Consider the following 144179-nt stretch of genomic DNA (forward strand, 5'->3'; position numbering starts at 1 on the left):
GATCAGTGGGAGCTACTCCAGTCTTTGTAAAATCCCCTTCACTAGCTCTAAACAAAGGGGATTTTTCACAACTTGTGCAGAAGAACAATGAACAAATGAACATGTTTGCAAAAAAAAAGAACAATGAAGAAGTTGCCCACAGCAACCAGATTCCAGCTTTCATTTCAGAGGCCTTTTTAGGATAAAGGAAACAAGCTGATTGGTTGAAAAAGACAACTGCTTTACTGCTTCTCCGCATAAATTGTGTTAACCCCTTAACGACACAGGGGGTACATACACACCCTGGTGTTGTTAGGGGCGTTCATAGGGAGGGACGTGGCAGATCGCTGTGCCCGCTAATTAGCCATTTAAATGCAGCTGTCAATTGCATTTAAAAGGCTGTTATTCCCATGCCTGTCGGTCGAGTGGGGGGGGGGAATCCCTTCCCTGCAACGCGATCGCGGAGGAGCGATCCCCGCATCCGCTCCGGCTGGTGGTCTGGGTCATGATGGGGCTGATCCTGGCGCAGCGATCTATTGTTCCTGGCTGCAGCAAGCCTATACCTGTATTGCATAGATCTCAATGAGAGATCAGAGTTGTGATACTAAAAGTCCCCCAGGGGGACTTTTAGTAAGTGTGTTAAAAAAAAGTGTTTTTTTTTATTAGTAAAAGTTTGAATCACCCCCCCCCCCCCCAATTTCCCATTTTATAAATAAAATAAACAGATTTAGTATCGCTGCGTGCGTAATCGCACGAACTATTAAATTATCACATTCCTAATCTTGCACGGTAAACGGCGTAAGCGCAAAAACCCAAAGTGCAAAATTGCACATTTTTTGTCACATCAAATCCAGAAAAATTGTAATAAAAAGTGATCAAAAAGTGGCATATACGCAACCAAGCTACCGATAGAAAGGACAAATAATGGCGCAAAAAGTGACACCTCACGCAGCTCCATAGACCAAAGGATAAAAGCGTTATAAGGATTAGAATAGAGCTATTTTAAGAAACATTTATTTTTTAAAAAAGGTTTTAATTTTTTAAAAGCCATAATAATTTTTCAGGCATGAGCTTACAGACTATTAGGAAGGGGTTTGGGACAAAATGGCAGAGGAGCAAAGTGCTTCAGTGTTCTTATGGTCCGGCCATCTATATAAATAAGGCAGTGCAGGTAAAGGTGATTGAACCTGTCACCAACCAATGCATGCACAGGTCAAAGTGCTTAAGTGCTTAAATGGTGTGTGTGTGTGTGTGTGTGTGTGTGTGTGTGTGTGTGTGTGTTGAGGGTAGCAGTCATATTAGGGAACCTGGTAAGCCTGCTTGAACAGATGAGTTTTGAGGGCACGTTTAAACCTTTGGGTATTGGAGGTGAGCCTGACAGTCTTGGGTAATTGATTCCATAGAACTGGTGCAGCTCGGGTGAAGTCCTGGAGACGGAAGTGAGAGGTGCGGATCAAGGTGGATGTTAATCGTAAGTCATTAGAGAAGCGTAAGGGTCCTATTAAACCAACAGATTATCTGAAAGATTTTTTTTGAGCCAAAACCAGGAGTGGACTATACACAGAGAACAGGTAACAATGGAAAGACTGAGATTCCTTGTCTTTTAAAATTCACTTCTGGCTTTGGCTTGCAAAAATCTGTCAGATATTCTGTTGGTGTAATAGGGCCCTAAGGCACGGGTGGGACGGTAGACAGAGATGAGGGAGGAGATATAAGGAGGTGCAGCACTGTGGAGCACTTTGTGGTGAGCAGGAGGAGTTTGTATTGTATCCTGTGTTTAATAGGGAGCCAGTGTAGTGACTGGCACAGGGGGGAGGCATCGGTATAGCGGCTGGACATGGAGATGAGCCTGGCCGCTGCATTGAGAATGGACTGGAGGGGGGAGAGTTTAGAGAAAGGAAGGCCGATTAGTAATAGTAGTAGTAATAGTCTAGATTGGAATGTATCAGAGCGACAATGAGAGTTTTAGCAGATTCGATAGTAAGAAAGGGACGGATTTTAGAGATCTTTTTTAGATGCAGATTACAGGAACGTGAAAGAGATTGAATAAGGAGTGAAGACAGATCTGAGTCAAACATAACCCCAAGGCAGCGGGCTTGTTGTCTAGGGGTTATGGTTTCACCACATACAGAAATGGAGATGTCAGGTGGAGGGCGGTTAGCAGAGGGATGGAATAGAAGCAGCTCAGTTTTAGCAAGGTTGAGTTTTAGGAATAGGGAGGACATAGCGTTACGGGCCTATTCCATGGAGCAATAATCGGATTATCGCGCCCTGGAATATCATCGGTCGCCACCCGCGCATCGCTACGGGGAATAGCGGGTGCCCGACAATTTCACAAACATCATATATTACCTGTCCACACGCAGGTCTTCTCCCGGTCCTGCGAGGCAGCATCATCTTCAGAGCAGCCTGTCTGAGCCGACAGAGTGCTCAGCCAATCACTGATTGGCTGAGCGTTCTAGAAGTTCAGTCAGGCCGCTCCGAAGTTGTTGCTGCCGCCGCGCGGGGCCGGGAGAAGGAGAAGACCTGCACCTGGACAGGTAATGTATGAAACAAGGGCTGCAAGTACATCGATAACTATGTCCCTGCAGCCCTCGCTAACGATTGTCGGGCCGTGGAATAGGCCCAGTAAACGAGGTGGTGGGGCGAGAGGAGTCTGGAGACCTCCTCTGTCACTGGCTCAAAGGCAGAGAAGGATGAGAAGGAACAGTAAGAAGGAATAGGATTATTATTACCAGGGAGATGATCTCCTGACGGATGGTGTCTATTTTGTCCTTGAAGTAGTGGGCTAGGTCTTCAGCACAGAGGTTAGTGATGGGTGTCTGAAGTTTGGGTTAAAGGAGAGAGTTGAGGGTATCAAAGAGGTATTTTGGGTTATGGGATAGAGAAAAGATTAGAGTGGTGAAGTAGGATTGCTTAGGCTAGGTTCACACTGCGTTTTTAGCATCCGTTTAACGCATCCGTTTTTTTTGCAAAAAACGCATGAAAAACGGATTGCAAAAAACGGATTCATTTGTGTGCATCCGTTTTTTCCATTGACATCCATTATAAAAAAAACGGATCCGTTTTTTTTAGCGGACCAAAAAACGTTGCTGACCCTATTTTTCTGGACGTTAAAAAAAACGGATCCATTAAACGGATGCTGAAAACGCAGTGTGAACCTAGCCTTAGTAGAGTGAAAAGCCTAGTAGTAGCTTCTAAGTACGAACTTATAATGTAGGAGGTTGGCTGTTGTCTTGGATTTCCTCCACAGACGTTCAGCACACCTAGAACACCATCTAAGAAAACGAGTTCTGGATGTGTGCCAGGGTTGTGGCTGTCTGTGTCGGGCTGTTTGGGGTATAGGGGGTGCAAGTTGTCCAGGGTGGTTTTAAGGGTGTAGTGGTATTGTTTGGCAGCCAGATTAGGACAGGAGAGGGAAGAGATGGGGGCAATGAAGACTGTACAGCGTCTGAGAATTGTTGGGTATCTAAAAGCCATCAAATAAAATAAAAGTTACACATATAAATTTTTTCTGGTTTTGCAGCGTATTTTATGCAAAAATTAAGCCTGTCTTTGCAAAGTACAATTAGTGGCGCAAAAAATAAGGGCTCATGTGGGTCTCTAGGTGAAAAAATGCAAGCGCTATGGCCTTTTAAGCACAAGGAGGTAAAAACGAAAGCGCAAAATTGGCTTTGTCCTTAAGGGGTTAAAGAGGTACTCCAGGCTAGGGGTATTTTTGCTGTATGGCCAGGGAAAGGGTATATATAGCCGCCATCCACTTACCTCTCCGGTTCCAGCGCCGGGTCCCGGATCACACCATCCCGTTCTCCTGTTCCACTGCCGCTTCCTGGTGTTAGCTGTGGCCACTGGTGTTAGCTAAACAGCTGAGCTGCCTTAAGACATCACGTCTCAAACCGCAGCTCAGACCAGGATGTGGCAGCGGGACGGGAGAACAGGGCAGAGTCTGCGTCTATATCCATCCTCTCCCCGGCCATACAGTAAAAATACCCCCAGTTTGGAGTACCCCTTTAAAATCTCCTCCATAGTTAACAATACTGCTGGTGTGTATAAAGCCTTGTGAAGGATTGCCATTGGAGATGAGCAAATTTACAGTATTAGGATGCGTTCACTCATAACGGATTCGCAGCAGATTTAGTTGATCCTTGCCCTGTACACTTATGAGCAGACAAACTCGTAGCGGGATGGACATCCTGCTGTATGTCAGCATCCCGCCCCCGGAGCATATACATCACCTTCTCCACGCTCCAGCTTGCTTCAGGGGTTCCCGACACATCCCGCTCGGCCAATCAGTGCACTGCCCCATTTAGCGGGACGTAAAGACGCCAGGAGCCCAGAAGCAAGACGGTGCGTGGAGAAGGTGATGTATATGCTCCGGCGGCGGGGGAATTAACGGGGCGGGCTGCTGACATACTCACTGCAGGATGTCCATCCCGCTACGAGTTTGTCTGCCCTTAAGTGTACAGGACGCGGATCCATTACGTGTGAACACACCCTCAATAAAGCAAAGAGCTTCATTATCTCTGCAATCAACTCATCCACCTTCTGCCCTTTAACTGGCTGCCTCCAGGTGCTGAGAAAAGCTAGATCCAGTCCTGAGGAAGTTTCCCAGGACTGGATGCAGCTTTTTCCAGCACCCTGGGAGGAGAGCACAGGAGCTGCAGTGAGGTAAAAGGCTGATGAGAAGTGTTTCTCGTTATTACTCTAAATTTGCACACCACTAATTGTCATGTTCTCTTGATGGGCCTATGATAAACCCTCCTTCCCTTACTTCAATAGCAAAACAAGGAAAGATCTACAAAACGTGTATTATATGATGCTGGCTACAGCCTAAGCCTGAAGAGCTGAGCGGGAGGGGGAGCAGAGCTCGAGCTCCCTGGAGACCTGAGCAGCCATCTTAAATCTGTTCTCTGAGGAAAGCCAATTACGTTCAGTTCCTGAGCGCAGCGTCGATGGAACATGACAAATCTACAGGAAAGGGGGAATACACGCCATTTCCTTTAACCATTTCAAAGCATTATTGTGTGACGTGAGCGCACAGACTAGAGCCACCTGATTCCCGTACAAAACTACGAGCACAATGCGCAGCGAAACCTGAGAAGCGGCCGTGAACAACAGCCATTAAACTGCAGCCTCACTACAAAAAGGCTTGAGGCATGAACATAAGGCAAACACATAGGGCGAACTGATCTCTCCCCCCCATGATTTGACCACCGGGACGTCAGTCACTCTTTTCTCCGTCACTGATTGGCTCATTGTAAAGGGGGGGGGGGGTGAGTTTTCTTACGCTGACGGTGAAACATATACAACTTTACTGTGCTGGCTTAGTATCCTTTCGCATGAGGCGAGAGGAGAAATAGTCCTTCTCTCCCGCCCTCTGTTGCCTTGGGCTGGGGGCAGTACACGGACACCGAAGTGTGAGTAAGGTTTTTTTTTTTTTTTAAGGAGGGAGGGGGGGTATTTGTCACCTTGTTCATAATAGGAAACGAAGCCTGGGTATTAAAAGGCCATTAAAAAGCGGCAGCATTTTCCTATGAGAGGTGCTTGTTGGTCATGAAACCGGTTCAACGATAGATGAATGTTCTGAAATAGAAAACGTGAGTATTTGGAAGCGGAGTCCGTATGCGTTATACAGGCTGTGGGGACAAGCGAAATGTGGCGGCCCGGGCCTCGTAGAAGTGGCCTGAGAGGGAGCTTGGTACCAGACGGAGTGAGAATGGAGGGGAGGGCAATGGGGGAGGGGAGAGCTTTATAGCGGGGGGAGGTGTGGAGTTCTCCCTTTGCCCTCCCCCTCTTTCTTACTCTGTGTCTCTCTCGGTTACATTGTAGCACTAGAACTAGTTACAGTTGCTGTTTCCCAGTCTAGAAACAGACATCTGGATCCCCCGCCTCCTAAAAAAAAATCCAGTCTGGAAGGGGCAGTCACTGGAGGGACCCCGAAGTCTCAGCAACTCCATCGCTGCACCTTTTGTGGGTTTTTTTCCCCCCCTGGACTCGGTTGATCCTGCTTGTTCTGGGCGGAATAATTCCTTGGCAGCTCCATGAAATCCTCCTGGATGTGGTGGACCGTGTAGAGAGGTAAATCTCCCGGCCTTGCATGGCAGCGCGGTGTAGACGTGGACTTGGTGGCCGCTTTCCTGCTCTCTCGAGCTCGGTGTGTTTCATGTGCTCCGGGCCTAGGCATGGAGCTCCGTTTTATCCATAGAAGATGATGAGATTCCTGCCGAATGTTTCCTCCTTGTAACCTCTCTGTTCCCTTCTAATGCCTTTCTGTGTCCTGGAGGGGGATTTCTAGCGTGATAATGTGCTGTTTTGTCCCCTCTAATGTTGCTCTTTTCTACCTATGTGCTTCAGAGAAATCTCACCCAGCTATTGGCTCCAGCCATTCCTATCATGTGTAAAGTTTTATATAATAGTCTGCCTTGTTGTTGTGTATTGTAGCAGCTTAGTCTTTTTCTATATTGTGATCCTGCTTGTTTAGGAGTAGTTTGGATGCCTGGCTAGAGATACACAAACTTCATGTTTTGTATTGTGGGCTCTGGTAGACGCATGGCAGGGGTGTAATGGTGGATGAGAACCTTTTGTCCATAAGGAATTGGTTCTTCCTGAGTGAGTTTGGCAGGCTCAGTTTGTTGAAGGAGGGGAGGGATGAGAGGGAGGTGGTGGTTGTAGAGAGGAGGGGGTGTCTTTCTGTGAGCTACAGAAACATCTGCTATGTGTTAACTGGGTAGAACAGGGACTCCGCCAGCGTTCATGTTGACAGGAAAAAATAAACTTCTGTGTATTGAATGTGTTTCTAGTTCATGTAACTATTGCCCCATTATTTTGTATTGATGTCTTACTAAGAATACTTATTCATCTCATTTCAACAGTTGTGTTCCTTCCATGTACGTTCTAAACTTTATACATAAGTAAGGCAGGGCAGGTTAATGTGTTGTAAGGGAAAAAATGGTGGGAGAGAGAACTAAAGACTGTTGGGGGTGGTGAACGGTATCTATTAAACAGCTGTTACTTTTTGGAGACTTCTAATAACACTTAAGACACTTTAGAATTTTGTCTTGGGGGCATTAATGGGTAGGCGGGGTGTGGCTTGGTAGTTGCAGCTGTGCGACATATGTATCAAGACAGAATTTAGCAAATATACCTAGTATGGAGATTTTAGTTGTATTTGGCCACAGTTCTGACACTTTATGTGCAAAGGTTTGTGTGAAGTTTCTGTTAGGTCTGCATAGAACGGGGCAATTACAACTATATTTTTCCCACTTTATTCATTACTACTTTAGACCATGTCACCAAGGTCTGCTGCAAGTTCACTCTGCTGGAAGCTCTATCAATGGAGGGTCCTGGTATTAAATCCAGAATATCAATTGTACAATATAAACAAATGAATGAGGCTTTGTGGACGCATCATGAGCAGCGAAACAGTTTAAAAAAAAAAGTTGAAAACATTGAAGGTTTTAGGCTAGGTTTGTACTTCTGCTAGGCCCCTAATCTTAGTTAGTAGTGTTAGGGCCCTATTACACCAACAGATTTATGATTATCTGACAAATTTTTTAAGACCCCAGTCTTTTCTTTATTGTCTGATCCTGGCTTTGGCTTCAAAAATCTCTCAGCGCCCTTTAGTTGGAGAGTTTATTCTGTTCCACAGAACAGAGCCAGACGGTCTGTTCAAGAACAGAGACTAACTGATGCGGCCGGATACCTAAGAGATCCCACTGACTTGAGTGGGGTTCGTTGGGCTTCAGTCCAGTGTCAATTTATTTTGAAGGAATTCAGTGGACAAAATAATGACTGTACGCGTTATTATTTTTTTTTCGTCCTCTAAGATCCTCTAAAATAAACAGAACTTCTGGAAGAGTACCCTAAACGGAGTCCCAGCAAAAGTTTTCTCACGATATGTTTTTATTACATGCCTCAATTTGATTAGTATATTATCAAAACTAGTTCTAAACGCAGAAAAAGTTCAAATCTTTCTATTATAGATTTTTTGTGTATTGGACTTGGTTTTAGCTGAAAATACATACCAAATTATTATGTATGAACCAAGATTTAAAGGGGTATTCTAACACCCCCCCCCCCCCCCCCCCCCCCCAAAATTATTTTGGCATGAATACGTTGCTAACCCATAGCTTTCCATCTTTCCAATATAAACTTATTATGGATTCTGGACAGTTTTGCTGCTATCTAGATGCATTCACCCCCCCACCAAATGCATAGAATCATCAGCTCTCATTCCAACCCTGACACACTCCCTTCTTCTGGCTCCCACCCTCCGAGACGGCATCATGTGTCCTCAGTCTCTTCAATGGGCCAGGTTAGCGCTTTTACCCCAGTCCACTGAAGAGAGGGAGGATAGTGAGACAGTGACAGCAGCTGCTGCTGTTCACTGTCTGCCTTACTAACAGCACCCAGAGCTCACCCGCCCCGCACCCTGTATCCCCCCACCCGGAGCGTATCCATCCCCCGGCCGCAGCTAGCCCTGCACCGGCGTCTCACCGGCTTCTATAATTGGCCGGGTGAGATGCGGCGGGGGGTTGCTAATGCGGCCGGCCGGGTGAGATGCGCCCCCACATCATTACATGGTAGGGGCAGGCGGCTGGGGACCGGATCACATGCACTTACATGCCAGCTCTTCTACCTGTCGCTCTCCCGGCTTGGGCAGAACTACAACTCCCTGCATGCACGGAGAGAAGGCTGAGCATGCTGGGAGCTGTAGTTCTGCAAGAACTGGGAAAGCCACAGCTTCTGCCGGGTGAGACGCAGGGGGGAGGGATCGGCGATAAAGGGTGGCTGTGGGCTATACTGGGGGGGTACCTGGAGATCGTGCTGTAGGTAGGGGGACGAGGGTCGCCGGGAGATCACTTTGGGGGGTGGGGAAAGTTCAGTGCTATTCTCCCTATCAACCTAAATGGGTTTCTGAAGAGGTATTTAGATTAAGGGTGCCTACACATGTACCGCATCGCTGTGTATTTATCGCACGAAAGTAGCTGCGTTTTTTGTGGTGTTAAACTCGCCTGTGAAAATCATGTGAACATCAAAACTAGCATGTAAAAATCGCACCAAACACGCAGTGAGAATACACATACATTGACTCTTTAGCAATTAGTATCGCTGTGGATTTATGTGCGTGTAAAGGCACCCTTGAGAAACAAATCTACTTGTGCTACTTATGTAAAATAATATAATAGACTACTCACTTCACCCAGTCCAGCACTGGTCCCTCTGTTTACTTCTCCTGATGACACAGCCCTCCTGACGTTCTGAACAAACTGCAGTTCCATCAGAGAAAGTAATGGTGTGTTTACACTGACAGATTTATCTGACAGATTTTTGAAGCCAAAGCCAGGAATTGGTTTGAAGACTGGAGAAATCTCAGTCTTTCCCTTATTTGTTCTCTGTTTATAGCCTGTTCCTGGCTTTGGCTTAAAAAATCTGTCAGATAATAAAGTTAAAGTAGAACAGGTTACTGTGTTTTTTAATTAAATTGCATTCCCCTTTAAAAAGTTACAACAACACTTAAAGGGGACTGTCAGTCCCCTATTGTGCAGGAGATGCCAAAGAGCAAAGTATGTCTCTTGTCTTCATCCTCAGCACCGTTCCCATGTAGTTAGACATTTGCGCCACGGCCCTGTAAGGCTGCATTCACACGTTCCGTGTTCAGCACGGAACACGGATGTGGAATGTCTGTAACGGACTGTACAGATATGCACCGCGCTGTTATGACGCTTCATTACAGCGCGGCGCATATCTACGGAACGTGTGAATGCAGCCTAATGGTGCGTTTACACAGGCAGATTTATCTGACAGATTTTTAAGGCCAAAGCCAGGAACAGACCATAAAAAGGGAACCCGTCATAAAGGAAAAACTGAGATTTCTCCTTTTTTCAAATCCATTCCTGGTTTTGGCTTCCAAAATCTGTCAGATAAATCTGCCTGTGTAAACGCACCCTAAGGCTGGGTTCACACTATGTATATTTCAGGCTGTATTTGGTCCTCATGTCAGGTCCTCATAGCAACCAAAACCAGGAGTGGATTGAAAACCCAGAAAGGATCTGTTCACACAATGTTGAAATTGAGTGGATGGCCGCCATATAACGGTAAATAACTTCCATTATTTCAATATAACAGCCATTGTTTTAAAATAACAGCAAATATTTGCCATTAAATGACGGCCATCCACTCAATTACAACATTATGTGAACATAGCCTTTCTGTGTTTTCAATCCACTCCTTGTTTTGGTTGCTATACAGCCTCAAACATACAGCCTCAAATATACGTAGTGTGAACCCAGCCTTATAAGACTGTTAGGAGCACTGCCCCACCCCCGACCGGCCTGCTCTGTTTATTATCATTAGAAAGGGGCGGCCAGTGCTCCTAAAAGTCTTACCATTTTAATTTTTTTTTTATAGCTGTTAAATAGGCTCTGTTTTATTGTCCATTGAGTTTATTTAATTAGGTAGTTTCTTTGATGGAAAGAGGAATGCATGCAGCTGCTGCAGTCTTATGTATCCTCCAATGCAGATGTGGCCATAAATGTTGTGTTTATCTGGGGAATTAATGGACATATATTAAATGACAAATCATGAACCTGAGCATCAATGTTCTTATGAGCAGTTTCCTCAGTTGCCAGCACAAAGATAGTATATAGTGCTGTGCAACAAGTTAAGAGGGAAAAGATAACCTAATCACTTTGTGTATGGGCAATATTACAGCAGGCAAAAAAATTATGGGACAGAAGCATTAACACAGTGTGGCTGACTGTATTTTCTGCCTCATATTACTACAAAAATCACTACTTTTACAAACTTACAGCTAAATGCATTTTGCAACAATCTTACACTAATTGCAGTAGTAAGTCATCATTTGACTACACTATACAAACAACCCTTAACCCTTAAAAGGAAGCATTCTACAATTTTTTTCACCAATGATGATCAGTGTCCCACGGTGCGGCTTCAGTCGGGTCCTGCGACGCCATTCAAATCCCGCGCCCAGTGACGTCACAACTGTTCTGACCCCTCTTCTGTCTCCAGATCTGTTGAAGGCTGGAAGTCAGGGTCTCCAACGCATCTATGATTTTGTTTTTTTTCAATAAAAATCAGTTACATGAAGAAAGAATTGCATGACAAATTAAACATTTGGAGGATAAAACTCCTAATAAAAAACTGTCTATACTAATGCATATGATGCCAAAAAAGGCAAAAAGGCATGATAGGCCTGTACAGTGTACACACAGTTCTCTGCTTCTGGCTTTACTTAACCCCTTAATGACCAAGGGCGTATATTTACGCCACCGCTGCCTGGGCTTTAATGCAGGAGGGCTTAAACGTACGCCCTGCTGGGGGGCTGCGCTATCGAGCAAGCTCAGGAGTTGAAGTCGCTTCATAGCGGGTGAGGGCCAGCTGCTATCAGCAGCCAGGCCCTCACCCTCAATGACAGACCACCTCGAGCGCGCAGGCATCCCCTATTAACCCCTTAAACGCCACGATCTGTAACTTACACTTAAGCCGCATTTAAGTGTAAGTGACAGGAGCATCTCCTGTCACTTACCAATCAGGTCCCAATCGCAGTCGCACTGCCTGACTGCCAGAGATATACTGCTAACCTCTGTGCAGTCTGATCTTCTCATAATCTGCCACAGACAGGCTGTATCAGAAGATCGCAGATTACCCTGATCCCTGCTATGCAATGGCATAGCAGTGATAAGTGTGAGCAATCAAATAGATGTATGTAAAATACCCATAGGGGGACTTAAAAAGTGTAATAAAATAAATGTTCTTAAAAATGCCACAAAGCCCCTCCCGCCATTAAAAGTCAAAATCACCCCCCTTTCCCATTTTATAAATAAAACACACAAAAGTAGTATAATAAATAAACATATATGTCGTAATGTGCGTAATCATCCTCTCTATTAAAATAAAACAATATTATTACTGCACAGTGAACGGCATGAACAAAAAGCGGTAAAAAAAAAAGCCAGGATCGCTGATTTCTTTTAATTACAGTATATATAATGTATGAAATAAAAAAAACGTGATGAATACATTTGATCTAAACAGATATGGTACTAATAAAAACTAGAGATCATGGGGCACAAAATGACACCCTATACAGCCCTTTAGGTGAAAAAACAAATGCACTTTAGGAGTTACAATAGGGCCATTTTAAATATACCTATTTGCAAAAAAAAGTTAACAACAATAGTAAAACTGTAGAAAAGCTATGTAACCTGCATATCGCTATAATTCAGACTGACCTATAGAATAAAGATGAAAAGTCCGTTTTACCGTAAAGTGCATTACGTAAACACGGAAATCTTCCCCCCCCCCCCCCCACCATAAATGATATTTTGGAGGTTCTGTCATTAATTTTAGGGTAGATTTAAAAGCTGCATTACAAAGTACACCTGTTCCTGAAAAAAAGACCTCACATGGCTCAGTAGCTGGAAAAATAAGAGAGCTTTTAAAAGGCAAAGACGAAAAAAAGAAAACGCAAAAATGTAAATTGGCCTGGTCCTTATGGGGTTGGCCATCCTCTCAAAAGTATTTTTAAAAACATTTGTATGAATACTGTTACCCCATTATGCAGTCTTCTGAATCTCTGCACCCTCGATCGCTGGCCTGTCTGTGCCATACCTGCAGTGATCCAATCCACAACATGGCAGCATGTGACCTTTAAATCACTCAGGCTGAGTGACGGTGTATGTTCACATGTCACTCCACACACCGCCATCTTATCAAAAGGATGACTGCAGGGATGGCACAGATGGGCCAGCAATCAAAGGGGCAGAGCTTCAGAAGGCTATATACTTGGGCTGAAGTAACCTCATACTGTAACAATATTTACCATGCTGTAATCCTACATATTATTTATTTTTTTTTTTAAATACCTCTTTAAAGGGGTACTTCAGCAAAATGTTTTTTTTTTTTTTGTTTTTTTTTTCAAATCATCTGGTTTCAGAAAGTTATATTGATTTGTAAATTACTTCTATTTAAAAATCTCTAGTCTTCCAGTAGTCATCAGCTGCTGTATGTCCTGCAGGAAGTGCTGTATTCTTTCCAGTGTGACACAACTTTCTGCTGACATCTCTGTCCAAGACAGGAACTTTCCAGAGCAGTAGCAAATTCCCATAGAAAACCTCTACTTTAGAGATGAGCGAACCTTGAGCATGCTCGAGTCGATCTGAACCCGAACTTTTGGCATTTGATTAGTGGGGGCTGCTGAGGTTGGATAAAGCCTTAAGGCTATGTGGAAAACATGGATATAGTCATTGGCTGTATCCGTGTTTTCCAGACAACCTTAGAGCTTTATCCAAGTTCAGCAGCCCCAGCTAATCAAATGCTGAACGTTCGAGTTCGGATGGACTCGAACCCGAACCCGGCTCGCTCATCTCTACTCCTGTGGACAGTTCCTGTCTTGGACGGAAATGTAAGCAGAGATTATAAAATAGAAGTAAATTACAAATCTATTTAATGGTGCGTTTACACAGGCAGATTTATCTGACAGATTTTGGAAACCAGGAATGGATTTGAAAAGAGGAGGAATTTCAGTCTTTCCCTTATGACCCATTCCCTGTTTATGATCTGTTCCTGGCTTTGGCTTTAAAAATCTGTCGGATAAATCTGCCTGTGTAAGCGCACCGTTACTTTCTGAAACCAGTCTGCAGATTGTGCTGATTGTTGGGAGCCCAACAATCAGATTTTGATGGCTTATCTTGGGCTGTGTTTGTGTTTGTGCCACCGTTTCCCACTATTTTGCAACGAAACGCGTAATTGGAACAATCTTTAAACCACACCCCCATGTTTCCCTTAATAACTTCACAATGTTGTCAGGATTATGGGCAACATCACATGGTTATTTAGAAAAAAAATTGGATGTGCTTTCCACTATTTAAAACTGAAAAGGTGGAGATGCCGCCAAAGACTGCTGACAAATCGTGTCTTGCCAGCTGCCCTTCATAAAGCACAATCTAATTAACCCATAGCTGCACCAGGACGTTATTGAACGTCCTCGTGCCGCTATGGGAGTTCAGAGGGGGGTCGCGCGGCGACCCCCCTCTGAACTGCCGCGATCCCGGGTGCCGCATGTAGCCCGGGATCGCGGCTATTAGCGGGCACGGTCCGATCGCCGTGCCCGCTAATTAAGTACTTAGAAGCAGCTGTCAAAGTTGACAGCTGCTTCTAAATACTTGCTGATATGCATCCCTGGTGGTCTAGTGGGGGGATCGCCCCCCTGCGGCGTGATTGCGGGGGGCGATCCCCGCATCCATCCCGGGCTGGGGTCTGCGCTGTAATGGCGCTGATCCCGGCTCGGTATTCTATTGCTTTTGGCTGCAGCAGCCAAAAGTAATAGAACACCGATCTCATGGATTCATGCAGTATAACTATACTGCATGGATCTCTGAGAGATCAGAGTGCATATACTAGAAGTCCCCCAGGGGGGCTTCTAGTATATGTGTAAAGTAAAAGAAAAATGTATTTTTAATAACACAAAATCCCCTCCCCTAATAAAAGTCTGAATCACCCCCCTTTCCCCATTTTATAAATAAAAATAAATAAATAAATTAATAAACAAACATGTTTGCTATCGCCGCGTGCGTAATCGCCCGAACTATTAATTAATCACATTCCTGATCTCACACGGTAAACGGCGTCAGCGCAAAAAAATCCCAAAGTGCAAAATTGCGCGTTTTTGGTCGCATCAAATCCAGAATAATTGTAATAAAAAGCGATCAAAAAGTCATATATGCGCAATCAAGGTACCGATAGAAATATCACATCATGGCGCAAAAAATGACACCCCACACAGACCCATAGACCAAAGGATAAAAGCGCTATAAGCCTGGGAATGGAGCGATTTTAAGGAACATATATTTTCTTTAAAAGGTTTTAATTTTTTACAAGCCATCAAATCAAATATAAGTTATACATGTTACATATCGTTGTAATCGTAACAACTTAAGGAACATATATAACGAGGCAGTTTTACCCCAGGGCGAACATAGTAAAAACAACCCCCCCCCCCAAATAAAAAAAAAATAATTTTTTTTTTCAATTTCACCACACATATAATTTTTTTGTGGTTTCCCGGCACATTTTAGGCAAAAATTACATCTGCCATAGCAAAGTACAATTAGTTGCGCAAAAAATAAGGGCTCATTTGGGTCTCTAGGTGGAAAAATGCAGGCGCTATGGCCTTATATACACGAGGAGGGAAAAACGAAAATGCAAAAATGAAAACTGGCTGTGTCCCCTAAGGGTTAATGCATGTTTTTTTTTTTTTAATGCAGTTCTCAAATGCATGTATAGGAGCACAGCCTTAGGGCCCACTCACACTATGGAATCGGAGCCGAAATCCCATGCGGAACCCCCCGAATCCTGCCTGATATCTGTTTGAATGGGAGGGCTCGCGCAAGCCCTCCCATTTAAACAGATAGCAGGTGGGATTCAGCACCAAGTCCACTTGCAGGTTCCCCACAATTCCGTAGTGTGAACAGGCCCTTAGGGTCGTTTTACACACACAGATATTTGACATATTTCTTTTTTTAAGCCAAAGCCAGGAATGGGTTTGAAAAAAGGATAGATCCCAATCATTCCTTTATGACCTGTTCTCTGTTTATAGTGTCTTCCTGGCTTTGGCTTCAAAGGTCTCAGATAAATTGGTCAGAAATCTGTGTGTAAAAGGAGACATCGTGCACACACAGGGTTCATATACCGAAATAGTTTGAAGGGTAGAGATAAGCGAATTTACAGTAATAACGAAGCAAAGGGCTTTGTAATCTCTGCAAACCACTTAACAGCCAGCTGCCTTTTAACTCGCTGCCGCTCTGTGCCGCTTCTCCCCGGGTGCTGGGAAATACTAGGTCCAGCTTTCCCCAGCACCCGGCACAGAGCGGTAGTCAGTTAAATGGAAGGCGGCTGATAAGTGGATTGCAGACATAGTGAAGCGAATCGCTTTGCTTTTACTCTAAATTTGCTAATTTCTAGTACCTATCATTTTAATCTTCTGACATATCAGAAGTTTGTATTGTTAGAATGAAGGGGCAGGCGTGTTCAGCATAGTGCACACTGCCTCCTCTTCTCGGGCTCATTGCTAAAGTAACAGTTGACAGAATTATAATGGAAGGATCAAATTATCAGCTCATCCACCGCAAGTTATCTTGTGTATACCGTGGTCCTCCAGTGCTGAAGCACAAGGAGTATTATTGGGGGCCAATAACCGTATGGTCTAATATCAAAAACTACAGCTCCTAAAAGCTTGAATAACAACAGTTAAAACCGCTCTGATACGTTGCGGGTTAAGGCTATGTTCACACTACGTATATTTGAGGCTGTATATTTGAGGCTGTATAGCAACCAAAACAAGGAGTGGATTGAAAACCCAGAAAGGCTCTGTTCACATAATGTTGTAATTGAGTGGATGGCCATCATTTAATGGCAAATATTTGCTGTTATTTTAAAACAACGGCTGTTGTATTGAAATAATGGAAGTTATTTACCGTTATATGGCGGCCATCCACTCAATAACAACATTATGTGAACAGATCCTTTCTGGGTTTTTAATCCACTCCTGGTTTTGGTTGCTATGAGGACCTGACATGAGGACCTGACATGAGGACCTGACATGAGGACCTGACATGAGGACCTGACATGAGGACCTGACATGAGGACCTGACATGAGGACCTGACATGAGGACCTGACATGAGGACCTGACATGAGGACCAAATACAGCCTCAAATATACATAGTGTGAACCCAGCCTCATGGTGCGTTTACACAGAGAGATTTATCTGACAGATTTTTTAAGGCAAAGCCAATAATGGATTTGAAAAGAGGATAGATCTCAGTATTTTCTTTATGACCTGTTCCCTGTCTATAGTCTGTTCCTGGATTTGGCTTTAACGATCTGTCAGATAAATCTGTCTGTGTAAATGCACCATAATCCTCCTTAATCATGGCAATAAAGGTGTTTTAAGATGTCCCGGAAATAAAGTATTCAAGATTTTAGTAGCTGTGGAGCTGCAGTTTTTGGATACTTGGCATTATAATGGAGTCCTATGGAACTTCCAATACAACGATTACCTTTAAATTTTTCCACTACTATACTGACACAACTGTGCAAAGATTTAAACTGCTAATGATGTCAGGAGTTCAGATAATCCATTAAACACAGTCCGTAAATACGGGCTGTGCACGGAACCTGTTCAAGAGGCTTAAAGAGGATGTACCACCTGGTACATCCCCTTTAATCTGAACCCACTGATCGAACGGCGGCGGCACGGGGAAGTCAGTGCTGCGGTACGTTTTTCGGACCGCGTGGCCATGTTCCCATGCACTGCGCCGTTCTATGCACTGGAACCGGCTGGTGCTCAAGCACTGGAGGCCGTCCGGCCCGTCCCCAGTGGGAGGGAATTCCTTCCCCTGTATGACGTGGCTCCCTTGGAATGAAGCACCGTCAGGTTCCATTGCATAGAACAGCGCCGTGCACGGGAACCAGGCCGCGGTCCGAAAAACGGACCGCGGCACCGGCTTCCCCGTTCCGGCGCCGTTCGATCAGTGGGTTCAGATTAAAGAGGATATACCTGTTGGTACATCCTCTTTAAAGATTGCCCTTATAACAGTACAGTGTTAATCCAGCACGGTGGCTCAGGGGTTAGTACTGTAGCCTTGCAGCACTGGAGTCCTAGGTTCAAATCCTACCAAGGGCAACAAAGAGTTTGTATGTTCTCTCCATGTTTGCTTGGGTTTCCTCCGGGTACTCTGGTTTCCTCCCACACCCAAAAACATAGATCGGTGAAGCGCTGCGAAATCTGTGTACGGTATATAAAATAAATAGAAATAGGGAACAGATGTCTCTTTTGAAAGCACCCTAAAAAGGCAGCAATCAGCTTATGAACCAACGGCTCATTTGAAAAATTATAAGGGTCTTTTACACCTACAGATTATTTGCAGTGCCTTTACATGGCACAATCAATAAAGCGTCTGGCCCGCATGAACAATCTCTGTATCTTGTGCCCATTAACATTCATGATTGGCCATACGTCTCCTGTTTACAGAGATGTGTGGGCCTTAGGGCCCTTTTACATGGCACGACTGACTCGCAGCAACAAAGTGCCGATCACCTTGAGCCTGGCCGCACAGATAATCACCAGATCATATGGCCCCTTGAAGGGGAACGTATAGTATGAAAATGATGATAAAATCATTTTATATTTAACATGTTTTTTTAAGAATTTTTGGTGTGTGTTTTATTTAAATTTTCCATTTTACTATCTATATTCTAAAATCTGGAAATCTTGCAGTCTTTGTTTTGGCCACTAGGCTTAAAATACGTTGAGGCCTCCTGTTCTGTACAAATCATTTACCAGCAATGTCCTTAACAACACGTTACAGTGACAGCAGTATATAGATAAGAGGTACACACTATACTTGTGCCTCACAACTCACAAGCGCCAGATTAATATTCTTGAGGTGGGGTTGGCTGGTGAGTGGTTTAGTTCACTAGTACCTGTACTAGAGGGCTGTAGTAACACCCACAGTACATCAAAATGTAAGTTACATATTAATAAAACAGTGGATTTAACAACAATGGCATTTAGGATAAAAGTAAGAAAATGACCCTTTATTCTCAGCGTTCATGCTCTATTCTAACCTGCAGTTTGTCTCCCTTTAAAAGGTAACAATTGGTTTATACAGCATGTAGTTGATTGACATTTGTCAGGCTTTAAACTTGCCATAACCCGCACAGGATTGTTTTTGCTATGTATTAATAATCCATTTACTGATATGTTCATTTATGCGATTGAGAAACCAGAAAAATGTCATTTAAAACTCCTAAGACTGGAGCTAAATAGCACATGAAAGTAACTCACACAAATCATAGTATCGTTCCTTATTTCTTCTGACTGCAGACAATGTGTTCTTTTCTTCCCCCCCCCCCCCCCCCTTTGGGAATGGTTAAAGTGAACCTGTCACCACATCCCCCCTCCCCCCCCCCCCCCGTGCCGGGGCAGAGCCTGGCTGACTCCCAGCTAGAGACCCTTATACTCTTACCCCGACGCACAAAGTCACGCTCCTGGAGCCGCTCCCGAGATATCACCGTCAGAATCCCGGCGCGCGCTCATCAGAGATGAGTCCGACGCTCATAGAGAATGAGACCACTATTCTCTATGAGCGTCGGACTCATCTGTGATGTGCGCGCGCTGGTCTTCCGACAGTGCACAGGGGTAAGTATAAGGGTATCTAGCGGAGGGTCAGCTGGGCTGACAGGGTGACAGGTTCCCTTTAAAGTTACTTTACTATTGAGAATGATCTTCCCACTATCTTAGTCTTTTAGCCTGTGTTTAAAGGAGACCTGACACCCCATCATCCCCTCCCCGTGCTGGGGTGACAGGCTCCTGACCCCCAGTTAGATCCTCTTATACGTACAGAGTCCCGCTCCCGGAGCCGGTCCCAAGATGGAGATATCCCGGCCAGAAGCTGGCGTGCGCTGTAGAGAGAGGTCTGGCATCCATAGAGAATGAATGGAGCCGTGAGCGATGAGTCTGGCTCCATTCATTCTCTATGGACGCCGAACCTCTCTCCAGAGCGCGCGCGCCGGCTTCTGACCCGGGATATCTCCGTCCCAGGACCGGCTCCGGGCCCGGGAGCGGGACTCGGCGGGATGAGGTACGTATAAGGGGATCTAACTGGGGGTCGGGAGCCTGTCACCCCGGCATGGGGGGTGACGGGTCCTCTTTAAGCTTTGTTGGAAATCTTTCTTTTGCTTAATTTGTCTTGCATAAATAACATTTATTTTCCGTTTCTAAATTAAGGTACCCTGTTTTTTTAAAACTGGATGAGCATGAATTCACAACAGAGAATGGCAGTGGGCACAGACAAGGAATTAAGTGACCTTCTGGATTTTAGCATGGTAAGCAGTTAAGTATAAAACGTATTCCCATGATAACTAGTTCTTGCTCGTATTCTCTTTAGTAGATTGGGCAATAATGAAACCATAGAAGCCATCTAGGTGTTTTGGTTGCGAGAATGCTATTTTTTCGTATGCTTATGGTCCTTTTAGACGGAGCTATTATTCGCCCGATCGCATGATTAACCATTTTGAATGAACAGTGTGTTTTTTATAACGATCAGCGTTTAGACTGAACGATACATCGTACGGAAAAATCGTTTTGTGATCGCTTAAGCCTACCTCACACATAGGTGAAATCGTTCAAAGACTGTTTACACGGAACGATCTGCGAATTTTTTGCGAACGATCGACGATTTGAGAACATGTTGAAAGATCAAAATGAACAATTCCTGGCTCGTCGCTTGATCTTTCGCTGTGTTTACACGGAACGATTATCGCTCAAATGCGATCGTTATTGTGCAAATTCGAACGATAATCGTTCCGTCTAAAAGGACCATAACCTGTGTTTTTTTGATTTTTTTCTCAAATAGGCATCAATTTTATGGTTGCTATTTTGCAACGTGAATGTGGCATGCATATAGAATGTTATCCTGTTGTATTTGTGTTTTGTTGCATTATATGAGGAGCTGAATGAATTGTTAGTGTTAAGATTTGGTAACAAAAACCAGCACGTGGTTGACTTTCAAAGACTGGTTTCAAAGACTGACAATGTGAAAGGTGTGCATCTGCTATTGTATATTGTTCCACTTTATAACAGATTGCTTCTAATTATTGCTTTTGGCTGATGTGTGGAATTTAACTCTGTCTGGAATGTGCTTCCTGAAATGTGTATTTGTTTGGATGGACAGCAAGGTTTGTTGGCAAAGAAATCCTGTTTATTGCAGATGCCAAAAGCTTTGAATTCCAAGCCAACTGTTTTCTAGTGATAATCATATGCCAGTAACACCTTCCTAGGGGTACAAGTACACATGTTGCGGTGATTACTGTGCAGCAGTTGTTACAGCACAATCGGTAACTGTATGGGGCACAGTTTACAGATGAACAGATTTTCTGATGTTTGTTGCTGTGGTTTTTGCAATTTTGTGGCCAAAATGCAGTTATGCAGAAGCAAAAATATAATAAATTTGCAGAATATTTTCAGATTCTGTCAGAAGCTAATAAAGCCACAAAACCTGCATATGGGACTTGAAATGCCTTTGCCACTTCTTTTGCGTCCAGATAAATTTTTATAAATTTAACTTCGGTTTATGTAAGCAGAATGCTTTTGTAGAAACTGCAAAAAAAATCCCAGTGGAGGTGCACCATGTGCTCCCCAGGAGGTTAGTTTGAGGCTATGTTTACACATGAACGGACATTATTTAATGCTTCCTACGGACAGAATTAATAAACATGATCGTTAATTCCGGCTGTAGGCAGTGTTAAACAGCGGACGTTCACGGGAAACGGCCGTTTATACAGCTTGTGAACATAGCATATGTGTATATATGGTGCCAGTGGCCTCTCACCTGGGGCAATCGTGCTTAGGGTACATGGGTACACCAGTTTGATGTTAACGCAACTGCAGCCTCCAGAAGATTCAGTAAAATGGTTGAAACTACTATGTGGGGTGCAGCATAGTATACACATAAGTGTTTGTATAGAAACCTAGAAGATTGTCTGCACTTGGTCCATGTAGTTTGCTCTTTTAGTATGTCCTTTCTGATTATCTCAGGAGATATAAATAATGTTTCTCAGGCATGTTTAAATTCAGTTATTGTAGGTTTGCCTATCACTTCTGCTGAAATCTCCTCACTCCGTATCCCCAATTCTACTACCCACCCTTATTTTGTTCAGTATTTTGCATAACCAGAACTCATTCATTTTATAGTTTTAGCTTCCATAAAAAAAACATTGATTGTAATTTTTAGTTAAAAAAAAACGCTAAAAACAGATGTTAGCTGTAAGTAGAGCTGGGCGGTATACCGCAAAAATACCGATACCGTCACTGGCGTCGGTTAACCGCCCTCAACTTAGCCAGGACGGTATCTGCGGTATTTTTGTACTTCCTGTCCCGTCAGAGCACACATGCGCGCCGCCCGGCATTAGCGCTGCACGTTATGTGCAGGGACGCCGGCATCAAAGCGGGAGGAGGAGGAGGAGGAGGGGCAGCAGCAAAAGCTTACCTCCCGCCCCCCGCAAGTCCCGTCCAAGCGCTCGCTCTCCCCACCCGTCCGGTCCCACCTCACATGTCCAAGGCCCCCACCCCACTGGTCCGGTCCCGTCCCGTCCGAGGCCTCACCACCTCTCCTCACCCGTCCGAGGCCCCTACCGGTCCGGTCCTATCTGAGCGCCCCCCACATCCGGCCGGCGAGCGCTGCACGTGTGTGTGCCGGGACGCTGGCATTTCAGAGCTGGAGCTGGAGGAGCAGCACTTGGCGGCAGCTGTCCTGTAGTTCCCTCATTAACAGTACAGGAGTCTAGCATAGGAGGAATGGATGTGCTGCAGCAAGCAGGATGTCACACACAGCAATGTCTCCTATAGCTTATCCTGCCTGCTGAAGCCCATTCACTCCTCCTCCTATGCTACACTCCTGTACTGTTAATGAGGGAACTACAGTCATACACCCCTGCCCCCCCCTGTACAGTCATAGACCCCTGCCCCCCCTGTACAGTCATACACCCCTGCCCCCCCCTGTACAGTCATAGACCCCTGCCCCCCCTGTACAGTCATACACCCCTATCCCCCCCTGTACAGTCATACACCCCTATCCCCCCCTGTACAGTCATACACCCCTGCCCCCCCTGTACAGTCATACACCCCTGCCCCCCCCCTGTACAGTCATAGACCCCTGCCCCCCCTGTACAGTCATAGACCCCTATCCCCCCCTGTACAGTCATACACCCCTATCCCCCCCTGTACAGTCATACACCCCTATCCCCCCTGTACAGTCATACACCCCTATCCCCCCCTGTACAGTCATACACCCCTGCCCCCCTGTACAGTCATACACCCCTGTCTGCCCCCCCTGTACAGTCATACACCCCTGTCCACCCCCTCCCTTTATAGTCATACACCCCCCCTGTATAGTCATACACCCCTGTCTGCGCCCCCCTGTATAGTCATACACCCCTGTCTGCGCCCCCCTGTATAGTCATACACCCCTGTCACCCCCCCGTATAGTCATACACCCCTGTTGGCCCCCCTGTATATAGTCATACACCCCTGTCGGCCCTCCCTGTATATAGTCATACACCCCTGTCGGCCCCCCCTGTACAGTCATACACCCCTGTCGGCCCCCCCTGTACAGTCATACACCCCTGTCGGCCCCCCCTGTACAGTCATACACCCCTGTCGGCCCCCCCTGTACAGTCATACACCCCTGTCGGCCCCCCCTGTACAGTCATACACCCCTGTCGGCCCCCCCTGTACAGTCATACACCCCTGTCGGCCCCCCCTGTACAGTCATACACCCCTGTCGGCCCCCCCTGTACAGTCATACACCCCTGTCGGCCCCCCCTGTACAGTCATACACCCCTGTCGGCCCCCCCTGTACAGTCATACACCCCTGTCGGCCCCCCCTGTACAGTCATACACCCCTGTCGGCCCCCCCTGTACAGTCATACACCCCTGTCGGCCCCCCCTGTACAGTCATACACCCCTGTCGGCCCCCCCCCCCTCTATAGTCATACACCCCTGTCGGCCCCCCCCCTCTATAGTCATACATCCCCAAATAATGACAAATGGTAATGATAATAATAATGATAATAGACTAACCACGGGTTGCTGCTGAGTGAGTTCTTTTTTACTTTTTTGATATCGCCAGTTTGGCATGGCAAGTGGGTGTGGTTTGTAAAAAGGGGCGTGTCATAATTATCGTTCAGTTATCGTCACCGCGGCTACATGTGCGATAAACCGCGATATTGATTTTGGCCCATATCGCCCAGCCCTAGCTGTAAGTCATTGAATTGCAATTGGAACACAGCTGTGCTTGGTTGCTATGGGAAATAAAGGCAGTTTTTCTTTTTAGAAAGTTTATTTTATTTTATGAAGACTGAGGAAAGGTCCTTAAAGGACATTTCACATTGTCGGGCTGTGTTCCCACAATTTAAAAATAAGGGGGAAAAGTCAGTTATTTACATTTACGATCATTAATAGCCACCCATTTATTTTTTGCAACAACTGTCATAGTTATTTGCCCTTATTTTTACATTGTGGGAACAAGCCTTACACTACACAAAGATACACCACACAAGACACCTATAATAAAGCCTGCCTCTGTGGGAAACTGCAGTTGTACAGTTCCTACATTTCTGCCCTCTTCGAATTCCCTGGGGGGAAAAAAACATACAAACAAACAGGTTGTGATGTGGTCTGAAGAAAAAAGCGTGCTGCATTTCCTGGGTACTGTGTATTTCTGTGTCTTACCGTGAACAGGATTTTTTAAACATAGAACATCTGGCTGTGTAAAAATTGCAGCAGCTGAAACACAAGACAAACGCCCAAGTACTACTATTGTTTGCAGAGCAGCATTTCTCACTGGATACTTGTATTTGCACGACATCCAGTTGGTCATAGATAAATTCTGCAGATTTACGTTGTATTCGTTTCTATCTTTCCTTCTCACCCCCATCCCATGTATTTTTTACATTTTTTATTTTTATGTTTACAAGAGCAAAATAAAAAAATGCTTATAAAGTGACAGCAGTATGGCTTGGAAACTCACATTGAAAACAGTGGGAATGTAAAAAAGTGCAAGAACTACACAGCAAATTGCACACTGGGTATGCCCATAGGATTAAAAAGCCCAATGTAGGGCAAAAGGATGTTCTTGCGGCTGGCGGTATAAATGTTTTTTATACTGTTCTATTGTATTGGGCCGTGTAAAAGGTTGCTATGACCCACAAATAACATGGTATGATATGTCATAGGCATTTATTAAAGGGGTAGTGCGGCGCTAAACAATTTTTCACAAAATAACACACATTACAAAGTTATACAATTTTGTTATGTATGTTTATGTATGTGAATGGCCCCCTTCCCCGTGTTTTCCCCCCACCCACGCCACCCCCGGAAGTGTGATGCACTATACTCACATGATTCGTGTCGACCCCCATCTGCCATCTTGGGACAATGATGTCATCTTCGGGCGGCCGGCCGAACCGCTCCATCTGTCCATCGTGCCGGCCCCCCTCTGCCGCGTCAAAACTGTGCTCAGCTGCGATTGGCTGAGCACAGTTATGCTCTGCCGCATCATCAGCTGCTCAGCCGTGGCTGAGGGGGGCCGGCATGAGGGACAGATGGAGAGGTTCGGCCGTTCTTTTTTTTTTTTAACTGCCACTGCATGCAGTTTTAAATCCCAAATTGCAATATAATTGGAGAACCAATACTAATGCTTGCTGTGGGATCCACTTTTGGCTTTAGTATAAACTGTAGTGGCATAATAATTAATAATCCTATAGCTGGGATTTTGATTGGTTAATATGATTAAATGCTGATTAAAACGGAAAATACAGTGAGATTGTAGGGGTGGTAAATGATCAGCTGAATTTGCCTAGTCATGCCATACGCTTATGGTGTGTTCACACGTACAGATTTTTGTTTGCACTTGTGAAAACAAGGGTAGGAATGGATTTGAAAAGAGGAGAGATCTCTGTTTATAGTCTGTTCCTGGCTTTGGCTTCAATAATTGCGATAGAAAATCTGTCTGTGTAAACACACTCTAAGGTTCCCTTCAGACTACAGAATTGGCACTGAATTTCTGCATGTCACATTGATTCGGTAGGATGTCTCATGCACACTTCGCCATCTGCCCAAAGAATTGACATGAAATTTTGTGCTAATTCCTTAGTGACAATGGACCCTTAGGCTACAAACACACACACACACACACCTTATACGCAGCGTATTTACTGCTGCGATATGCAGCAGATTAGATCTAAATAACTGAACACAGCATCAAGTCTTCACCATCAAATCTGCTGCAGATCTGCTGCGTATCTGCTGCATATACGGTGTGTGTGTTTGTACCCTTAGCCTGTGTTCTCACATTTGTGTTTGAAAACTGAAGGGAATACACATTTGGGATCCCTTTACACTTACAGGATCTGCTGCAGATCAATGTGACAAAATGAACACTGCAACAAATCTGCTGCAGATCTTGTACATGTGAATGAACCCTCAGAGTATATTGATATGTACAGTGTCTTCAGCTTGCTTGGGCTTTGTTTTGGGCTTCAAACTCGTAACAAAAGATGCAGCTAAAAACACTGCTTGTGTGAATGAACCTAAAAAAATGCATGGGTGTTTTTTTTTTTTTTTCTTTTTAGATTGTGCTTTAAAGGGAACCGATGGAAAAAGCATGTTATAAAAATGCTGCAGTGTTTCCTACCATATAAACTGCCTGTTTCTCGTTGCCTGCCTCTCTGAAAAAGTAGTTATAGTTCTTCCTGTGCTTATGCAAATCAACACTAACTAGGTATGTGGGCAGCGTGTCTTCCTCAACTAGTCATGGCTCCCAGGCTGTATTAATTTCCCTGTGCACTGTAATCCCGCCTCTCTGGGTGGCCACTGAATGATATAGCAGGCTCCATGCCTGGGGATCATGCCCAATGAGGCGGGATTGCAGAGCAGAAGGGAGTACCTACAGCCTGGGAACCATAACTAGTTAAAGGGGTTATCCAGCGCTACAAACCCATGGCCACTTTATTCCAGAGACAGCCCCACTCTTGTCTCCAACTTGGGCGGGGTTTTTCTGCTCAGTTCCATTGAAGTGAATGGAGCCTAATTACAGACTGCACCTGAACTGGAGGCAAGAGTCAGGTTGTCTCTGAAAGAAAGTGGCCATGTTTTTGTAGCACTGGATAACCCCTTTAAGGAAGAGATGCTGTCCTCATGCGTGGTTTGCGCTAATTTGCATAAAGCACAGGAAAAAATATATCTACATTTTTGGAGAGACTTTGATAATAGGAAATGAGCAGTTATATGGAAAGGAACACTGCAGCATGCTTTATAACATCACTGTAATTTGGAACACAAAATTTTGATTGGTTCCCTTTAGGAGCAGCACCTGGCAAAACATGATTTAGCAACAACCTTCCGTTGTCATAAGCTTGTGACAAGCCTGGCAATGCTGATCACATTGCCAAGCCCAGACAGGCAAATTAATTAGCTTCTAAGTATGTGAACAAAGAAAATTAGGAAAAATGCAACAGAAATGCTGATGTGGGAACACGGCTATATAGAGAGAGAGCGAGAGAGATTTCTTTATTTCAACCAATCAGTCTTGCTCACATGTGATTTATAAACAACTTTCGTCTAGAATCGACAGAATTTGCCATTTTGGCCAACAGTTATCTCATGTGTATGGTCAGTATAGGAGCTTTTTGTTTAAAGGAAGAGCTGGCTACATTTTAAATGCAGTGGTGGGGGGCTTTTCACATAGAAAAAGGAAAGGTTTGCTTAGCAAACACACCCAGCAGCATGCTCATTGAAGCAGCTGCAGAAAACCTTGCAGGGATTCCCCCAAGTATTGTTCTGGTGTTGGCTTCCTAGTGCTGGTGAAAGAGGTTGTGAAAAGGTAGGAGGTAGGTGGAGGAGCCTCCATTTCCTTTCCAGTTGCGGGGGTGAACTTTCTGCTCATTAACACCAGGAATCCCATCTCGTTTGTCATTAACTTGCAGGGAAGTGAGAAGTTCACTTCTCTAAAAGGGCTGGCTGCTAACACCAATTTAGATAGGTGACAACCAGGATGAGGGGAAAAAAACGAAGACCTTCTTGAAGATGCTTTGATGTTTAAGTTTTTCGAGATGACCTAGATCTTAATTAACATTTACCCACTGACCTGTTGTCCATTGGAGCAGTTCCTGCATTCACAAATGTAAACACGGTCTGCCACTGTACCACCCAACATCTAGTATGTTTTATTGTATGCCTGGGATGTTACCATACCTCAGGAAGCCAATGTACCAACAAATCTATGAAAGTTCTTATTCTTTGGCCATTGAAATATTAAACTAAAACTAAGTTAGTATTTACAAAAAATGCTTATTTTTAAGATATTAGGAATTATTTTTTTCTTTACTGAAGACGTGTTTTATAAATGCGTTGTTAATAACGAGAAGAGCACTTTCATGAATACTACAAACTCAGTTCATAAGAGCCATGTCAGTGCTTTTTTTTCCTTTACATGTATTCACTTTATGTAAAATAAAGAAATTGCTGCCTTTTATAATACTTTTGAGTCTGGTGCAGTGGCATTTTCTAATGGACTGTGATCTATACAGAGTTTTGATGGAGCTGCACAACTGTGTGTTTTTTTTTTTTTTTCTCTTATACTTTGTTGCAATTTTGTATTATACCTATTTTAATGAACGTGGCATGTTTGGGTTGTCTGCCATCTTGATTTCCGTTTTCCATTGCCACCTATGTGATGCCACCTATATAAGCACATAATCTAATTGCAGCCCCATACTGAAGTGATACCTCTCATACAGCTGCAGACTGTCTCCTTTTTTCCCCTTTTGACAATAGCTCCTACACAGGGGAACGGTGTTGGTCTCCATCACTTAGGACACATAGCAGAATTTGTTTACCTCACATAGCAGGCACATGCAGTGTGATCAGGGAAGCTGTAACGCCACAGCTTAAAAAAAACAGAAAAACAACTGGCTAAAGACTAAACTGATATGAGAATATAAAATCTGTTCAAATATTACTGTATCTACACAATTTTAAGAGGTTATACCTATGTAATTTTTTATAGAAAACCTTACATATCGTTATGTTGAATTTTAAACCTGTTAATGTGCTCCACAAATGCCATGTATTGCATAACTTCATAGAACATAAGATTCAACTTGCAACTTAAGGCTAGGTTCACACTATGTAACTGTGCGGCTGTATTTGCGGCTGTAATTGTGCGGCGGTATTTTTGGTGGTTCATGCGTACGCTGGAAAGTATAGGATATACGGCTGCACAGTGCACACTATGTATGAATCTACGGCCCTATCGTAAACGGACCCGTAAAAAATGAACAAGACCATTGTTTGCGGCTGGAAATGCGGCCGTGGATTGACAGGCGGTCCGTACGGAGTACTTCAAAAATAAATGATGCTGAATGCCGATGCCTCTAATCGTTAATATATTAAATTAATAAAACACATTTTCTTTGTAATAAAGTCCCTTTCGTTGTTCAATAATTTAATTCTAACAAATCCATCATTGTACAATTAAATATACTGTTATAAATATAAATAAATGTATATTTATATATATTTATTTTTTGACAGTATATTTAATTGCACAATAATGGATTCGTTAGAATTAAATTATTGAACAACGAAACTGATTATATTTCAACGAAAATGTGTTTTATTAATTAAATATTAATTAGTACAGGAAGCTCCAGTAAGCCGTTAATTCATATTGCCGGCAATAGAGCATTCTGTACTAATCATCACTTTACTTTAATTAAAACATCAAATGTTTCTTCTAATTATGTTATCACAATAGCATTATTAGAAGAAACATTTAGAATTATATGTGCGCTCAGCTGATCGGCTGAGCGCACATATAATTAGCGGGTCCGCAGCACAGTGACTTCATTGTGCTGCGGACCAGCGAAGAGACAACATCGGGGTGAGTATAGAGCTCTCCCCACCCCCTCCCCAGCACTGCACCCCTCCCAGCAAGGAAGGGGTGTCACTTAACCCCTTCCTTGCTGGGATGGGTGCAGTCTGACATCAGTCTGGCCCCCAAGGGGTTAAGGGGGATACAATACATCCTCCCTTAACCCCTTGGGGGTTATAAAAATAGGGGGGACCCTATGCGTTTTTTTTTATTATTTATTTAAAAAAAAAACCGCATAGGGTCCCCCCTATTTTTATAACCAGCCGGGTTAAAAACCAAACGACAGCAGCCTGCTAACACCAGGGTGGGAAGAGCCATTGGTTTAGGCCCTCCCCAGCCTAAATCTTACCAGCCTGCTGCCGCCCGGTCCAGGAGCGCCAATTTTGACGCTCTGGGACTACTGGCACCCGGCTCTTCCCAGTACCCCTGGTGGCATTGGGTACTGGGGTAATAATGGGGGGTTAGTGTTAGCCATTTTATACCGGCTAACACTAGGCCCCAACTTAGTAATGGATTCCGTCTATTAGACGGCTTCCACTACTAAGTCTATAAAGTAAAGAAATAAAGACAAGACACAAGTAAATTTTTTTTATTCAAATAAAAACACCCCCACACCCCTCATTGAACATTTTATTAAAAAAAAACAACAAACAACCGCTGGTCATCGACGTAGTCCACCGTATCCGACGTAATCCCCAGGATACCGATATCTGAAAAACAAAAAGGGAGAAACACACAAACAGGAGCACAACACCCATATTTGTGAGCGGTGTTGTGCTCCTTACAGTATGCAGCATCTTTACAGATCGCTGCTTACAGTATGGTCCCCAAGGGTTTAAGGGAGGATGTATTGTATCCCCCTTAACCCCTTGGGGGCTAGACTGATGTCAGACTGCACCCATCCCAGCAAGGAAGGGGTTTAGTGACCCCCCCTTCCTTGCTGGGAGGGGTGCAGTGCTGGGGAGGGGGTGGGGAGAGCTCTATACTCACCCCGATGTTGTCTCTTTGCTGGTCCGCAGCACAATGAAGTCACTGTGCTGCGGACCGGCTCTTTATATGTGCGCTCAGCCAATCAGCTGAGCGCACACATAATTCTAAATGTTTCTTCTAATAATGCTATTGTTATAACATAATTAGAAGAAACATTTGATGTTTTAATTAAAGTGTTGATTAGTACAGAATGCTCTACCCGCAATATGAATTAACGGCTTATGGAGCTTCCTGTACTAATTAATATTTAATTAATAAAACACATTTTCGTTGAAATAAAATCAGTTTCGTGGTTCAATAATTTAATTCTAACGAATCCATTATTGTGCAATTAAATATACTGTCAAAAAATATATGTATATATAAATATACATTTATTTATTTATATATATATATATATATATATATATATATATATATATATATATATTTATTTTAACAGTATATTTAATTGCAAAATGATGGAATCGTTTAAATTTAATTATTGAACAATGAAAGGGACTTTATTACAACGAAAATGTGTTTTATTAATTCAATATATTAAACATGAGAGGCATGGGCATCGGCATACTGCAGAGGATCGCAAACCCCGGTAATAGCGATTCATGTAAACTGTTTCCCTGCTTTCCCAGATGCATTCTAAAGGTGTTTGCATCACTTTCTTAAGATTTTATTTGTTATTTTTAGTTGAACCAGATTTCCAAGTAAATGACCGTATGTTTTCAGCCGCATGTCTATTTTTTTCCCACTGCCGTAGTTTCATCCGCACATTTACAGCCGCATAAAAAATACAGCCGCACAGTTAACATAGTGTGAACCTAGCCTAAATTGGTTATACTGTAGCCACAGGATAGGGAAGGTGCAGTGACTGGGACACCCATAGATTTCAAGAAGGGGAGGTCAATTGTCCCCTTGAACGCTGCCCCTTTTATTCTTTTATGGGACTTCCAGACATTGTCAAGCACTGAATTCAGCCATGTTCAAAAGTCTTAGTATAAATATAGAGGAGAGGTTAAGCATGGGCATTGTCTGTACACACACTGAGAGATGTCAAGGGGCCTCCCAGTGGTTCGACCTCGACAAGTTATCCCCTATCCAATTTGGCAAGACTTGTTTTGGTACATATCACTAATACATGTGCCTTTATGTAATGTAAACCAAAAATAATGTGCATTACCACCAAATATTTGTCTAAAAAGCAGTTGTCCCCAGTACTTACTCACACACACACACAGTTAACCAAAGACTGTATGGCTCAATGCTGCTGGACCTGTACAAGCTCTTGCTCAACTGTTTTTGTAACTTCATCACAAAATGAAGAGTGCATCTTTCCGGTGGCTATGGGACGGGGCTTGGGGCATCACATTCTGCAAAGAAGTGCTGGTTTAAATTTCTGGACCAAATTTATACTACATCTTTAGCAAAAATGTTTCATGTGAATATCCCTAAAATTGTCTGATTCTTAGGCTTTGTTCACACTGCGGTTTTGTAGTTTATTTAATGTATATGGGGTTTTTTTTTTTTGGGGGGGGGGGGGGGCTTGGGACTGCTGAAAAAGGGATGCAACTGTGCGCAATCTTTTTTTTTTTTTTTTTTTTAACTGGAGGGTCAATTAAACTGATCCAAATGGATGTTTTTTGTTTGTTTGTTTTTAGCATACACAAAAATGTGGTTGACCACATTTCTGTATGCTAAAAGTAACAATTTTTAAAATGGATTATGTTACAGACTGCGAAAACATTGTACCCAAGCCCACTCCATATACTGCTGGTGTCTGCTACTATGCTGCAGACACCCACTGCTTATAACTCTGACTATTTAATTGATGCAACCAATAGTGATCGTGCCATGTAAATGTTCAAAAGACAGGTGCATGATTGCACTTCGCCAACTGCAGATGATAAAACCTTTAGCTGCAGAGGTGTCTCTGCTAATAGGCTGGCTAATGCTACGTTTACACGGAACGATAATCGGGCGAATTTTCGCGATAACGATCGAATTCGAACGAAAATCGTACGTGTAAACGTGGCGAACAATCGATAAATCGTTCATTGTGATCTCTTAACATGTTCTTAAATCGTCGTTCGCAAAAAATTCGCCGATCGTTCCGTGTAAAGTCGTTCACTGATTTTACCTATGTGTGAGATAGGCTTAAGCGATCGCAAAACAAATTTTCCGTACGATATATCGTTCCATCTAAACGCTGATCGTTATAAAAAAAAAAACAAAAAAAACGTTACTTTGAAATCATTAATCGTACGATCGGGCCTATTATCGTTTCGTGTAAACGCAGCATTAGGGTCCATTTACACAGAAAGATTATCTGACAGATTATGTGCCAAAGATTTAAAGCCAAAGCCAGAAATAGATTTGGAAAGAGGAGAAATCTGTCTTTCCTTTATGACCTGATTTCTATTTAGTCTCTGTTGCTGGCTTTGGCTTTAATAATTCCATTTGAAAATCTGTCAGTGTAAACATATCCTAAAGCCCCAAGCCTGATCGCTTTGCTGTCAAATCCCTCTGCCTGACAAAGATGGATGCAGCCCTAGGGGTGCCAGGAAAACATGGATCCAGCTATAGGGTACCTTAAGCGAACCCTATCACCCATATTTTCCATTAAAAAAGTAAACATAATTAAACAAATTTGACATTACCATGTGCATGTTGTCTGAGCCATAAAACTATGTTGATTCTGCACAGTGAATGTTTAAAAAAAAAAATTTAAGTGTCAAATTGTATTTTTAGTCTTATATAAAAAGTGATGAAAGGATCCTCTGGAAAAAAAAAACTGCAGGTGGGCGATCCACTTCTGACAGGAGCCATGGTACAGAACTCCTGGAACACACAATACAGTCTACAGTGCTTCCGTACTACGGCTCGCGTTAGAAAAAGCCCACCCACATGGAGTTTGTATTGGAGGATCCTGCCGTGGTGCCAAGTGAGAGGTATCTTTTAAAGTCTTTGGCACTCTATTCTCGTAGCAGACTTTCATTCCGTTGCGAGAATGTAGTGCCATAGTGTTGTAAGACCCAAAATATAGTGCTCCTGTAAAAAAAAAAAAAAATCCCTACTTGCCCAGTTCTCTCTGCCTTCTCCAGAACACATGCACAGTGAAGGCCTGCGCATCCAATGACTGAGCTGTCTCGCAGCTTGCAGTGATTGCAGCAAGCAGGGTACCGGCAGATGCCGTTGGAGGGCACCGAGAGAGGGAGCGCGGCCAAATAAGAATGGCTTCTTTGTGTGTAATGTAGACTAGGGGCCGTAATTGACGGCCCAACATTTTTGTATGCGAACGCCCATCTGCCAGATCCGCGCTCTTTACAAAGTCTTCTGTTACAAGTCTCTATGATCATGAAGCAAGGACACGTTAGTGATTATCTATGCAGCCCTTGCTTTAAAAGTGTAAAATAGTTATAAAGTTTACCTACCTCTCCGTGCTCCCCAGTGTTCTTAACCCCTTGCCGCAATATAATGTTCCCAGAACGTCATGATGTGCAGATGCTCTATGAAGCAAGCTCAGGAGCTAAGCTCTCTTCATATAGCGTGTTAATGACGGCCAGCCCCTGATCGCGCCACTGCCCGCCATTAACTCCTTCTGTAGCATTAAACTGTCAGTGATAGGAGGTGCAGAACTGCACCTATCCAATCGGTCCACCCGCGGTGTGTTTGCAGGGGTTCCGATCAGTTTGTGGTACTGCGGAAGGTCTTATACTTCCATTGTGGTCTGATCGGCAATCTTCTGATACTCTGCCAGAGGCAATAAATGTTTAAATGACCCTGCCTTTCCTTTTTTAAAAATAAAATACATATAAATTAACATACAAATTGTAGCTTGCGTAATTTTCCGATCTAGTAAAATATGTGTTCCCGTTTTAGTGGTTAGCTTAAATAAAAAGAAGAAACAAAAGGCAAAGATTGCAGATTTTTTTTTTTTTTCACATTAACTATCAGAAAAATTAAAAAAAATTCTCATCTACACAAATATGATATTAAAATTTTCAGATCGAAGGCAAAGAGAGAAAAAAAAAAAATGCAAAAATGAAAAATGGCCTGGTCAAAGGGTTAAAGCTGCTTACTGCAGCCGCTGCTGGCACACCTAAAGCAATCTCTTAAGTTACAGGCCGATCAGCCAATCACTGGTCGAGATGGGACAGTGCCGAGGCCAGTGATTTGCTGCAGAGAGTGCTTCAGACAACTCTCTAATGAAAGCTGAAAGTCTGGACTTTATGTCCATGTCCATTATATAACTATGTATAGACTGAAACCAGGAATTCACTAGATTAGTTTGAGCTTATTTATTTAGTGCTGTATGCATCAAATATGCGTTTCGGACAGACATGGCCTTCATCTGCTTGACCGAGCCATGAAGGCCAGGTTTGGCTGAAACACGTACTTAATGTACCCTGATGCATACTGCACTAAATAAATGCAAATTGATCTGGTCGATGCTGGGTTTCCTCCTTTACATATTAGTGGACTACTCCACCTCATGCACCACAACTCAGAGTGCCGTTGTCCTGTTGTTCACATTAAATGACTATAACTTGATTGTTTCAGTAAATTGGTAACAAAAACAAAATTTGTGTCACTGCTCAAATCTAAACAGACCTAACTGTATATTATATTGTAAGTTACAACCCCTATTAATTTGTTCAAGAAATATATAAACTGCTGTGGCACTCCATTCTTGCAGTGGAATGAAAATCCACTGTGAGAATGGGGTGCAATAGACTTTTCTGGAGATCAGTATTTTAGTGGATTTAACACCGAATTATGAAATCTATACAAAGGGGTATCATTGTAATCGTCTTGACCTGAGGTGGTCGTTTATTGTATAAAAGGCATAAAAAAACAGCAATAACAAGTTTTAGGAGTTACTCTCCCTTCCTTAGATTTAAACCTTAGGAAGGGAGAGTTTAACTTGCTTATTGCTTAGGGGGTTATGCGTTTCATCCTTGGCAGCCCCTGTTTTTTTCTCCTTTTGGTGATATGATGTAAGGGGCCTTGCCAGTGGGAGCATCCCGTCTACACAAAGCACCTGGTCGACAGCAATCTCCTGATGTCTAAAGCCACCCCTATCCAAGGGATTATATGCATAAAGCCCAAGGGGCATTAAGGTGAGAACCCATCTACACCACTATCTAAATATTGCTTGCAACAGGATAACACCAGGGTGCCTTCTTGCCTGTTAGGAGCACTGGCGGCATTTCTCCCCCCTCTCCCCCCAGTGAAGTTTATAAATAATAGTACAAAGCAAGTAATGCAGTCATTAAATGATGAGTTACAATAAGCTCAACTTGGCTACATAAATTATTGTTTTGCACGACCTGGTTGGCGCTGGTGTGGTCTATTTTTCAAATCGCTGCACGATTCAGGCCATCTGCACTGGTTTCTTTATATGCAGATAGAGCTGCTATGCACTGGAGGGGGGCCCGGCACCTTCAGTGCATATAGGGGACCTATTTGCATGTGAAGCAACCAGTGCAGATGGCAGGAACCAGGATTCGAAAAATGGACTGCACCACCGTAATCAATGTGGTGGTGCTGACAAGGTCATGTGTGTGTGTTAAAAAAAAAAAAAAAAAAAAAAGTAATTTAAAATTAAAGGCTACGTAAAATGTCAGTACAGCCAAATTATATAACCTATGCCAACGTAATGCAAACTTTAGAAACGGAGAAAAAAAGAATCCTAACAGGATAAGGGGGAACAAGGGGCAAGGGAGACACAAAATATATGATGAATGTGGCTAAGAATTGTGAGGGAAGCTTACCTCCTCATTGAAGGTACTCCAAGCCTCCTTTTGTAGAGATGTGCGAACCTCGAGCATGCTCGAGCCGATCCGAACCCGAACTTCCGGAATTTGATTAGCGGTGGCTGCTGAAGTTGGATAAAGCCCTAAGGCTATGTGGAAAACATGGATATAGCCATTGGCTGTATCCATGTTTTCCAGACAACCTTAGAGCTTTATCCAAGTTCAGCAGCCACCGCTAATCAAATACTGAACGTTCAGATCGACCCGAACCCGGTTCACTCATCTCTACTCCCTTGGACTCCTAAGTTTCAAAGGAAGAATTTCTTCAGGCAAACTTGTCCTAACAGAGGTATAAGCCCTGGTGAATCCTTAAACTGGTTCCAGCCTCTCCACACTTAAAAATACACCTCATTGCGACCATGATCCTCCGCTATTAGTTTCTCATCTGTTCATCGCATTGAGCTCAGAGAGCCTTTCAGTCATAGAGAGACACACCTGAGTTCTCCAGTGTCTGGGAATGACTACTCGTGCGGCTGTCAAGAAATGTCTTAATACACCTTTTCTAAGAACAGACTGGGCTTGGGAGAAGACTCGGCAAGGCTACTTGGGAAGTGTTGGCGAGTGTTTTTTCCAGAAAATGCAGTGTATACCTAGAATACACAGCTCCAAAATGCTTTTATTATGTGGCAAGCCTGCCAAGTGTGAGGAATGCCCCCGTCCCCCGAACCATATCTCCAGCAATATCAATCTCTGTATGTCAGAGGGACAGCGATACCATCTAGACTAAATTTTAATAGTTCTTCTCCTATGCATGCAAGTAGGGATGGTCCGAACCCGCCGCGGTTCGGGTTCGGCTGAACCCGAACACTCGGCATCGTCCGCTGTCTGCCCGCTCCGTGCAGCGGGCGGATACAGCGGGAGGACTGCCTGGAAAACTGGGATACAGCCTATGGCTGTATCCCAGTTTTCCAGGCATTCCTCCCGCTGGATCCGCCCGCTGCACGGAGCGGGCAGACAGCGGGAATCATTGCGGATGGTTCGGGTTCGTTCAGGTTCGGACCATCCCTACATGCAAGGCTATAGAAAGACCATGTGTGAGTACAGTTGTTGTTGTTATCTGCTCCTCGCTGAATGGCAAAGAATAGTCTGCTTTCCACCTCATAAAGAAAGGGGCTTGATCGGCATCGCAGAGAGACTGCAGTAGTAGATAGTCTGAGTGTGTGGACTCGGTTCATCCGAGAGGAACCATTCATCAAATCACCACGGTGCAAAATGCTTGTAAATGAAGAGAACAAAATAAAGTCCACTGCTCGCTCATCTGGTCAGTTCGGATAGATGTCTTGACAGAATGTCCACGTTCACATGTTGTGTAGCGATATTTCGAGGGTAGCCTCTCTTTAGCATCTCATGCAATGTTATGTGCATCCATACATCGGGATTAGCGGACGATTTATGTTTTATGGATGCTGCAGGCAGTTCCTCACACACATTTATGCTTGGCACCCCATTCCTGCTTAGTCCCCTGTTGTGCCAGCTCAGGCAACTTGCTGAGAGGCGTGGATCTCATTGCTAGATGCTTCACAGCTTCAGATGTTATCAAAGAAGGGGGTGCCGGCAGCTTTAACTTTGCTGAAATCCATGGTCCTCATAACATTGCAGGGATAGGTGGGAGATGATCCTGCTGTGCCGCAAGCTGCGTTTTCCATCTTGATCATTGGTGGTCCGTGTCGTTTGGCCTTGTAACCCCTGGCGCTGTCCAGCACTGAAATCTATGGTGTGTATGAAGCTGCTAGGGGAGATGATCTAGATGTGTTTTACTGCACCACTGGGACAGAAAGCTGCACTTGCTACACATTTGGATCTCCCGCAGCTCATAAGGATCATGGATTTCAGTGCTGGACAGGGAGGGGGTTACACTGACCACCAATGATCAAAAGTGTTTAAAACACATGGTGTTGCAAACTGTACCAAGATAAATTAAATCCTTCCTACCCTGATCGTCGTCCCTGTACCGTTGCTTGTACCCACTTGTCATCTGTTAGTGTACCCAATTGTCGCCGCTGTTACTGTATGTGAAATTTGTAGAATTTTCTTCTAAGGTCTAGAACATCCTAAAAAGTATAGGTACCTTTACTAAATAACGCATCGGTATACCCACTTTTTGGTTAAAAATATTCTTTTACTATTTTCCCCCTCTAAAACCTAGGTGCACCTTATCAGGTACGTCTTATAAAGGGATAAATACGATAATTTACAAATCTGTACAACTTTCTATTTCAAAGTCTCAAGTCTTGCAGTACTTAACAGCGGCTGTATGTCCTGTAGGAAATGGTGTATGTTTTTTTTTTTTTTTTAGTCTGACATGGTGCTCTCTGCTTCCACCTCTGTCAATGACAGGAACTCCCAAAGCAGTAGATGGGGATTTGTTACTTCTCTTGACAGTCATGGACAAAGATGGCAACAGAAAGCACTTTGTCAGAAAATACCACTATCTGTAGGGCATACAGCAGCTAATGGAGTACTGCAAGTGTTGAGGTTTTTAAAGGGAAATGATCAGCAGGTTAGAATGATCCAGTCTGCTTATAGCCCCCTATTGAACACGGAACGCTGAGGATGAAGGCAAGAAACTTGTTTTTATCCTTAGCGCTGCTTGCCCTATAGGGAGCTGTCAGCAGGTTAATGAAGTGTTTCACTTTGTTGAGATCAGCGATTCGCCCATCTCCAGTGCTATTACGCACTGAGAGCGAGTTAGGAGCTGGTAGCTGCAGGTGGGCTGCCCGGAGATCTTTAGATCAATCCAGGTGGCCCATAGTAGATAGCAGAGGTCTGCAGCCTATTACACTCCTATTACACAGACCTCCACTATTGGCATAGTTTTCTTTCAAAGTGTTTAAAGACAACGATCGTCTGTCATTGTGCATGTCAGCTGATTGTTGCCTTTTAACACTACCTATTATATCCAGCGATTTATTGGCCGATAATTGGCCATATACGGCCAATAATAGCTTGGTAATCGTCTTGTCTGCATGCCATTGAAACAAACAGTAGTAGAAATCTATATTGGGGGAATTGATTGGTCTCTAAGGACAGAAAGTCTTTATTTTTTTTCCTGTTCCACCTTATAGTAAATAAAATGCTAAATGTGACCCAGATTTACTGCTGCAAATGGACTGTTATTTGCACAAAAGTCTTGCATGACTGCCATTTCCATTTATTCAGTTTTAGGCACTTTCCACAGGAGCCGCATACTGATCACCGCCCGTTACCTGAGGCCATTGGGCCACGTGAGTGCAGTAGCCCTAACCTATTGGGGTTATGCTGCAGAAGCCACATTATTTGTTCTGTTATATTATCCTCCCTGTCCTAGTGCTGAGACCCCCCTGATGAGTATCAATACAAAACACTGGTGTCGGGAGTGTATTTAGGAAGGGACATTACAGGGTCAGTGGCGTTAGGGGTAGTGCAGGGTAGGGGCCGTCCTTCTCAGGGCGATCACCTTGCTGCACCCTGAGCGAGCAGGGATAGTGTGGTGCACCTATAGAGAGCTATAGGGATTGTTACTCCCACCACCTATCCACACACAAGGATCTGCTCCTCTGATTTATTTGCCTATGTACGGACGAATGCACTTTATTCAGATGGTTTACATAATGAATCTATATACTGTCTATGAATTAATTTTATCTGACAGGCGTCTGTATAGGTTAATATTGTATATGTATAGGCGTGTGGACTCTGGTCCGAACATTTGATGGTGGAGGTTTTTTGTACACTTTGGGGTTGGTATCTTTTTAACAGAGTATTTAATAAAGGTTAAGTTTTAATAGGATCCTAACTGTGATTACTGTTTAATTGAGGATTCCATATATAGTTAGATTAAAGTATCTGTACTGATCTGTGATTAGATTTCCACTGGTATTGACTAAGAAAATTGTCTCAATAAAAAGGAGCTTGACCTAAATGCCTCAATTTCTCACAATTCTTTTTCAAAGTAAGGCCCCATTCACACGTCCGTGTCAGTTTTTACTGTCAGGAAATCCTGATCAGGAGACCTCAAATGTCATCAGAAAAGTATCAGGATTTCCTGACAGTAATCCGTTTTTACCATCAGGAAAAACCTTCAGGATTTCCTGATGAGACGATATGGTCTAGTATGCCAACATAAATCACAGGTACCCACATAGCCCCTAGTGTACCTGGATGGCCACAGGCTGCAGAACTACAACTCCCATCATGGCCTGCCATCAGAGCCATGATGGGAGTTGTACTTCTGCAACCTGGATGGCCACAGGCTGCAGAACTACAACTCCCATCATGGCCTGCCAGCAGAGCATGGTGGGAGTAGTAGTCCTAAAGGATAATCTCACCTGTCCTGGATCCTGCTCTCTCGGAGCCGTGAGGTTGGGGTCTGGGGCAGAGTGCAGTGCTGAGGTCCGGGCGGCGGGCGGCCCGGTGGTGAGTTCCCGGGGGGGGGGGGGGGAGAGAGAGAGGGTCAGATGACAGAGAGCCGGAGGTCCGGCGGTGAGTGGCGGCGGGGGGGGGGGGGGGGGATCTGCACCGCACTCTGGCCCTGTAGTGCCGGGCAGAGTGTGTGGTGGGGGGGGGGGTTTCGGGTGATCGGACGGCGGCCAGAGTGCAGGGCGGGTGGTGGGGTGTTCTCAGGCAGTCCTGTGTTGAGGTCCAGATCCAGGGCTGGCTCTCTTCCAATCCGGAATCGCGGGCACTTTCCTGATATACATCAGGAAAATGCCCGTGATTCCAGCGCTCCCATAGACTTCTATGGGGGCGTCCGTGCCGGATTTCCGTACGAAAATAGGACAGGATCTAAAAAATCCGGTCCTATTTTCCGGAAGGGTGTCAGTGTCTAATGTTAGCCTATGAGTCCGGAAATCCGTCCGGATTTCCTGATAGGAAATCCGGACAGATTTTCCGGACGTGTGAAGGGGGCCTAAGGCCCCATTCACAAGTCCGTGTCAGCTTTTACTGTCAGGAAATCCTGATCAGGAGGCACATTGCTCCGTACCCACATTGCTCTGGGGACAGGGGGTGTCTGTTTAGGGGTACAGCGGGGGGGGGGGGGGGCGCTCTCCCAGGACATCCGGAGGTCCTGACGCTTTCCTGATGTGCATCAGGTAAGCGCCCGGAGCTCCAGCGCTTCCATAGACTTCTATGGGGGCGTCCCGTTCCGGATCTAAAAAATTCTGACCTATTTTCCGGAACGGACACCCTTCCGGAAAAATACGGAAGGGTGTCCGTGTCTAATGTAATCCTATGGGTCCAGAAATCCGGCCGGATTGATTGATAGTTGATTGATAGTTGGTCAAAACTTAGGGTGTGTTTACACAAACAGATTTTCCAATGCAGTTATGGAAGCCAAAGCCAGGAACAAGACTATAAACAGAGAACAGGTCATAAAGAAAAGATTTGTGCACTTCTCAAATCCATTTCTGGCTTTGTTTTCAACAATTGCAACCAAAAATCTGTACTTGTGAACACACCATTAAACTAGACAGTCTACAGATTTAGCAGATTTACATTTATAAAAACGAAGGCTCCAGTTTTTCTACTACTTTTTCAAAACATAAACTGATGGTCGCATATACGCTAAAATAAATAAAATACACCAAAACCTTATTTAATACATTATGCATGCTTCTGTGTTTTCTTAAGGATTGATTTTTACTTAGCCTTGCTGCCAGGGGCATGTCAGTAATGTATACTTACCTGTCCTACTCAGCTGCTTGTTCCTGGGCTTGCCACCGAGCATAAGTCACAGATGGGAGGGAAGACTGTCCCACTGGGGTGGGTTTACCTCCAGTGCTTTAGGCCAGACCGGTGCCTGGAAATAGACTGGCGCAGTTTTGCCCCTCAAAAGTTATACAAATCACCAATATACACTGGGGGCCCTATTCCATGGGACAATTATCATTCAGATTATCATTAAATCGTTTGAATCTAAACGATAATCGTTCGTTTGAATAGCAGTTAACGATTAACGACCGAACAAGAAATCGTTGATCGTTTAATAAGACCTGGACCTATTTTATCGTTGCTTGTTCACAAATCCATTTGCATTGAATAAGATGTCGTTCACAGTAGTGACAAACGCAATAGCGACAAGATGACCACAAGAACGATCATAAGTAACGATTATCGTTCCATGTAAATGGGTGAACTATTTTAGATCTTTCGCAATAGCGATCGTTTATCGTTAACGATTATGCGAACGATAATCGGCCGTGGAATAGGGCCCTTATTGTGGGAAATGCTTATAAAGTGCTTTTTTTCCATGCACTCACTTTTGCATCAAGGCTTCACTTCTGGATAAAATGGAGTCACGAGCAGACTCCCAGAGCTGTGCGGGCTGTGGCTGTGCCCTGTGTCCCCCTGCCATCATCCTCTCCAGCAGCCACAGCCTGCACAGCTCTGGGAGTCTGGTTGTGACATCACCATTTTATCCAGGAAGTGAAGCCTTGATGTAGTAGTAAGTGCAGGGAAAAAAGCACTTTATAAGCATTTCCCATAATAAGTGTATATTGGTAATTTGTAATTGGGGGGGCGCAATACAATACTTTAATAAAAATTTTCGCCAGACTTCTCCTTTGATATAAAAATCTTAAAGCAATGTACCTGATGGCACATTGGCTTTTAAGTATTGTAGCGCTCTTGGGTGATCAGAAGCTCACTGCATCATAATGAATAATCTGTAATGGGACTCGCTGAATCATAAGTGTTCAGTTTGTGATATATATGCCTTGGGTGCTGGCCACATCACAGGGTGCACACTGATGCGTGTTTTAAGCCTTACAGTCCTTTTTAAGACCATAGTAGGCGAGTTGCAGTTATGCTTAGTCACATGTCACATTGTTTATTTGCATCGTTGATTTATTACTGTCGTCTTGTTTTCCAGATGTTTCCATTGCCTGTAGCTAATGGTAAGAGCAGACCTACGACACTGGCCAGCACACAGTTTGGTGGATCAGGTAAACACATTAGACTTCCCTTTTGGTATAATCAGTTTGCCAACTGTACTTTGCCTAGACAAAAGACGTTGTTGATAGATGGTTACCAAAATGTGTGTGGGGGGAGGGGGGGGGTTGGGGTATGAAGGTGCTAACCTAATGATTGGAGAACAGCCGATGTTTTATCCATCCACAAGAAGCATATTAGAGAAGAGACCAGTAACTAATAGAGATGAGCGAACCGGGTTCGGGTTCGAGTCGATCTGAACCCGATCGTTCGATATTTGATTAGCTGGTACTGCTGAACTTGGATAAAGCTCTAAGGTTGTCTGGAAAACATGGATACAGCCAATGACTATATCCATGATTTCCACATAGCCTTAGGGCTTTATCCAAGTTCAGCAGCCACTGCTAATCAAATGCCGAAAGTTCGGGTTCGGATCAACTAGAGCATGCTCCAGGTTCGCTCATCTCTAGTAACTTAAGTAACTACAGCCAGTTAGCCTGTTATCATTAATAGTAGAAATGATGGAAACTTTGTTTTGTTTTTTTGTTTTTAAAGGGAACCTGTCACCAAGACAATACAGTCTAATCGACAATACATTCTAATCTATCACCATAATGTTACACAGCAGAAAGACTTGTAACATATGATGATTGAAATCCCTGATCATTCTCTGTTAATGAGTCCAGTGGATAGTGTCTCTCAATGGACTGGACTCTTTAGCATCAGCGATTTTGATCAATAAATGAAAGGTTATAGTGAATCTCTTCCTAAAAAGATATATACAGTGGTGCCTTTAATTACAAGCACAATTTGCCTGGGACCGCACTTGTAATCCAAGTCACTCTTATACCAAAGCTGATCTTCCCAAAAGCAATAATTGAAATGCAGGCAATTGGTTCAACACACAAAAATAATGATTTTTTTTATTCTGAATAACATGTAATACAGAGGAAACAATTTAGAAACAGTAGAATATGTGCTATAAGGAACTGTACATTATGGAACAGCAGATCCCCATAATGCAGTAGCGTAGTACAACAGGCTAGAATAGAGAAGCAGGGCTGCTGTCAGGTCTGTGTGGTCACATGACAGCAATAGGGAAGTGGTGTGTGTTCAGCATGGACCAATCAGGAACTGAGAGTCATGGTGTAAGTGCCAGAACAATATGGCAGCTGTGTATAGCTCAGTGTAAGGGCCCTATTCCACCGGACGATTATTGTTGGCATAATCGTTAACGATTAACGATCTCAAACGACCACTATTGCGAAAGTCCTGAAAACGTTCACTCATTTCCATGGACCGATAATCGTTACTTATGATCGTATTTGCGATCGTTTTTTATTAGCTATTTCTTCGCTATTGCGTTCGTATCTACTGCGAATGACCGAATGATGTCTTATTCAATGCGAACGATTTGCGAACGTTTTGCGAACGAGCAACGATAAAAATAGGTCCAGGTCTTATAAAGCGATCAACGATTTCTCGTTCGGTCGTTAATCGTTAACTGCATTTCAACCGAACGATTATCGTTTAGATTCGAACGATTTAACGATAATCTGAACGATAATCGTCCGGTGGAATAGGGCCCTAAGTGCAGGCAGATTATAGGAATGGAGAGGATGGGAAACACAAGAGCTGACAGAGTGCAGGGAGCATGAAGGAATGAGCAGGGCAGATGTGGGCACAGCATAGCAGAACACTCTGGGGAGAGAGGCGTTACAGCTATGAAGAGATTACCTCCACAGTCCTGTCCCCAGATGCAAGCCCCAGCCTGAAGTGGATCTGCTATGATTTGGAAGGTGAGGGAGTCAAAATACAGTGCTGTAGACCCCGCTGTGCAGACCATGCCCCTTCCTCACTCGCGCTCCCACCCAGTACAGGGAGCTCTTAAACCAAATCAATGCTCTTAAACCAAGTTACAATTTTGAAAAACTGTGTTCTTCTTGCAAAATGCTCTTTCTCCAAGTTACTCTTAAACCAAGGTACCACTGTATAATCAATCTGCTCAGCCCCTTTTGATCTATAGAATGAGGCAGATAGCTTAGGTAGCATTTTCATGGTACCTGGTTGCCTTCAAGAAAAGATAATAGATCAACTACTTGATGGATCCAAACAACATCTGCTGAGGGCAGATCACATCAGACTAATCTTTGACTATGTTGCAAATCGCTGTAGAGATGGAACATTTTATAGTGCTTCTATTTTCAACTTTGTCGGGTGAATCACGCAAAAGTCCTAGTACCAATACTGATAGCATATCGCTAAATGCTGTTATAAGCAGCTCAGGCAAACTTGCCTACTTGTTTGGCACGATCAACAAAGTTAGATGCTGCACATTAGAAATATGTTTACAAAAGGTGGTGGGGGCAGATAAGATATGGTAGCTGCACCTGCACTGCTGAGATGATGCGCGTTTAGCCACTCACCAGCTTGACATTACTGGTGGGCAGAGGGGAAGCTTGAGGACTGCGGGTATTATCCGGCACGAACTGATCGATCCTGTCGGCTAATTAACCATTTAAATATTGTTGTCAAAACTGGCAGATGCATTTAAATCTCTTTTAGAAGTCATCCCTTGTGGTCTAGTAATAGCATCGGTTTGCTGCGATGCTATCCGTCATACTTACAGCCCTTGTCCTCCTCTGGCTCCCAGCGCTCTTCCCGGGTAAACGTGTTTTTTGTTTTTTTTCAGGCTGTTCAGGCAGCAGCCTGAAACAATTGAGCACAGATAACATTGAACAATGCTGTAAATATGTCCTAAATTGATCCCTATCAGCAATGGGACTACAGTGGAGACTACAAATTAGCGTAGTGTTAGTTTTTTTTCGTAAATAAAGTCCCTTCCTGTATAAGTTATAATCACTCCCCCTTCTTTAAAGTTAAAACAATAAAAAAAAATCAATTATCTTGAGCTGAATTGTCCAAACAGTAAATTATCAAATTTCTGATCTCGCATGTAAATTATGTAAGTTTTTCGTCACGTCACATCCAGAAAAATGTGAATGGAAGGTGATTAAAAAGTTGCGCATATGCAAGCAAAAGTACAAATGAAAAGTACAGATTATGGCACAAAAATAGCCCCATAGACAAAAAATTTGAGTGTTATAATGATCATAATAGAGCCATTTTAAACACATTTAGTTTATTTTATTTTATTTTTTTATTTAAATAAAATTATTTGAATGCATTGTCTATCAATGTAATCGTACTGACATGAGAAATATACCGTGGGTACGGAAAGTATTCAGACCCCTTTTAAAAATTTTCACTCTCTTTAATTGGAGCCATTTGGTAAGCTCAAAGAAAGTTTGTGCTCATTAGTGTACACTCTGCTCCCCATCTTGACAGATATTTTTGGAAATGTATTAAACAAGAGAAACTGAATTATCAGTATTCAGACCTTTTGCTTAATATTTAGTAGAAGCCTCCTCCCTTTTGAGCTAGTACAACCATCTTGGAATGAACAGGTTTTTGACGGCTAGATTTGGGGATCCTCTGCCATTCTTCCTTGCAGATCCTCTCCAGTTCCCTCAGGTTGGATGGTGAACGTTGGTGGACAGCCATTTTTAAGTCTCTCCAGAGATGCTCAATTGGGTTTAGATCAGGGCTCTGGCTGGGCCAATCAAGAATGGTCACAGAGTTGTTGTTAAGCCACTGCTTTGTTATTTAAGCTGTGTGCTTAGGGTCATTGTCTTGTTGAAAGATGAACCTTTGGCCATTCTGTGATAAAACGCATATGGTGTTCTTCAGGTCAGTGCAATTACTGTGGTTCTGTAGCCTTCAGTGCACCACTCCTGCAGCACACCTCCATATGAATATCCCTAACTGTGCTCTGCAGTGACGTCACACTCTGCTGCCACTCTTTGTGGAGTGTTGTTGTCATATTCACGAGGGGGCATGATGCAGGAGTCGGCGGCTGGAGAGCTACAGGACTGCCTCTGTGTAAAGAATTGCTTCATTTACATGTTAGGCTATTGTTAGCATCCATTTCACTATACCGGTTTTAGAATGCTTAATTTTAACATACAGAAAAGTGGTCAACCACACTGGCTTAATTTGTGTAAACTGCTGCAAGAGACAACTCTGTTCCTGGCTGTTTAAACCCTCCCTGTTACCATGGCTACTAGTGACCATGACATGTAATCTACTAAACAGAAGTGGTCCTACCTATAGATGAGGAGATTGGCGCCCCTATAGGAGAGTTGCGTATTTTAAAAATGTCAGACCCCCTTGAGTACTTGGGTATCAAGCTTACCTCTAAAGGAGGCTCCTATATGACCGCCAATCTGATTCCTTTCATGAATAGATTGAATAATCTAATTGCCATTTGGAAAAAGCTTCCATTGACCATGGCTGACCGGATTGCTATAATAAGAATGGTTGTCCTCCCTCAGCTCTTATTTTATTTTTGCTCTTCTCCCATCTGGATTGGCGATAGAATAGAAATATTGCTTGGTGGTCTTATTTGGGGAAGGAAACGGGTTCACCTGAAATATTCGGTATTTAGCACTCACAAAGAGGAAGGAGGTTATTATCTGCCCGACATTAGGAGGTACCTTTTGTCTTGTCACTTAGCACGTATCACACGGGGTGGAGATACCTTTTTTCAATATTGGGTTAGACACTTTAAATTCGAGGATCTGTTTGGATTATTGGAGTCAGGTAATCTGGGCTCAGTTCGAACTGACCTGACATTATGTCACTTGGCAAATAGGGTATGGGAGGAGACTAGAAGATTAGCACCAGATAAGGGGTATTTGAGTTGCACCCCAATCTGGGGTAATGTAAACCTCCCAGAATTTGGGAAAATTTACAACAATCAATTTTGGATTAATAGAAAACTTTTGTATTCGTCATTTTGATTTCGCACTGGATGGGAAGCACAAGTTTTTTTTATGTTCAGCTCTTTCACGCGGTTAGCTGCACGTTAACTAAGGAATTTTTTAGGTCCACTAAGAGTAAGATACTATTAATGTTGCAAGGTATGGGATTGGATATGGAAAATTGGCAAGTGACACTTGATATATAAACATTGTTTATTTGTTTAATTATTTTGAAGAAAAATAAAATGATGGGAAGGATTTTTTTTTTCCTCTCTCCTCTCAGAAGGGCAGCCACACCCGGGGTTGGGGGGTAGGGGTGGGGAGGACGGAGTTGGGGATAAGATTGGTGGGGAGGGGGAAAGGGGTTGAAGGGTTCTGGGGTTAAGGGATGTTAAAAAAACAAAAACAAAAAAAAAAACAGAAGTGGTCGATTTACTTTGCATTATTAAAGGAGATCTCCAGGCCAAATCTAAAAATCCTTTATGGGCAGGGTGTGTGTGGGGATACATAATAAAGAAACTTTGCTTACCCATCCCCATCCGCTTAGCCAGTCAGCCGCCGCTGTAATAGATTACTTCCGGCTCCAGCAGCCCTAAGCAATCTATCACTGATATCATGGATCAGTGTATTAAAAGTAGACTGCAGTGAGAGATCAGTGTAGTAATAAAAGTCCCCCAGGTGGACAAAGTTAAATTAAGAAAAGAGTGTTTTTTCATCAATAAAAAAAATCCCCTCCCCTAATAAAAGTATTTACGCACTGTTGTCGTTAAGGGCGTTCAGAACGGGGCCGAGCGGTGACCCCGCTCTGTACCGCCGCGGTCCCGGGTGCCGCATGTAGCCCGGGACTGCGGCTATTACCAGGCACGGTCCGATCGCCTGGCCTGCTAATAAGGTAATCGAAGGCAGCTGTCAAAAGTCGACAGTTGACGTCTCCGTGTGTTGTGCCGGCCGGGGTCCGCTCCAAGATGGCGCCGACCCCGACTCGGCACTCGTTTGTTTTCGGCTGCAGCAGCCGAAAGCAAACGAGTGCCGATCTCATTGATCTTTGCTGTACAACTATACAGCAAAGATCTCAATGAGAGATCAAAGTGTAAATACTAGAAGTCCCCCAGGTGGTTTGTCAATAAAAAGCCCCCTCCCCTAATAAAAGTCTGAATCACCCCCCTTTTCCCAGGTTATTTAACTATTTTTTTTTATTTATAAACATGTTTGCTATTGCCGCGTGCGTAATTGCCCGAACTATTAATTAATCACATTCCTGATCTCGCATGGTAAACGGCGTCAGCACAAAAAAATCAAATCCAGAAAAAATGTAATAAAAAGCGATCAAAAAGTCGTATATGCGCAATCAAGGTACCGATAGAACGCATCATGGCGCAAAGAATGACACCTCACACAGACCCATAGACCAAAGGATAAAAGCGTTATAAGTATGGGAATGGAGCAATTTTAAGGAATGTATATTTGTTAACAATGGTTTGAATTTTTACCGGCCATTAGATACAAGAAAAGTTATACATGTTATATATCATTTTAATCATAACGACTTGAGGAACATATATAACAAGTCAGTTTTACCCCAGGGCGAACGGCGTAAAAACACAATCCCCCCCCCCCCCCCCCCCAAATAAAAGAAATGCTTTTTTTTTTTTTCAATTTCACCACAATTTGAATTTTTTTCTGGTTTCGCAGTGTACTTTATGCACAAATTCAGCCTGTCATTGCAAAGTACAATTAGTGACGCAAAAAATAAGGGCTCATGTGGGTTTCTAGGTGGAAAAATGCAAGTGCTATGGCCTTTTAAACACAAGGAGGGGTTAAAGGATTAAGAATTGTAAAAACTGTGTAGGGCCCTGCCAAAAGAGTCTATCCTGTTGTAGCAAGCCATATATGTACAGTATATGTGATACAGTGCAATATAGAAACTGGTAAGTGTGTGTGTGGGGTGGGGGGGGGGAAAGGGGTTTAGAAAACTGGAATCTGACTAAGACTATGTTCACATACAATAATATATAAGCAAAAAAACAATATACCTGTAATAGGTATAAAATGTGGCCATATTGTGAATCTAATAATGTTATAGAAATATATATTTTTTTTTCCCATACCTTTTAAGGCGGCACACTTTTACTGCCTGGAGCTGGGTTCACACTACGTGTATTTCAGTCAGTATTGTGGTCCTCATATTGCAACCAAAACCAGGAGTGGATTAAAAACACAGAAAGGCTCTGTCCACACAATGTTGAAATTGAGTGGATGGCTGCCATATAACAGTAAATATAACAGCCGTTGTTTTAAAATAACAGCAAATATTTGCCATGGCGGCCATCCACTCAATTTCACCGTTGTGTGAACAGAACCTTTCTGTGTTTTTAATCCACTCCTGGTTTTAGTTGCAATATGAGGACCACAATACTGACTGAAATATACGTAGTGTGAACCCAGCCTTATATTGCTTTTCTTTTAATGTGCATGAACATAGCCTTAAGAACTTTTTACAGTATAAAAATTATTATGTCAATCTGGATGTTTCTAAATAAAAAAAAAATTGAATTGTGCAGATTGTAGGCAGTGTACCCATGTAAAATTATGATTTTTGCTGTACATATATGTTGGCCACAGCCTATTCCAGTTCATTCAGTAGCATAGGAATAGGTGTCAGTAGGCCTAATGTCTATTGTGGCTATGTTTGGTAGCAGCACTGTCTGTTTTGTTTGTATTTGCACTGATTTTTGGGTAAGTATATTTTATGTATTGTTACATGGTTGGGTTTGGTGTTGCTGCATGTACAGCTTTGTTAGATGTCTGCCCAGTGGTTATTTCCTTAAATGCTTTGAGAAAAATAATTGGGGGAAAAAGGTCTCTATGCTGCTGGAGATATTATTTATAAGCCTGCACATAAATCATTACAGAGCAGTGCTCCTGTATTTGCTATGCACATTCTCTTCCCAGCCCCCAAGCTCCTTGTTTGCCTTTTCTCCTCTATTGATTAAAAAACAAAATTCATCAAGGATGCTTTATGAATATGCATGAGTAGCAGAGATTAATATGCATAATTATGTAAATTAGATAGCAATTAAACAACCAATTCTCGAGGGTAAGGAGAGGAATGGGGGAGGGTTGATGGCACAAAGGGACGATAGTTGAAGGGTATTCTCTTGCCTCAGTGTTTTTGCTGGTTATATGAACAGTTGCTCAGTATGAGTGAGATAAATTGTGCTATATATATTTTAACATAACTCTTTTTACATTGTAAAGGACAGAAAATGACAGCTGTCGAATTCTGATGTACAAAAAAAGCTGTAAGACATTCAGGCAGGCATTCAGGTGTATATTATAATGAATGATTATATTTCTAGTAATAGTTATTGCGTTTGAAAAAAAGACGAATGTTAGGTTCAAAGTAAGGGATGTAAAAGAAAAGCAAAGGGGAGGGCTAAATCAAGAATTTATAGGCAGTAGGTACTGTAACCACTACAGGTATTGTGCAGTAGGATAAGAAAAGCGTCTGAGGGAATAACTGTTTTGGTTTTTTTAGCGAGAAATTGAAGACTGCCTGAACTACTAAGTTGAGGAAAATAGCACTATATGTACATTTACCATAATTAGTGAACATTAGGAGTTTGTCTTACTTTGCTTAAGAAATAACATATTAAAAAAATAGATTTTGGATGAAGTTCTCCTTTAAATTGTATCTTTCACAGCAAGTTCCCTGCCTTATCCTTAATAGGGCTTGTGCACAAAACTCAAAAACTCTTAGAATGTGTCCACAGCAACCATGTCCACAGCAAATGACTGCGCTAATCTTCATTTTTTTTTTTTTTTTTTTTTGCTCCTACCGTTTTAAGAGCTATAGCACTTTAATTTTTCTATCTACGGGGCCATGTAAGGGCTTATTTTTTCAAGAATAAGTGTACTTTCATTCTAACACAACATGTATGACAGACAATGATATGATATTTATGAAAATACTAGAAAATGTACCCGGCGCTGCCCGGGTATAAAGTGTCAGTGTGTTAGATTTGTTCTAAGGTGCCCAGGAGGCCAAGCTAAAGGTATTGTTTCATCTGAGTTAATCAGTGGAATTAGTGTATACCTGTAGTGCATAGTTGGAGGGGTTCTGTATACCCACAATGTATAGTTTTTAGGGGTCTCGCATATCTGTAGTGCATAGATGGGGGGGCTGTATACCTATAGTGTATAGTTGGGGGGTTCTGTATACCTGTAGTGTGTAGTTGGGGGTCCTGTATACCTGTAGTGTGTAGTTGGGGGTCCTGTATACCTGTAGTGTGTAGTTGGGGGGGCTGTATACCTGTAGTGTATAGTTGAGGGAGGTCCTGTATACCTGCAGTGTACAGTTGGTAAAGGTCCTGTCCTGTATAGTTTGGGGGTCCTGTATACCTGTAGTATATAGTTGGTGCTGTATACCTGTAATGTATAGTTGGTGGAGGTCTTGTATACTTGTAGTTTATAGTTTGAGGGTCCTGGATACCTGTAGTGTATAATTGGTGGAGGTCTTGTATACCTGTAGTATATAGTTCGGGGGTCCTGTATACCTGTAGTGCATAGTTTGAGGGTCCTGTATAACTGTAGTATAGAGTTGGTGGAGGTCCTGTATACCTGTAGTGTATAGTTTTGGGGTCCTGTATACCTGTAGTGTATAGTTTGGGGTCCTGTATACCTGTAGTATATAGTTGGTGGAGGTCCTGTGCACCTGTAGTGTATAGTTTTGGGGTCCTGTATACCTGCAGGGTCGTATTTACCATTAGGCACCCATGGTCTGGTGCGTACGGTAGCACCTTCCAGAGGGGCAGTACCCTCCTGTTCAGACTTGCCAGAAAATCTGATGTCTTTTTGAGGGGGGTATGGCGGTATTGGTCAGGTCTGGTATGGCATTCTTATCCAGTCATAGTATGGCGGTATTGGTCAGGTCTGGTATGACAGTGTTATCCAGTCACAGTATGGCGGCATTGAACAGGTCTGATATGGCAGTGTTATCCAGTCACAGTATGGCGGTATTGGTCAGGTCTGGTATGGCAGTGTTATCCAGTCATAGTATGGCGGTATTGGTCTGGTATGATGGTGTTATCCAGTCACAGTATGGTGGTATTGGTCAGGACTGGTGTGGAGGTGTTATCCAGTCACAGTATGGCGGTATTGGTCAGGTCTGGTGTGGCAGTGTTATCCAGTCACAGTATGGCGGTATTGAACAGGTCTGGTGTGACAGTGTTATCTACCAGTTATTACTGTGGATGTTGTGAGGCAGCTTCCCTAGCAACCATTGCTCCCTGTGAAAATGAAAGCAGTAATCCTATTGGTTGCTAAGGCTCCAACTGCCGTGTCTGCTGCAGCTAATTATATCACCTGTGTTTGCAGTGAGGATTTTCCCATTCATCTCTATGGGGCGCCGCTCTCCCCCTCCCCTCCTGTACATCTGGCGGGGACGGGACCTTCGCTAAAACCTTCCCGGGCACCCAATGTATCTGTGTGCCAAATTTGGAGTCAAAACGGTTCAGGCGTTTGGAAGTCTATAGAGGACGGACAGACGGACAGACTTTCATTTTTATGATATAGATAAATTGGTGAAATTGGAAAAAAGAATGGGATATGGTAACTTTTGTGGGGTTCCTGTGTCTACATAATGCACTATATGGTAAAAGGGACATGCAAGGGACCATTATTCTATAGGTCATTCTGAACACAACAATATGCAGGTTTACACAGATTGTTTGATTTATTTATTTTATGAAATCCTCTATGAAAATAGTTTTTATATTCCATATTTGTGTAGATCGGACGTTTTGATCACTTTTTTTTTTTTATATTTTTTTTTATACATAATGTAACAAAAAAATCAACAATTCTGGCGCTTTTTCCCCACTTTTCGTTTATGCCGTTTGCCGTGCGGGATGTCGATTGTTATATTTTAATAGATCGGACAATTATGCTTGCTACGGTATATAATATGTATAGCATTGATCAGTGTAATAGGCGCTCTGCTCATTGCCTGTGGCAGACTCGATGAGCAGGGCGCCAATCGGACCGCACGGGGGAAGGTAAGAGACTGCGGTTCAACACAGCAGTCGGTCCAGATTGGTAAGTGACAGGAGCTGCTTCTGTAAGTAAAACTCCATGATCGCGTTTAAGTGTAAGAGGTTAATGACGGGCTGCAGCTTGTCATTAGCGGTGAGGGCACGGCTACTGACTGTAGCCGTCCCCCACCTGCTATGAAGAACTCAGGGCGTACGAGTACGCCCAGGGTCCTCTGGTGACAGGCAGCCAGGACGTACCCATACGTCCTAGGTCGTCTAGGGGTTAAAAGACTAAGTGTTTTTTTTTTCTTCTAGACAACACATTAGAGGAAATATAGTTAAAAAGATAAATAAAATTATATACATTTATATAGGAAGAAAGTGATTTTTTATTTTTTTTGTACAGTTGAAGTTTTTCTTCCAACCCCCCTTAAATCATTTCTTAAACACATTCCTTTACTCTCAGTCAGTACAGTGGTTTGATGTGCTTTCTTACAGCTGAAATGTGTGTATAAGGCAACTGGAAGGCACACACATTCGTTGTAGTGTGCTTATAGTCCTGCAGACATATCAAAAGAGAATTTTAAAATATTCTGTTATGTTTTCCCACTTGAATTTAAAAAAATTTCTTCCAATTTAGAACATTTTAAGAACTTTATATGTAGGATTCACTTCCATGAATAGTTTGTCAGGTACAAAGTCACAACACTTGTTTGTAGCTTCTCTGGGAAAAGTGGCTGTTGGTTTGTTTAGATATAGAGATATAAAGAGAACCAGTGAAAAATCCTTTGGGGAAAGGGGTGGTGGGATCATAATAGTCCTATTTACGCATCCCTGTGCCATGGCTCATGGTCAGCTGCTGGGCTCCTGATCCTGTGATGTCACTGCCACACTCAGCCAATCGGTGGCTGAGAGTGGACACAGCTGCTGTCCCTGACTGGCTGAGTGAGTAGTTCCTGTGGAGCCATGACGATTTAGGAGCACAGACACTGATAGAAAGCTGAAAGGTCAGACATAGGCCCAGATTTGTCCCTTATATTTGGCATTGTTTGCAGTTTTTGTGTATGGTGAATATTTGGTGAGAAAGTTACGAGTTCTTTAGGACATGGTGGCTGGAGACTGGCTGCATCTGCACACACAGATTAGAATTTGCCTTATATATTTGCCTTCACTCAGAAATCGCTCCAGGATTAAGTAGGACATTAGGAAGATGCTGCTGAGCCAGTACTTTAGGCTTGGTTCACACTAAGTTTTTGCAATCTGTTTTTTTGTTTGTTTGTTTTTTTCAAAAAAAAGAAAACGAAAAAAAGGATGAAAAATGTTGTGTGCTTCCATTTTGATTGTGTTTTGTTTTTGTTTTGTTTTATAATGGAAGGCTGGGAAAATCGAATCAAAACTGATGCACACAAATGTATGTTTTTTCAAAAACGTAATGTGAACCTAACCTTACACTAGGTTAACAAATAAGTGCCCTGGTGTCTGATTGGCCATTTATGAAGGAGCTGGAGTTGGTCCCTGATAAAATCCATGAGTTGGAGCTGCAGCTCACCAACTACACAGCCCTGTTTAAAACAGCCCTTGGCCAGACAAACCCTTTTATTTACACATTTGCTTTTTGTTATGTTTGGTATTACTATGATTACCTTGCTTACACCATTGTGTGGCTTGTGTCCATTTAATATGATTTACGTACAGTTAAGTGGTCAGCTGTTGACAAAGATGCAGTGAGGGTCCACAATGCACCAAGTGACACTGACTTGATTAACATTTTAAAAGCCACAAAATAGTGCTTATTATGTGCTTAAATAAGTAGTTTCAAAACGTTATACCAATTTGTGTGTAACGTTTTATGTGTACTTCTACTGCTGTGTTCTTACAGGGATGGAAGAAAGAACTGGCTCCGGCTCTTGGGCAGCAAGTGATCATAATGGATCCACATTTGACCAGGGCAGAGTAAGTAAATGTTATAAGAGTGCACATAACATGTACAACTGATTATTTTTTAGTTAATATGTAATGTAATCTTGGTTTAATTTCCTTCTATACAGTAAAGCAAGCACATTATCCTTATTGGAGTTTGTTTAAATCCCCCTCTCTGCAAGAATCTGTTAGATCCATAAATTTCCTTTTTGGACCTCTGTCATGGTTGAAAGTGTTTATCTGACAACTTTTCATTAAGAGGCTGAGACTTAAATTTTTCTTTCCTCTTAAGCAGGATGGATCTATTTTTTGCACAATTCAATTCTGGAAATGGGATACTACAGTATAGGCAATCCTGTTGCACCACCCTGTTTGACATAATTTTTTCTTCTCTTGTTAAAATGAGCAGCTGACCTTATCACCAAAAAGGGGTTTTCTGGGCACAACAGATTGATGGTCTATCCCCCAGATGGGTCATCAGTCGCTGATCAACGGGTGTTGCGTTAACTGCCCATACTACATAGTAAATGGGGCCTGGACCAGTTGGCTCGTTCGCTGTGTAGCAGTGGTAATGTGTAACTACCGTTCTGCTCCCGCACAAGTAAACAGCAGCTGAGCTGCAATAATCGATCCTGAACGCTATACTGTAAACTGTGCCAGCTGCTTTTAGGGGCTAACAAGTGTCTGCACCCCCTCAATCAATGAAGCCTTATCTAGTAAATAGGCTATCAATCTGTGTTGCCTAGAAAACCCCTTTTTAAACACTTAAAAAATGGTTAAGAGAAGAAAATAATGGCTAATTGATGGCAAATGGGAGACAAAATTGTTGTGTGAACTTATTTTTGGGGCCTTTTTATACAGGTATATTATCAGCAAATGAGTCTCCCTAGGAATGCTAGTTGCCGACAGTCATCCCATGTAAAAGTGCCAGCTGACTGATGATAATATGCTGATCAGCTGACTGAGGATTTCTTGCAGCCCATCCAATGTACCTTTTGTGGCCAATGTATTGAATGGACCACACAAACTACCTGGTGAAAATGTGTATAAAGAAATATACAGTGGTCCCTCAACATATGATATTATTTGGTTCCAGGACGAAACAATTGTATCTTGAGACCAAAACTCTATGGAAAACTGGTAATAGGTTCTGAAGCCCCTAAATATGGATAAAGCAAGTTCTTACATGCAAAAGTCAGAAAAAAGATGCAAATTACTTTCTATGTAGAAAATTGGACTGTTTTGAGGATCCTGTACAGAGATCCTGTAGATCACACAGGCTCCCAGAAAAAAAACCCAACAACCTCACGTGGGCCCAAAGAAGCAAGTCATCCTGGTACATATAAACAGCAATGCAGAACATATAGTATAAAGGCCTTATTCCACCAACAGATCTGATGACAGATTATCTGCCAAAGATTTGAAGCCAAACCCAGGAGTGGATTTGAAAAGAGGAGAAATCCAGTCTTTCCTTTATGATCTGTTCTCTGATTATAGTCTGTTCCTGGGTTTGGCTTCAAATCTTTGGCAGATAATTTGTCGTTGGATCTCTTGGTGGAATAGGGCCTTAACACTGTACTGTAGGGAGGCACTTCTAGACAGCCAATCACTGGGGGTTTACCAGTAAAATGGCCACTTTTATTGGTTGATCATTATATATATATATATATATATATATATATATGTGTGTGTGTGTGTGTGCATGTATGTGTGTGTATATATACATAATGTAAAGTGGTGCCTTGGATTACGAGCATAATTCGTTTCGGGACTGTGCTTGAAATCCAAATCCACTCTTAAACCAAAGCAAATTTTCCCGTTAGGAATCATAGAAATGCAAACACCCCCCCCCCCCCCCCCCCCCAAAAAAAAAAAAAAATTTGATTTATTCTGAATAACATGTAAAACAGATGAAACAAACATTCAGAAATAACAGAATGTGATGATATAAGTTACCGTACAGTAATTGAGAGGATGGGAAACACAAGGACTGACAGAGACTGCAGGGAGCATGAAGGAATGAGCAGGGCAGATGTGGGCACATACATGCAGCACTTTCTGTCCGGGCAGAGAGGGGTTACAGCTATGGAGAGATTACCTCCACAGTCCTGTCCCCTGATGTAAGCCCCAGCCTGAAGTGGATCTGCTATGATTTGGAAGGTGAGGGAGACTTCCTGGGTCAGAGTACAGTGCTGTAGACCCCGCTATGCATACCATGCCCCTCCCCCACTCACGCTCCCACCCAGTACAGGGAGCTCTTAAACCAAAGCAATGCTCTTAAACTAAGTTATAATTTTGAAAAATTGTGTGCTCTTAAATCAAAATCGTCTTAAACCAAGTTACTCTTAAACCAAGGTACCACTGTATGTATTACTCAACATCTATTTTTTTGCGTGTGTGTAAATGTGTCAGTCTGACCACAGCTTTTAGAGCGCTGAGCATAGAGTGGTGGTTGGTAACCTAGGCAACTAGCTGACAGCAATGGGAGGTAGTGGACATATCAGAGAAAGGAGACAGATACCTTTTTTGCAAATACAGACATTTTGCAAACTTAACTTGATGAGCCCCACAGGTTTGAAGGGTTACTCCAGCGAGTATTAACTTTGTAATATGCTTCAATCACCTATCTTCCCCCCTTCCCTATCTTATTCCCCCTCAATCCCCCACCAGGAAGTGAAGTAAACACATTCTTACCTAATGACTGTTGACCCCAGGCTCTGTGGCAGCCATTTTGTGACAATGACATCATCAAGAGGGAGGTGGGTCTAAACCCTGTTAGACCAGCCTCTCTTCAGATGACTCAGGTTGCTCAACTCTGATTGGCTGAACAAGATGTAAGCCATCTAACAGTTTTACAGAGTCAGTTAGACATCACAGGAGACAAAGTGCATCATGGGAAAGCCCAAACCAGGAAGTAAAGGATAAATTAAGCCACCAACTGGAGTTTCAGGGACCTGCAAACAGCGGGAAATTCAAACTGACACAGACTCCGGAGGGATGGTAAATGTAAAAACTATGTTTATGATGTTTAAATCAGCGCTGCAGTACCCCTTTTAAGTGACCCTTTTCACTGTGCTGTTTAGATTACCATTTGGGCACTGATTCCATTTGGGCACTGATTCTAATCATGTATATCTTATTATCCTTCAGGGCTATGGTGATACCAGTCATTATGGAGAACACAGAGATCTACCATCACATGAAGGCAATTTGTCATCTACAGCTTTCCTGCCATCGGGACTTGTGGGTTAGTTTGTGGAGCGTAAACTATTTTCCAACATCAGTTTCCCATCTTTATCTTGTATTTAGTGCGCGTGTGTATCTATATAATATAAAGAAAATGTTGGGGTTCCTATAGTAAAGATAAACAGGAGTTGCTAGACATCCCAAACTTCTGGTGCCACATCAAATTTTTATGACTTTAACAATTTATTTACTAACATTACATTACCACTGTAGACATAATCGGTTTACATTTCCTTACTGCTTGGACAGCAGTAAGGTATAAACTAAATTGTATAGAATATAAGACCAAGTCACTAGTAATATAAATATATGTAATAGAGCCCTCGTTTAGGAAAAATCATCTGCCTGTGACCTACAAATAAAAACAAATATGACAACAGTCCTTTGACCAGAAATGGTAGAAAACTAATCTTGGTCAAACTTGTGAGTTTACACTTTTTTTTTTAATTTTTTTACCCCAAAACAAATTAAAACGAATGTACCATCAGGTGTTGCAGCCCGGGGAAGTCGGTGCCGTGGTCCTTATTTTGAACTGCGACCCATTTCCCAAATTAATGTAGCCACGTCATAGAGTGGTCCAGTGCTTCAGCCTGGGCTGATGCTCAGTAAAAGACCGGTGCCATACGCAGGAACTGGGCCCCGGTTTAAAAAAAGGACGGCGGCAGCGGCTTTCCCGCTCCGGAGCCGTTCTATTCATTTGCAACACTTAAAGCAAATGTACCTGATCGTACATTCACATTAAACATTTCACTGACATCATCCTGTCAAGTATGTAGAAAGCAGTTATGTACATTAAAGGACAAGTGCCATGAAAAACTTTTTCCCAGTAATTGAAGCACATTACAAAGTTATATAACTCTCTGTAATGTGCTTCAATCACCTATCTGCCTCCCTTCCCTGTCTTTTCCCCCCTCCACCGCCCACCAGGAAGTGTTCTAACTCACACAGACCTAATTACTGCCGTCACCGTCACCAGGCAGCTCCTTCTTGTGAGGATGAGTCATCAGCAGGTGGGCTGGTCTAGCTCCTGTTACAGCAGCCCCCCTCCCCAGTCCAAGTGATGGCTTGCAGTTGTTCAGCCAATGGGAGCTGAGCAAGCTGAGTCACCTGACAAGGCAGGGGAGGGGGGAGGCTAGTGTAACAGGAGAAGGAGCTGAGAGAAGAGCTTGGTGACGGTGATGACAGTAATAAGGTCTGTGTGAGTTAGGACACTTCCTGGTGGAGGGGGGAAAGACAGGGAAGGGAGGCAGATAGGTGATTGAAGCACATTACAGAGTTATATAACTTTGTAATGTGCTTCAATTACTGGGAAAAAGTTTTTTTTTGCACATACAGTATGATGAGCACATACAGTATGTTGCCAAAATGCATGATTTCCAATTGACCTTGTATATATTTTTTTTTAGGAAAAAATGAGCGACCATCGTATTCTACATTTGGCAGAGACCCTGGAATGCCTGGAATGAACCAGGTATTGATTAGGAACCTGTTCGTGTTATATGATGTTTGTAGAAAATTTTACTTTTAATAAAAACATTTAGGCACTTATAGAATTTCTTTAAATATTAAAAAAAGTGTTTAAGTGTATAGTGTTTAACCTCAACTATGGTACATGATGTGCTATCTAGACATTACTTTTATCTTAAATTTATTTAATGCATATCTGTTTTCAGACCCTAGACCACACCTCTTTGATGCTCTAATGGCACATTATTTTGCGTAAATATGCACTTTTGAGACAAATATGTTATCTATTTCACGGGTGACAGATTCACTTTTAGGTCTTACACATATTACTGGAACACTGCAATGCCATTTATGTTGAAATCCACCTCTAACCGATCCAGGATCATCCCTGAACTACACCACCACATCACGTAGCAAGATTAAGGTAGTGGGAAATGCTTTCTATGTTTCTAACTGCTTCTATGCCAGACCATTAAAAATAATAGACACCATGCTTACCTGCTTTCGTTCCTGTGGTGCGCTTCCATCCCACTGCAGCCAGTGATCGGCTGAGTGGATTGTCAGTGATGCGGGACCCAAAGAAGCAGTCGGGAGCAGGTAAGCATGGTGTTTTTTTATTTTTAATGGTCCAGAATAGAAGCAGTTAAAGCAACTCTGTACCCACAATCTGACCCCCCACCCCCCACCCCCCAAAACCACTTTTACCTTCAGATAGCTTATTTTAATCCAAGATCTGTCCTAGGGTCCGTTCAGTAGGTGGTGCAGTTATTGTTATAAAAAAAAAAAAAAAAACTTTTAAACTTGCAGCTCCGTGCCCTATGGCCGTGGGTTACATTGTGTATGCATTAGGCTGGCACCACCTCTCCGTCCCTCCTCCCTATGCTCCTCATCACTAGGAATGCGCCAGGCAGATTGCCTACTATTCGTCAGCTTTGGGAATACTGAGCATGGGTTGGATCGTTAAAGGAGACCTGTCACCCCCCCCCCATGCCGGGGTGACAGGCTCCCGACCCCCGTTACAGTCCCCTATACTCACCTGATCCCGCGGGGTCCCGTTTCCTGAGCCGGTCAGGTCACGGAGATCACAGGAGAGTCCGACGCTCATAGAGAATGAATGGGAGTCCGATGCTCCGTCATTCTCTATGGGCATCGGACTCTCCTGTGAGCGCCCGCGTCGGGCTTCGGGCGATCATATCTCCGTGACTGGATCAGGTGAGTGTAGGGGGGTCGGGAGCCTGTCACCCTGGCACGGGGGGTGACAGGTCCTCTTTAAGGCACCTGTGCATTGTTCGCACAGGAGACAATCTGCCTGGGGCTTTCCTAATGAAGAAGAGGGTGGGGAGGAGGGACGGAGAGGTGGTGCCAGCCTAATGCATACACAATGTAAACCACGGCCAAAGGGTACGAATAACTGCATCTGAATAACTGATTAAAAGCAGCTATCTGAAGGTACAAGCGTTTTGGGGGGGGGGGGGCAGATTGTGGGTACAGACTCTCTTTAAAGAAAGCTGCCCCTACATTCTCGCAGCTGAATTAAAGTCTGTTACGAGAATGCAGGGCTATAGACTCTAATGGTACCAAGTAACGCAGTGGATTTGCGGTGATATTTAGTAACATGTGAATCTACCCTTACAATAGATCATTTTTCTATACTCTTGTATCTCATTTATTGCCTGTTCTCTGACTTTTTGTTGATCTGTATCATGGCTAGTTCACACGGAGTAAAAGTGGCGGAACTCTTTGCCGTGGAATCCCGGCCGCTTCAGTGTGATACAGTCTGTCTATGGGAGGGCTTGCGTGCCTCTGCCTAAAGAATTGACATGTCAATTCTTTGAGAGGAGAGCGGGGGCGCGCGAGCCCTCCCATAAATTTTCACACTCCGTGTAAACTGACCCTTAGACTTCCTGTGTTTCAAACTTGCTGTGGGAATGCAGGGATATAGCTTGTAATAGTGGTTCTAACCTTAGGCTATACTCACACATCGTACATTTTATGACCAGAACGGCCGTTTTCAATTAAAACAACGGCTGTTCTTTTCATAGTGAAATGTTTTTCATTGAAGTCAATGCAAATGGCCATTATTCACACAATATAGTACACAACAACTGCTATGTTCTATGGTCATTGAAATAATTGACGTTTATTTCAATGCAACAATGTCTGTTTGGCACACAGTACAGTGGCCGTTCTTGGGTGTCAAACAAAGGACGTTGTCCGTACGTTGTGTGAACATAGCCTAAGTGTTAAAAAATTGCTTTAACATGTTAAGCAATTTATGCGAAGGGATGAAGGAACATAACTTTTCATATAATGCTGCTCATGGTGAGACTAACAATTCCTTCCATACTTGGTCGTCTTCCCCCAGTTCTGAGCTGCTGCTTTCTGCTAAAGACACAAAAATCTGTGTGTGAGCTTTTCTGTCTCCCTTTCCTCCCCCTCATTTCTGAGATGGTCGATGTAAACAAGCCCCTGCATATTTGTAGCATTCTTTGTAGTGCTTGGAGGGTTAATCTTAAGTTAACCAACACTCTGCCCATGCCATTCTTTGCATCCATATACCCTTTAGGTCTCTTTTTTTCTGCAATCCACCAGTATCTCCTCTGTCTGATGTTAGTGCGCAAGTGATGACATTTGTACTCCAGGGGCATAATGCTGCCTGCAGCCACAAGGGAGGTTGGCAGAGTAAGGTGCAGAGTGCTGCATTTAACTACAAGCACTCATCAGGAGCAGTTGTTTTTGCATAGATAATGTTTAAAGTGGCTCTGTACCCACAATCTGCCCCCCCCCCCCCCCTCCAACCACTTGTACCTTTAGATAGCTGCTTTTAATCCAAGATCTGTCCTGGGGTCTGTTCGTCAGGTGATGCAGTTATTGTCCTAAAAAACAACTTTTAAACTGGCAGTCCTGTGTCAAACAGCCGTAGCCTAGTGTGACTATGCATTAGGCTGGCACATGCAATGTTCACTGCAGAGGAAAAGGAAAAATCCTGCCAGTTGCATTCCTAATGATGAAGAGGGTGGGGAGGAGGGACGGAGGGGTAGTGCAAAGTTAGGGCACAGATAATCTAGGCCACGGCAGTTTGGCCCAGGGCTGCAAGTTTAAAAGTTGTTTTTTTAGGACAATAACGGCATCACCTGCCGAACGGACCCCAGGGCAGATCTTTAATTAAAAGCAGCTATCCGAAGGTATAAGCGGTTTGGAAGGGACAGATTTTGGGTACAGATTCGCTTTAAGCAATGCTGTGTATTACTCCAAGGATTAAAATTTTTCTTTTTTATTGGATTCATTATTCATTACTGCAGTGAAGTAGTAACAGTGGTCAATGACCAACACACCTAACTGCGGAGGCAAAATAACAGCCTGTCTTCTTTTGACAGATTTACAAGAACTTTATTGCTGTTTGTATTAATGCTCGTGTTCCTTCCTTTTTCTGTGTGACCTAGAAATGTATATAGAAATTTTGGTGTCCAAAGTCGTTCAGATATAATTTAGTAAAGAATGTAAACCATATCCCTACTTCTTTTACAAATATTTCTTTACTAATTAATTTGTCATTTTATTTTTTTTAGCCTGGATTTTTGCCTAGTGATTTGGGCATGAATAGCCCCAATGCACTTTCACCCAGTGGCGGAAAAGGAGCCTCACATTACTTTTCATACCCTTCCAGCTCGCGACGACGTGCAGGAGATGGAAATATTGGTATAGATTTTGGTTTATATTTCTTTATTTTGTATGTGTGTATTTTATAAGATTAAAGGGTCAGCTAGTTAAGATGTCCCAAACTGCTTACATGACCTATATAACTATGTAAGCAGTGAGGCTACCTATACCTTTTAATGTCGTTGTCTAAGGTTGAGATCACCTACCATTGCTGCCCTGTGTAAGAGGTGTGGCCAGTGCAAATGAGTGGTCCTAGCCATGCCTCTGATATGTCAGAGCAGCAAAAGAAAGCATTTAAGTAGGAAATTGCAGCTTTAGAAAACTGCAGTAAAGGGTATGGCTGGACTCACTGCTTACATGGTTGTGTAGATATGTAAGCAGTTTGCAATATCCTTTCTATTTGACAGTTTCTTTTAAAACAGGGAGTTGATTTATGCTGGGCAGCAGAATTAAATTCACTAAGTTTTATAATTTTTCACTCCATACTGTCACTCATTAGTCGTTAACTATATAATTTTATTATGCAGATGTTCAACCTAAGAAAGTTCGAAAGGTGCCCCCAGGTCTTCCTTCATCTGTAAGTGGTTGTTATTTTAAGTTAATCAACATTATATCGTAATTGAGCCTCTATTGCTTTCAAATTGTCACATTATGTCAACAGATTCTGCGACAAAGATAAGCGAATTTACATTACAAACTAAACAAAGCATTTTGCTCGGCAGTCTGCTTATACGCTGGCTGCCTTTGATCTCCGTACCACGCCACCCCGGGTGCCTGGAAAAGCTGGGTCCAGTCCTGGGAAACTGGGAGACGTTTAACCAGGACTGGATCCAGCTTTTTCAGGCAACCAGGATGGAGTGGCATGGAGCAGCACTGAGATCAAAGGCTGCCAACTGTCGAGCAAACTAAGTGCTTTGCTTAGTTTGTAATGTAAATTTGATAATCTCTAAATCTAACCTAAAACAATGCATGCAGTGTGTTTTTATATCCTGTAAAATGACAAGCTCAAGCAGAAAACCAACAGATGTGTTTACTGCTTTACAAATCAAGTGGCTGAGCCACATTATTGAGTGATTGTGTGGCTTTTTAAGCTCCTTATTAATGCCTATTATTGTAAGAACTTTTGACATGTCGTCCAAACATGTCAACAAGTTATTAATCGCAATGGGGGAATGCCCACCAGTGTGCTCCATTGCTGAGCGGCCAAAGATTCAACTCTCTTGCTTCATACACTATAAAAAAAGTCGTAATAAGTTTTCTGTGTTTAAATCAGTGTTATACAAATAGCCAATAGGTGTCTCCCTTCACTGCGCATGTGTACAGCTACTGCGTGACCACATTCAGTAGCAGCAAATCCTGGGGGTTCTCGCATTGTATGGTCAAAACTGTCGCACAACTCCAGAACCTTTGTAACCACACAGACATTATACTAACTGAATTGTTGCATAAAAAAGCATTGTCTCATGGTAAGCATGCATAGTTAATATATAATCAAAATTTTATAATTTAGCCCCTAATAAAATTGCCCTTAGTTGATCTACAACCTGCATGATGTGAATAGGTGTTTCTCCTTGCCTGAACTCACAAAGGACTTCCTGTGTTTGGTCTCTTTTTTTTTTTTTTTTTTTTTTTTTTTTGAAATAGAGACTACCAAACATCTGTACCACAGTTTGGCCAAATGTATAATGTTGATTTAAACATAGAGAAAAAAAAAACGTATACTGCAAAAGTGCTTTTGATCACAACCCCTGTTAATTTCCTAAATTATTATCACGACAGTTATGCTTTAAAAAGTATTTCATTCTGATATAAATAAAGCAACCATGTTCAACAAATGTAAATGGGGGCAATTGCTAATAGTGCTGCCAAAGTATATTAGCACTATGAGCAATGGGTGGAAAATTTGTCATTCTGTTTCTGAATCTTTGCAAATACCTCTAAATTAACCTCTTAACGATGGATGATTGGTATAATCTTCATGACGTGTAGGCATTTTTTTAAAAAAATTATTTTATTTTACTTGCCTTAAATTGCCTTTCATTGATGGCGTACTGACATGTAATCTTCACCACAGGGCGAATGGTGTAAAAACAAAAAATAACACTTTTTTTTTGGTTTTTAACAAATATGCTGTGAAAATTTGAAGTGTAATTGCAAATTACAATTAATGTTGCATAAAATAAGAGCTCATATGGGTCTGTGGGTGAAAAAAACTAAGGGTTCATTTACACAGAAAGATTATCTGATAGATCATCTGCCAAAGATTTGAAGCCAAAGCCAGGAATGGATTTGAGAAGAGGAGAAATCTCAGGCTTTCTTTTATGACCTGCTCTCTATTTATAGTCTGTTCCTGGCTTTGGCTTCAAATCTTTGGCAGATAATCTGTCAGATAATCTCTCTGTGTAAATGGACCCTTACGTGCAAAAATGAAAATTGGCAATTTGAAATGCTGCACACCTGTAGCAACCAGCCCTGCCCTGTGGACACTTAGGCCAGCAGATGGAGTTTAAAGATTATATGCAACATTGCTGGCTGCACTTCCTCAATAAAAATGTTTTAGTTTTTTTTTTTAAGTGTTTTTAATTGTTTTTGCAACAAAAAATGTAAATAAAACTTTAGCAAATGTCCTTATACTGTAGCCTATCTTCTAGAGCAGTGCTTCTTAAACTTTTTCTACTGGAGCCTCACCCAACAGACCAAGGCAATGCTTTGGCCTCACCACCCTGACCAAGAGGATGCCTGGGCCTCGCTATCTGTTGTGAAGGCCATTTAAAAGCTGAAAATAATGCTAGGGCTACCTTTCACTCATCTCCAAGCTCTATATACTAATAAAGGAAGTAGAAAATAAGTTAATAATGTTGCTAAAATGAAGATTTCTGCAAACAGCAAAAGGACTGTGCAGCTTATAGTTACTTTGTGAAAACTGGCTCCTCAGCTGTGTACACTATAGATGCCTAACACTACAGAAATAACTAAATATCTGCATGTTACCTGGGTGCACAGGACTTGGTTATCTTAGAGCTCTGAAAGTATTGACTTAAGCTGCACTTCAGACTTGTGCTCTTCAGCCAATAGCTGAAGAGCACTGAATGAAGTAGAGGAGGCATTGTTTTTTGAAAACTTTTCCCTACATGCATTAACATGCAGCCATTTTATTTCTGTCATTTGCAGTTTTTACACTGGCAACTAAGGGCTTTCTAGGCCTTATTCTGCTGCTCCGTAACCCACGGAGGTTATGGAAAGTAAAGCTATGCAGTGGACTCCCAGCATCATGTATGAATATGGTGCTGGGAGACTTGAAAGTGCTTCAATCTTTGTCGTACTCAACTGATACAGCCTTGCATGGGGCGATCACTGGCTAAATAAGCACTTGTAGGAACCTTTGTTCCTGATAAGAGATTCATGTAAAGGAGTTAGAAAGTGCTGGTTCGCCTTAGCACACATCTGCCCGTCTAAACCTCAAAACAAGCTAATGCCTCCTGCTCTGTAGAGATCACAGAACATACTATGGTTGAATTAAACTACAAGGCTGAAGCTCCCTTTTCTGGTGGGTTTATTTCCCTTGTTGCTACAATTCCCACTGAAAACCTATGTGACCATGTTTGTTTCTCACAGTCACTTTCCCTTTGCATCTGTGAGACTTCTCATAAACATAATTTGGCATACCATGTAATATGTTAAAAAAAAACCTTTTCACTGTAATTTTTACTGCAAAGTAAATTCAAAACACAATCTTAACTATAAAACCTATTTATGTCATTTAGTTTTGCTAATTTTACAAAGTAAACTTTAAAAAAAAAAAAATTAGCTTTTTGTGGTTACATTTCGGGACCTCTAAGTTTTTACCTTATTTGGGGTTAATTTGACCATTGCTGCCTATAAAAATAAAATAACATTCGTACAAATCACTGGGGTGGAGTAGGGGGCTGCGATAGGTGACCACAGTTGGCAAAAGGTTATAAAAGTGCCCATATAAGTGGCAAAGGGCTATAGAATGCATTTTTGAAGGTTCATTCTGTCTCCTATAGAACAGAATAAAAAGTGATTTTAAAAAAAGCAATTTATGAAGCCAGTGATGCCTAAAAGGAGTATTAGTCCCCACATCTCTTTTATGGCACCCAGAAAAAAACATTATCTTTTTGGTCAGTTAAGGCCATACATTTTTTTTAAGACACATTATGCCCTCCCCAAAAGTGTTTCAATATGTTATATTATATACTACAAAATTACATTAAAGAGTGCCATGCAAAACAAAAATCTATGTAATTATACAACTATGTCATTGAATAAATAAGTGGTTAAAAGAAAAAAGGTGTTAAAGTTTATTAGAGCAAATTCACAGTGAATTTTCAGAAATTGTGGCAGTAAAATCTGCAGCAGATTACAATACAAGGGAAGTGGATGCCATGTGGATTGACCAATCTCAAACTCATGCTGCAGACTTTTTCTGTGCAGAAATTGATCTGCAGTGCAGGGATTAAAATCCACAGGATGTCAGTTTGACTGTGAATTATGCCCTATATCATTACAGAAATTGCAAAATAACGCTGTGTATCTGCAGCACATGTTCAGATTCATCACAGGAAAAATTTGTGTGTGGACTTGCACTTAGTAGAAGGCAAAGCTTAACATGCCGATTTTATCATTTGCCCAGCTGTTGTGTAAACCATGTAAATGCGTGGCTTAGCTGTGAAAATTCAAACCTGGAGAAAAGAACACCTAGTGCAGTCAGGTTTTCCCTTACATCTCTCCATGTGGTATATAGCATTCTATAGTTTCAGTGCGATATGTGTTAAACCACACAGTCAATCATGCTTATGTGTCAAGATTCCAGTCTTGGCTCTCTATTGATTCATCCACCCCCTTTCTCACTCCACTTTCCCAGCCAGACAGAGCAGAGGAAATGACTTCACTCTACTGGAGGGGTAGAAAACCCCCTCCCATTCCAACAGTAACAGGGGGCTGAGAAGGGGAGGAGGGGGTTTGTGTGATTTACAGCTTCCTGAGTAACTGTTAACTATTTCATTTCTTCTCTGCATTCCTTACTCTGACAATTGGGCTATGTTTTTTTTTATATACAACACAAAAAATGATGATTCAAATAAATTAACGTGTTTGTCTTAGTTTTTAAATACATTCTATAACTGTAGTTATTGTTCATTTTCTATTAGTTTTTTTTTTTTTTTGGTAGCTAGCTGCAAAGCCATTTCTTGGTTATATTTGCAGACTTTTTTTCCCCTATGATTATAATATGTTCAGGAGATGGATTATTCCAGAATCATATACTTTGCATGATAGCTGCCGACTACTTTGAAGTGTTTTAGATTTTTTTTTATAGCGTACAAATGTGTTGTGTATCTTTGCATAAGGTATACTAGGTATTCACTCTATGCTTAGGTGAAAACTGTTAACACGACAGCATAGGGTTAAGCTTTATCCAGTGAAACCTGATCTTATAGTCTGGGACAGGAGCTGGAAATATCTCTAGGGAGGAGGAGTTGAATTCCACAATGCCAGTTGATGCCTTCTCCATATATCACTAGCTAATGTACAGTATACTTGGTGGTAAATATTGCTTTTGATGAGCATTTTTTTCCTTTCTGCGACCATTGGCCTTGTGTTAATTGTATTCTAAATTTAAGTATTTTCATATTCTGCATGTTATGTATGTGATCAACATTTCTGTGTACCTTTTCACATTATTTCCTGTTTCTGTCTTCTATATTGCCCTTTTTTTTTATTGTGTAGGAACATCCTCTGCTCTCAACTGCCTTAATTGGCAAAGTGCCATAATACAGCAGATGGCACAAGGGGTGTGCGCTACCAACTAACACACCCACACATTGATGGAATTAAGATGGCACTGATTGTTTTTAGATTTACTGTTTACTGTAGATATCTATGGCAAAGAACTGATTATTGTAGATGTTTATTTCAGTGTGTGTATAATACATATTTATGTCTACATTTACACATACAGTATACCCCAGGCAGCCATAACATAAAAAAATAAGTGAATAACATGGATTATTTAGCAACAATGCCATGTCTAGTGGTAGGATATTTTGTGCAGTAACTAGAAGCAGGAAAATGTGCACAAGCATTTAGCCGACTTTGACAAGAACCAAATTGTGATGGCTAGATGATGGGGCTAGAGCAGTTAAAACCAGGGAAACCAGGCAAGTGTGAGGATCTGTCATGCCTAGTTAATCTTGAATCTCCACGATGTACCACCCGATGCACAAACTGGATGGTCAACAGAACTTGCCCCCATGTCATATCTATAGTTCACCTTAGGTGCAGCACTTTTCTAACACCTCCTACCCACCTATATACAAGTCGCCCTATGATTTCCCCAACACAGTAGGTAATCGCGTAATTGTTCCCTTGTATAGGATTTAGGCCCCTGCACCCCATACAGTTGTTAATTACCCCAGCAGCTCTTCTACCTGTAGGACACACCTTCTGCAGGCAGCATGTGTGATGTCACCACGCTACCTGTGCCTTAACATGGCACTGCCTTCTATTACAACTCACTCCTAGGCCAGCAAGGGGTGGGCTAGGTAGGACAGTCGTCCCCCCCCCCCCCCCCCAAGGACTTCTCTCCTGCTCGGCAACAATGACGTCACCGAGCAGGAGAGAAGTCCAAGGGGCTGCAGCTGTGAGCTTCCGGGACGGTGTATTACAGCCTGTTTGTGCCCGAAGCTCACCACGCCCCTATAACTGCACTGTCGGCAGGGTAGCTGTAGGAAATCAACTGATGTCAACTAGGGGGCCAGAGTTTGTGCTGTTTGCTTGTTTAGCTGTTTTTGTAACTCCCCATAGTAAATAGAGAGCAAGCAGTGCATATGCACTGCTACTTCATGCATTCTCCACCTGAATGTGAAAGTCAGAGATCACTTCGTTAGGTAAAATGGGGCTCAGGTTCATCTATTATACACGCTTCCTCTTCATCCATCTGTTCCCCTCTCTTGGTTGAAGGAAGACAAGAGTCCATCAGGTTCAACCCAGGAAAACCCCACTGTGTTAATCCAGGGGAAGGCAAAAACCCCCATGAGGCAGATGACAACGGCCCCACCGCAGGGAAAAACTCCCCCCTGACTCCAATGGCAATACGAATAATCCCTGGATCAACATTTAAACGGAAATCTAATGCACATAACTTGTAATATTATGTTGTTCAAGAAAAGCATCCAGGCCTCCCTTGAACTTATTAAATGAATGGGCCATGACAAAATCATGTGGCAGAGCGTTCCACAGTCTCACTGCTCGTACAGTAAAGAACCTGCGTCAGTTGTGATGGTAAAATCTTCTTTCCTCTAGACGTAGATGATGTCCCCTTGTCATGGTTACAGACCTAGGAGTAAAAAGACCACTACAAAGATCTCTGTACTGTCCATTCATATATTTGTACAATGTAATCAGATCGCCGCTAAGACGTTTTTTTTTTTTTCTAGAGTAAATAACCCCAAGCTTTGATAACCTGTCTTGGTCCTGTAACCCACTCATTCCCTTAATGACCTTTGTTGCCCTCCTCTGCACCCGTTCCAGTTCAGCTGTGTCCTTCTTATATACCAATGCCCAACACTGCACAAAATATTCCATATGTGGTCTGACCAGTGATTTATAAAGAGGCAAAACTATGCTCTCATCTTTAGCATCTATGCCTCTTTTGATGCATCCCATTATTTTATTAGCCTTGGCAGCTGCTGCCTGGCACTGATCACTAAAGTTGAGTTTACCGTCAACCAATACCCCCAGGTCCTTTTCGGAAGCAGTTTTACCCAGTGTTTTATTATTTAGCACATAACTGTACTTATTATTTCTATGGCCCAAATGCAGTATGTAGATAACCTTACATTTATCTACATTAAACTTCATTTGCCATTTCACCGCCCAAGCCTCCAGCTTCTCCAAATTCCTCTGTAATATGATATTACTGTCCTCTGTGGCAATTACCTAGTTTAGAATCTGCAAAAATGGAGATTCTACTCTGTAGCCCCTCTACAAGGTCATTAATAAACATATTAAAAAGTGGACCCAACACTGATCCCTGTCCTTTTTTTTTTTTTTTTTTTTAATTCCCCCCCCTTACCCTAAGGAACACTAAACCTAGAAACAATAACTAAACACTTGCAGTATTTTATGGATAGACTAGATGTGCATTTCCAGGAGGAAATACATAGTGCTTAAAAAGAGCGACCCTTTAACAGTGACTTTAAGAGAAACTTTAACCCTTTTAACAACACATGCCTTTTTTTTTCTGATTGGTCTGTTAAGGGTGTATTTTGCGGGTTCTTTGTTACCAGCTTTTTAAGAGCAACCTCTGGTGCTGGTCCCTTAAAGAGAACCAATAAGCAGGATTGTGCTGATATGGTTCCCTCAAGCAAATCTGCTGCGGATATGTTGTGTGAACCCACCCTAAATCTGACAGTTAAAGAAAATATGGCCTTGATTTATCTAGAAGCTGGTGTAAACTGCTCACAACAACCAATTACAGCTTGGCTTTTATTTAACTAGAGCTGGCAACTGAGCTGTGATTGGTTGCTGTGGACAGTTTACACCTGTCTCTACTTTGCACACTTTAGTAAATCTAGGCTATCCTTTTTATTCAGACAGGGATGACTAGAAGCTGTACATGAGGAGAGATGGCAAAAACAATCTGTGATCTTATTTGAAAGTGAAGATTCTGGGGTTTTGTATGTGTGTGTTTACACTATGGAATCCACGCAGTGAACTTTATGTGGATTCCGACGCTTGCTCCCGCTTCAATTTCTGCCCGTCCCGAAGACTCCATTCTATGCTCTGACAGATTTCGCCGTCCGCCCAAAAAATTCATATGTCAATTCTTTGGGTGGACAGCAGAATCTGCCTGAGCATAGAATAGAGTCTATTGGACGGGCTGAGATTCAAGCAGGGAAGCAGCGGAATCTGTTGGAAGTTCTCCGTGCGGATTTCGTGAACACACCCTAATGCTAATCCTTTGCCTGGTTTTTGTTGTCACATGAAGGTCTAATTGTCCTTAGCAGCAAATGGGTTAAATTAATAAGTCTGACTTAACTAACTGTATGGCATAAACAAAACCCACCTCCCAACACCTTGAAATGGCCTTAGATAATTAGGCATTCTGTTATATTGTGTGTGCGTGTAGACTTTACAAATAATGTATAGTAGAGCAATCTTGTACGTTTTCCTGCTTAATAATATTTTGGTTGTTTGCAGGTATACCCTGCCAATTCAGGTGATGAATACAGTGCAGACCGTGGAAATTACACTTCAAAGCCCAGTAACTCCGTTTACCCTGGTACATTCTACATGGCAGGTAAGTGTCCACATATCCTCTTAAAGAGGACTTCTAGTCATCCCAAATGTATAAGTTGTTCAAATAAAACAAAACAAATGGAAATTTGTCACATTGCCTTGCTAGGGTTCTGTGCATTTGGTCAAAGGAGAGCCTCCTATTTCCATTTATTGGTTCAATTACACACTACATGTAACCTCACCCGTGCAGTGGTCTTTTAAGATATGGTATAAGTTATTCGAGGGGTACTCCTGGTGGGGGTTAGTTTTAGGGTATGGCCAGGGAAGAAGTGGAAATAGAGGCCGCAGGTCTGTTACCTCCCCGGTTGCATCGCAGCTCAGCTGTTCGGCGGCCGAGGCGGCACTCCGCTGCGACCGCTGAATGGCTGAGCTGCTTTAACAAGTCGCGTCTCAAGCCGCAAGGCCACCCCTTCCCCGGCCATACCCTAACAATAACCCCCGTCCGGAGTACCTCCTTTAAGTGTTAATAATGAGCATATAAAGAATAAATGTGATCTTAATTTGTGTTAACAGATGGACTACATAATTCATCAGATATCTGGACTCCTTCTGGTGGAATTGGACAGGGCAGTTACAGTTCCATTCTAGGTGGTTCTCAACCATCTCTTTCTCAGCCCCCAGGCTTCAGTGGCTTGCACCCCCATGAGCGAATGGTAATTATAAAGTTGAGCAAGTGTTAAGACTTTAACAAATTACACTTTAGCTACAAATATTGTTTATTCAACCAGCATGGTATATCATTGTAGTGCAGCTTTAGCTTAAAGAGTATGTACCATAAGGTACATCCTCTTTAATCTGAACCAGGGATAGAACGGCACCACCACAGGGAAGCCGGTGCTGCGGTCCGTTTTTGAACCGCGGCCTGGTTCCCGTGTACGGTGCCGTTCTATTTACGGGTCCCGGGCCGGAGCTGAAGGTGGGCCGGCCCGCCCCCAGTGGGAGAAATCCCCCGCATGACTTGGCTCTATTGATTCTGATAAACCCACGTCATAGAGGGAAGGGAGTTCCCTCCCAGAGGGGGCCGGCCCGCCTCCTGTGCTTTAGCTCCGGCCCGGGACCCGTGGATAGAACGGACTACTGCCCTGGCTTCCCCGTGACGGCGCTGTTCTATCCCTGGGTCAGATTAAAGAGGATGAACCTGATGGTACACCCTCTTTTTAAAGGAGAAGTCCAGCAAATGTTTTTATTATTGTATTGCCCCACAAAAATTATACAAATCACCAATATACACTTATTATGGGAAATGCTTATAAAGTGCTTTTTTTCCCTATGCACTTACTACTGCATCAAGGCTTCACTTTCTGGATGAAATAGCGATGTCATGACCCGACTCCCAGAGCTGTGCGGGCTGTGGCTGCTGAAGAGGATGATGGCAGGGGGACACTGAGGGACACAGGGCACTGGAGAGACACTGAGCATCCCTCTGCCATCATCCTCTCCAGAAGCCACAGCCCACAGAGCTCTGGGACTTGGGTCGTGACATCACCATTTTATCCAGGAAGTAAAGCCTTGATGCAGTAGTAAGTGCAGGAAAAAAACACTTTATAAGCTTTTTCTGTAATAAGTGTATATTGGTAATTTGTATAACTTTTGCGGGGCAATACAATACTTTGATAAAAGTTTCAACTGACTTCTGCTTTAGTTCCTGAGATTAAGTGGCCAATTGAGTTGAAGGCCTCTGTGAAAGTGGGTTATCTGCTTTTGGAGAAATTAACAGTGGGCCTCGCTGAGGCCTCTAATGTCCTGCCTACAGAATCTGATCAGGCTCTTCCCTAAGGCACAGTCTGATCAGCTATGCCTGTCAGTGTAACACTGACAGTCATAATACACTGCAGTGCAGATTGGCACTGCAGTTTTCTATACAGGTGATCAGATAATCTCATAGTTAAGTCCCTATACAATCCCCTATGTTACGTAATGCAAATAATGTAGAAGTGGAAAAAGTACACATTTACTGCATTATTAATGAGAAATTATTACAAATTATCACATTATTTTACCCATGTGAAAATCATGTGAGAAAAATTCCTATTTATTTTCTATGCATAATATGCATGTTTACAGTTCTTTATCTTCCTCAGGGTTTCCAGATGCATTCCAATGAGGTGAATCCTGCTGTTTCCTCAAGTTTTCCTTCTGCTTCTGCGCAGTATGGAGTCTCAAGTCACACACCTCCCATCAGTAGTGGTGATACCATCATAGGTATGTGGGTTCCTAGCCAGAAACTAAACAATTGATTGGAGGGAAGTGGCACCCTTATGTTCTGATGGAGTATCTACACATATTACATTTTTTTTAATATATTACAAAATTATTGATATTTTGATATATAATGACATATAAAAATATTTTGTGTCAATGTTTTCTTGTATGTCCAAGGCGCATTTTACACCTAAAACTGCTTAGCAAATGCACATATACAGCTACATCAACAGGAAATTATTTTTTTTTTGCAGGGACCTGTTTTTTTGTGTGTAACAGTGCTACAAATCTCCTTCATAGACATACTTTTCATATTCATTACCTGCACCACTTCTAGAAGGTAGAGCTGTATAATATGTCACGAGAGCAGGGACGTAGCTAATGTCCCTTGGGCCCTGGTGCAAGAGTTCAACTTGGGCCCCCCCCCCCTTCCTTGACCAAGCTATGCGATAGATAGATAGATAGATAGATAGATAGATAGATAGATAGATAGATAGATCAAGACTGATATTACCAATAATACCAGTATATAGGAAGGAAATATAATCACCATACATATTACCGCCATACTGTTACTGACCAAATCCTGTATACTGAGACCAATATTACCAAGGCGCAAACATTACCGCCACACCACAACCACTACCATCACCACCATATTGTTACTGATCAAATCCAGTATACTAAATCCAATACTGACTAATACCACCACATACTACCACCACTGCTGCTACTGACTAACACCACCACATACTGACTAATACAACCGCTGGTACTGAATAACATCCACTGTACACAGATCACTATCACCTCATCCAGAAGAGGCAGACCCAGCTCTACACAGGTTGTATACACCATATACATTAGTGCTGTTACATTAGGTGACTTACAGGAGACGTCTTCTCTGATCGGAGTTCTTCCCTTTTCATCATCTTCTCCATCTGGGCCATTATGAGAACTTCTCCGAGCCACGAATCCACAGAATCTGCCAGACAGACATATTAGGCTCCTCACTCTGGCACCATCCTCATCTCTTAACAAACTGCACATCTGTATTGGCCCCTTTACACCCTCAGTTAGTGGGTAGGCTGACTCTGTGACCCTCTTATAGTATATGCCCCCCTCTGTGTATAGATGGCCCCTTGTTCAGTCTTCCATATATATGGCCCCATGTGCATCTCCTTGACAGCCCCTCTCAGTGTAGTCCCCCCTTTTAGATGGTCCCCTCTGTGTTGTCCCCCTTATCTTTTCCCCCATATAGATGCCTCCCTTGTTCCCCCCCCCCTTGTAGATGCCCCCACTGTGTTGTCTTCCTATACATTCCCCCATGTATATGCCCCCACTGTGTTGTCGTCTTATACATTCCCCCTATGTTACCCCTCCATGTATATGCCCCCACTGTGTTCCTCTTATACATACCCCCCCCCCCCCTATGTTGTCTTCTTATACATCCCCCCATGTATATGCCCCCACTGTGTTGTCTTCTTATACATACCCCCCCTATGTTGTCTTCTTATACGCTCCCTGACCCGGAAGTAACAGCCCCGGCGTACACAGCTCCCTTTTGCGTGTGCTGCAGGGGAATCCCTGGGCACCGCCAGGTAGTGGAGCATCGGCCGGGGGTTCGGGAGTGCGGAGCGGCAGGCACAGGGGATGAAAGGAGGGAGCCAGCGTCAGCCGCGGGCCCGTCCGGGAGAGCGGAGCGGCGGGCGCAGAGGATACAGGGAGAGGGGCCGCGAGCCCCTCTCCGTGGTGGGCCGGGTCGCAGCGCCACTGCATGAGAGCCTTTACTTGCTTCCCTCCCTCTCTAGTGAGATTGTCTCTCTAGAGAGAGTGCCAGATTTGTCAGTCATTCGTGGGAGGCAGGGCTTGAGAAGCTCTCAGTACAGGGGGCTTAGGAGAAGATTCTGACTTTAAGATTTAGTGTCCTGGACCTTAAACGGTGCCTATCATTTAAATAGTGTGGGCATGATTGCTAGGCAGAGAGGCCTGTCAATCATCCTCTTCAGAGCGCACCGACAGGCAGGAAGCCGTGACAAGTCACAAGCTGCTCTCCACCCGGATGACTATTTGCCTTGTGCGGCAGAGTAAAAGTACTTTTTCTCCTTCCTAACGCTACTGCTGCAGCTGCGTCTGGTACGTGCTGCAAGCTGCACAGTAGCTCTGTACTATAATTCTGGGAACCATGTTCTATGATTGTAATCGTTATTTTATATATGATTTAACTACAATAATTTTTTTTTTCTTTTAGGCAACAGAGGCACTGCTACTGGGAGCTCAGGGGATGCACTAGGAAAAGCATTAGCTTCTGTAAGTCTATTGTGTTGCTTTTTCTTTGTTTTGTTTTAGTATGCAGGTTGCACCTTCAGTGGACTTGATAATTTAGTGCCCACATGGAACTGAAGACTGTGATGGACACTTTTTTTTTATATTGCTGGAATATTATTGTGTTTACTATTGTGCACCCTGGTTACAAAGTTTCTTTAACTTTTTCATTTGTAGATTTATTCTCCAGATCATTCCAGTGCAAACTTTTCCTCCAGCCCGTCTACACCTGTGGGGTCTCCTCAGGGATTAACGGGTATGTAAGCGATATGTATCAGTTCTATTCCTATGTAATGGGACTATCCTGTTAAAACGTTGGTGCGAGGACTTCTATCATTGTTAAAAGTATTAGTTTGTGTCTGTTTAAAAAAAAAAAAAAAAAAAAAGGATCCTGATGAAAATTTGTCAAAAAAAATGTTTCCTGTCAAAACTCGATCCTTATGGATCTGTTTTTTTTGTACAGTGCAACTCAGTCAAATAGGTAAAAAACAAACACTGCTTATTGCTCTGTAAAGCTAAGCATATTTTGCATGCATATACGCATTCTTATTATAAACAAAGTCCCCAGCCTGAATGAGGGTTTGATGAACCATGTTCGGGCTGGGGCATGCGTATGTAACATAAATGTGTATAAGCATACAAAATACACTTGTGTGAAACTAGCCTATAAAATACTTAGATTAACCCCTTAACGACATCGGGCGTACGTATACGCCCCCGCAGGGTGGGCTTTAACGCAAACGGTCGTATACGTACGCCCGATGTTTCCCCGATCGCTGTGTGTTCACACACACCGGTCGGGGAAGATGGCCTGCTATAATGTATAGCAGGCCATCTCTGCTCGTAGGCACGGGGGGTGATTAACCCCTCCCATGCCGACGATCGCTGCTATATGCTGATCTATACAGATCAGCATATAGCAGCTGAAAACAGCTTTCCGGGTCATCGGTGAAAGCAATGGAGATTGGTGCTGTCCGAGATAGCACCAATCGCCATTAGTGTCCCCACCAAAGATGGCGCCGATGCCACCCCCACGATCGCCGTGATAGGCCGGCCCATCACGGCGATCATACTGTAAAAAACAGTTTTGCCGGGTTCTGCACCCCCCAGCTAGGTAGCTGAGAGGTGCAGAACAGGTGTGTGTGGTGCAGGTGTACCATACTCACCTGATCTGGCCGTCCGGAGCGAAGATCTTCGGTCCGCGCCGTCCTCGCGTCTTCTTCGCGTCGCTTCCGGGTTCTTTTGTCCAGCGTCGGAAATCTTCGGAAACGCTCGGGTCCTCGTGTTCGGCGGGCCTCTGTAATCTCAGGCAATCTTCTCTCTACTGCCCCCTAGCGGCTGATCAGTGAATATCATTCACTGATTAGTTGCTTTGGGTTAAAAAGATTTATTTATTTATTTATTTCCAATTTTTTTTTTTTAATACTTTTTTTGCGCCCTAACGCCGCTGAGTACTGATCAGCATCGCACGTAAGTGCGCCACTGATCAGCAACTCCTCCTTTTTGGCGTAGGAGTGCGGCATTTATCAGCAGCTCCTTTCTTGGCGTAGGGATATTATTTTCTTACTGTCAAAAAAACACTACATTACACTACACTACATGAAATAAAGTTTTACAATAAACATTTACATACCCCATATACTAGTCCCCGTATAAAGATGGCCCCCAGGGTGTTTTCGGCGTCGGACGCATATGCTATTATTGCCTCCAACACCGAAACAGCCAGTGAGAATGAATGGGGGGATCCTTCTTTCCTCCATTCATCCTCATCATCATCATCCAGTGACGTGTCTGGGGGTAGCGTAGCGTACGCTGCCCCCCAGACACGTCTTTTCCGCCAGTACCGTCCCAATAAGAGATCACGGTATGGCGTGAAATTCTACAAACTCTGTGACAGTACCTCAGGGTACACTTACAGATTTAGGGTACGTGCACACTGCGGAATGGCGAAGGATAACCCTTTGTGCATTCCGCAGCTCGCACCCACCGGCGGACTGATGCAGGCGCGCGTCTCCACCCGTGTCATAGACTCCATCCTATGCACGGGCTGATTCCGTTGTCCGTCCAAAGAATGAACACGTTCATTCTTTGGACAGAGGGCGGAATCCGCCCGTGCATAGAATGGAGTGTGACACGAGCGGAGACGCACGCCTGCATCAGTCCGCCGGCGGATGCCAGCTGCGGAATGCACAAAGGGTTATCCTTCGCCATTCCGCAGTGTGCACGTACCATTACAGTGTATGAAGGAAGGGACACCCGTATCCAGCCCCAGATGCTCCCTCCCCCCCTCCCGTCCTCAAGAGTTAGTGGGGAGATCGTCCGGGAACTGATCTTCCCACTGCTGGATAAAGGTCACCACCACCTGTACGGGGATAACTTTTATACCAGCACCCCCTCCTCTGGTCTCTCGCTGCCTGAGCTACTGTAGCTTGCGGCACAATACGAAAATATCAGAAGTAGTAATAAAGCCCTAATATTTAGCAGCCATGGAGCGGACCCAGCGCTTCTGGATATGAAGGACCCCGTATCGCACCAGGGCAACATTTTCCAGGTGACATCCCCCACACTGGAGAACGGGAGACCCCAGAAGAAGTGCAGAGTGTGGCGTAACAGGGGGATCAGGAAGGACACCATTTTCCAGTGTGACACCTGTCTTGATCACCCCGGCCTCTGCATACTGGATCGCTTCAAGGCGTACCACACGTCATTGGAGTTCTACATTATCTAAATTCTGTCCCTTATTCCTATTTCAGGGGTCACGTTGATCCAGGGATTATTCTGATCGCCATTATGGAGTCGGGAAGGAATTTTTCCCCTGTGATGAGGCTACTGTCTGCCTCATGAGGTTTTTTTGCCTTCCTCAGGATCAACACAGGTTGAATTTGATGGACACCTGTCATTTCCAACCTTATAAACTAATAATTGGCCCAATACCCCCAAATAAATTAGAATTGTCCCTTTTCCCCAGCTAAGTAGGTATGGCCGCCATTCCCATTAGAGGATGCCATGATGCAATTACAGAGCCTCTGTGCTGCCGGGACAGAAGAAAACCCCCACAAGTGACCCAATTCTGGAAACTACACCCCATAAGGAATCTAACAAGGGGGGCAGCGGGGATATGGCCCCCTGGTGACGGCCACATTTGTGGCGTGAAAATAAAAAAAAAATATTTTTTATTTTCACGGCACATGTTCCACATATGTGCCCATCACCAGTGGGGTCCATATCCTCACTGCACCCCTTGTTGGATTCCTTATGGGGTGTAGTTTCCATAATGGGGTCACTTGTGGGGGGTTTCTTCTGTCCTGGCAGCACAGGAGCTTTGTAAATGCGACATGGCCTCCATCCTCCATTCCAGCCTCTAAATGGCGCTCTGTCCCTTTGGTGGCTTGCCCTGTGCCAATATGGCACATTATGTCCACATGTGGGGTATTTTCGTACTCAGGGGAAATTACCCTACACGTTTTGTGTTCACTTTCTTTTTTAACCCCTTGTGGAAAAGGAAAAAATCAAGGCTAGACCAACATTTAGTGTAAAAAATGTTTAATTTTTACACTAAATCATTGATCTTGTCTTGATTTTTTCATTTTCACAAGGGGTTAAAAGATAAAAAAACACAATGTGTAGAGCAATTTCCCCTGATTATGGAAATACCCCACATGTGGACATAAAGCGCCATGGGGGTGCAGGGTAAGCCTCCAAAGGGAAGGAGCGCCATTTGGTTTTTGGAGGCTGGATTTGGCTGGAATGGATTTCGAGGGGCCATGTTGCATTTAAAAGGACAGTTGAACCCCCCCACAATTCACCCCATTATGGAAACTACACTCCTCAGGGAATGTAACAAGGGGTGTAGTGAGCATATGGACCCCACTGGTGACGGACACAAATGTGGAACAATATGGCGTGAAAATTAAATATTACATTTTTTACACTATAATGTTGGTTTAGCCTTAAATTTTTCATTTTCACAAGGGGTTAAAAGAGAAAAAAACACACAATGTGTAGAGCAATTCCCCCTGAGTCCGTAAATACCCCACATGTGGACATAAAGCGCCGTGTGGGTGCAGGGCAAGCCTCCAAAGGGAAGGAGCACCATTTGAATTTTGGAGGCTGGATTTAGCCAGAATGGATGATGAACGCCATGTCGCATTTACAGAGCCCTCGTACTGCCAAAACACTGGAAACCCCCCACAATTGACCCCATTTTGGAAACTACACCCCTCAAGGAATCTATCAAGGGGGGCAGCGGGGATATGGACCCCTTGATGACGGGCACATTTGTGCCATGAAAGTGAAAAAATGAAAATTTTCCCTTTCACGTCACATTGTTCCACATTTGTGCCAGTCACCAGTGGGGTCCATATGCTCACTGCACCCCTTGTTAGATTCCTTGAAGGGTGTAGTTTCCAAAATGGGGTCACTTGTGGGGGGTTTCCAGTGTCTTGGCAGCATGAGGGCTCTGTAAATGCGACATGACCCTTGAAATCCATTCCAGTAAAATCAAGCTTGCAAAGGCCAATTGGCGCTCCTTCCCTTTGGAGGCTCGTCCTGCGCCCGCTTGGCACTTTATGTCCACATGTGGGGTATTTCCTTACTCGGGAGAAACTGCGCTACACGTTTGGTGTTTTTTTTTTTTTCTTTTATCCCCTTGTAAAAATGAAAAATTGAAGGCTAGAACAACATTTTAGTGTAAAAAATAGAATTTTTCCTTTTTTACACCACATTGTTCTGAAAATCTGTGAAGCACCTGTGGGGTCCAGATGCTCACCGCACCCCTTGTTACATTCCTTGAGGGGTGTAGTTTTCTAAATGGTGTCCCTTTAGGGGTGTTTTTTAGGTTTTGGCACCCCAGAGCCTCTGCCAACCTGAAGTGGTACGGTCAAAAATAACCAAATATAACGGAGGCGTTGAAATTCACTGGGCGCTCCTTTATATCTGAGGCTTGTGGTTGCGTCAAATAGCGCAATAGGGCCACATATGGGGTATTTCTATAAACTGCAGAAACGGGGCAATCAATATTGGGGTGCATTTCTCTGCTAATAGGTTTATCATTATGAAAGATATTGGATTACAATAAAATCTCTGCACAGAAAATAAAAATTTTCAAATTTCTTACACACTTAGCTTTTATTTCTGTGACTCCCCTAAAGGGTTAAAACACTTTCTGGGTGTGCTTTTGCAGAGTGTGGGGGGTGCAGTTTCTGAAATGGGGTGCTTTGTGTGGCTTTCTAACACACAGGCCCCTCAAATACACTTTAAACCTGAACAGGTCCCTGAAAATATCTGATTTTGAAATTTTACAGAAAATTTGGAAAATTGCTGCTAATGTTTTAAGCTTTCTATTGTCTAAAAAAAATGAAATATAGTTTAATAAATGCCGCCAACATAAAGTAGACATGTTGCTAATGCTATTTAATGTATAATTTATGCGGCATAACCATTTTCTGTATAAGCAGAAAGGTTTCAAAGTTTGAAAAATGCATTTTTTCACAATTTTTCACGTTATTTTGGTGTTTTTCATAAAGATTCGTTATGAGTATCGACTCCATTTTACCAGAAATGTAAAGTACCATATGTCACGAGAAAACAATCTCTGAATCAGCCAGATAGGTAAAAGCATCCCGAAGTTATTAATGACTAAAGTGACACAGGTCATATTCATAAAATTTGTCTCTGTCCTTAAGGCCATTTCAGGCTCTGTCCTTAAGGGGTTAAAGCAAATGTACCATGTCGTAATTCATTTTTTATTTTTATTATATTATCATGATCCCAGTGGTGCAGTCCATTTTTCAAAACATTGCCTGGTTCCTACGCTTGATGCAGTTTTCTTCTTGTGCAGCAGCCTGCAATATGCTCTAGACACAAGCTCTGTGCTCCCAGTGCAAGGATATCCCCTCCCTTTGGTGACAAGGCAATGCTTGATTCTAATAGGCGCGTCACCGAGGGGAAATTACACTAGGGGTGCCGGGTCTGGCTGCAGTGCTGTGTTGATGCTTCATGGGGTTAATTGCAAACTTGAAAAGAATGCAGTCTGAAAGTCAAGATGGTGGTTAATTAGGATCACATGACCCAGATAAAGTAATGAAATTTATGGATGCAGACCAAGCTTAGAACAGATGACGGTACAGGGAAAGTGATTGTAAATGTGAATTGTATAGAATAGTTATAAAATTCATGCATAAGCAAAATTTGAGATTATATTCATGTTCTCTTTAGGAACAGGGCAGTGGCCTAGAGCTACTGGACCAGGAGCGCTGTCACCTAGTTATGAGGGAACACTACACACATTAGTAAGTATATGGATTATTGCAGGCGAGCCATCAGCTAGTGGCTGTCAGTTAAGGGGGTAAAAAAAAAACCTGACATTCCACTTTTGTCCCCCACTCACAGCAGAACAAAATGGAAGATCGTCTTGATGAAGCCATACATGTCTTAAGGAGTCATGCTGTGGGGCAGACAAGTGCACTCACTGGAAGCCATGAAGACATGCATTCGCTCTTGGGAGTAGCTGCAGGAGTACTTGGAGCCAACTTTCCTTCTGCTGTTCTCTCCTTGGCAAATCGACACACTATGGTTAGAATATGTAGACACTGCACTTACAAACTATTTTGTGTACACTGGAAAACCTATATACATTAACATCTGAAACTACACTTTGTAATACAGTCTCCCAACATAGTTACATTTTTTTAATTCTATGCTAGACCAAAAAAAAAAAAAAAAAAGATAATTTACATGGAAACATTGTCTGCAGAAAAAGACCACTGGGTCCATCTAGTCTGCCCTTTTAGTAATTCCTTTCTTATTATCTTAGAAACATGCCTGGGACAAACGTATATTTATTCTGTTGTAGATTTTCCAACCACATCTGCTGAAAGTTTGTTCCAAGCATCTACTACTCTTTCAGTAAAGTAATATTTTCTCACGTTGCTTCTGATCTTTCCCCCAACTAACCTTTCACTGTGTCCTCTTGTTCTTGAGTTTAGTTTTTCTCTGAAAACACTTCCCTCCTGAACCTCATAGTCCTAATTTATCCTGGTCTTTTCTGTAGGTATTCTTTTATTCAGATTGTACTTAATAAGCTATTATTTTATTATTTACCATTTGCCTTTTCATTCTCCTAGGTGACACCACAAACTGAAGATGGCTTGCCAAGTGCTCCAAATTTGCTTCACAACCCTGTTGCCCTATCAACACAGCCTGGATCTCTGTCTGACTTGACTCGGCAAACAGAAACTTTCACTGGTAAGGTCTGAAGGAAACAAATGAGAATAAACTGATTATTGGAGAATTTTTACTATTCTATATCTTGCATTCTTAAACCTCTTAAAGAAAATCTTAGAGAGCATCAATAGATGACCTGCTTAAATCAAGTTCATGTTAAACAGCTAAAAATTTAAAAAAAAAGTTCTATTTAAAGTCACTGTCTATTTATTTATTTATTTTTGCAGAAATCAATAGTCCAGGTGATTTCAAGAAACTTTGTAATTGGGTTTATTATGCAAATATGCCATTATCTGCATTTAAAAAGCCTTTTCCCAGCCCCCCCCCCTCCTCTCCTTTCTGTCATCCACGGCTCAGAATCAGGAAATCAGGAGGGGAGGAGGGAGGAGTGAGATTAGTCGGCAGCAGAGAGCAGAGAACAAAGGATTACATGGTGGGGGAGCTATTCAGAGTGCTATTCAGAGGTCAGAAAGGTCAGTGGTGACATCAGAGGAGAGAGCCCGGTGATGTAGATGTAAATTAACTAATTGTTGTCCTGTTTTGGTGCCTCATCTCCCTCTCTCCATAGAAAAACTATGAAGACAGGGGGGAGGGCTTCAAACTGCTTTTTCATGATAAAAATTCATTTTTCCGCTAATAAACCCAATTATAAAGTTTCTTAAAATCGCTGTACTTTTTTGCAAAAAGAATAACGACAGTGACACTTTAAGTATTTCTCGTATAAAATAAGATGATGGTCAGAGCTCATTCTCCCTCTTCCCTGCACAATGACCTCTGCACAGGTTACAGACCATGCCTCTCAACTGAATAGGGTCCAGTCTAGTGTGCCCATGGGGTTTGCTGTTAAAGGTAGCTCAGGCAAGATGCATGCCCTATTACAATCTGAAAATAGAAACAGATTAGAAAAAAAATGTTTGTCTTTGGCTCTAGTCCATTTAAAAGAAAACAACAACTTCTTGTTGACATATTCAATTTATGAAAATGGCCTTGATATTATTTAATGACATTGGCAATTTACTTTTTTTTCCAGGAATCCCAGGGCTTGGCAGAACAGTTGTGTCCACCGGCGTACCAGAGATAAAAAGGGAAAATAAAGAGGATGAGGAAAATAGGTCAGTTGCCGATCTATCAGACGATGAGAAGAAGGACTCTAAACCTCGAAGTCGGACACGCTGCTCCGTAAACAGGTCTCACAGATCTCTGGGAGGGTTAAACCTGATAGTGAGCATTCGGCTGATTTCTAAAGCCCTGTACTGATGTGATATTTGGCATTGCTTTGCAATAGAAATTAATAGTGTTCTATCTTGCTTGTTTTGTTAATGGATTATATTTCTTAGCACCAAGACGTGTTAAAATATTACTATGCTGACTTCTTCCTCCCTTTAGTCAAGATGAAGATGATGACGATAACCTTCCCCCAGAGCAAAAAGCTGAGCGTGAAAAGGAAAGGCGAGTGGCCAATAATGCCAGGGAACGTCTTCGTGTGCGGGATATTAATGAGGCATTTAAAGAGCTGGGGCGGATGTGCCAGTTGCACCTTAACAGTGAGAAGCCACAAACCAAGCTTTTAATACTGCATCAGGCAGTATCTGTCATCCTCAGTTTGGAGCAACAAGTGCGAGGTGAGTGGGACTTGATAAGAGTGGTGGGGCACAGATCTGTCTGTTTTTCTTATCTCGTCCTCCTCCTTATATCTTCCACCCCAGAGATATACATGTATTTTCTTCTTTGCTTTTTAGTCTATTGTCTCTGAACAGTACATGTATAGACCCCTACCGCCCCCCACTCTCTGCTTGCTAGTGTGGCCTTTCTTTTTTGCTTCCCACCCCTCCCCATTTGATTTCCTTATGCTTTTAGACACTGGTTTTTCGTGGGCTGAAAATCTATACGAAACATAAAAGCTGTATCACCTTCCATCATATTTAGAAATGGAGGTGAGCTAGCATGATATGTATGGCTAGCAGAGATGCCATTTCTCAGTCTAGCAGTTGGTCAAACATTTATGTGAATAAATGGTTTGACATTTGTGCAGTAACACCATTGTACGTACGAACATCTACAACCAAATTCAATCTCCCTGAATCTGTCAGCTGTAATTCACATTCCAAACTGCTTATACTGTTGGATAGCTGTTAGGTCAAAACGACAAACTACCTTTTTATATATCTAACTTTGCTTCCAGAAAGCAGAAAAATGCTTTATGTGGTACAAAGAGTCAGAGGTTTTTCCAAGCTCCTGATCTGCTGCAAGCTGGGATGTCTTCTCTCTGTTATGTGAGGGTTAGTAAGGTGTTACAGCTTGTTGCACTTCAGGAGCTCAGGAAAGCCTTTTTTCTTTTTGTACTGTAGAATAAAAACATTTTCTGGAATCAGACTGATATAGAAATGATATTGTGCGTCTCCTTGTTCTATTGGCTATCTGACAGTGTCAGCAGTTTAGAAAAGGAATTACAGCTGACAAATTCCCTTTTAATAAAGCTCTTGATAAATGCAAAATTTTAAGAGGCCACTATTTCTTTTTCCTTTTTTTTTTTTTTTTTTTTTTTTAGTATGGTTTTATATTTACAGCATTATTGGCATGTGTTTTAAAGTGTGTGTGTGTGTGTGTATGTGTGTGTATATATGTTAGTGTATGCAGATTATTGGCTATGCATGATTTTATTTTTTAAGGTAATGCTTCCCTTTCTCTGCAAAATTTCTTTTTTCCAGAATCTTTATTTTCTTGGTGAGGTTTATGGATGCTACCTCTGCTATTCCAACAACTCATTTAAAATTGGCATATAAATTTCAGTCTGTACTTAGCTCTGTGTATCATTTCTAAAGTGCATAGAAATATATCATTTGCCATTTTCTATACTTCATCTTTTTTCCTCCCATTTCCTTTTCGAAAACTACCACTTCCTATCTTCACAGACAGTTCTCCAAACCCCTTCTCCCCACCACCTGTACACTCTCCTTGTCCCACTGGCTTCGCACTTAATGCTCTTCTGAGATGATGAGAGAAATCCCTTAAATAAATCAGCAGTACAGGTACTGCCCCTTGTTACTTGCTGCACCAGCTCTGGCAAACTGGGACGACCTAAATAATTTCTGATGTGCATGTGTAAATATTTTTCCTTATTTTTTGCACATGTTAGATTTACATTTTAATCTGTAGTAGACGCTTGGTCACTATTTTTTGCTTTAGAAAGAATAGTGAACACCTTAAATTGGCAATAAGTCGAGAGTGTTGATATTAGTATACAAGATGGTAAACTGTGATTTATGTGTTATGTGCTGTGTATATATATATATATATTTCAAAGATAGTTGAGCTATAAAGTGAAAGACAGAACTGTACCTAAAATGTGTTGTATTAAAAGTTCATTTAAAGTCTACAAAAATGCAGCAAAATTTACTGAAGTATAAGTAACAGGTTTTAATATTAACAAAAAGATATAGATCAATCTACCCCATTGATGGTATTACATTTTCTCATGCCGAGATCTATGTGTACCATTGCTAAAATTATCATCTTTTTCATATAGTATAATATACAAAGGAATTTGGTTTTATTTTCATTGATTAGTCATATTTGTGGCAAATATATGGTGGCTGTATTGCTACCTGAGTGGCTCTTGATAGTGGTTGAGCATCCCTGATATGCATGGGGGAATAAACCTGTCATTCTCGCTGTTCTTCTAGCTACAGTTTTTAGTCGTCACTGTATAACTCATGTAAATGTCTTGTCCTTAAATTAAGTGTCCAGGATTTAAACCTCAGCTGAAAGAGTTCAGATCATGCTGTTTTAGGACAAACTAAAACCTGAATTTGTTGTATTTATTGACAGAACCATTGTACATCTGTCTATATACAGGCAAAGCAAAGTTTAATACTGTTTTTGTTATGTTTTTTTTGGTATGCTTACCTATATGCTTACAATATTAGTTTTATTATGTTTTTGGCTGAATTTAACCTGGTCTAAATTCTCACAGCATGTTTTCTTTAGTTCATAAATCTTAAGAGTTTTTTTTTTTTTCTTACAAGTAAAAGCAACAATTTACTACAAAAGGTGCATTAAAGATGGGTTTAGGATTTGTTAATTTCAAAAGAAAAGTTTTATTGTTCATTTTAATACATTTAGGTTTGACTGACCTATTAGGAATATGCAAAAGAAGGGTCCGTGGAGTCTCAGTTACGAGTCTCAAAACACGGGAATAGCCAGATATCCCTCCAGGGGAGGGAAGCCTATTGCCAAGGGGGTGCCTCCCAGTGGGGAGATCACCAAACCACCCTGATACGTAGCCCCTTAAAGTGTCACTGTCGTGAAATTTTTTTTTGCAGAAATCAATAGTCCAGGCGATTTTAAGAAACTTTGTAATTGGGTTTATTATCCGAAAAATGCATTTTTATCATTAAAAAGCAGTTTGAAGCTCTCCCCCCTGTCTTCATTGTTCTCCTATGGAGAGAGCTAAAGAAAAGACCAAAACAGGACAACAAAGAGTTAATCTACAAATCCCTCACCCGTTATCTGTTCTGACCATCACCAGTGACCTGTCTGAGCTCAGATTACAGCTGTCACCCAGCTCCGTGCCTGTAATCCTCTGTTATCTGCTTTCTGCTGCCGGCTAACTCCCTCCTTCCTCCTCCCCCCTCCCCTCTCCCTAGAGCAGACAGGGTACGACTCCTGCAACAAGTCACAATTTTCAGATTTTTCAGAGTGGATGAAAAAGAGGAAGGAGGGGGGGACCTGGGAAAAGGCTTTTTACATGCAGATAATGGCAGATTTGGCTAATAAACCCAATTACAAAGTTTCTTAAAATCGCCTGGACTATTGATTTCTGCAAAAAAAAAAATACGACAGTGACTCTTTAAATCCCACTCGGTTGGTCTACTTTTCATTGCCCCTGTTAGCCAGAATCCTATTCCACACTGACGAGGGGCAACTACCCCGAAACGATCGTCTGTGGATGGATGCCTGCCTTGGTAAACCCTTGTCATGTCGCAATACTCGCCACAGAGTTAGACTTTGACGTATAAGGGGCCACCCTGGTATTTCCCTATTTATGTTCCAATACTCGCAACCGAGTGGGACTTAAGGGGCTACCTATCAGGGTGGTTTGGTGATTTCCCCACTGGGAGGCACCCCCTTGGCAATAGGCTTCCCTCCCCTGGAGGGATATCTGGCTATTCCCGTGTTTTGAGACTCGTAACTGAGACTCCACGGACCCTTCTTTTGCATATTTAAATTTATAGGGGGCAATGCATCAGTGGAGACTCTTTAGTGAGTACTCTATCCGATTTTTTTTTTTTTTTTTTTGTCGCTGGTCTCCCTGAGCTCAGCGATTGCTGTGTTTTGTTGACCTATTAGGAACCAGCTTTGGTCCCCAAGCAAATACATAGAAGCTAATTTCTGCAGGTAGCCAAATAGTTCTTCTAGAATATTTTCCTCCACTTTTTGTTGTAAATTTTTCCCGAAGAGGTTACAGTATGTGGAAGACATGTTAACACAACACAAAGCCTTTGTTGTGCAAACTTTTAAAAGGTGTGTGTGTGTGTGTGTTTTTTTTTTTTTTTTGTTTTTTTGTGCTTCACTGCCTGTGTATAGACAGCTTGTCAATGGCACCTTCTATGTAGGATAATACAGTATGGCACTCCTGGTAATGAAAGGTTTATTGGGGGCCTGAGTTAAACCTCCCCCGATTTAACCACTCACTTTCCTGGGGTCCAGCAGTGGTGGAAGCAGTAAGGAGGAGGGCAGCTCTCTGGAGGAGAAGGACATGCGAGATCGTGAGAGGAGAATGTCAAACAACGCGCGAGAGAGGGTGCGCGTCCGAGACATCAATGAGGCTTTCAAGGAATTGGGCCGCATGGTGCAGATGCATTTAAAAGCCGACAAAGCCCAGACCAAGCTCATCATCCTACAGCAGGCCGTGCAGGTCATAATGAGCCTGGAGCAGCAAGTGCGAGGTATCCTCCACTACCTCCTTAGTTATCTATGTTCAGTTGAACTTCCATTTTTCCTGCATTAGTGCACATATTTTCTTCTCAGCCCACTTACATTCTCTCTAAAAATTCAAACTCAAACACCATCATATATACCTGCATATCCTTTCCCCTTTCTTTTACTTCTGTACATGGATTCTTGCTACTGTACATTGTATGTAATACTGGTCCTAATCACCCTCCCTCACTTTTGCAGTGGTTTGTTGGAAACTAAGGGATGTTGTTCATCCACTGCTACTTTAAGATTTTTTTTTTATTTTTGGGTGGGTGGGGGGTTCAGATTTCCTTCAAAATTGAACCCTGGGATAGGCTAAATGTTAAAGAAAATGCAATTCCCAAGTATGTTATAAGGATATGTTCCCACATGCAGGAAATGCTGCAGATTTGATTCAGTGTTCAGTCATTTAGCTACATTGATATCCGCAGATTCAGATCCGCAGCAGATCCTGTACGTGTTAATGTACCCTAATGGCACAAATGCTTAGGCTACAAAGGGCAGAAGTAGGCAATTGAGAGTTTCTCACTGTAGCCACTCGGCAAGCTATAAATTAGGCTAGGTTCACACTGCGTTTTCAGCATCCGTTTAACGGATCCGTTTTCTGCAAAAAACTGATGCATTTGTGTGCATCCGTTTTTGATCAGTTTTTCCATGACTTCCATTATTGGAAAAAAAAAAACAGATCAAAACGGATGCGTTTTTTTTTGTTTTTTTTACATACAATAAAGTTCTGTTGACACTATTTTGACCGTTAAAAAAAACTGATCCGTGAAACGGATGCTAAAAACGCAGTGTGAACCCAGCCTTATTAAGAAATAAAACCATATGTAAGGTTTTGGTGACAAACGAGTAGTAATTTGATTCTAATGTGGCTTTGCTCATACTTTTTGCGGGCTCTATATTTGGGGAAGGGGGGGGGGTTAAGCACGCCTATATATAGTTTCTAATATATAGGTTCTAATTTAGACTGGATAATGATTGCACAGTAAATCAACTTCCATTCCATTTACCTTTTCGAAATTTTCTAATACTGTAAGAGATGAGCTGATGGGTTGTTAAAGGGTTGGTCTCAAAACACTTGTCCACGAAATAGATGATAAATGTTATTTCTGAGGGTCCTCTGTCCCCTGAGTATGCACTTCATTGCTTCTCGTTTCTGTGGGACTGATGGAGATCAGAGTGCTGCCTGGGTCTGACCAAGCCAGCACTTTGTTAGAAATTGAGGAGAGCAGCAGAGCACAAGCTCAACCACTGCTCTTTCCAAGTATCTTAGGACAGCACCTTTACTTGAATTATAAAACATTAACATAATGGATAATATATATATATATATATATATATATAATATATTATGTGTATAATTACCTTTTCACATCTGTTCTTTATCACCCTTTACTTGTAATATTTGCTTGTTTCTTTGTACTGGGCCTTCCGTTCACCACTTCAGGATGTTAGGATTACTTTCATCTGAAGTTATATAGGCTTTTTATTACGATCTACCTTGCTATTAGTTTCTTCCTTTTTTCGTGTGTGTGTGTGTGTGTGTTTGCTGTTGAAAGTTTTTTTTACGTTATTTATTCTATATATCAAGTATCCACAATGCTTATACTAACATCACTTATAAATCAAACCTAAAACCTATAACTGGCATTGTCAGCTACACGCTATTGAATAAAGAACAGTATGATTTTGGCGTGTCAAAATAAGTATGCCTCCAGTGCGATAATGACCTCACTAATAATCTTGCATTAATATTAACATATTGAACATATTGAACTCCACCATCTAACAACTACTTTACTTCATAGAGAGAAATCTAAACCCGAAGGCTGCTTGTCTGAAGAGGCGTGAGGAAGAAAAGGTGTCTGGTGTAGACCCACAGATGGGGTTGCCTGGCGGACTGTCTGGTCTTGGAGACTCTCATAACCCAGTGGGTCATATGTGAAGTAAGTAACCTTTGCACTTGTCGTGGTTTACCCTACCCAAGTCATAAGGGTGATTATTATTTTTAATCACCAATAAATTGTGAGGCACCTAAAAGGATGCATAAACAGAAATTACATACTTTGGCTAGGCTGATTGTTTTTCCGTTCGTTTAGTTGATTCAGTTTCAGTATCTTTTTACATTTTTTTGGTACAGAAAAACGTGGTCAATCTATTAAATAATTATTAAGGAACAGATTTTCAAGGTTTATTGCATCTGTATTTTTCCTTATTTAACATTTACGTTAAATGTAAAGCAAAAAATGCATTGTGAATCTGGCATATGGATATTACAAAGGGTGCTCCTACTCATGTCACAGGAAGTTTGCATGTTCCCCCATGTTCATCTCTGAGGTGTGTTCTCACATACCTTGGAGCAAATGCAATGGGAACCACATTCCTACAAATTCATCAGTAGCCACATAAGGTTGCTGGGATTGATCAATAATGTCACATAGGCTTTCAGTGTGCCCTAACAAGGTAGGATTTTATTCCTTGATGTCACTTTGAGCTCTCCTCTCCCTTAGGCTGGGTTCACACACTGCATTTTTGCAATCTGTTTAACGTATACATTTCATGAAAAAACTGATGCAATTGTGTGCAATCTGTTTGAATCCGTTTTTCCATTGAATTCCATTACTAAAAAAATATCAAAACGTATCCATTTGTTTTTTTTTCTTTTTGCGTACACAAAAACGTGGTCAAAAGTATCCATTTTAATACAGATTTGTGGAATGGAGTGCACTTTCCTACCTCCAGATGTCTCAAATTTTGCATCTAGAACATTAACAGCTTGAAAGATAAGATTCTAGTTTAAACTTTAGCCTTTTATATTCTGGACAGCAATTGTTTAGTAGTAAGAGGGTTAACCAAATTAATAAAGGTCCTATTGCACAAAACGATTGTCGACCATACTTGGCTGGTTGCCGGCCAATTATTTTGTCTAATAGCTCATGCTGAAAGGAAACCATAGGCCAACATGCACAGTAGTCTGTCAGTTATTTGTTGTCTTACAGCATGTTCTATAATTCTGACAACAATCTAACTACCTACTATCTACTGGTGTGCAATAGGAGCCGCGGTCCAACAGTCCCGCTGCTATCTCCTCTGGGCCACACGGACGATCTAAGGATCATCCAGGCAGAACCTTCCAATTTTTTTGTGGGTTGCAGACATCATATATGGTCCTGAAAAACTACTAACGTGTGAATGTAGCCTAGGGTTCACAGCATGCTGTTTTTTTTTGTTTTGTTTTTTGTTTTACCCCTGAGATATAGTTTGTCAATCTGTCAGCTGCAATTCACATTCCAAAATACTGACCCTGCTAGATAGCAAAGTACATAAACAATCTCTCCTCCACTAGGACATGGCCTGCATGGTCAAGGTGGTGCCCAGTCCAAACAGATCTGACATCAACTCCAAATGAAATCGTAAAAGTTTGTTCCGTACACAGTGAGCGATACGGCTATGTGCAGTCGCATTGTTTCTGGCCGACTAATAAAACAATCATAAAGTATCACTAGGCTGGAAAAAGTATGTCTACGTTACCCTGGTTTAGTGGAACTTAATGTATTGTATTCATATATAATCATGTATTCATGAGTGCTGCTGTACTTTCCTTTCTTGAAGTTACTGTCGGATATCTGTTAGGAGGCGGATACAAATTATACCTTTCATATATCAATCTGTGCTTACAATAGATAGAAAAAAATGCTTTTATTCTCCATTAAAGTGTCAGAGAGACTGGATATATGTAAGGTGTCGTATGTCTCCTTGACCTAAGGGGGCCTTTACACACAGATGTATCTGACAGATTTTTGAAGCCAAAGCCAGGAATGGATTTGAAAAGATGAGATGTCAATCTTTCCTTTATGACCTCTTCTGTTTAGTCTGTTCCTGGCATTGGCTTCAAAAATCTGTCCGATAGATCTGTGTAAAGGCACCTTAATTGCTATTTAACAACCTTAGTTTGAAACGTTAATTACAGCTTTGATTACAGAAAGATTTGAAGCCAAAGCCAGGAATGGATTTGAAAAGGAGAAATCTCGGGCTTTCCTTTATGACCTGATCTCTGTTTATAGTCTGTTTCTGGTTTTGGCGTCAAATCTTTGGTAGATAATCTCTCAGATAATCTTTCTGTGTAAACATACCCGTGCCCTGGATTAAAAGCAGCTATCTGATGGTACAAGCGGGTTGGGGGGGGGGGTTCAGATTGTGGGTACAGAGTTGCTTTAACTCTACAGCTAAGTGAGAAACAGTAGTAGTATATAAAGCATAATAATGAAATTTGTACGTTTGATACATGCTTACTTTTGTAATGTTATGTTCTTGTTTCTCAACAGTTTCATCGAGCTTGCTGGATTTTTTTACATCATACGTTGGGTTATTTTTATATATATAATTCTAATTTTTTAAAAGGTTTTACAGTTTTTGTTTGAAAGAAAAAAAAAAAACTTTGAGACATGGAATTCTTTGTGGCCTTGACTATATTTTCCTGAGAAATTGACTCTAATGACTGAGTTTTACAGTGGAAAGAGAAAAAAAAATAATAAACTAACTTGGATTGACATCTCAACTTTGGACTTGCGCTTAAAGAAAGAAGAGAGGTCATGAGGAATTTGCCTTAACTGAAGAAAAAACTTATTTAAGTGGTGGAAGTTGTAGAAAGTTTGCCCAGAAGTTATCCACCCCTGCTCTGCTGGAAGTATTTCCCAACTTTGTGCCTACACTTCTAAGACAAAAACAAAAGACTTTGTTTTGTTGGAATAAAAAAAAAACAAATACAATTAAAAATGAGATAGGCATGTGAGTATTTTTTGTTTGTTTTTTGAAGTTAGAACAAATAGATTTTTTTTCATGTTTTAAGCAATGGATTTTTTAAAATAAAATTCAGAACAAAAGTATTTTTTTTAAACAAAAAAAAAATATAGACAAGCTAAGTGGTCTATCATTATCTTGATTCCCCTATACCTAATACCTCAACCACTGTGTTATGTACCTTTCCTATGGTTTATTTTTCCATCTGATTGTCATCCTATTTTGAAGAATTTTTCTAGCTGTAATACTGATTTTAGGAGCTTAAATTGGTATCACCTATGGTGCTACAAAAATAGCAGCTTCTCTGTATAAATATATATGATTTTGTCTGATAAATCAAAGGGTGAGATTCCTGTGGAGATTAGGGATCTTGTGCAGCTCAGGGTAGGACTTGAAAAGTATCACAGGTATCCTAGTAATTTTTTTGCCACCTCTAGGGGTGAACATTTGGGTCTCTGCAATTGAAAAATAAAAAAATCTGTGAGCTGACATTCTCCTGATTTTATAGACTGTAGTCCTGGAGGAACTAGTATTGGCTATCTGTTCTAAAACACCAACGCCTTCCATGTTGACCTTGTGTAGTTCCTGTGCTTCCCTGGTTATATCAGTTAAAACTTCAAGATGCACATCCCTGGACTGAATTTAACATTTCATACTGCTTTTACTGTCAAAGCATTTTCACTGACATGCAGGATTTCCAGCCCATATAATTTTATATTGGTGTTTTATGTTCTCCATAATTTGTCTTGGTTTTGTACCTTGCACTCCTGCTTACTATTGTAACTGCCATTTAACACTCAACAGTCTTTCCTCTTCCCCATTTCTAATCTCCATGTACTTAAAGGGAATGTATGAAAATTAGAATTTTGTATTGTAAAAATTGTTTTTTTTATTTGAATTTATGGCTATAACAATCCGTCATCATTTCCCACCCCCTCATCCTCAAGCTGACATACAAAAAGGTCATTGTCTTATTTTGGCAACCTGTTTTTTTTTATTATTTTAATACCTAATTTTGTGCATTTTTTTTGTGTAGACTTTAGCAGAGTCATCGTAGGGCAGGAGATTTATTGACAGATGACAGCAGCATTGCACTGCTAGGCATAAGGCAAAGATAGTCACACTAAACACACATTCAGCCTAGTATGCATCTTCCCTGTCTCATTCAGGGTGAGGCTGTATTTTATTACTTCTTTAAGACTGTTATGGTCTGCAGACAGTTTATCACCAGTACGGTCACTCCTTGCAGATTTAATAAAACACTCACTTTGCCACCCTGTCTATACACTTAATACAAGATGAAGCCACGTGCCTCCCACATGCCCAAACATAAAGTTTTATAAAAAGTCTACAACACATTTTTTCTTGTCTGCAAACTAACATCTAGTAAATTAGATATATTATGCATTCCCTTTTAAATGTGCAAATGAATATCATTGCTTTTAATGTAACCCATTGCATTAAACACTTTCTAAAGCACTGTCTGGTTATAAGTGATTATTCCACAGGCCTCTAGCATAACATCCACCTTTAACACCTGTAGTGTTACTGAATGGTGTTTGTGATGTAGCATTAATGGTGTTTGTAATGTTGTGCATCCCCTTATCTAAATATGAATAGGGGGACAAGATTTAATAACCTATCTTTAAGTCAATTCTTCTTTAAAAAAAAAAAAAAAAAAAAAAAAGGCAGTGCAGGAGAATCTGTCTGCAGATTTTATTTTGGATTATTCTCTTCCATAGACACTGTTGGGCTAACATGCAGAGTTTAGATCAGATATTGTGTGTTGCTGGCTTAATGTAGTCTGAGTATAGTTAGCAAATTGCATATTAACTGAATGTCTTAAGAAAATGTGTTATGGGTCAATTAGTGACTTGGTTTCATTATATAAATATATATATATATATATTTTTTTCTTTTTATTACGAACATCAATCTCCCCCTCCCGCCCCCCAGTCATCTCGTTGTTACAGTGTATACTTTAAATGAACAATTTAATCTGTTCGCCTTTCCCTTTCTCATTTTAGTTCTACTTAAAAGCCCAGAATGTGATATTTATTTCCCATTTATCCATATCATATAAGGCTACTAATGTCATTGCCTTATTAACCCCCCAAATAAAGCCAGAAAGTAATGTGTTTTTGAGAATGTTTCATTCAAGACGTAATTCAAACATGAAATTGTGTTTCTTGAGTGCCTCAGAATTTTTTTTAATTATTTTATACAAGTGTCAAATCAGCTGGCTGGATTTTTTTTAATTTGTATTAATAAAAAAAAAAAAATCTTCCTTTTTTTTTTTTTTTTTTTTTTTTTTTTATTATAAATGGATTTGGAAAATTGTCCTGTAAATATACCTGTGTTGTAGCAATATATGTAAGCTTTTTATAACTGTATAACTTCTTGAATCCCAGTCTTTCAGATGTTGTATACTGATGAATGATAAAAAAAATGAATACATTTAAAAAAAAGTTTGTAATAAAAGTTAACATTTGTAAAAACGGAAAGTATTTTCTTGTATGAGCTTTATATATATATATATATATATATATATATATATATATATATATATATATATATATATATTATTTTTTTTTTTTTTTTTTTTTTTAATATGTATTTAAAGAATAATGCACTCACTACAAGGTAAAGTGAAAGTTAATTACTTAAAGTGGTAGTGCGGCGCTCAGAAATGATTCACAGAATAACACACATTACAAAAGTTATACAACTTTGTAATGTGTGTTATTCTGTGAATCGCCCCCTTCCCCGTGTCCCACCACCCCCACCCGTATACCCGGAAGTGTGGTGCATTATACATTACCTGATCCGTGTCGAGGGCCGTCCGCCATCTTGTGCCAAACGTCATCTTCGGACGGACGGCCGAGTCGCTGCCGCCCGTCCCCCCTCCGCTGCGTCACAACTGTGCTCAGCCGCGATTGGCTGAGCACAGTTATGCTCAGCCAATCGCGGCTGAGCATCGGATGACGCTGCAGAGGGCGGCCGGCATTCGGGACAGTCGGAGCTGTTCGCCGTCCGCCCGAAGAAGACGTCACTCGCTGAAGATCGGAGACTGGTGTCGGCACGTGACAGGTGAGTATAGCGCACCACACTTCCGGGTACACGGGTTGGGGTGGTGGGACACGGGGAAGGGGGCCATTCACAGACATAACATACATTACAAAGTTGTATAACTTTGTAATGTGTGTTAGTCTGTGAATAATTCTTTACCGCCGCACTACTCCTTTAACCCCTTCCCCCAATATGACGTCCAGGGACGTCATGAAAAGCAGTGTCAGAACGCATCATGACGTCCCTGGACGTCATGCCTTCTCTGCCTCCCCCCACTGTCCCTAGTTGAGATCTGGCAGCAGGAGGAGGCTGTGTCACACAGCCTCCACCTGCTGCCACTGCCTGGAGGGGAGCCGTGCTCCCCCCGGGCAGTTAACCCGATAGACGCTGCGGTCATTGTGACCGCAGCGTCTATGGGGAGATCTGCTGTCTCCCTCACCGATCGGGCGACAGGAGGAGGCTGCGGCACATTGCCTCCTCCTGCCGCCACTACTGATGTGCTCCCCAGGCCCCCCTTGCAGCTCCTTCTGCTCCCAGTGCCTCCAGCCCGCCGCCCGGATCTTCAAGCCCCCCGCCTGGAGCTTTCAGCCCCTCCGCCCCCTGCCCGGAGCTTCCAGTGCCCCCGCCCCCAGCTTCCAGTCCCCCCGCCCGCAGCTTACAACTCCCCCAGCTCCTGCCGGAGCTTGCAGTCACCACCACCCGCCGCCTGGAGCTTCCCCCTGAGAAGCCCCCCCCCGAAGCCGTGCCCCCCGTATGGAGCTTCCCACCCCCAGAGCCGACCCCGGAGCCGCGCCCCCCCCCCCCCCTCGGAGCTTCCAGCCCGTCCCCCGGGAGTTACCATAGTAACCCAGACGCTATCCCGGTGCGTCTGGGTTACTATGGCTAGTGACGATCAGGTCCCTGCACAGTGCAGGGACCGAATCGTTAAAATGAGCTGTCAGTGTGTAACACTGACAGCCCATTCACTATATAATGCAGTACAGCACAGATCAGGTGCTGTACTGCATTATATAAGTAACTGTATAAGTAAAAAAACACATATACATATAAAAATACATAAATAATTAAATAAATAATTAAGTAAGTAAATAAATACATAAATAAATTAGATAAATATACACATTCCCCACCCCCCTTTATAAATGATCCCCTATAAATAAAGTACACTTATTTGGTATCGCCCCGTCCGTAATGACCCTGCCTATTAACCGATTACATTAATTATCCCGCCCAATTAACGCCATAAAGAAAATAAATGAAAAACTAACCAAAATGACAATTATTTGTTAATCCCTCCCCCTAAAAATATAGAAAAAAAAGCTTTGAAAACATCACATATACCCAAAAGGTGAATCACTAAAAACGTCAGCTTGTGCAGCAAAAAAAAGTCCTCACATAACTCCATTGGCGAAAAAATTAAAATATTGCTGCTCTTACAATATACAAGACATGAACAGTTTTTATAGTATAAATGCCATAAACTATAAAAAAAGCTATATAAAATGGGTATCACTGTAATCGTACCGAATAAAAATAACTTGTCATAAGCAACGTATAATAAACGAGGTACAAAAAAATTATGAAAAACAGCTGCTAAATTGTGTTTTTTCATCGTACCACCTCATTAAAAAAATCATAAAAAATGATCAGGGTGTCACATGGCCACCAGAATGGTACAGATGGAAACAACAACTTGTCTTAAACAAATATTTTGGCACCATAAGGCCTCTGTCACATGGTATAATGGCTAAAAAATCCCTGAAATAAAAAAAGGCCCCAAAATTCCCCAGGTCTCTGTGGTTGAGTCAGGTGACGCACTGCGGCCACTTATAGGGGATTTCTAGAAACACTGGAATAAGGGGAATAAATATTGAGTTGCATTTGTTAGTTAGTATTTGCTGTTTTAGAGGAAAAAATTGATTAAAATAGAATATCTGTCAAAAAAAATAAGATTTAAAACTTTCCCTCCAACTTGCTTAAATTTCAGTGAAACACCTAAAGGGTTAATAAACTTATAAAATGTTACATTGAATACTTTGAGGGGTGCAGTTTTTACAGTGGAGGGATTTACGGGGGTAACTAACATACAGGCCCCACAAATCCACTTCAGAACTTAACTAGTCTCCCAAAAAAGGAGAATTTGAAATTTTCCTGAAAATGTGAAAAATCGCTGCAAAATTTTGAAGCCCTCTAACATCCTAACAAATAATAGGACGTTCACCAAATGACGTCACCATAAAGCAGACATGTTGTAAATGTTGCAGTAATAATTAGTTTATGTGATATGACTATCTTTCTTAGAAAAAGAGAATTTTGAATATAAAGAAATGTACATTTTTCAAATTTTTGCACAAATGATGTGTTTTTTACAAAAAACTACTGAGTGTATCAACCAACGTATACCACAAACATAAAGGGGAATATGTCACGAAAAAACAGTCTCAGAATAACCGCGATAGTTAAAAGCACCGCAGAGTTATAACTACATAAAGAGAGACAGGTCAGATTTAAAAATTAGGCCCTGGTCATTAAGGCCAAAACAGGCTGCGGAGGCAAGGGGTTAAAGAAGTCCGGGCAAACACAATTTTTGCATATCAGCCCCAAATCAAAAGTTACATCAGTACCTAATTACTCTTATTTACTGATTTTGCGATCTTACCCCACTTTTCTGGGCCTTGATTCCCGCCGGTAGTGTAGTCCTGTAGTTTTTGCCTACGTCACGAATCGTGGACGCTATCTTGATTCGCAACGTCACTGCGATTCGGCGCCACCCCCTTCATTATGTGGGTGGAATTATGCACTGCTGCTGTGGGTGGTGAGAAGCTCTCTCCTCATGGCAGACATGGTGACCCCAGCCTGATCACATGGTTTCACAGGCATACAGTACACTTGTGTGAAACTGTGATCGGGCTGACTTTACATGAGGGCAGTCTGCGGCCAAAAGCTGTCTCCTCCTGGCTGATGAGGGAAAGCTCTCAGACACACAGCACCTCCAACAGCTAGGAAACATGATACACCTCACGAGGAGGCAGGGGAAGGCTATCGGCACTGCTCCCATCTGCTTGCCGGTCACATGGTTTCACAGGACTACAGTACACTTGCTATTATCCAGCCTGTAATGTGTGAAATCAGGATTAAAGATTTTCATGGATCATTTATGCAGGTACAAGAACAGGGGTATACCACTGTGTATAGGCTATTCACTGACTGATAACACTGCTGTGTATAGGCAATTCACTGTTCCTATACAAAAGGTATATATGATCCCTTGTTTATATAATAATTGCTTTTTTTTTTTTTTTTTTTTAGCAGACCCTGGAGTTGTCCTTTTAAAGAGGTACTCTGGCAGGGGGGCTATTTTGGGATCTGGCCGGGGAGGAGGTGGCTGAGGAAAACTACGTCCACTCACCTCCTCGGTTCCAGCGGCGGGTCCTGTATCACGGCGCTCCGGTCCCCGGCCGCTTCCTGGTGTCTGACGCGGGCTCAAGATGTCTCAAGGCGGGATCTGAGCGGACTTGAAACGGATCCCGCCTGTGTCAATGACTGGCTGAGGGGACTTGAGACGTCATGTCTTGAGCCCGCGTCAGACACCAGGAAGCAGTCGGGGACCAGAGCGCCGCGATACGGGACCCGCTGCTGGAACGCATATCCCAAAATTGCCCCCCTGCCGGAGTACCCCTTTAAGTATACAAATGGGGTATTTTGTTTGGACCTTTCTTTATGACTTATGCACTATTTTCCATAAACTATGGATAACATACACCTTTCCCCAGCACAGCAATACTATATGCCAGGGGTACTCAACAACTTTAAGTGAAGGTCCACTTACCGGGGTCTTTTGTCAGGTGAAGGGCTGAGCTGTAGTAAACGTGTTTTGTTAACTTTTCACAAACATTGTTGAACTATTTACATACAGAATTGATGCTTATTCTGAAATTAGATACAAAGGGGGTGACTAACCCAGTAGTATGTAGCCTCCCTGTGAGCTCTCACCCTGTAGCATATAGCCCCCCTGTGCACTCTCCCGCCTCCCATATGGCATACAGGTATACTGAGCTGCAGCAGGGGTCCAGACAGCTGGCCTCCGCGGTCTGCCAGTTGAGGACCACTGGTCTAAAGTGTATGGGGCCTTAAATTGTAACTGTAATTTAAATTTCAGTTTTCAAAAATCAATACATATCAATAGTACAAACAATTTTAAGAAACTTTGCAATAGGTTTTCTTTAAGCAAAAGAGTTTCCTTCTGTACTCAAAAAGCTGTTTTGCAGCCTTCCCCCCCTCACTCAAGAAGAAGCAGCTTTTCTGTGTCCATAATGCTCTAGGGATGGGGGGAGGGCCGAGGAGGATGAGTAAACACGGAGAGAGGAAAAGGCAGTCCTGCAAAACGCAACATCCTGCAATCTTCTCTTGCCAAGTTTCCAGATAAGCACTGACCTTTCTTACCTGTGAATCCTGTGTTTTAGGTGCCCAGACTCATCCCCCTCAACCACTCCTACCTCCATAGGTTAGGACTTCTCTGTAATGAAGATGGCTTTGCCTGGTGATAAGCCAGATAAGACATGAGGGGGGGAGGCCGAGAAACGGAGAAACAGCTTTTTGATTACAGAAAGAGGGTTTTTTGCTTAATAAAACCCATTACAGAATTTCTTAAAATCACTTGCAAAATTAAATGGCAGTTACACTTTAACCCCTTCATGACCGAAAGTCATTGATGCACGGATGTCCAGGTCAAATGAAAGCAATGTTCCTTCTTGTCTTCTAAGAGCCATAGCGCTTTTATTTTTCCACCTACAGGGCTGGTTGGGGTGTCATTTTTTGCACCATGATTTTTATTGGTATCATATTGGTGTAAGAGGAAAAAAAAATCAAAAACTTTGTAATATATAATTTAAAAGAATTACCAATCCTTTTTTTTTTTAATTTACACTGTTCATGTTGGAACAATATTGTTATATATTATACAACTCTGCATGCTAAGATATATAATGTTTGTTTTATATTTTTTTATATTTTTATTTGTATAATGGGAAAGTTGGTACTATAAATGTTTATTGGGGACTTATATATGCAATGCTCTGATTGCATATACTGATGAATGCTATGCCGTAGCATAGCATTCATCAGTATTATCGGCGATCTGTACATAGAGCCTGCCTGAGAGCAGAGCATACAGGACGAAGGTAAGTGGCTTACTTCCGCCTGTCATTACAAGTAATCGCTATGCATCGCGACATTTAAAGTGACACTGTCACCCCCTATTTGCATTTTGACTGCCCTCCACAGGTGTAAAGGGTAAATGTTACAGCTTTCACTACTTATTTTATATCACACCTCATGGTGCTTGTTCTGGTAAAAAGTCGTTTTTATCACCTGTGGATTGGTATATGTGGGCGGGGCCTCACGGCATTTGTGCTACATCGCTTCACCCCTCAGCGGCCATTGGTGTGGGCCAATCTAGGGGGTGGGGCCTATGCGGTGATGACGTCATGGATGGAAGTGGGGCTAAGTGGCGCTAGGGTCTGGGTGATGTGGCACAAGGGCCGTGAGGCCCCGCCCACATCTACCAATCCACAGGTGATAAAATGACTCCCTCCCCCAGCAGAGCCTGGGGAGGGAGAGCGCTCTGCAAGGTCCTCTTGCAGCTGACCCGCCACCATAGCGGGACAAGTACACACGCTCCCCTCGCACATGGAGTTCCCTGTCTAGTGGAAAAGGCGGCAGCAACAGCTGGGTTTGGGTGACTGGGGCAGAGGTGATAGTGTTGCTGCAGGTGCTAGAGCTGTACAGCGGTGTCTGCACTGCGCCCCCCAATCCTGCTGTACAGCTCCAGTAACCGAAGAAGCGATGTCTCCCTATCCTGCAGTCCCTGCGGCCTTCTATGGGGACCTCCTTGTGCGGTGGGGAGGGTACCTGGGGTGAGAGGAGGAGGAGGAGGTGTGTGCCCAGGTGGAGTGGTAGGGGGGGGGGTATACTGGGAATGTGCCCTCCTGCCTTAGTCTACTCCAGTCACCCACAGTCTGTCCCAGTGACCTCCCAGCTGCCTCAATTCTAATTGCCCCCTGCTCCAGTTGCCCACTCTTCTTGGAGATGAGCTGCCAGAGTTGGGGCCCCTTGACTCCTAGCTACGCCCCTGCTCCTCATCTGTTCCTGTCTGTCTACCACTCATCTGTTCGGGTAATACTACTACAACCCTCATCTATATCTGTACCTTTACTACTACTACACCCCTCACCTATACCTGTACTACCTTATTCGCTATACCTCCACTACTACCCCCTACCTAGATGGAGGCTCAAATATCATCTCCTATACTACATGGGGGCACAGAGTGGCACATATTTGGCAAAACTACTTATATGGAGCACAAAGAGGGCTTGTCTATTACATGGGGGCACAGGGGGAGCACTGTTACAGTGGGAAGCAATACAGTTGTCTCAAACATCATTAAAATAGTATTTAACGCTGCAAGGAGAAAAATGTTCTATTTAGGAAAAAAAGAAAAAAAAATCAAGATTTTAATCGAGAATCGTTACAAAATTGAGATTTTATTTTGAATGTGAAAAAAAAAAAATTGGAGTTTGTTATGGTTTACATGCAACAATGCCAAAATTGTTGGGCTACAGTATTTGTTTTATTTTCCCTATAACCCTTCTTGACCCACTGTATTTCAAAATTTTGCTTATATTTTTCTCTTCACCTGCTGAGCCTCTTTTAACACCTTAGCGACCCATGACGTATCTAATACATCAGGGTGCCGTGGGGGGAGTACAGAGAGGAGTCCCGCCAGGATCCCGCTCTGAACGGCGCCGCACCTGGCTGTGATCTGCAGCCGGGGAGCGCCTCTATTAGTCGGCACGGGTCCCGTTGCTGTGCCGGCTGATTAAGTTTCTAAATGCAGCTGATCCGTTCTTCTGCCCGTGCCGGGCCTCAGTGTCGCAATGACGCTGATCCCGGCTCGGCAATAGTTTGCTGTGGCCTGCAGCAGGCCAATGCAATTTATCACCGATCTAATCGATCTTTGCTGTGTATATACACAGCATTGTTTTCTATGAGAGATTAGTGCTGTGTATATACAAGTCCCCAGGGGGACTTCAGTTAATTTAAAAAAAAAAAAAAAAAAAAGTGTAAATGTTTTTTTATTAATAAAAAAAAAATCCCCTCCCCTAATAAAAGTCCAAATCACCCCCCTTTTCCCATTTTATAAATAAATAAACATATTTGTCATCGCCGCGCACGTAATCGCCCGAACTATTAATTTATCATATTCCTGACCTCGTACGGTAAACGGCGCAAGCGAAAAAAATTCGCAAGTGCGCAATTGCGGATTTTTGGTCGCATCAAATCCAGAAAAAATGTAATAAAAAGCGATCAAAAAGTCGCATGTGCGCAATCAAGGTACCGATAGAAAGAACACCTCAATCAGCCCCATAGACCAAAGGATAAAAACGGTATAAGCCTGGGAATGGAGCGATTTTAACCCCTTAGGGACCAAGCCTGTTTGGGCCTTAATGACCAGGCTCATTTTTCAAAATCTGACCTGTCTCACTTTATTCGCTTATAGCTCAGTGATGCTTTAACGTATGCTAGCGATTCTGAGATTGTTTTTTGTAACATATGGTACTTTATGTTAGTGGCAAAATTTGGTCACTGTCTTGTGGTTTTTGTGAAAAACATCAAAATATAATGAAAAATTTAAAAATTTTGCACTTTACGAACTTTGAAATTCTTTGCTTCTAAAAAAAAAAAGGCACATGACAAAAATTAGTTAGTAAGTCACATTATCAATATGTCCTCTTTATTCTGGCTTCATTTCGTAAACATATTTCACTTTTTTAGGGTGTTACGGGGCTTAGAAATGTACCAGCAAATTATCAAATTTTCATGAAATTTCCCAAACTGATTTTTTTTAGGGACCAGTTCTTTTTTTAAGTTGATTTAGGAGGCTTGTATACGGGAAACCCCCATAAGTGACCCCATTTTGGAAACTAGACCTTAAAAAATTAATCTAGGGGTATAATGAGCATTTTAACCCTACAGGGGCTGGAGGAAAGTATTCACAATTAGGCCGGAAAAAAATGGAAAATATAAATTTTCCAATAATATATTTGTTAAGATTAAAGTATCTCATTTTCATAATAAACATGAGAGAAAATGCACCCCAAATTTTGTAGCGCAGGTTCTCTTTAGTACAATGGTACCCCATATGTGGGCGTAAACCACTGTATGGGCACACAGCGGGGCTCAGAAGGGAAGGAGCGCCTATTAGCATTTCCAGTTCAGATTTTGCTGAAGAAGTTTCTGAGCGCCAGGTGCGTTTGCAGAGCCCCTGTAGTGTCAGCAGAATAGAACCCCCCCAAAAGTCACCCCATTTTGGAAAGTACACCCCTCAAAGAATACATCTTGGGGTGTGGTGACCATTTTGACCCCACAGGTGTTAGAGGAAAGTATTCAAAAGAAGACAGTAAAAATGAAAAAATAGAATTTTTCCAATAATATGTTTGTTTAGTTTGAAATTTCACGAGGAACAGGGGAGAAAACTTACCCGAATATATGTAACGCAGGTTCTCCTGAGTAGAATGGTATCCCATATTCGGGCATAAACCACTGTGTGGGCACACAGCGGGGCTCAGAAGGAAGGGAGCGCCAATTAGCATTTCCAGTTCAGATTTTGCTGAAGAAGTTTCTGAGCGCCAGGTGCGTTTGCAGTGCCCCTGTAGTGTCAGCAGAATAACCCCCCTCCAAAAGTCACCCCATTTAGGAAAGTGCACCCCTCAAAGAATACATCTTGGGGTGTGATGACCATTTTGACCCCACAGGTATTAGAGGAAAGTATTAAAAAAAAGACGGTAAAAATGAAAAAATAGAATTTTTCCAATAACGTTTGTTTAGTTTGAAATTTCTCAATTTCACGAGGAACAGGGGAGAAAACTCACCCCAATATATGTAACGCAGGTTCTCCTGAGTAGAACGGTACCCCATACGTGGGTATAAACCACTGTGTGGGCACACAGCGGGCCTCGGAAGGGAGCGCCAATTAGCATTTTCAGTGCATGATTTTTCTGAAGAAGTTTCTGAGCGCCAGGTGCGTTTGCAGAGCCCCTGTAGTGTCAGCAGAATAGAACCCCCCCAAAAGTCACCCCATTTTGGAAAGTGCACCCCTCAAAGAATTCATCTTGGGGTTTGGTGACCATTTTGACCCTACAGGTTTTAGAGGAAAGTATTCAAAAGAAGACAGTAAAAATGAAAAAAAATTTAATTTTTCCAATAACATGTTTGTTTGGTTTGAAATTTCTCAATTTCACTAGGAACAGGGGAGAAAAAGCACCCCAAAATTTGTAACGGAGGTTCTCCTGAGTACAATGGTACCCCATATGTGGGCATAAACCACTGTGTGGGCACACAGCAGGGCTCAGAAGAGAAGGAGTTTCATTTTAGTTACAGGCAATATGTGGGTGTTTACTGGTTATCTGGGGTGGTAATGGACAATCTCGGGGTGTTTACTGGCTATCTGAGGTGGCAACAGGCAATCTGGTGGGGTTATGGGCAATCTGGGGTGGTTACGAGCAGTCTGTGCCAATCTGGGGTGGTTACGGTCAATCTGGAGTAGTCACGGGCAATCTGGGGTTGTTTACTGGCTGTATGGGGTGGTTATGGGGTGTTTACTGGCTATATGGGGTGGTTATGGGCAATCTTGGGGTGTTTACTGGCTATCTAGGGGTGGTTACTGGCTATCTGGGGTGGTGATGGGCAATCTGGGGGTGTTCACTCACTATCTGGGATGGTGACGGGCAATCTGGTGGTGTTCACTGACTATCTGGGGTTGCAACGGGCAATCTGGGGTGGTGACGGGAAATCTGGGGTGGTTGCGAGCAATCTGGGGTGGTTACAGGCAATCTGTGGTGGTTATGGGCAATCTGTGGTGGTTAAGGGCTGTCTGGAATAGTTATGGGCTATCTGGGGGGGATACGGGCAATCTGGGGAGATTACGGGCAATCTGGGGAGATTATGGGCAATCTGGGGTAGTGTCGGGCAATCTGGGGTGGTGACGGGCAATCTCGGGTGGTGACGGGCTGTCTGGGATGGTTATGGGCTATCTGGGGTGGATACGGGCAATTTGGGGAGATTACGGACAATCTGGGGAGATTACAGGCAATCTAGGGTGGTTACAGGCAATCTGGGGTGGTTACAAGTAATCCAGGGTGGTTACGGGTAATCCAAGGCACTTGACTTTGGTGACAGGCGTAAAAAAGTGCCGGCACCATTTGGAACAAGCAATCAGTGGTATAAAGTATATACCGCTGATCACTTGTACTGGGACCACACCGGGTGGTCACCAATCATTGCCCCATGCTCTCCGTCACCTCCGGTGGTGGAGAGAATGAAGCTTTGATCATTTTTAGGAATCCGTCACTGTGAACAGAGTCTGTTCACAGAGATGGCGGTGGCCATCTTGGATCAGATGGCCGCCCTGTGAGGGGAGGGTCAGTGACCAGGTCACTAGGGTTAATTCTGGGGACAGGGGGGGACATGTTCTCATCTCCTCTCACTGTGGATTCACGGTGAGAAGAGATGAAAGCGTTCAGCTGTGCTGGCAATGTCTGTTACCGGTGGCCACCGTTATACTGGTAATAATGGCGATTGCCGGTGAGGGGACTGGTCGGGGGACCTCCGATAGCTGAAAGGAGGGGGCTGCGGGCATTGCCAGCGGGCTGCACTATTCTGCACCATCGCCATAAAGAGCTGATGGCAGCAGAATAGAGCCCATTAGTGATCGCCGTAAAAATCCGTATCGGCAGTCACTAATAACATAATACATGTATTCTATGGGTCACTACGGTTACGGCGATACCACATTTGTATAGGTTTTTTTTTAACTATTATCACTTTGGCGCAATAGAAACTATCTTCCTAGCAAAAACCCACAAAAACTGTCGCCGCATTGCAAGATCCATAGCTTTCTCATCTGTTGCGCGACAGAGCTGGTTTTGGGCTTATTTTTTGCGGGAAGATCTGTAGTTTCTATTGATACCAAGTTTTATATGTATATGACTTTTTGATCTCTTTTATGACGTATTTTCTAAAGTGGATTGATAAAATACAGCTATTCTGGTATTGTTTTTTTTATTTTTTTTTTACAGCGTGTGTCGTGCGATATAATTATTGATATAGTTTTATAGATTGGGTCGTTACGGACGTGGCGATACCAAATATGTATAGGATTTGTATTTTTGATCACTTTTATGTCACGTTTTATTGGGTATAGGGAATGTAATTCATCTTTATTATTGGGGGGGGCTGTGTTGTGTTTGGTGTAGGGCTGGGCGATATTGGCCTAAATCAATATCGCGGTTTATCGCATATGTAGCTGCGGTAACGATAATTGGACGATAACTATGACACGCCCCTTTGTAAGCCACACCCCTTTTACAAGCCACACCCACTCGGTCGTGCCAAACTGGGGATAGTTTGTTTCAATAAAGTTAAAAAAAGTACAGTAACTCAATGAGCAGCAACCCAAGCTAGGTACACACTACAGGACATGTATATACAGGTATACAGCTATGTGCACACTACAGGACGTGTATATACAGGTATACAGCTATGTGCACACTACAGGACGTGTATATACAGGTATATAGCTATGTACTATAGGTACCCAGAGTATATATGATGGGTATATAGTATATACAGGTGACAGTACAGGGACGTACATTATAGGGGGCTGTAGATGGCACTGCACTGACACGCTGTAAAGATATCGATCTATCGTTCGTGACAGACGCACATCCAAGGCTGAAGTAGAGGGTGCTGAACACAGAAAGGCCTTTGGCAGGGGATCCCAAAATACAAAGCAGCAAGAGTCCGCAGCACACCAGCATATAGTGAAGAGATAAGCATGCTTGAAAATGATTCTGGAGTGAATTGAAACGTCGTATCCTGCACCTTATTTGATGGAATGAACCACTCTTCACTACATGCTGGTGTGCTGCGGACTCTTGCTGCTTTATCTATATCTATCTATCTCCTATCTATCTATCTATCTCCTATCTATCTATTCCCTATCTATCTATCTATCTATCTCCTATCTATCTATCTATCTATCTATCTATCTCCTATCTATCTATCTATCTATCTATCTATCTATCTATCTATCTATCTCCTATCTATCTATCTATCTATCTATCTATCTATCTCCTATCTCTTCCCTATCTATCTATCTATCTATCTATCTATCTATCTATCTATCTCCTATCTATCTATCTCCTATCTATCTCTTCCCTATCTATCTATCTATCTATCTATCTCCTCTACGGGGAGGTGGGCAGGGGTGTACGGGGGGCGGGCAGGGGTGTATGGGTACACAGGGGGGCCAGCAGGGGTGGATGGGTACATAGGGGGGCCGGCAAGGGTGGATGGGTACACAGGGGGGGCCGGCAAGGGTGGATGGGTACACAGGGGAGCGGGCAGGGGAGGATGGGTACACAGGGGAGCGGGCAGGGGTGTATGGGTACACAGGGGAGCGGGCAGGGGTGTATGGGTACACAGGGGAGCGGGCAGGGGTGGATGGGTACACAGGGGGGCGAGCAGGGGTGGATGGGTACACAGGGGGGCGAGCAGGGGTGGATGGGTACACAGGTGGGCGGGTAGAGGTGGATGGGTACACAGGTGGGCCCGCAGGGGTGGATGGGTACAAAGGGGGGCTGGCAGGGGTGGATGGGTACACAGGGGGGCCGGCAGGGGTGGATGGGTACACAGGGGGGCCGGCAGGGGTGGATGGGTACACAGGGGGGTCGGCAGGGGTGGATGGGTACACAGGGGAGCGGGCAGGGGTGTATGGGTACACAGGGGGGCGGGCAGGGGTGTATGGGTACACAGGGGGGCGGGCAGGGGTGGCTGGGTACACAGGGGAGCGGGCAGGGGTGGCTGGGTACACAGGGGGGCGGGCAGGGGTGGATGGGTACACAGGGGGGCGGGCAGGGGTGGCTGGGTACACAGGGGGGCGGGCAGGGGTGGATGGGTACACAGGGGGGCGGGCAGGGGTGGATGGGTACACAGGGGGGCGGGCAGGGGTGGCTGGGTACACAGGGGGGCGGGCAGGGGTGGCTGGGTACACAGGGGGGCGGGCAGGGGTGGCTGGGTACACAGGGGGGCGGGCAGGGGTGGATGGGTACACAGGGGAGCGGGCAGGGGTGGATGGGTATACATCTCCTCCTCCTTGAGATCTGACCGGCGTCCCTGCACACACATGACATTAATGTGCAGCGCTCGCCGGGAGGAGGGGGGGACCAGCACCAGTCCTGTCCGAGCGCCCTTCTCCTCCGGCCGGTGAGCGCTGCACATGTTAATGTCCTGTGTGTGCAGGGACGCCGGACGGGACAGGATCGGCGGGACGGGGGAAGGGCTGTGCACTCAGGAACATTCTCCCCTGGACCCTGCTGCTCCTCCACTTCCCGCGTGCACACCGGCGTCCCTGCACACACAGGACATTAACGTGCAGCGCTCGCCGGGAGGGGGAGAAGGGCGCTCGGACAGGACTGGTGCCGGTCCCCCAACTCCCCCTCCCGGCGAGCGCTGCACGTTAATGTCCTGTGTGTGCAGGGACGCCGGATGGGACAGGGGGAGGGCGGGCGCTCAGACAGGACGGGTGCCGGGGGCGGGCATTCTCACCTGGGCCCTGCTGCTCCTCCACCTCCCGCTCTGATTCCTGCGTCCCTGCACATAATGTGCAGCGCTCACGCCGGGCCGCGACTGCGTGCAGAAGCTCTCTGGGAAACACAAAATTACCGCAGATACCGTCCTGGCTAAGTTGAGGTCGGTTAACCGACGCCAGTGACGGTATCGGTATTTTTGCGGTATACCGCCCAGCCCTAGTTTGGTGCACACTTTTTTTCACTTTTACACTAGTGTACATTACTGTACACTAGTGTAAAATACTTTGATCACTGATACAATACATTGCAGTACCTGATGTACTGCAATGTATTGTATCATGCCAGGGCTGTATTAACAGCTGCCGCTGCCCTAGGCGCTAAACCTGAAGACGCCCCATCTTCACGCACCTATTGGCTATACCAGACCTGACCGATACCACCATACCCCCCACCCCCCTGGAAAAGACACCAGATTTACTGGAAAGTCTGAACAGGAGGAGGGAAACTAAAAAAATAAAAACAAAAAAAATAGTTTTTTCTGTCCCCCTGCAAGGTGCTGCCCTAGGCACCGGACCACGGGTGCCTAATGGTAAATATGGCCCTGTATCATGCCTCATGCTGACAGGCAATAGCCACACCCACCCCTGTCAGCATGAGGCATCTCCATGGTGACCCCGGGGACCTTCATTAGGACCCCGGGATCACCATGGAGACATCGGGACCCCGGACGGCGCTGCGGGACATCGCGATCGCGTAAGTGACCCACGGCACCGTCCGGGATCCACCGGGACCCGTTAGATGCCGCTGTCATGGTTTGAGAATCCTCCGCTCCGGGCAGTTACAGGAGGGTGTCAGCGGTCACACTGACCGCTGATCACCCGTCCTGCAGCCGCCGCCATTAAAAGGCGTACACATCGGAATAAAGCCCATTAGTGGCCGCCGTGAAAAGGCAGCATGGCGGTCACTAAGGGGTTAAGGAACATATATTTTTAACAATGGTTTACATTTTTTACAAGCCATTACATAAAAGAAAGGTTATACATGTTGTTGTAATCGTAATGACTTGAGGAACATATACAACAAGTCAGTTTTACCCCAGGACGAGTGGCGTAAACCCGAAACTCCCTGAAAAGAAAACAAATTCCTTTTTTTTTTTTCAATTTGACAGTGCAAATGATTTTTTTCCGGTTTCGCAGCATATTTTATGGTAAACTAAAGTCTGTCATTGCAAAGTACAATTGGTGTCGCAAAAAATAAGGGCTCATGTGGGTCTCTAGGTGAAAAAATGCAAGTGCTATGGCCTTTTAAACAAAATGGAAAAAGCAAAGACGAAAATTGGCCACTTTCCCCCCTCTCTTGTCTCCAGATTAGGTGGGGTTTCAAACTCAGTTCCATTGAAGTAAATGGAGATTAATTGCAAACCACACCTGAACTTGAGACGAGACGGGGGAAAAGTGGCCATGTTTTTGTAGCGCTGGATAACTCCTTTAACGAAGAGTCATATGGAAGCTTATGGAAACTTTGCCCATACATTAATTGGTAATTTGTTCTAGGTCAAGAAGACGCCTAAAAGAGCCAAAGTTTAAAGGGGTACTCTGGGCCGGGGGGTATTTTGGAGGATCACCGTGGAGGGGGTTAAAATTGAAGCCGGAGGTCACTTACCTCCCTCGTTCCAGCCCAGGTGCCCGGATCGCGCCGCCCGGTACTCTCGTCCCGCGGCCGCTTACTGGTCAGAGCTGCCGCATGAGATGTGACGTCTCAAGGCAGCTCTGCAATTCAGCGGCCGAGGCGAGACTCTGCTACGGCCACTGATTGGTAGAGCTGCCTTGAGACGTCATGTCTCATGTGGCAGCTCTGACAAGGAAACTGCCGCAGGACGGGAGTACCGAGCGGCGCAATCCGGGGCTGGAACGGGGGAGATAAGTGACCTCCGGCTTCAATTTCCACCCCCTCCCCGGTGATCCTCCAAAATACCCCCCCGGCCCGGAGTACCCCTTTAAAGCAGGGATGCCTATTGGGTTCTGTGCTAAAATTCTGGACAAATATAGGACATGTCCTCTATTTTCTGGAAATTCAGAAAATTTCATTAACATGAAGAGGGTCTAAGGCCCCCTTAATATGTGTCAAGAAATCCCAATCAGGAAGCCTTTAGGAAACAATCAGGATTTCCTGACAATAATCAGGGCCTCCTTCAAACATCATTTGGATTTCTTATGTTCCGACAACAAGATAGTGCGGACACTTTCTTCTGGGCCTTCTCCTGTCATGGTTCATGCTAGGAAATTCAAGGATACCATCACACATTCATGATCTGCTGCAGATTGATACATGCATGTAGTTACACCAATATCTGAAAATCTGCAGCAGATCCTGTATATGTAAATGAATCCTTCCCATTCACACAAACCCTGTCTGTAATTACGGACCGGCAAATGCGTACTGGATTATGAATATGTTTCAGTAAATGTCGCGTTTGCAGGGACCTCCTGTCAAGTAGGTCACACGGATGCACAATGGCTTAATCATTTGTTTGTGTCAGGGAACATGGCCCCAAAATGGATCCATAACACCTACAGATGTGTCAATGGGGACATATGTCACGATTCATGTGAATATAACAATTTATAGGATCCATTGTGCACCACATGATGGAATAATATGCAAGTTTGGGTCTATTATACAGTAAGAAAACCAGATACTTTCTAGAGCAACATAGAAAGTTTATTAGTACCAATTTAATTTGTAGGTCAAAAAGAGGGACATGTAAAGGGGGTGAGGGCAAAGGGATGTGGGTCAAAAGAAGGGACTGTCCTTCTAAAAAAAAAATGGACACGTGGGAGGCATGAACCAGGGCCGTTTCTATGACCAGGTGGCACGGGGCGTCCGGACCCACTGCATCATTGGCACCTCCTCCCCCCGCGGCATGTTCCCTCCTTCTTCCCTGAGGGCGGTACAACGGTGCCGCTAACAAGTAACAGGCTCCCTCCTGATCTCGTGCACTGGAGGTCCCCGGTGTCCAGAGGAGGAGGAGGAGGCAGGTGCTGCAGGGACAGCAATGTTCGGGTGACTGGGGCAGAGGTGGTAGTGTTGCTGCAGTTGCTGGAGATGTATAGCGGGATCGGGGGTCTGCACTGCGCCCCTCTATCCCGCTGTACATCTCCAGCAACTGCAGCAACACTACCACCTCTGCCCCAGTCACCCAAACGTAGCTGTCCCTGCAGCCGCTGACTCCTTCTCCGGACACCGGGGACCTCCGATGCACGAGACCAGGAGGGAAGCCTGTGTTATCAGGGTGAGGAGACGCTAGGTGTGTGCCCGGGTCGGTCCCTCTGCCCCAGCCTGCTCCTCCCCCAAGCTCTCCCTCTGCTCCAGCCCCCCCCCCCCCCCCAAGCTCTCCCTCTGCTCCAGCCCCCCCCCCCCCCCCCAAGCGCTCTCTCTGCTCCAGCCCCTGTGAAGGTGGCCATGAAGGGTTAATACTTTTGGAAAAACATTGTAATCCTTAAGATACCTCCAGCTTTGGAACCACTTCTGGGAAGACAAAAATGGTCTGTAAGAGACAGGAATGTTGGCAGCCCCAGCCCCAGCCCCAGCCCCAGCCCCCCTCCCCGAGAGGATACCACCCTGAATTCACAAAAGAAGAACGTGATGTCTGACTGATAACACAGACGCCTAACCACTAACCCAGCTAGCTGTGCAGTATGGGAAATAGCTAACCATTTATGGAATAACCAATCACAGTATTATATGTATACTCTTTGTGAAGGAGGATATAATCAATGTGAAACTAAATAAAGAGAGAGTATATACCTCTATCTCGGCTGAGAGAGAAGGCAATACCAACTATCTGTGTCTGGTGTTATCTACTCGTCGCTAGCACTCAGCTTTATTCAATTTGGACAGGGATAGTCACTTGGGAATGAGGTGGATAAAAAAGGTATAATTCACCTTATCACCCCCCCCCCCCCCCCCCCTCCCAAGCTCTCCCTCTGCTCCAGCTCCCCCCCAAGCTCTCCCTCTGCTCCAGTCCCCCCCCCAACCAGCTCTCCCTCTGCTCCAGTCCCCCCCCCAACCAGCTCTCCCTCTGCTCCAGCACCCCCCAACCAGCTCTCCCTCTGCTCCAGCCCCCCCACCGACTCTCCCTCTGCTCCAGTCCCCCCCAGCTCTCCCTCTTCCCCAGCCTGCTCCAGTCCCCCCAGTCTGTCCAAGTCCCCCCCAGCCTGCCCCAGTCCCCCCAGCCTAACCCAAGCCTGCCCCAATCACTCTCAACTGTCCCTCTGTCCCACTTACCCCAGTCTGCCAGTCGACAGCGCCAGTTGCCCAAGTTCTAATTGCACACTGCCCCATTCAAGGTTTCATGGGGCCTTATGCAGTTTTTTTTGCTATGGGGCCCCATGACTCCTAGCTATGCCCCTGCTCCCGCGGCTGACAGACTGGATAAGAGACCAGAAGAGAGGAAGGCCGGCTCCATGCCAGGATTAGGTGAGTATAATTTTTTTATGTGTTAGGGCAATGTGGGGGGACATATGGGGGAGTGCATGGGAACATAATTACTTGATGGGAAATGCAGGGGTACATTATTACTTTATGGGGCATTGTAGGGGACATTATTACTATATGGGAAATGCAGGGGGACATTTGGAGACAATGCAGGGTGACATCATTACTATGGGGGGGGACAGCAGTAGGCAATATTACTATATGGTGGGCAAAGCAGGGGGCATTATTATTATATTAGGAGCACAACAGGGACAGTGCTTGAATCCGACAGGGAAAAAAATGTTCCCTTTAGAATCATCTTAAATGGCTTCTACTGTCAGCTCTGTGGGGAGAGCGTGCAGTTGTATGGCTGGAGTATGTCCTACATTTATAGTTATACAAATATACATTTCTTGGAAGAAACGTTTCCTTTACAGGCGCCTGATCTATCAGTCTGTTCCTCAAGACGCCCAATGGCCGGCGATGCGGCTTACTGTAGCTCTGCAGCAGCAGTAACGCCTCCTCTTCGGGACCCCGGGCTTAGAGGCTGTCTCAGCTTTGCCTGTCTTCTTATGCTGCACAACTTCATAAACCTTCATATAACTGCGCAATCAAATAGCAACTAATAGCATGCGGCGATACCATGGCGACATCATACTGCCTAGGTAGAAAACCCTCCTCCGGAAAAAAAATCCCAGACAGGCGGGTAAAGGGCAGCTTGGGGTCCTCAGCGCTGTGTTGTGGTCGCCACACTTCCTGTGGTCCCAGGTCACATTGAGGGAGAACGGCAGCCATGATCGCCAAACTGCTGGGCCCACGCTACCTGCAACTGGCCAAGAACTGGTGAGGGGCTGCAGACAGACAGCAGCAGCTGCAGCTGGGGGTCACCTTGTTGTCTGTGTCCATGATTCACCTTATCATTGGTTTCTTTGCAGGGCTCCAACCCTGTTCACATGGGGCTCGGTAGGCGCGGTGGGGCTGGTCTGGGCCACTGACTGGAGGCTTTTCCTGGATTATGTTCCATATGTCAACGGCAAATTTAAGGAGGAAAAGTGAATTGTGGCTGAATGTAAGTAGTTGCTGTAGGTAGACGACTACTACTACTCCCAGGGGCTTGGTATGAGGCTTGGTTGGGGAAAGTTGGTATTTCTCACTGTAATGGGAGGGGAAGATAGATTCCTGCTATCTCTCTCTGCTGGAATCAAGTGGCACATGTGAACAGTGCAGCACCAGAGGCCAGATGGTGTAGATCATGTTAGTGCCCACTGGCAGCCTTGGGCACCCTATGCTTTTAGTGTATGAGGATTGGTTTCTGCACCTTTGCTTTTAAAGGGGTAGTGCAGCGTTTAACATTCATTCACTAAATAACACACATTACAAAGTTATACAACTTTGTAATGTGTATTATTTAGGTGAATGGCCCCCTTCCTCGTGTGCCCCCAAACCCACAAGTGTGGTGCTTTATACTCACCGACACCAGCCACCAGCTTGGGTTGACGACGTCATCTTCAGGAGGCCGGCCGAAACGCTCCAGCTGTCCCTCATGCCAGCCCCCCTCTGGTGCGTCATCAGCTGCTCAGCCGCCATTGGCTGAGCATAACTGTACCCAGCCAATCACGGCTGAGCAGCTGATGACGCACCAGAGGGGGGCCGGCACTCCGGCCGGCCTCCCGAAGATGACGTCGTCGACCCAAGATGGTGGCCGGGGTTGACAGCAATTCAGTAAGTATAATGCACCACACTTACGGGGTGGGGAGAACACAGGGAAGGGGGCTATTTACGTAAAGTGACTGTACCACCAGGCCCAGGCAGAAGCACTGGGGGCGGGCTGACCAACCCTTAGTGGGAGGAAACCCTAGCCCCTCTATGATAGGGTTCCACTGATTCTAATGGAGTCACGTCATGGAGGGGCTAGGGTTTCCTCCCATTTAGGGTGGGTCGGCCCGCCTCCAGTTCTTCAGCCTGGGCCCAGTGATAGTCACTTTAAATCAGTGCTTCTCAAACTTTTTCTACTGGAGCCTCACCCAGCAGACCAAGGCAATGCCTGGGCCTCACCAGACTAACCAAGAGGATGTCTGGGCCTCACTATCTGTGGTGAAAGTCCATTTAGAAGCTGAAAATAATGCTCGGGCTACCTTTCACCCATCTCCCAAACTCTAGATGCTAATAAATGAAGTACAAAATAAATTACTAATGTTGTTAAAATTGATATTTTTGCAAACAGCAAAAGGACTGTGCAGATCATAGTTAATTTGTGAAAACTGGCTCCTCAGCTGGGCCTCACCAACAACTAAGGGGCGCCTCACTGGTGAGGCCCGCCTCAGTTTGAGAAGCACTGCTTTAAATAACACTCATTACAAAGTTGTATAACTTTGTAATGTGTGTTATTTAGTGAATAAATGTTAAACGCAGCACTACCCCTTTAATGTATGGGGATGCTATCCTAGCACATCTGAAACGGGTGTAGTAAGCTTTAAAGCGCCTCTGTACCCACAATCTGCCCACCCCAAACTACTTGTACCTTCAGATAGCTGCTTTTAGGGTAGCTTCACATATACCGGATCCGCAGCAGATTTGATGGTGCAGATTTGATGTTGTGTCCATTCATTTAGTCAAATCTGCTGCGGATCTGCAGCAGAAAATTCACTGCGATACGGTACGTGTGAAGCTACCCTTAATCCAAGATCTGTCCTGGGGTCCGTTCGGCAGGTGATGCAGTTATTGCCCTAAAAAAACAACTTTTAGGGTAACTTCACACACGCCGTATCGCAGCGGATTTTCTGCTGCAGATCCGCAACATATTTGATCTAAATGACTGAACACGGCATCAAATCTGCGGATCGGCTGCAGATCCTGTGTGTGAACGCATCCTTGAACTTGCAGCCCTGTGTCAAACTAGCACGGCCTAGAGTGTCTGTGCATTAGGCTGGCACAACATCCCTGTCCCTCCTCCCCACCCTTATCATCATTATGAATGCCCCAGGCAGATTGTCTCCTATTCATTACCTGTGTGAACACTGCACATGGGCTGGATAGTTAAGGCACATGTGCAGTGTTCAATGCAGAGAAATAGGAAAAATCCTGCCAGTGGCATTGCTAATGATGAAGAGGCCACAGCAGTTTGACACAGGGCTGCAAGTTTAAAGGGAACTTAAAAAATCGATATGATGCCAATAATCTGTGCTGATACACTGTCTAACACACTTTCCACACGTCTGTAACGTCAGCCCCTGCCCCATACACCCCCAAATCATACTTTGATCTTGTCCCCGCCGTATGCTAATTCCAGGAAGGTGTGTGTGTGTGGGGGGGTGGTGGCTGTAATCATGCCTCTATGGGCGTCATTCACAGCCCCCTGTCACTGCATCATCCTGGGGGCGGGGCTAGGACAGCATAGCTGAGATACAGCGGCTGCCTATTCCAGTGCACTCTGTATGTGTGACCCGGCACACAGACACCTGCTGCTGTACACAGCGTCCCTAAATGAAGGATTTCAACCCAGCTGCAAGGGTTAAATGATTCATTCAGTGACGCTCTTATCCCTCCTCCTCTCCTTCCACATGTTCTTTTGTCCTGCTTCATCGTCCTGTGACAGTAGCTGCCCCCCTCCTCTCCTATGACCCGTCCTCCTCCTGCTGCTGACTATCAATGTGTGGCCACAGTACTCTGTCTCTTATCTCCCTCTCTTACAACATCCTGGATGTCAGGGAGAGAGACAGACCGCCACCAGAAGCACATGTGGAAGGAGAGGAGGAGGGATAAGAGCGTCCCTGAATAATTCATTTAACCCTTCTGTTGGGTTGAAATCCTTCATTCAGGGACGCTGTGTACAGTAGCAGCTGCCTATGTGAGAGGACAGTTTACACATACACAGTACAGCGGGGATAGGGAGACGCTATGCTGGATCTCAGTTACACAGTCCCAGCCCCACCCCGGATGATGATGCAGTGACAGGGGGCAGTGAATGACTCCCATAGAGGCATGATTACAGCCAAACCCTGCCCCCCGAGGCCGTGACTACTCGGCCTGAACAAACGCCCACATGACTACCTTCCTGGAATTAGCATACGGCGGGGACAAGATCAAAGTATGATTTTGGGGTGTATGGGGCAGAAGCAGATGTTACAGACATGTGTGGAAAGTGTGTTAGACAGTGTATCAGCACAGATTATTGGCATCATATCGTTTTTTTTTTTGTTTTTTTTTTTAGGTGATTGGTTCCCTTTAAAAGTTGTTTTTTAGGACCATAACTGCATCACATTAAAAGCAGCTATCTGAAGGCACTAGTGATTTGGGGGGGGACAGATTGTGGGTACGGAGTCGCTTTAAAGCGACTATTTTTTTTTGTCTATGGCAAGTGACTACAATTTTGCACTTTGGCGGATTTTTGCGCTTATGTCATATACCGTGCAAGATCAGGAATGTGATCATTTAATTGTTGGGGTGATTACGCTCGCGGCGATACCAAATATGTTTGTTTATTTATTTTTATTTATAAAATGGGAAAAGGGGAAGGGATTTTTAATAATGAAAACTTTTTTTTTTTTTTTTTTACACAGTAATTAGAAGTCCTCTGGGATCAATGCTGTATACATAAGAGAACACCGATCCATTAAATCAGTGCTCTGTTGGTCTGGTCTGCTGCAGACCAGATCAGCAGAATGCCGAGCCGGAATCAGCGTCATTCCGACACTGAGGCCCGGCCGGGTAAGTCAAACGAATTGTCCCTCTGCGATCGCATTGCGGGGGGGGCGCGATCTGCTCACTAGACACCAGGGATAGGGGATAAATAGCAGTTTAGATGCAGCTGTCAGCCATGAGAGCTGCATCTAAACGGCTCATAAGCGGGCACGTACAGTTACGTCCTTGGTCGTGAAGGGGTTTAACATGGAGGAAAACAGGTGCAAAAACAAAAATTGTCAGTCTTTAACCCCTTAGCGACCCATGACGTATCTGATACGTCATGGTGCCGCGGGGGGTGTTCAGAGCTCTGAACGGCGCTGATCCCGGCTGACATGTGCAGCCGGGCAGTGCCTCTATTAGCCGGCGCGAGTCCCGTTGCCGCGCCGGCTAATTAAGCCTCTAAGTGCAGCTGTCAAACCTAACAGCTGCACTTAGAGGCTTCAGACCTCGCGTCCCTGGTGTCTAGTGGGACGGATCTCTTCTCTCCCCCCCCCCCCCCCCCCCCCCCCCCCCCCCCCCCCCCCCCCCGCGATGCGATCGCGGAGGGGAGATCCATTCTTCTGCCTGTGCCGGGCCTCAGCGTCTGAATGACGCTGATCCCGGCTCGGCAATAGATTGCAATCTATGACCGATCTCATCGATCTTTGCTGTGTATATACACAGCATTGATCTCTATGAGAGATCAGTGCTGTTTATATACAAGTCCCCCAGGGGGACTTCCAGTTACAGTAAAAATAAAAGTAAAAATGTTTTTTTTATTAATAAAAAATCCCCTCCCCTATTAAAAGGCCAAATCACCCCCCTTTTCCCATTTTATAAATATAAATAAATAAACAAACATGTTTGGTTAATTAATCACATTACTGATCTCGCACGGTAAACGGCGTAAGCGCAAAAAAATTCCAAAGTGCAAAATTGGGCATTTTTGGTCGCATCAAATCCAGAAAAAATGTAATAAAAAAGTGATCAAAAAGTCGTATATGCGCAATCAAGGTACCGATAGAAAGAACACATCATGGCGCAAAAAATAACACCTCACACAGCCCCATAGACCAAAGGAAAAAAGCGCTATAAGCATGGGAATAGAGCGATTTTAAGGAACATATATCTGTTAACAATGGTTTGAATTTTTTACAAGCCATCAGATACAAGAAAAGTTATACATGTTACATATCGTTGTAATCATAACGACTTGAGGAACATGCATAACCAGTCAGTTTTACCATACGGCGAACAGCGTAAATGCAAAACTCCCCGAAATCAAAACAAATTCCTTTTTTTTTTTTCAATTTGACAGTGCAAATGATTTTTTTCCGGTTTCGCAGCATATGTTATGGAAAAATAATGCCTGTCATTGCAAAGTACAATTGGTTTCGCAAAAAATAAGCGCTCATATACGTCACTAGGTGAAAAAATGCAAGCGCTATGGACTTTTAAACATAAAGTGGAAAAAGCAAAAGTGCAAAAATGAAAATTGGCTTTGACCTTAAGGGGTTAAGAGATGTAATGCAATATTTAGGCCATTATTGATGTGAGATCCATCTGATAAAATGTGTTCTTTATCAAGAACCTATACTATGTACTAAATACTGTTTTATGATTGTTTCTTTTCTAGATTACGGATTCCTGATCTTTTGTGAAATCTGGATGTCGTGACACTTAACACCCTACTAGTTTTGTTAATAAAAACTGATGCATACTATTTATAAGCATACTTTTCTTGCACTATTTCACATTAAACAGTTCTGTTTGATACTTGATTTGTAGTTTTTGTTTTTACATTTTAGGCCCACATTCTGTGCACACGCCGTATATATGGACGTTGTGCATCGGATTGGTTTACCAGAACTCCTGGCATCATGATGCCAGATGCTCTGAAACAGTTTAAATCTTCACAGTACTGTAATGCCACAGCCGCAGTACCAATAGTCCGTCCAATGCACACCGCCCACATATACGGAGTATGCACGGAACGTGGGGATAAGGCCTTATTCACACATTCTGCAAAGTTGTCCGTGATTACAGATCAATTTGTTCTTTTGTGCCGTTGACTCATTTTGGTTTTTTTACGAATCCACAAACTGTTCCAGTAAAAAATAGGACATGTCCTAGTGCGGATTGTGATTAGCCAATAGAAGTACAGTAAAACCTCTATGACCCGATCACCCAATTTTGCACAGAAAAATTGGTCTTTTATGGGGATGGTCCAGTCCAAGAACAATGTACAGAAAATGGAGATTAAGGGGGAGATTTATCAAACATGGTGTAAAATGAAACTGGCTCAGTTGCCCCTAGCAACCGATCAGATTACACCTTTCATTCCTCACAGACTAGAAAATGAAAGGTGGAATCTGGTTGCTAGGGGCAACTGAGCAGGTTTCACTTTACACCATGTTTGATAAATCTCCCCCTATGTGTCTATTTGAAGCAGGAACGTGTACACATATATTTACATATAAATAATGATGAAATAGCACACAGTCATGTGTTATGTGTTTAATGAGTCAGCAAACAGGACTGTATTGTAAACTTTTCGTACATTTCTACATATAGGAAGTGTTGCCCATCCCTAAGACTATTCTTTGAACCAACTATAGTATAACATCAGTACACTGCAAACCACTGTAGTGGATCTCGGAGCTCCCAGCATCATGATTAATTATGATGTAAGGAGCTCTGATACTGTTTAAATGTTTGCGCTAGTGTACTGGCCCGCACTTCCCAGGTGCTGATACCGCCTGGTGGGCCCACTACAGACATGTGCCATGCTGAGCTGACACTTTAGAGTCTGAGCCTGGTGGGATCCTCTATTGGCCTGGGCCCCTGTGCAGCTGAACAGGCTGCCCAAGTGATAAGTCCGTCTCTGGCGCACTGTATTCTCTACCTGTAACACCACACTGTATTCTCTCCCCGTAACACCACACAGCAGGCTGTATTCTCTCCTTGTAACATCACACTGTATTCTCTACCTGTAACACCACACAGCACACTGTATTCTGTACCTGTAACACCACACAGCACGCTGTATTCTCTACCTGTAACACCACACAATTTGGTCACTATTTTGTGTGTTTTTTCTAAAAAAAAAATCAATATGAAAAATTAAAAAAAAAATTGCATTTTATGAACTTTGAAATTCTCTGCTTCTAAAAAAAGAAAGTCGTATCACATAAATTAGTTACTAAGTCACATTACCGATATGTCCTCTTTATTCTGCTTCATTTCATAAACATATTTTACTTTTTTAGGGTGTTACAGGGCTTAGATATTTATCAGCAAATTACCACATTTTTGTGAAAGTTTCCAAAACTGATTTTTTTAGGGACCAGTTCTTTTTTTAAGTTGATTTAGGAGGTTTGTATACTGGAAACCCCCATAAGTGACCCCATTTTGGAAACTACACACCTTAAAGAATTAATCTAGGGGTATAATGAGCATTTTAACCCTACAGGGGCTGGAGCAAAGTATTCACCATTAGACCGTAAAAAAATGAAAAATTAAAATTTTCCAATAATATATACGTTTAGATTAAAGTTTCTCATTTTCAAAAGGAACATGAGGGAAAAAGCACCTCTTGAGTACTACAGTACCCCATATGTGGGCGTAAACCACTGTATGGGCACACAGCAGGGCTCAGAAGGAAGGGAGCGCCAATTAGCTTTTCCATTGCAGATTTTGCTGAAGAAGTTTCCGAGCGCCAGGTGCATTTGCAGAGCCCCTGTAGTGTCAGCAGAGAGAAAAACACCCATAAGTCACCCCATTTTGGAAAGTGCACCCCTCAAAGAATTCATCTTGGGGTAGGATGAGCATTTTGACCCCACAGGTGTTAGAGGAAAGTATTCAAAATTAGACAGTAAAAATGAAAAACTAATTTTTCCAATAATATGTCCGTTTAGGAACAAGAGAAAAAAAGTACCCCAAAATTTGTAACGCAGATTTTCCTGAGTAAAAAGGTACTTCATATGTGGGCATAAACCACTGCGTGGGCACACAGCCGGGCTCAGAAGGAAAGGAGCGCCAATTAGCTTTTGCTGAAGATGTTTCTGAGCGCCAGGTGCATTTGCAGTGCCCCTGTAGTGCCAGAGGAGTAAAATCTCGCCATAAGTCACCCCATTTTGGAAAGTGCACTCCTCAAAGAATTCATTTTGGGGTGTGGTGACCATTTTGACCCCACAGGTATTAGAGGAAAGTATTCAAAAGTAGACAGTAAAAATGAAAAACTCAATAATATGGTCCTTTAGTTTAAAATTTCTCAATTTCACGAGGAACAGGAGAGAAATTTCATCCCAAAATCTGTAACACAGGTTCTCCTGAGTAGAAAGGTACCCCATATGTAGGCATAAACCACTGTATGGGCACACAGCAGGGCTCAGAAGGGAAGGAGCGCCAATTTGCTGGAGCAAAACCGCAGCTAGTAATAGTTATTAGAATAGTTACTAAAATAAAATAAAAAAATTAGATTACAGGTAATGTGGGGTGGGTGCGGACAGTCTGGGTGGTTCCGGGTAATCTGGAGGTGGTTACGGGCAGTCTGAGGTGGTTACGGGTAATCTGGAGGTAATTACGGGCAACCTGGGGTGGATGCGGTCAACATGGGGTGGTCACGGGCAACCTGCTGTGGTTACGGCAACCTGGGGTGGTTACGGGCAATGTGGGGTGGATACGGACAACCTGCTGTGGTTACAGGCAACCTGCTGTGGTTACGGGCAACGTGGGGTGGTAACGGACAATCTGGGGTGGTTACGGACAATCTGGTGTGGTTACGGATAAACTGAAGTGCTTATAGGTAATCTGAGGTGGGTACCTGTAATCTGGCGTGGTTGCAGGCATTGGCAATTTGGGGTGGTCAGAGGCAAGGTGCGGTGGTCAGTGGCAAGGTGCGGTGGTCAGAGGCGACGTGCGGCGGTCAGAGGTAACGTGGGGTGGTTGCGTGCAATCTGGGGGGTTACATGTAATCTGGCATGATTACGGTCAACCTGGGGTGGTTATGCGCAACCTGCGGTGGTTACGGGCAACCTGGAGGGGTTACAGAAAATCTAGAATTGTTTCAGATAGACTGTGCTTATAGGTAATCTGGGGTGGGTACATGTAATTTGGGGTGGTTACAGGCAATCTGGGGTGATTACGGACAATCTGGAGGGGGTCACTGGCAACGTGCGGTGATTACGGGCAATTTGGGAGTAAACTGCAATTATTACTATAATAAAAAGTGTGTTTTATTTTTTTGTAGGTTTTCACTTTTTGCAGTTTTACACATTTATTTTCACTATATTACTAGGATTACTGTGATATTTTCTATCACAGTAATCATAGTTCAGTAACAGAGACCAAATTGGTCTCTGTCACTTTAAATTTTCAAAGATGGCTGGTTCTGACGCGCGTGCGCACATCAGAACCAGCCAGGATGCCGAAGAGGAAGGACCTCCCAGACTTGGGGGGGACGGACACATCACTTTTTATCCCGTGTCACCAATCGTTCATGGTGACAGGGGATAAAAAGTGCTGGGGAGCACATGGCACAAGCGATCAGCGGTATATAGTATATACCGCTGATCGCTTCTACCGGGACCCCACAGAGGGGTCCCTGATCACTGCCCCATGCTCTCCGCTACCTCCGGTGGCGGAGAGCATCGGAGAGCATGGGGCTTTGATTCATTTTTACATTACCATCGCTGTGAACAGAAATACTCTGTTCACAGCTATGGCGGCGGCCATCTTGGATCTGTACTCTGATCTGGGGTCTGATTTCGGCGCTGTACTCAGATGAGAGCGGGATCGCTATCTCTGCAGCGATCTCGCTCCCATCAGTAACCCCGTCAGTAACAGGAACGTATATATACATTCCTACTGCACGTATGTGCAATAGGAACGTATATATACTTGTTACTGACGTGAAGGGGTTAAAATAACTTGTTTTATTGAGCAACGCGTTTCGGCGACGTGCTGCCGCCTTTATCAAGCTCCTGTAGCATGTATAGAAGTGATCACTCTTATACACTCCACATGATTACGTCCCCTCCCACCTTGGGGCGGAGAGATGATACTGCCTGACCTTTACACATAACATCTATATAATCATTTGAATACAGAAAAAAGAGTAGACTGAGTAAACTCAAACCATTCATCTCCACAAACTATAAAAAACTTACAGAAAGCCATTCACAGCAGAGTATTCCCATCCTCACATGGCTCAGGTGATCATACTACAAGCCACAAGTCACATTTACCATCGCCACACCAGACCTGAACAATATCACCATACTGTGACTGGATAACACCCCCATACCAGACCTTACCAACACTGCAATACTGTGACTGGATAACACCACCATACCAGATTTGACCAAAACCACCATAACCTCCCCCGCTTCCCTCGAAAAGACACCACTTTTACTGGCAAGTCTGAATGGGAGGTGGGAGACTAAAAAAAAATAAAAACAAAAAAAAGTTGTTTCCTTCCCCTTGCAAGGTGCTGCCCTACGCACCGGACCACGGGTGTATGGTCCTGTGTATTCTCTACCTGTAACACCACACAGCACACAGTTACTACCTGTAACACCACACAGCACACTGTATTCTGTACCTGTAACACCACACAGCATGCTGTATTCTCTACCTGTAACATCACACAGCACGGGGTATTCTCTACCTGTAACACTGATATTGAAATAAAAGTAAAGAACGTTTTGAATTGAATTTGGGTTTTAATCCACAGGTGGGATTGGCAGTGCCGGCTCTAAACCTCTCTGCCGTTTAGCATCATTTAAAGGGAACCATTCACCCCGTGGCCCCGGCAGAAACTGACATACAGTGACATAAAGGTCAATATACTTACCACATCGCTCCCGCTCCCGATGTCCCGGGACACGGAGAAATCGCTGATTCTTCTTCTCGCGCCCATTATGGTAATGAGCGCCGCCGGGCCCGAAGTCCAGCCTTCTCCCCGCCTCCGACACTTGATTGACGCCGGGTCTTCTTCCTCCTCGTCTTCTTTCTTCTCCCGGATCCCGCGCAGGCTCCGTGACAGTCGTTTTCGGCGCATGCGCAGTTCACAATTGAAGCCGCTCCGCAGCTTCACTGTTTACTGTGCGTGCACCGATTGTCTCCAGCACGTATCCTGTTTACCGCGCAGGCGCAGATGAGGTGACGAGACCATCGCAACGGCGCCTGCGCGGGAATTCATCAGAAGACTGAAGACATCAATCAAGTTCCAGGAGGCGTGATTAGGCGGCGACGAGAAGAGGACCTCATGAATAAGTTGGACTCGTCCGTCGTTGGACTCATCTCAGCTCATTACCATAATGGGCGCGAGAAGAAGAATCTGCGTTTTCCCCGTGTCAACAACGGGATCCGGGACGGGACCGGGAGCGATGTGGTAAGTATATTGACCTTTATGTCACTGTATGTCAGTTTCTGCCGGGGTCCACGGGGTGAATGGTTCCCTTTAATTGCAGTACTGCATAAAATCAGTGAAGTTGCAGCAGTTGCTTCTATCACTCCTTGCCTGCTTGGGGTGAGAGATCCAGCCAAGCCTCCTGTGACATCAGAGATGACGCATTGACACGGAGGGGGAGTGAGAAGCTGGGGGTCAATACAAGTTTTGTAGTCCTATTTTACATTTCCTGTCACAAGCGAAAAGCCACTGAAGTGAGGACTGGTTATACATCTTTGATTGATGGTCTAATTTAATATAATTTTCTCATACTGTAGTACCCATTAGGCCTTATTCACACGTTCCATGAAGTTGTCCGTGATCATAGCACAGATTTCCGCATAGAAGTCTAAGGGCCCTACTACACAGAACGATTATTGTGTGAAAAATCGTTATATCGTTAGAATTTAAACGATAATCGTTCTGTGTAATTGCAGGCAACGATCGAAAAATTGTTCGTATGTCGTTGATCGTTCATTTAAATCTGGACCTTATGGTACTTTTACACGGAGCAATAATTCACCCAATCGCATGATTAACAATTTAGAATGAACAATGTTTTTTTTCATAACGATCAACGTTTACACAGAACGAGACAACGTATGGAAAATTCTTTTGTGATAGTTTTGCAATCGCTTAAGCATATCTCATACATAGGTGAAATCGTTGAAAGACTGTTTACATGGAACGATCTGCGAATTTTTTGCGAACGATCAACGACGGTTTGAGAAGTTATTGAAAGATCAAAATGAACGATTTCTCGCTCGTCGCTTGATCGTTCGTTGTGTTTACACGTACGATTATCGTTCGAATTCGACCGTTATCGTGCAAATTCGAACGATAAATCGTTCCGTGTAAAACCACCATAAAATTATCGTTAATCTTTTGCTAATCGCTGTAATTCCACATTCTCTCGCTCAAGTTCCGCGTTTTTTCACTACTTGTTCAGTGTAATTGCACATAGTTCATTGTTTTGCTGGGATCAGAAGGAATAAACGATCATAGTAACGATCGCAATAACGATCATAATAACGATCGCAACTAACGATTATCGTTCTGTGTAATAAAGTGAACGATTTCAGGTTAACGATAAACAATCTCGTTTGCGATCGTTTATCGTTAGTCGTTAAGAATCGCTCCATGTAATAGGACCCTAAGAAATCCATGTTTTTTACAGATTACACAGATCTGACATCTGTGCAATCCGTAAAAAAACCACAAATGTCATGTAGGAAAACACAGGGAAAACACATTAACATAACAAAATATTAACTTCCCTTACGTCCTATTGGCCTCACAATGGATGGGGAGTTAGCGAGAAGTACCCCCATCGGGAGGGCCCTCAGACACTACAGCACTTAAAACAGAACTGGCAAAAGCCGTTTCGTTAGTGAAAAGGGAGTGAAGACGGTAATATTTAATAAATGTGTCCGGAGTGGACCAGGTGGCGGACAAGCAAATATTCTCTATAGGAACAGCACATCTCTCCGCCCACGAAGTTGAAATAGCCCTTGTAGAATGGGCCTGTAGAAATTCTGGCATCTGGTTTTCAGTGAGCAAATAACATGTCCTAATGCAATCACAGATCCATCTACAAATGGATGGTTTAGATGCCTTTTTTCCCTTGAAACATCTGTGAAAAAGCACAAGCAGGTTTTCATCCTTGCTAAAGTCCTTGGTTCTGGAAAGGTATATCTTCAGACAGCGAGGGACATCCAAGGAAGAGTTGTCTTCTGAGTCTTCTGCTGTCTGCTGAAAGGTAGGAATAACGATGGGTTGATTTAAATTGGCAGAGATGGTACCTTTGGTCTGAAATGTGGAAGGAACCTCAAAAAAACTTTATCTGGGAGAAAGGTGAAATATGGTTTCATAGAACCTAGAGCCTGGAGCTCACTCACCCTTTTGGCTGTTATGATAGCCAATAAAAATGTGACTTTAACTTCTTAAGGACATATGACGTACCGGTACGTCATATGTCCTCACTTGCACTTCAAAGCGGGGCCGCGCGGCGGCCCCGCTTTGAAGTGCCGCGATCCCGGGTGCCGCGAGTAGCCCGGGACCGCTGCTATTAGCGGGCACGGTCTGATCGCCGTGCCCGCTAATTAGCTAATCGGAGGCAGCTGTCAAAGTTGACAGCTGCCTCTGATTACCGGAGGCAACGTTTCCCTGGGGTCTAGTGGGGGAGATCGCTCCTCCGGGACCTTGTCCCAGAGGAGCGATCTCCGTTACTGATGCCGGCCGGGGACGCGTCCAAGATGGCGCCGTCCTCGGCTCGGCACTCGTTCGTTTTCGGCTGCAGCAGCCGAAAGCAAACGAGTGCCGATCTCATGGATCTCTGCAGCATATCTATGCTGCAGAGATCTCAATGAGAGATCCAAGTGTATATACTAGAAGTCCCCCAGGGGGGCTTCTAGTATATGTGTAAAAAAATAAAATAAAGTGTTGTTAATAGTAAAAAGCCCCCTCCCCTAATAAAAAGTAAAAATAGTAATAATAGTAAAAAGCCACCGTCCCCCAAACTCAGATCTGCTACACTGTTCCCCCCAACTCAGCTCTGCTATACCGTCACCCCCAACTCAGCTCTGCTACACCGTCATTCCCAACTCAGCTCTGCTACACCGTCACCGCCAACTCAGCTCTGCTACACCGTCACCGCCAACTCAGCTCTGCTACACCGTCACCGCCAACTCAGCTCTGCTACACTGTCATCCACACCTCAGCTCTGCTACACCATCACCGCCAACTCAGCTCTGCTACACCGTCACCGACAACTCAGCTCTGCTACACCTTCCCCCGACTCAGCTCTACTACTCGGTCAGTGCCATCTCAGCTCTGCTACACCTTCCCCCCAACTCAGCTCTGCTGCACCGTCCCGCCCAACTCAGCTCTGCTATACCGTCATTGCCAACTCAGCTTTGCTACACCGTCATCCCCAACTCAGCTCTGCTACACCTTCCCCCAACTCAGCTCTACTACTCGGTCAGTGCCATCTCAGCTCTGCTACACCTTCCCCCCAACTCAGCTCTGCTGCACCGTCCCGCCCAACTCAGCTCTGCTACACCGTCCCTCCAACTCAGCTCTGCTATACCGTCATTGCCAACTCAGCTCTGCTACACCGTCATCCCCAACTCAGCTCTGCTACACCGTCACCCCAACTCAGCTCTGCTACACCGTCACCGCCAACTCAGCTCTGCTACACCGTCACCGCCAACTCAGCTCTGCTACACCGTCACCCCAACTCAGCTCTGCTACACCGTCCCCCCCAACTCAGCTCTGCTACACCGTCATCCCCAACTCAGCTCTGCTACACCGTCAACGCCAACTCAGCTCTGCTACATTGTCACCGCCAACTCAACTCTCCTACACCGTCACCGCCAACTCAGCTCTGCTACTCCGTCATCCCCAACTCAGCTCTACTACACAGTCACCGCCAACTCAGCTCTGCTACATCTTCTCCCCAACTCAGCTCTGCTACTAGGTCAGTGCCATCTCAGCTCTGCTACACCGTCCCCCCAACTCAGCTCTGCTACACCGTCCCCCCCAACTCAGCTCTGCTATACCGTCACCCCCAACTCAGCTCTGCTACACCGTCATTCCCAACTCAGCTCTGCTACACTGTCACCGCCAACTCAGCTCTGCTACACCGTCACCGCCAACTCAGCTCTGCTACACCGTCAACCCCACCTCAGCTCTGCTACACCATCACCGCCAACTCAGCTCTGCTACACCGTCACCGACAACTCAGCTCTGCTACACCTTCCCCCAACTCAGCTCTACTACTCGGTCAGCGCCATCTCAGCTCTGCTACACCTTCCCCCCAACTCAGCTCTGCTGCACCGTGCCGCCCAACTCAGCTCTGCTGCACCGTGCCGCCCAACTCAGCTCTGCTACACCGTCACCGACAACTCAGCTCTGCTACACCTTCCCCCAACTCAGCTCTACTACTCGGTCAGTGCCATCTCAGCTCTGCTACACCTTCCCCCCAACTCAGCTCTGCTGCACCGTCCCGCCCAACTCAGCTCTGCTACACCGTCCCTCCAACTCAGCTCTGCTATACCGTCATTGCCAACTCAGCTCTGCTACACCGTCATCCCCAACTCAGCTCTGCTACACCGTCACCCCAACTCAGCTCTGCTACACCGTCACTGCCAACTCAGCTCTGCTACACCGTCACCGCCAACTCAGCTCTGCTACACCGTCACCCCAACTCAGCTCTGCTACACCGTCCCCCCCAACTCAGCTCTGCTACACCGTCATCCCCAACTCAGCTCTGCTACACCGTCACCGCCAACTCAGCTCTGCTACATTGTCACCGCCAACTCAACTCTCCTACACCGTCACCACCAACTCAGCTCTGCTACTCCGTCATCCCCAACTCAGCTCTACTACACAGTCACCGCCAACTCAGCTCTGCTACATCTTCTCCCCAACTCAGCTCTGCTACTAGGTCAGTGCCATCTCAGCTCTGCTACACCGTCCCCCAAACTCAGATCTGCTACACTGTCCCCCCCAACTCAGCTCTGCTATACCGTCACCCCCAACTCAGCTCTGCTACACCGTCATTCCCAACTCAGCTCTGCTACACCGTCACCGCCAACTCAGCTCTGCTACACCGTCACCGCCAACTCAGCTCTGCTACACCGTCAACCACACCTCAGCTCTGCTACACCATCACCGCCAACTCAGCTCTGCTACACCGTCACCGACAACTCAGCTCTGCTACACCTTCCCCCAACTCAGCTCTACTACTCGGTCAGTGCCATCTCAGCTCTGCTACACCTTCCCCCCAACTCAGCTCTGCTGCACCGTGCCGCCCAACTCAGCTCTGCTGCACCGTGCCGCCCAACTCAGCTCTGCTACACCGTCATTGCCAACTCAGCTTTGCTACACCGTCATCCCCAACTCAGCTCTGCTACACCTTCCCCCAACTCAGCTCTACTACTCGGTCAGTGCCATCTCAGCTCTGCTACACCTTCCCCCCAACTCAGCTCTGCTGCACCGTCCCGCCCAACTCAGCTCTGCTATACCGTCATTGCCAACTCAGCTTTGCTACACCGTCATCCCCAACTCAGCTCTGCTACACCGTCACCCCAACTCAGCTCTGCTACACCGTCACCGCCAACTCAGCTCTGCTACACCGTCACCGTCAACTCAGCTCTGCTACACCGTCACCGTCAACTCAGCTCTGCTACACCGTCACCGCCAACTCAGCTCTGCTAACCTTTCCCCCAACTCAGCTCTGCTACTCGGTCAGTGCCATCTCAGCTCTGTTAGACCGTCCCCCCCAATTCAGTTCTGCTACACCGTCCTCCCCAACTCAGCTCTGCTATAGCGTCACCCCCAACTCAGCTCTGCTACACCGTCCCTCCCAACTCAGCTCTGCTACACCGTCATCCCCAACTCAGCTCTGCTACACCGTTCCCACCAACTCAGCTCTGCTAAACCTTCTCCCCAACTCAGTTCTGCTACTCGGTCAGTGCCATCTCAGCTCTGCTACACCATCCCCCCAACTCAGCTCTGCTACACCGTCCCCCAAACTCAGTTCTGCTACACCGTCACCGCCAACTCAGCTCTGCTACACCGTCACCGCCAACTCAGCTCTGCTACACCGTCATCCCCAACTCAGCTTTGCTACACCGTTACCCCCAACTCAGCTTTGCTACACCGTCACCCCCAACTCAGCCCTGCTACACCGTCAGCCCCAACTCAGCTCTGCTACACCGCCCCCCCAACTCAGCTCTGCTACACCGTCATCCCTAACTCAGCTCTGCTACACCTTCCCTCCCAACTCAGCTCTGCTACACTGTCATCTACAACTCAGCCCTCCTACTCAGTCACCCCCAACTCAGCTCTGCTGTACCGTCACCGCCAACTCAGCTCTGCTACACCGTCATCCCCAACTCAGCTCTGCTACACCGTCACCGCCAACTCAGCTCTACTACACCGTCAACCACACCTCAGCTCTGCTACACCATCACCGCCAACTCAGCTCTGCTACACCGTCACCGACAACTCAGCTCTGCTACACCTTCCCCCAACTCAGCTCTACTACTCGGTCAGTGCCATCTCAGCTCTGCTACACCTTCCCCCCAACTCAGCTCTGCTGCACCGTGCCGCCCAACTCAGCTCTGCTATACCGTCATTGCCAACTCAGCTTTGCTACACCGTCATCCCCAACTCAGCTCTGCTACACCTTCCCCCGACTCAGCTCTACTACTCGGTCAGTGCCATCTCAGCTCTGCTACACCTTCCCCCCAACTCAGCTCTGCTGCACCGTCCCGCCCAACTCAGCTCTGCTATACCGTCATTGCCAACTCAGCTTTGCTACACCGTCATCCCCAACTCAGCTCTGCTACACCTTCCCCCAACTCAGCTCTACTACTCGGTCAGTGCCATCTCAGCTCTGCTACACCTTCCCCCCAACTCAGCTCTGCTGCACCGTCCCGCCCAACTCAGCTCTGCTACACCGTCCCTCCAACTCAGCTCTGCTATACCGTCATTGCCAACTCAGCTCTGCTACACCGTCATCCCCAACTCAGCTCTGCTACACCGTCACCCCAACTCAGCTCTGCTACACCGTCACTGCCAACTCAGCTCTGCTACACCGTCACCGCCAACTCAGCTCTGCTACACCGTCACCCCAACTCAGCTCTGCTACACCGTCCCCCCCCAACTCAGCTCTGCTACACCGTCATCCCCAACTCAGCTCTGCTACACCGTCACCGCCAACTCAGCTCTGCTACATTGTCACCGCCAACTCAACTCTCCTACACCGTCACCACCAACTCAGCTCTGCTACTCCGTCATCCCCAACTCAGCTCTACTACACAGTCACCGCCAACTCAGCTCTGCTACATCTTCTCCCCAACTCAGCTCTGCTACTAGGTCAGTGCCATCTCAGCTCTGCTACACCGTCCCCCAAACTCAGATCTGCTACACTGTCCCCCCCAACTCAGCTCTGCTATACCGTCACCCCCAACTCAGCTCTGCTACACCGTCATTCCCAACTCAGCTCTGCTACACTGTCACCGCCAACTCAGCTCTGCTACACCGTCACCGCCAACTCAGCTCTACTACACCGTCAACCACACCTCAGCTCTGCTACACCATCACCGCCAACTCAGCTCTGCTACACCGTCACCGACAACTCAGCTCTGCTACACCTTCCCCCAACTCAGCTCTACTACTCGGTCAGTGCCATCTCAGCTCTGCTACACCTTCCCCCCAACTCAGCTCTGCTGCACCGTGCCGCCCAACTCAGCTCTGCTGCACCGTGCCGCCCAACTCAGCTCTGCTACACCGTCACCGACAACTCAGCTCTGCTACACCTTCCCCCAACTCAGCTCTACTACTCGGTCAGTGCCATCTCAGCTCTGCTACACCTTCCCCCCAACTCAGCTCTGCTGCACCGTCCCGCCCAACTCAGCTCTGCTACACCGTCCCTCCAACTCAGCTCTGCTATACCGTCATTGCCAACTCAGCTCTGCTACACCGTCATCCCCAACTCAGCTCTGCTACACCGTCACCCCAACTCAGCTCTGCTACACCGTCACTGCCAACTCAGCTCTGCTACACCGTCACCGCCAACTCAGCTCTGCTACACCGTCACCCCCAACTCAGCTCTGCTACACCGTCACCCCCAACTCAGCTCTGCTACACCGTCATCCCCAACTCAGCTCTGCTACACCGTCACCGCCAACTCAGCTCTGCTACATTGTCACCGCCAACTCAACTCTCCTACACCGTCACCACCAACTCAGCTCTGCTACTCCGTCATCCCCAACTCAGCTCTACTACACAGTCACCGCCAACTCAGCTCTGCTACATCTTCTCCCCAACTCAGCTCTGCTACTAGGTCAGTGCCATCTCAGCTCTGCTACACCGTCCCCCAAACTCAGATCTGCTACACTGTCCCCCCCAACTCAGCTCTGCTATACCGTCACCCCCAACTCAGCTCTGCTACACCGTCATTCCCAACTCAGCTCTGCTACACTGTCACCGCCAACTCAGCTCTGCTACACCGTCACCGCCAACTCAGCTCTGCTACACCGTCACCCCCAACTCAGCTCTGCTACACCATCACCGCCAACTCAGCTCTGCTACACCGTCACCGACAACTCAGCTCTGCTACACCTTCCCCCAACTCAGCTCTACTACTCGGTCAGTGCCATCTCAGCTCTGCTACACCTTCCCCCCAACTCAGCTCTGCTGCACCGTGCCGCCCAACTCAGCTCTGCTGCACCGTGCCGCCCAACTCAGCTCTGCTATACCGTCATTGCCAACTCAGCTTTGCTACACCGTCATCCCCAACTCAGCTCTGCTACACCTTCCCCCAACTCAGCTCTACTACTCGGTCAGTGCCATCTCAGCTCTGCTACACCTTCCCCCCAACTCAGCTCTGCTGCACCGTCCCGCCCAACTCAGCTCTGCTATACCGTCATTGCCAACTCAGCTTTGCTACACCGTCATCCCCAACTCAGCTCTGCTACACCGTCACCCCAACTCAGCTCTGCTACACCGTCACCGCCAACTCAGCTCTGCTACACCGTCACCGTCAACTCAGCTCTGCTACACCGTCACCGTCAACTCAGCTCTGCTACACCGTCACCGCCAACTCAGCTCTGCTACACCGTCACCGCCAACTCAGCTCTGCTAACCTTTCCCCCAACTCAGCTCTGCTACTCGGTCAGTGCCATCTCAGCTCTGTTAGACCGTTCCCCCCAATTCAGTTCTGCTACACCGTCCTCCCCAACTCAGCTCTGCTATAGCTTCACCCCCAACTCAGCTCTGCTACACCGTCCCTCCCAACTCAGCTCTGCTACACCGTCATCCCCAACTCAGCTCTGCTACACCGTTCCCACCAACTCAGCTCTGCTAAACCTTCTCCCCAACTCAGTTCTGCTACTCGGTCAGTGCCATCTCAGCTCTGCTACACCATCCCCCCAACTCAGCTCTGCTACACCGTCCCCCAAACTCAGTTCTGCTACACCGTCACCGCCAACTCAGCTCTGCTACACCGTCACCGCCAACTCAGCTCTGCTACACCGTCATCCCCAACTCAGCTTTGCTACACCGTTACCCCCAACTCAGCTTTGCTACACCGTCACCGCCAACTCAGCCCTGCTACACCGTCATCCCCAACTCAGCTCTGCTACACCGCCCCCCCAACTCAGCTCTGCTACACCGTCATCCCTAACTCAGCTCTGCTACACCTTCCCTCCCAACTCAGCTCTGCTACACTGTCATCTACAACTCAGCCCTCCTACTCCGTCACCCCCAACTCAGCTCTGCTGTACCGTCACCGCCAACTCAGCTCTGCTACACCGTCATCCCCAACTCAGCTCTGCTACACCGTCACCGCCAACTCAGCTCTACTACACCGTCAACCACACCTCAGCTCTGCTACACCATCACCGCCAACTCAGCTCTGCTACACCGTCACCGACAACTCAGCTCTGCTACACCTTCCCCCAACTCAGCTCTACTACTCGGTCAGTGCCATCTCAGCTCTGCTACACCTTCCCCCCAACTCAGCTCTGCTGCACCGTGCCGCCCAACTCAGCTCTGCTATACCGTCATTGCCAACTCAGCTTTGCTACACCGTCATCCCCAACTCAGCTCTGCTACACCTTCCCCCAACTCAGCTCTACTACTCGGTCAGTGCCATCTCAGCTCTGCTACACCTTCCCCCCAACTCAGCTCTGCTGCACCGTCCCGCCCAACTCAGCTCTGCTACACCGTCCCCCCAACTCAGCTCTGCTATACCGTCATTGCCAACTCAGCTCTGCTACACCGTCATCCCCAACTCAGCTCTGCTACACAGTCACCTTAACTCAGCTCTGCTACACCGTCACTGCCAACTCAGCTCTGCTACACCGTCACCGCCAACTCAGCTCTGCTACACCGTCACCCCAACTCAGCTCTGCTACACCGTCCCCCCCAACTCAGCTCTGCTACACCGTCATGCCCAACTCAGCTCTGCTACACTGTCACCGCCAACTGAGCTCTGCTACATTGTCACCGCCAACTCAACTCTCCTACACCGTCACCGCCAACTCAGCTCTGCTACTCCGTCATCCCCAACTCAGCTCTACTACACAGTCACCGCCAACTCAGCTCTGCTACATCTTCTCCCCAACTCAGCTCTGCTACTCGGTCAGTGCCATCTCAGCTCTGCTACACCTTCCCCCAAACTCAGATCTGCTACACTGTCCCTCCAACTCATCTCTGCTATACCGTCACCCCCAACTCAGCTCTGCTACACCGTCATTCCCAACTCAGCTCTGCTACACCGTCATCCCCAACTCAGCTCTGCTACACTGTCACCGCCAACTCAGCTCTGCTACACCGTCACTGCCAACTCAGCTCTGCTACACCGTCATCCACACCTCAGCTCTGCTACACCATCACCGCCAACTCAGCTCTGCTACACCGTCACCGACAACTCAGCTCTGCTACACCTTCCCCCAACTCAGCTCTACTACTCGGTCAGTGCCATCTCAGCTCTGCTACACCTTCCCCCCAACTCAGCTCTGCTGCACCGTCCCGCCCAACTCAGCTCTGCTATACCGTCATTGCCAACTCAGCTTTGCTACACCGTCATCCCCAACTCAGCTCTGCTACACCGTCACCCCAACTCAGCTCTGCTACACCGTCACCGCCAACTCAGCTCTGCTACACAGTCACTGTCAACTCAGCTCTGCTACACGGTCACCGTCAACTCAGCTCTGCTACACCGTCACCGCCAACTCAGCTCTGCTAACCTTTCCCCCAACTCAGCTCTGCTACTCGGTCAGTGCCATCTCAGCTCTGTTAGACCGTCCCCCCCAATTCAGTTCTGCTACACCGTCCTCCCTAACTCAGCTCTGCTATATCGTCACCCCCAACTCAGCTCTGCTACACCGTCCCTCCCAACTCAGCTCTGCTACACCGTCATCCCCAACTCAGCTCTGCTACACCGTTCCCACCAACTCAGCTCTGCTAAACCTTCTCCCCAACTCAGTTCTGCTACTCGGTCAGTGCCATCTCAGCTCTGCTACACCATCCCCCCAACTCAGCTCTGCTACACCGTCCCCCAAACTCAGTTCTGCTACACCGTCACCGCCAACTCAGCTCTGCTACACAGTCACCGCCAACTCAGCTCTGCTACACCGTCATCCCCAACTCAGCTTTGCTACACCGTTACCCCCAACTCAGCTTTGCTACACCGTCACCCCCAACTCAGCCCTGCTACACCGTCATCCCCAACTCAGCTCTGCTACACCGCCCCCCCCAACTCAGCTCTGCTACACCGCCCCCCCAACTCAGCTCTGCTACACCGTCATTCCTAACTCAGCTCTGCTACACCTTCCCTCCCAACTCAGCTCTGCTACACTGTCATCTACAACTCAGCCCTCCTACTCCGTCACCCCCAACTCAGCTCTGCTGCACCGTCACCGCCAACTCAGCTCTGCTACACCGTCATCCCCAACTCAGCTCCGCTACGCCGTCACCGCCAACTCAGCTTTGCTACACCGTCGTCCCCAACTCAGCTCTGCTACACCGTCACCGCCAACTCAGCTCTGCTACACCGTCACCGCCAACTCAGCTCTGCTACACCGTCACCGCCAACTCAGCTCTGCTACACCGTCACCGCCAACTCAGCTCTGCTACACCGTCACCGCCAACTCAGCTCTGCTACACCGTCACCGCCAACTCAGCTATGTTACACCGTCACCGCTAACTCAGCTCTACTACATTGTCATCCCCAACTCAGCTCTGCTACACCGTCACCGCCAACTCAGCTCTGCTACAAGGTCATCCCCAAATCAGCTCTGCTACACTGTCCCCCCAACTAAGCTCTGCTATACCGTCACCCCCAACTCAGCTCTGCTACACCGTCACCCCAACTCAGCTCTGCTACACCGTCACCGCCAACTCAGCTCTGCTACACCGTCACCGTCAACTCAGCTCTGCTACACCGTCACAGTCAACTCAGCTCTGCTACACCGTCACCGCCAACTCAGCTCTGCTAACCTTTCCCCCAACTCAGCTCTGCTACTCGGTCAGTGCCATCTCAGCTCTGTTAGACCGTCCCCCCCAATTCAGTTCTGCTACACCGTCCTCCCCAACTCAGCTCTGCTATAGCGTCACCCCCAACTCAGCTCTGCTACACCGTCCCTCCCAACTCAGCTCTGCTACACCGTCATCCCCAACTCAGCTCTGCTACACCGTTCCCACCAACTCAGCTCTGCTAAACCTTCTCCCCAACTCAGTTCTGCTACTCGGTCAGTGCCATCTCAGCTCTGCTACACCATCCCCCCAACTCAGCTCTGCTACACCGTCCCCCCAACTCAGTTCTGCTACACCGTCACCGCCAACTCAGCTCTGCTACACCGTCACCGCCAACTCAGCTCTGCTACACCGTCATCCCCAACTCAGCTTTGCTACACCGTTACCCCCAACTCAGCTTTGCTACACCGTCACCCCCAACTCAGCTCTGCTACACCGTCACCCCCAACTCAGCTCTGCTACACCGCCCCCCCAACTCAGCTCTGCTACACCGTCATCCCCAACTCAGCTCTGCTACACCTTCCCTCCCAACTCAGCTCTGCTACACTGTCATCTACAACTCAGCCCTCCTACTCCGTCACCCCCAACTCAGCTCTGCTGTACCGTCACCGCCAACTCAGCTCTGCTACACCGTCATCCCCAACTCAGCTCTGCTACACCGTCACCGCCAACTCAGCTCTACTACACCGTCAACCACACCTCAGCTCTGCTACACCATCACCGCCAACTCAGCTCTGCTACACCGTCACCGACAACTCAGCTCTGCTACACCTTCCCCCAACTCAGCTCTACTACTCGGTCAGTGCCATCTCAGCTCTGCTACACCTTCCCCCCAACTCAGCTCTGCTGCACCGTGCCGCCCAACTCAGCTCTGCTATACCGTCATTGCCAACTCAGCTTTGCTACACCGTCATCCCCAACTCAGCTCTGCTACACCTTCCCCCGACTCAGCTCTACTACTCGGTCAGTGCCATCTCAGCTCTGCTACACCTTCCCCCCAACTCAGCTCTGCTGCACCGTCCCGCCCAACTCAGCTCTGCTATACCGTCATTGCCAACTCAGCTTTGCTACACCGTCATCCCCAACTCAGCTCTGCTACACCTTCCCCCAACTCAGCTCTACTACTCGGTCAGTGCCATCTCAGCTCTGCTACACCTTCCCCCCAACTCAGCTCTGCTGCACCGTCCCGCCCAACTCAGCTCTGCTACACCGTCCCTCCAACTCAGCTCTGCTATACCGTCATTGCCAACTCAGCTCTGCTACACCGTCATCCCCAACTCAGCTCTGCTACACCGTCACCCCAACTCAGCTCTGCTACACCGTCACTGCCAACTCAGCTCTGCTACACCGTCACCGCCAACTCAGCTCTGCTACACCGTCACCCCAACTCAGCTCTGCTACACCGTCCCCCCCCAACTCAGCTCTGCTACACCGTCATCCCCAACTCAGCTCTGCTACACCGTCACCGCCAACTCAGCTCTGCTACATTGTCACCGCCAACTCAACTCTCCTACACCGTCACCACCAACTCAGCTCTGCTACTCCGTCATCCCCAACTCAGCTCTACTACACAGTCACCGCCAACTCAGCTCTGCTACATCTTCTCCCCAACTCAGCTCTGCTACTAGGTCAGTGCCATCTCAGCTCTGCTACACCGTCCCCCAAACTCAGATCTGCTACACTGTCCTTCCCAACTCAGCTCTGCTATACCGTCACCCCCAACTCAGCTCTGCTACACCGTCATTCCCAACTCAGCTCTGCTACACTGTCACCGCCAACTCAGCTCTGCTACACCGTCACCGCCAACTCAGCTCTGCTACACCGTCAACCACACCTCAGCTCTGCTACACCATCACCGCCAACTCAGCTCTGCTACACCGTCACCGACAACTCAGCTCTGCTACACCTTCCCCCAACTCAGCTCTACTACTCGGTCAGTGCCATCTCAGCTCTGCTACACCTTCCCCCCAACTCAGCTCTGCTGCACCGTGCCGCCCAACTCAGCTCTGCTGCACCGTGCCGCCCAACTCAGCTCTGCTACACCGTCACCGACAACTCAGCTCTGCTACACCTTCCCCCAACTCAGCTCTACTACTCGGTCAGTGCCATCTCAGCTCTGCTACACCTTCCCCCCAACTCAGCTCTGCTGCACCGTCCCGCCCAACTCAGCTCTGCTACACCGTCCCTCCAACTCAGCTCTGCTATACCGTCATTGCCAACTCAGCTCTGCTACACCGTCATCCCCAACTCAGCTCTGCTACACCGTCACCCCAACTCAGCTCTGCTACACCGTCACTGCCAACTCAGCTCTGCTACACCGTCACCGCCAACTCAGCTCTGCTACACCGTCACCCCAACTCAGCTCTGCTACACCGTCCCCCCCAACTCAGCTCTGCTACACCGTCATCCCCAACTCAGCTCTGCTACACCGTCACCGCCAACTCAGCTCTGCTACACCGTCACCGCCAACTCAGCTCTCCTACACCGTCACCGCCAACTCAGCTCTGCTACTCCGTCATCCCCAACTCAGCTCTGCTATACCGTCACCGCCAACTCAGCTCTGCTACATCTTCTCCCCAACTCAGCTCTGCTACTAGGTCAGT

General features: G+C 44.6%; 2 protein-coding genes across 12 annotated transcripts; both read left to right on the plus strand.

Moving 5' to 3' along the window:
- The first annotated feature begins 5269 nt into the window (after nt 1-5269).
- On the plus strand, nt 5270-98672 carry TCF3 (transcription factor 3). Of its 11 annotated transcripts, none has more exons than XM_069962543.1 (21): nt 5270-5396; nt 19794-19891; nt 43153-43225; nt 55946-56019; nt 59137-59233; nt 60639-60703; nt 64269-64398; nt 64887-64936; nt 73582-73681; nt 74194-74333; nt 75762-75882; nt 78134-78192; nt 78385-78463; nt 84424-84497; nt 84598-84780; nt 85332-85452; nt 86462-86618; nt 86818-86880; nt 91144-91379; nt 93222-93359; nt 95739-98672. In XM_069962543.1, the coding sequence occupies exons 2-20, from the start codon at nt 19817-19819 to the stop codon at nt 93356-93358; spliced, it is 2034 nt and encodes a 677-aa protein (XP_069818644.1). In that variant the 5' UTR covers nt 5270-5396; nt 19794-19816; the 3' UTR covers nt 93359; nt 95739-98672. The 11 variants fall into 11 exon arrangements, with proteins under 11 accessions (XP_069818644.1, XP_069818645.1, XP_069818643.1 ...); XM_069962544.1 differs by lacking the exon at nt 5270-5396 and adding an exon at nt 5470-5576; XM_069962542.1 differs by lacking the exon at nt 5270-5396 and adding an exon at nt 5782-6057.
- Nucleotides 98673-118144: 19472 nt separating this feature from the next.
- Nucleotides 118145-123853, plus strand: UQCR11 (ubiquinol-cytochrome c reductase, complex III subunit XI). Its single transcript, XM_069962554.1, has 3 exons — nt 118145-118253; nt 118346-118479; nt 123709-123853. The coding sequence occupies exons 1-2, from the start codon at nt 118204-118206 to the stop codon at nt 118464-118466; spliced, it is 171 nt and encodes a 56-aa protein (XP_069818655.1). The 5' UTR covers nt 118145-118203; the 3' UTR covers nt 118467-118479; nt 123709-123853.
- The last annotated feature ends 20326 nt before the right edge of the window (nt 123854-144179 follow it).

Source organism: Dendropsophus ebraccatus, chromosome 3 (assembly GCF_027789765.1).
Source record: "Dendropsophus ebraccatus isolate aDenEbr1 chromosome 3, aDenEbr1.pat, whole genome shotgun sequence".
NCBI lineage: Eukaryota > Metazoa > Chordata > Amphibia > Anura > Hylidae > Dendropsophus > Dendropsophus ebraccatus.

Bases quoted from the DNA above. Each gene is read 5' to 3' on its own strand.
- TCF3 (XM_069962543.1), top strand. From the start codon at position 19,817: ATGAGCATGAATTCACAACAGAGAATGGCAGTGGGCACAGACAAGGAA. The intron at 74,334-75,761 runs GTAATTATAAAG...TATCTTCCTCAG, and splicing joins TGCACCCCCATGAGCGAATG to GGTTTCCAGATGCATTCCAA. The intron at 91,380-93,221 runs GTATCCTCCACT...TTTACTTCATAG, and splicing joins CCTGGAGCAGCAAGTGCGAG to AGAGAAATCTAAACCCGAAG.
- UQCR11 (XM_069962554.1), top strand. From the start codon at position 118,204: ATGATCGCCAAACTGCTGGGCCCACGCTACCTGCAACTGGCCAAGAAC. The intron at 118,254-118,345 runs GTGAGGGGCTGC...GTTTCTTTGCAG, and splicing joins CTGCAACTGGCCAAGAACTG to GGCTCCAACCCTGTTCACAT.